This window comes from Oryzias latipes, chromosome 1 (genome assembly GCF_002234675.1).
Source record: "Oryzias latipes chromosome 1, ASM223467v1".
NCBI classification, from domain to species: domain Eukaryota; kingdom Metazoa; phylum Chordata; class Actinopteri; order Beloniformes; family Adrianichthyidae; genus Oryzias; species Oryzias latipes.
The window spans coordinates 32,525,504-32,669,234 of NC_019859.2; the positions used below are offsets into that span (position 1 = coordinate 32,525,504).

The 143,731-nt window shown below is 39.7% G+C and overlaps 5 protein-coding genes and 2 long non-coding RNA genes across 10 annotated transcripts in view; 4 read left to right on the plus strand and 3 right to left on the minus strand.

Moving 5' to 3' along the window:
- Positions 1 to 21,254: 21,254 nt before the first annotated feature.
- LOC111948304 (C-type lectin domain family 4 member M-like) lies at positions 21,255 to 27,295 on the minus strand. Its single transcript, XM_023960649.1, has 13 exons — positions 27,170 to 27,295; positions 26,867 to 26,911; positions 26,022 to 26,066; positions 25,573 to 25,629; positions 25,074 to 25,133; positions 24,900 to 24,965; positions 23,826 to 23,888; positions 23,451 to 23,513; positions 23,195 to 23,257; positions 22,885 to 22,932; positions 22,007 to 22,149; positions 21,709 to 21,803; positions 21,255 to 21,617 (listed from the first exon to the last, which is right to left on the minus strand). Exons 1-13 carry the CDS (start codon positions 27,216 to 27,218, stop codon positions 21,470 to 21,472), a joined length of 945 nt encoding a protein of 314 aa, XP_023816417.1. The 5' UTR covers positions 27,219 to 27,295; the 3' UTR covers positions 21,255 to 21,469.
- A 7,499-nt stretch (positions 27,296 to 34,794) lies between these two features.
- On the minus strand, positions 34,795 to 42,748 carry LOC111946297 (CD209 antigen-like protein D). Of its 2 annotated transcripts, XM_023960635.1 has the most exons (13): positions 42,028 to 42,748; positions 41,748 to 41,792; positions 41,068 to 41,124; positions 40,573 to 40,632; positions 40,399 to 40,464; positions 39,350 to 39,412; positions 38,975 to 39,037; positions 38,722 to 38,784; positions 38,090 to 38,152; positions 36,587 to 36,634; positions 35,553 to 35,695; positions 35,251 to 35,345; positions 34,795 to 35,159 (listed from the first exon to the last, which is right to left on the minus strand). In XM_023960635.1, the coding sequence occupies exons 1-13, from the start codon at positions 42,074 to 42,076 to the stop codon at positions 35,012 to 35,014; spliced, it is 963 nt and encodes a 320-aa protein (XP_023816403.1). In that variant the 5' UTR covers positions 42,077 to 42,748; the 3' UTR covers positions 34,795 to 35,011. The 2 variants fall into 2 exon arrangements, with proteins under 2 accessions (XP_023816403.1, XP_023816409.1); XM_023960641.1 differs by lacking the exons at positions 38,722 to 38,784; positions 38,975 to 39,037.
- A 9,100-nt stretch (positions 42,749 to 51,848) lies between these two features.
- On the plus strand, positions 51,849 to 54,628 carry LOC111948308. Its single transcript, XR_002874276.1, has 3 exons — positions 51,849 to 51,891; positions 54,122 to 54,178; positions 54,567 to 54,628. It is a non-coding gene; the product is annotated as an uncharacterized LOC111948308 (long non-coding RNA).
- A 1,081-nt stretch (positions 54,629 to 55,709) lies between these two features.
- On the plus strand, positions 55,710 to 60,817 carry LOC105354925. The gene is made up of 6 exons (XR_909441.3): positions 55,710 to 56,676; positions 58,696 to 58,750; positions 58,931 to 58,975; positions 59,921 to 60,063; positions 60,263 to 60,357; positions 60,449 to 60,817. It is a non-coding gene; the product is annotated as an uncharacterized LOC105354925 (long non-coding RNA).
- A 12,677-nt stretch (positions 60,818 to 73,494) lies between these two features.
- LOC101163877 (C-type lectin domain family 4 member E) lies at positions 73,495 to 79,321 on the minus strand. Its single transcript, XM_011480315.3, has 11 exons — positions 79,043 to 79,321; positions 78,741 to 78,782; positions 78,311 to 78,361; positions 77,836 to 77,895; positions 77,659 to 77,724; positions 76,784 to 76,846; positions 75,501 to 75,563; positions 75,253 to 75,300; positions 74,245 to 74,369; positions 73,948 to 74,042; positions 73,495 to 73,856 (listed from the first exon to the last, which is right to left on the minus strand). The coding sequence occupies exons 1-11, from the start codon at positions 79,089 to 79,091 to the stop codon at positions 73,712 to 73,714; spliced, it is 807 nt and encodes a 268-aa protein (XP_011478617.1). The 5' UTR covers positions 79,092 to 79,321; the 3' UTR covers positions 73,495 to 73,711.
- A 12,361-nt stretch (positions 79,322 to 91,682) lies between these two features.
- LOC111946301 (C-type lectin domain family 4 member K-like) lies at positions 91,683 to 101,063 on the plus strand. The gene is made up of 6 exons (XM_023955179.1): positions 91,683 to 91,710; positions 91,820 to 91,882; positions 92,056 to 92,100; positions 100,143 to 100,285; positions 100,465 to 100,565; positions 100,657 to 101,063. Exons 1-6 carry the CDS (start codon positions 91,683 to 91,685, stop codon positions 100,874 to 100,876), a joined length of 600 nt encoding a protein of 199 aa, XP_023810947.1. The 3' UTR covers positions 100,877 to 101,063.
- Positions 101,064 to 127,324: 26,261 nt separating this feature from the next.
- The window catches only part of LOC101164380 (CD209 antigen-like protein E), a 16,854-nt gene continuing 447 nt past the window's right edge, over positions 127,325 to 143,731 (plus strand). The window contains exons 1-4 of one of the 3 annotated variants that reach the window (XM_004066272.4): positions 127,325 to 127,430; positions 128,804 to 128,946; positions 129,124 to 129,218; positions 129,310 to 129,669. In XM_004066272.4, coding sequence (XP_004066320.1) covers positions 127,382 to 127,430; positions 128,804 to 128,946; positions 129,124 to 129,218; positions 129,310 to 129,472 — 450 coding nt within the window. In that variant the 5' untranslated portion in view covers positions 127,325 to 127,381 and the 3' untranslated portion in view covers positions 129,473 to 129,669. Of the gene's footprint in view, positions 127,431 to 128,803; positions 128,947 to 129,123; positions 129,219 to 129,309; positions 129,670 to 141,850; positions 141,954 to 143,283; positions 143,427 to 143,600; positions 143,696 to 143,731 lie in introns of those variants that run through there. The other 2 variants (XM_023960684.1, XM_004066275.4) reach the window with 2 other exon arrangements.

Consider the following 143,731-nt stretch of genomic DNA (forward strand, 5'->3'; position numbering starts at 1 on the left):
ATTACAGCTCGGCTGGATTTGATGCTTTGATTTGATATTAGTGATTCTCAAATTTTTTAATTAGCCAATGGCGTCTGGATACTGCAAAAGAGAACTTGAGAGCCATGAGGGATCATAGGTTTTGATAGTATTTTTTTTTTGCTAGACTGAACCTTAAGCATTTAGAGGCGGAGTATAACAAGCCTCTAAATGGGGATGCATCTAGCAGAGAGTCATCTGCTTAAACAAGGCAGATGGAAGACTGACTTGTGGACACAAGATTTAACTCTTGAACTAAGCTTGAGAGCGCAAGTGATATATTTCCTACGGTCAGGGTAGAAGTTGCTCAAGGTGTTATTTAAACATTAACCAAGTCAACCGATGACAATACTATCATTCAATATTGAATCAGCTTTAATATAATCTCCAAGGATGAAATAACCGGACAACCCTTAAAAACCAACAGAGCTGTAGATTCCGGCGGCCGGACAAACACAAACCACTCTTCTTAAATCCTTTTCCCCCAAACCAGAAGGCGCAGACTCAGGAGAACAAGTGGAGGGAGCCTGAAGACACAACAGGTATCACAAAACCACTTCAGGCATAGAGAGGGAAAGATCAAACGCAAAACACGAAAATCCAGAACAGGAACACGTGGCCCAGGATCGAACTACCCAGAACAAGAACACAAGATGAACGGATGACCATAGGACCAAAGCTACAGCAAACGTCAGGTGGCCCAATCATTGACGAATCATATCCAACCAAAATTCGAAGAAACGACATGCTGCACAAGCTAGAGATGACATAATGGGGAGAGACAAGCATCAATGAACCACCCAAATCTATAGAATAAAAATAAATCCGGACGGGCGGAGGACCATACATTATAGATAACGTGGAAACCCAATTTTGAAAATAAAGTTTTTTCACAGAGATTCAAAAGACCAGGGATACAGAGTAAAGTTGGCCACCAAGAAATAATCAATAACATGCAAAATGAAGGGCACCCATCGCCTACAAATATCCAGTACAGGGCGATAAAGTCGATTTTATGAGGACTGCCACGACAACGGAAAGGTAAACCGACAAACACCTCGAGCGCCAACTGAAGGCCAAGAGACGCCACTGAGAGGCATAGAGGCAGAACAGTGAGACCATCAGTGACAGTCATCCTCAGCCTTACATCGCGTTCGGAGGAAATTCGTGGAGACAGCATGGGGAGCTGAAGAAAATATATACCAATCCTGAAGGCGCATGGGGAACCAGGCCACTGATGCCCAGAAGATTAACTGCGAGGCGCTAGCAGGTCCAGATCAAGTCACATCAACCTGAACACTTCCTAGGGGCCACCCTTAGTGGCAGCTTGAAAACGATGCCCCGGAAGAATCCATCACATAGCCCCCACAAACCTCCAACCAAACTAGAGAGAGAATAACAAATTAACTGTCCAGCCGAGAAAACGAGGCCGCGACGAGACTGACACACTCACTAATGCGGCCGACGCAAGTCCCTGAAGCCAGGGCATGACCCACTGGGGTACACAGAGCGGGGAAAAACAGGTGGAGCAGAACGTGCGGGGGCAATGAATGAGGATCGCAGAGTGAATAAAATGAGCCATAGACGCTGCATAAGAGAGACCAATCATAAGGGAAAATGTCCATAGAGCAGAGATGGGTCCAAGAGACACAGATTCATATTCCAACTAACCAGCAGCTACAACAACGAAGAAAACAAACAGAAGAACCGCCATAATAATAAAGCCAGCATCAAATTAAAGACAATCAAGATTTACACACAGCTCCCAAAGAACAAAACAGCAATAGAAAACAAATGCTAAAAGCCACGATAAATTCAGCCAGCATGAGAAACCTGTCCAAACGAGACCTGCCAGCCTTCACAACCACAGAAAGGACCCCACAACCCCTGAAAAAAAATAAAATAAAATAAAACAACCGGACGACGCAGAACTACGCAGCAGAAAAAGAATCAGAAGTGCATCATGAAGGACCCGGGAAAAAAAAACTACAATTCCCAGGGTCCTTAGGGGCGTGACGTCACCGAAGTAAACAGGAAGTGAGACGCAGCCATAGAAAACTACACGGGAAAAGTACCGCGTGACGCTCACCGTGGATAATTGGGGCGACCACGGCAGACGAGAAGACCCGACTACTCCTGATCGGGGGGCACGGACATCCCGAACATTGCGGAAAGCACACCCCCTGCAGATGCACGCGACCGCGGCGAAACGAACGCGCTGTGCGCCGGCAGCCGCCCGCGGATCGACAGCCGCCCGCGGATCGGAGGAGAAATTAAGGAGAGCAGACGCGGCGAAACCAAAACCCCACATCAGAAAGATGGGGATCATCCTTCCCAAGGACGGGGGAACACGGCAAGACGCCGAAAGAGAAGGAGACCCGCGGGCTCGGAGACCGGCGAAGAATGAGCGCTGAAGGTAAGAAAGAATGAACAACTGCGCACCTGGCTTAAATAGGACGCTGAGCAGGTGAGTTAATTAACTGAACCGCCCTAGGGTATTTACCTGAAAAAACACTGCAGCGAGTATCTGCCCGAAATACGATAAATCGTCATTAAAAATATGGGCGATGGGTTCAACAATAAAATCAGCTGCAAGTCTTAAGAAGTAGGGGTCTAGATCATCTGGACCAGGAGATTTTTTTTTTGGGTCAATGGCTTTCAGAGACTTTAACAACTCTGAATTGGAAATTGGTTGGATGACAAATTTGATTGCATGAGAAGATGCAGAAGATGCTGTAATAGAGGAAGCGGGTAGAGGATCTGAATGACCAGACACTGGTGACGATAAAAGAGGAGCTAAGCCCACTGAAGTAAAATGTTTGTTAAATTGTTTTGCAACTTCCTCTTTCTGTTGTATGGCAACAGAGTTCACTACAAGGTTTGCAGGTGTAGTTGATTTCACATTTTGTCCAGTTAGCATTTTGATTTGTTTCCAGAATTTAGTGGTATTTTTAAGATTTGTTGAAATAGAATTTATGTAGAAGTCAGATTTAGTTTTCCGAGTCAAAGAGGTGCATTTGTTTCTCAGGGCTCTGAAGGTGATCCAGTCAGAATTTGAATTAGTAAATCTTGCTTTGGTCCAGGCAGCATTTCTTTCTCTGAGCATGTGTAAAAGTTCTTTTGTGATCCATGGATTATTTCGCCCAGAAATCCTACATTTTTTGACAGGGGCATGTTTGTTACAGATTTTTAAAAAAGTCTTATGAAAATATTCCCAGGCGCATTCTACATCTTGAATTAACTTAATGCGATGAATATCACAGTTGTAAAGATCATGAAAGAAAGCTTGAGGCTCAAAATTTTTAAAATGTCTTTTAAAAATAAAGCGGGGTTTAGATTTTACCATTTTGTCATCCCTTATTACTGCAATTGTGCAATGATCACTAACATCATTGCAGAATACAGCAGAGGTACTAAATTTATGGGGTTTATTCGTTAGTACAATATCCAACAGAGTGGATTTATTTGAATCAACTAAGTTTAATCGGGTGACATTATTAATGAGTTGTGTCAAGCTTAGTGAATCACACAGTTCCTTAAAGTGATCCGAAACAGGAGAAAGCCAATTCCAGTTGAAATCCCCCATTATTAATATTTCGGAATCACAGAGGCTGTGGAGCACTTTAGAGAGAGAGGACAGAGTTTCTGGTTTGGATAAAGGTGGTCTGTAACAACCAACTAAAGTAAAATAAAAAACTTCTGTCAGATTCACTCGGATAGCTAATAGCTCAAATTGCTTAGGTTTAGTGATTGATACAGTTACTGAACAACAAAATTTAGAGCTGACATAGATAGCTACTCCACCACCCTTAGCAGCTCTATCGGCTCTATACACATTATAGCCTTGAATAGCAATATCATTGTCAGTAACAGACTTTTTAACCTGGTCTCTGAGAGAACAATTATATCAGGATAAGAACCCATAACTTGATCAAGTCCAGTTTTGGCAACAAACTTCTTACATTGAAGTGCAGAAATCCAAGTCCAGTTCTACATTTAAAGTGTTCAGGTGTAATGTCTTGAAAAGGCCCCGGATTAAGTTGCACATTACCAGAGAGCAAAAGCAGTAATGATATAATACATTTTAATCTATGAATGCGTTTGTTCATATTAGTATTTGTTCCGTTAGAGATAAAATTTGACCCATTCTGATGTGCAACACATTGAATTGTTGCTTTGGGGATGAGATATGGAATTAGACAGATCTGATGTTTTTCTTCTTCATAGACTTTAGTTGAAGAATATTGTAAAACAGTTGGAGAAATTATACTCTCAGAGGCAAGATTCAATGAAATCTCTGTGGGTCCAAGGAGACATAGAATCCATAACGTATAACACAAGGAAAACATTTTAAGTAAATACCTCCAGAAACAAGAGACAGGGAGATGAAGAAGCAGTCAGGACCAGGAGGAAAAATAGCCTAGTCCAGTTGTTACTGGAGAGCTGCTTAGGCCTGATTGTAGCTGCAGAGTTGGTGTGGCCTGAAGGCTGGAGAGGCCTGAAGTCTGGAGGCTGGTGTGGCCTGAGGCTGGAGAGCTGGTGTGGCATGAAGGCTGGAGGCTGGTGTAGCCTGGTAGCTGGAGAGCTGGTGTGGCCTGAGGCTGGAGAGCTGGTGTGGCCTGAAGGCTGGAGAGCTGGTGTGGCCTGAAGGCTGGAGGCTGGTGTAGCCTGGTAGCTGGAGAGCTGGTGTAGCCTGGTGGCTGGAGAGCTGGTGTGGCCTGAAGGCTGGAGGCTGGTGTAGCCTGGTAGCTGGAGAGCTGGTGTAGCCTGGTGGCTGGAGAGCTGGTGTGGCCTGGTAGCTGGAGAGCTCGTGTGGCCTGAAGGCTCGAGAGCTGGTGTGGCCTGAAGGCTGGTGTGGCCTGAAGGCTGGAGGCTGGTGTAGCCTGGTAGCTGGAGAGCTGGTGTAGCCTGGTGGCTGGAGAGCTGGTGTGGCCTGAGGCTGGAGAGCTGGTGTGGCCTGAGGCTGGAGAGCTGGTGTGGCATGAAGGCTGGAGGCTGGTGTAGCCTGGTAGCTGGAGAGCTGGTGTGGCCTGAAGGCTCGAGAGCTGGTGTGGCCTGAAGGCTGGTGTGGCCTGAAGGCTGGAGAGCTGGTGTGGCCTGAAGGCTGGAGAGCTGGTGTGGCCTGAAGGCTGGAGGCTGGTGTAGCCTGGTAGCTGGAGAGCTGGTGTGGCCTGAGGCTGGAGAGCTGGTGTGGCCTGAAGGCTGGAGAGCTGGTGTGGCCTGAAGGCTGGAGGCTGGTGTAGCCTGGTAGCTGGAGAGCTGGTGTAGCCTGGTGGCTGGAGAGCTGGTGTGGCCTGAAGGCTGGAGGCTGGTGTAGCCTGGTAGCTGGAGAGCTGGTGTAGCCTGGTGGCTGGAGAGCTGGTGTGGCCTGAGGCTGGAGGCTGGTGTAGCCTGGTAGCTGGAGAGCTCGTGTGGCCTGAAGGCTCGAGAGCTGGTGTGGCCTGAAGGCTGGTGTGGCCTGAAGGCTGGAGGCTGGTGTAGCCTGGTGGCTGGAGAGCTGGTGTGGCCTGAGGCTGGAGAGCTGGTGTGGCCTGAAGGCTGGAGGCTGGTGTAGCCTGGTAGCTGGAGAGCTGGTGTAGCCTGGTGGCTGGAGAGCTGGTGTGGCCTGAGGCTGGAGAGCTGGTGTGGCCTGAGGCTGGAGAGCTGGTGTGGCCTGAAGGCTCGAGAGCTGGTGTGGCCTGAAGGCTGGTGTGGCCTGAAGGCTGGAGGCTGGTGTAGCCTGGTGGCTGGAGAGCTGGTGTGGCCTGAGGCTGGAGAGCTGGTGTGGCCTGAAGGCTGGAGGCTGGTGTAGCCTGGTAGCTGGAGAGCTGGTGTGGCCTGGTGGCTGGAGAGCTGGTGTGGCCTGAGGCTGGAGAGCTGGTGTGGCCTGAGGCTGGAGAGCTGGTGTGGCCTGGTGGCTGGAGAGCTGGTGTGGCCTGAGGCTGGAGAGCTGGTGTGGCCTGAGGCTGGAGAGCTGGTGTAGCCTGGTGGCTGGAGAACTGGTGTGGCCTGAGGCTGGAGAGCTGGTGTGGCCTGAGGCTGGAGAGCTGGTGTGGCCTGGTGGCTGGAGAGCTGGTGTGGCCTGAGGCTGGAGAGCTGGTGTGGCCTGAGGCTGGAGAGCTGGTGTAGCCTGGTGGCTGGAGAGCTGGTGTGGCCTGAGGCTGGAGAGCTGGTGTGGCCTGAGGCTGGAGAGCTGGTGTGGCCTGAAGGCTGGTGTGGCCTGAAGGCTGGAGAGCTGGTGTGGCCTGAAGGCTGGAGGCTGGTGTAGCCTGGTAGCTGGAGAGCTGGTGTAGCCTGGTAGCTGGAGAGTTGGTGTGGCCTGAGGCTGGAGAGCTGGTGTGGCCTTAAGGCTGGAGGCTGGTGTAGCCTGGTGGCTGGAGAGCTGGTGTGGCCTGAAGGCTCGAGAGCTGGTGTGGCCTGAAGGCTGGCGTGGCCTGAAGGCTGGAGAGCTGGTGTGGCCTGAAGGCTGGCGTGGCCTGAAGGCTGGAGAGCTGGTGTGGCCTGAAGGCTGGTGTGGCCTGAAGGCTGGAGGCTGGTTATGGTATTCAAAAGACTGTCAACACTGGAGCTGAAGCTCTGGTGTTAAATGGTTAATAAATACTTATAGGAAAGTTTGAATTGTTCCATTTTGGAGCTGCAGAAGTTTTCAAACCTTAACTTTAACTTTCTGGTGACCTCCTTGTAGTAATTTTCTCCTAACACTTGTGTTTCTTGGATGTCTTCTCTGTCACCTTCTGCTTCCCTGACGTCTTCTGATTCCTGTTTGAAGTTTTTTTTTTCATGGGAGGACAAACCCCTGCATGGGATGTACCACCGGACCATAACTGAAGTGGCTGATATCAAGAAGTCCTACCAATGGCTAGAAAGGGCTGGCCTACAGGACAGCACCGAAGCGCTCATCCTGGCAGCTCAGGAACAAGCCCTGAGCACCAGAGCAATAGAGGCTCAGATCTACCACACCAGACAAGACCCAAGGTGTAGGCTGTGCAAAGAGGCACCTGAAACAATCCAGCACATAATTGCAGGGTGTAAGATGCTGGCAGGTTAAGCATACATGGAGCGCCACAATCAAGTGGCTGGAATAATATACAGGAACATTTGTGCAGAATATGAACTGGAAACCCCAAGATCAAAATGGGAAACACCTCCGAAGGTGGTAGAGAATGAGAGGGCAAAGATCCTGTGGGACTTCCAGATCCAGACTGATAGGATGGTAATGGCGAACCAAACAGACATTGTAGTGGTGGATAAAGAACAGAGTAAAGCCGTTGTGGTGGATGTGGCAGTGCCAAGCGATGGGAACATCAGGAAGAAGGAACATGAGAAACTGGAGAAATACCAGGGACTCAGAGAAGAACTGGAGAAAGCATGGAAAGTGAAGGTGACAGTGGTGCCTGTGGTAATTGGAGCACTCGGGGCAGTAACCCCCAAGCTGGAGGAGTGGCTACAACAGATACCTGGAAAGACCTCAGACCTCTCAGTCCAGAAAAGCGCAGTGCTAGGAACAGCTAAGATACTGCGCAGAAACCTCAAGCTCCCAGGCCTCTGGTAGAGGACCCGAGCTTGGAGGAGAAACCACCCGCGGAGGGTGAGAGGGGCGTTTTTTTTAATATATATTGTGTAAGGCGGCTACTTCAACACAGGTCTCTCCGCTGTTCTGTGACCGAGCAAGAGCCTGAGCAAATATTGCAACCCTGTTGCTGTAAAAAAAAAAAAAACCCCATCTGTACTTACCTGCTCAGGACGAGTAAAAGTTTCCGAGCAGAAAGAGTGCTTGTCGTGTGCAGTGATTTCCCTCCCCACGCACGTCCTGAAGAGTTGCGCAATCGCCATCACCGGGAAACCACAGCAGGACAATATATATATCTCTCTCTCTCTCTCTCTCTCTCTCTATATATATATATATATATATATATATACCGTAAAATCCAGACTACAAGCCGCTACTTTTTTCCTGCGCTCACAGCCCTGCGGCTTATTCAGTGACGCGGCTAATTTATAGATATTTATAGATCATTAGAAGAACATAAACACTCACCTGAGCACAGGTGTTAGCTCACCTTTGCACTAATAGTTTGCATGATTGAATGAATGAAAGATTTCACACTAGTTGGTTTAAAGGCATAGGTATGCGTGTGTGATGACTATCTGTTTTGTGTACATGTTGACATGTGGACATTTTTGCAGCTAGCAGGTGTGTTGATAACATTTCAGTGTGTGTGTGGACAGGCCCCGCCCTTTTTGTACTACATTTGAACCTTACCGTAATGATAAACAAATAGTAAACCTGTCTGCTCTATGCTGCTTCATGGTCTTATCCCCCCCCCTCCCACTATCACCCCCCACCCCCTCTCTAACATCCCTCTTTGTTCTTCCCTCCTTTCTTTTTCCGTCCGGTCCAACACCAAAGATTTTCAAACATGATTGAAATTAATAAAGTTTGGCCTCAATTACAAAAGGGGTTTATTCAGTCATACCTTTGGTGTGTCTCAAGATTAATAACCCTTCTTGTTAAAGTAAAATATGTCCAACACAAGAGGCCCTCAGCTCTCATCTGTCTGTTCAGCTGTTGGACAGGACAAGTTAAAAAAAAAAAATTATAGATTTAATTGGCGGCCGCCATGACCGTATTTTCGTACTCAGAGCATGAGTTGAATATGCTATCCAACTCCACGCAACAAGTCATTTGTTTTTCAACACACCTCTAAGCAGCCAGACACTTCAGTCATGGTTCAACAAAAAGAAACACGCATGCCCGGCTGCATCCCAGAATCCTTTGGTCCCATTAGACCCAACCTGCACGTGATCACCACTACAATATGATGCAGCTTTCAAGTTAAAAGCAATCGTTAAAAGCAGCGTGAAAAAATCCACCATCACCAATGGGTTTGGAAAAGCCGGTCAGCTGCGTGACGGAGAGAACAGCGCATGCTCAGAAGTGAATTTACCTCAGAGTCACAGTGACACTAGTCCATCTATTAGCAGCTCCGTAATTCGAGATGCTCTTTTAAACGTACGTTTATTATTGTCATGTTATGGTTATTATGAAGCACCTGTTCGCTCATCATTTTATTTTTAATCTGTGTGTTTAGTGCTTTTTTCTGGCAGAACGTACGGTTAGGTGAAGGTTAACATGCACTAACAACATTCAGCCTGGATGAACATGAGTCGATGCAGAAAAAGCTGCAATCTGCAGCTGGGCTGCACGTAAACATGTGGGAATAACATCAGCCTTTATTTTGTCGGGACACGACTGGAAACACAAATCGACGTGGTCGTTTAAACGGTTTCTAAGGACTGAGCGGAATTTTGCATTGAAAAGCTCACAGCCTCCGTGTGAGCTGGAGACATGTTCTCCTGCTGCTCGATCACATAGAGCTGCGGGGCAGATGGAAGTCTGATGGCTCCCACACGTAACAATGCATCCGCCCCTCATCCACAAAACGTTCAGTATAAGTCCGATTGCTCTGCACAGACACGATTCGCTCTGTCCAGCGCAGAATGGGGACGAAGCGTTCTTCCCAGGAGCCGCCCTGCAGGGGTGTCGGAGAAGATAGGAAGGGGAGACAAGGAGCGCGCGGGGCGAGCGCGGAGCCCAGTGGCGTCCGCGGAGCAACAGTTTGTTGTGGAAGGAAACTTCTGACGCACGCGCGTATCGCGCTTAGGCGCGCGCTTTTCAGTCGCCGCTGCTTTATTTTACTGGTGTGTTTTTTTAACCAGCCCCGTTACTAGCATAATGCTGCTGCGACACACTTACGTTCGCCCCTCCATCCACTGCTGCTACTTGCTCATTCTTAAAGACATACAACAGTGTGGCGAGCCGGGGATTAGACCCGCCTTTAGCCCCTAAGACTCATGGGAAATGTGGAATCGGGGATGTAAATTTCCTCATCATAACTGAGGGATATAATGTTGATTATGTGGTTACTGTTTGTAATTATATAGATGATACTTAGATTGTCAATAATTAAAAAAAATAAAAGAAACTTGCGCACAATCTGAGAGTCAGGTCGTGCTTGTCAGGCTGACCACGTTGCCTAGTACACGTGGCCTGTACTCTGACGTGGCTTGTGTATGTATAAAAGAAGTTAAACACGCAAAAATGGGTCGATGCGGCTTGTAATCGGGTGCACTTTATAACCCGGAAATTATGGTGTGTATATTTTTTTTTATATATATATATACAGCGGGGAAAATAAGTATTGATCAATATTTCTATATTTCTCTCAAAAAACATATTTCTATTGACACAAAATTTTCACCAGATGTCGGCATCAACCCAAGTAATGCACACATAGAAAGAAATCCAAACATTTATGTTCATAAATGAAGTTATGTGTGATAAAGTGAAATGGCACAGGGAATGAGTATTGAACACGTGAAGAAAAGGAGGGGTAAAAAGGTCTGGCAAGCCAAGAAAGCAGCTGGAGTTTGTCAGTATTCAAAAGGTTAACCTGCCCCTTATTAGTGCAAAGTAATATCAGCTGGTATAGTCCTGATTGATGCCTTTTAAAAAGGTTTCTCACCAGCAAGGTGTTAGACAAGAAGCATTGCATGGTGGGTAAAAGCAAAGAGCTGTCCAAAGACCTACGCAACCTTATTGTTGCAAAACACACTGAAGGCATTGGTTACAGGCGCATTTCTAAACTTCTCAAAGTTCCAGTGAGTACCATTGGGGCCGTGGAAAGAACACGGCATTACCATAAACCTGCCACAGCCAGGTGCTCCTCGCAAGATTTCAGACAGAGGAGTCAGAACAATCATGAAAAGGGTTCTCTGACAGCCCAGGACCACTCGTGGAGAGCTTCAGAAAGACCTGGAATCAGCAGGTACCGTTGTTTCAAAGAAAACAATAAGTAATGCACTCAACCGCCATGGCCTCCATGCAGGCACACCACGCAAGACTCCATTTTTGAAGAAGAAGCATGTTGAAGCTCGTTTGGAGTTTGCGACACAACATTTGGATAAACCCATGACATTCTGGGAGAAGATACTCTGGTCAGATGAGACCAAAATTGAACTCTTCGGATGTCATAAGACACAACATGTTTGGAGGGAAAATGGCACCGCACATCACCCCCAAAACACCATACCAACAGTCAAGTTTGGAGGTGGGAGCATCATGGCGTGGGTCTGTTTTTCAGCATGTGGTACTGGTAGACTTCATATCATTGAAGGAATAATGACTGGAGATAAGTATCGAGACATTCTTGATCAGAATCTGCTGTCATCTGCCAGGCTGCCGAAGATGAAAAGAGGGTGGATCTTTCAGCAAAACAACGATCCCAAGCACACAGCCAAGGTCAAACTCAACTGGTTGAAGAAAAAGAAAACAAAGCTTCTAGAATGGCCCAGTCAATCACCAAACTTGAATTCAATTGAAAATCTTTGGAAAGAACTGAAGATCCGGGTTCACAGAAGAGACCCCCGGAACCTTGAAGATTTGAAGGCAGTTTGTGTGGATGAATGGGCCAAAATCACACCTGAGCAATGTATTCGACTGGTTTCTCCATACAGGAGGCGTCTTAAGGCTGTAATCACCAAGAAAGGTTTTTGCACTAAGTATTAAATAAATTTCAGTAAGCGTGTTCAATACTTATTCCCTGTGCCATTTCACTTTATTACACATAACTTCATTTATGGACATAAATGTTTGAATTTCTATGTGTGCATTACTTGGGTTGATGCCGACATCTGGTAAAAATTCATGTCAATAGCTCGATTAGAAATGTTTTTGGAGAGAAATGTTGACGTGTTCAATACTTATTTTGCCCGCTTTAAGTTCACAACCCTCTGACTCAAGGTTTCACCCTAAAGCTCCCCACTTCCCATGAGCCTTTGGGGCTGAAGGCAGGGCTAACCCCCAGGTCGCTACACTATGAGATACGTCAAAAAACATTGACAGTTAAAGAAAAAAAGAATAATAGATGCTAATATTTTATAAACTCCATCAAAATAACTGTTTTATCTCATTTATCATATTTATTGTTTTTTTTTATCACACACCATTTAGACTCGTAGTAAATAAATTAAAATGAATTGAAATGAAAAGAATATTAAATTAATAAATCGCAAAAAACAGTTTAAAGAACTCTTTGGTCCTTCCCTGAACTTAACATTCTTCCGGTTTGTTGTTACATGTCAATCAAAGCCTGTTCCAGTAATCGCCGCAACACAGAACGAGAAAACCTATACACGGGTCCCTAGAAATGTAAATAAAAGTAATTAATAAATCGCAATGTACCTTTTTACGATATTTTCGGCAGGAAAAAAAAAAAAAGTCACGTCACGTGACCCACGTCAGCCCGCATTTTCATGGTGACGTCGTAGTCGTGACTGACCCAGACGCTCAAACCCAGAAGTAACTCACGATCTGAGAAGTAGTTTCAGAAGAGATTTATTTTTACAGAGTTTCCTTGGGGGGGGGGAGCGTGGTAGGAATCCTCTTCGGCTGGAGATAAGGCGAGTGCATCGAGGACGGTGGAACTGGCTTGAGGCAAGATGTGAGCGCCGTGGACGGTGGAGTGGCTTGAGGCGAGACGTGCGCGCCGAGGACAGCGGAACCAGTTTGAGGAAGGACGTGAGCGGCGAGGACGTCGGAGCAGCTTGAGGCAAGGCGTGGACGCTGAGGACGGCGCAGCGGCTTGAGGCAAGGCGTTGAGGCCGAGGACGGCGGGATCAGCGTGGAAAACAGCGGGGAGCTCAGGATGAGGAAACCAGTGAGACCAGTGGAGCAGGAACCTGAAGGCAAATACAGAGCGAGGTGAGTCAAGAAGCTTAACTTGGAATACAAGTACTAAAAGACTAGACGTAAGCACCGGAGTGAGTAAAACGAACTGGCCCTGGATACTGAAGAGTGGAGTCCTTAAGAAGGTAGGCAGGAGATGAGGTGATGCAGATTAGCTGGTTCCAATCAGCAGGAGCAGGAGTGCTGCGAGGGTGGAGGAGACTGACCGCAGCAACGTGTCAGTACCCCTCCCCCCTCAACGACCGCCTCCAGGCGGTCCGGGATGGCGATCCAGGTGGGCCAGAAAAAGTCGTCCAGGAGGGAACGGTCCAAAATCATGGAGCGGCAGATCCATGAACGCTCCTCCGGATCGTAACCCTCCCAGTCCACCAAATACTGGCAGGCAGGAGCGCCGTCAATAACCTGGGCGGGTGGTGGGGAAGCGGACGGCGGGCAAATAGGACTTTTTTCTGGAAGGGCTTGATGTTAGAGATGTGGAATGAGGGATGTCCATTCAATGTTGCCGGGAGCCGCAGTCTGACGGAGGTAGGATTGATTATATGGTCAATAGTGTACGGACCAATATAGTGGGGCGCCAGTTTGCAGGAGGTAGACTGCAGGGGTATGTTTTTGGACGAGAGCCAAACTTTTTGTCCAGGTTGGTAAACAGGACCCACTCTCCTGCGCTGGTTGGCCATCCGACAGTTACTGTCCTGAGAGCGTAGGAGAGAGGCCTTGGCCTGTCGCCAAACTCGTTGGACACGTTGCAGGTGGTGTTGAACAGAGGGTACGGCTAAATCCAAGTAATGAGAGGGAAACAGAGGGGGAGAATATCCAAGAGAAGCTTCAAAAGGGGACATACCAGTGGCAGCAGAAGGATGGTTGTTATGGGCGTATTCTATCCAGACGAGAAACTTGGACCAACTGGATGGATTTTGGGCTGTGAGACAACGGAGAGCAGCCTCTAACTCCTGATTTGCTCGCTCAGCCTGACCAATCGACTGGGGGTGGTAACCAGAGGTCAGACTAACGGTGGCGCCTAGAGCAGAGCAGAATGACCACCAGACCTGGGAGACAAACTGGGGACCCCGGTCAGAGACAATGTCCTTGGGTATCCCATGGTGTCAGAAGACTTGATGGACTAGGACCACAGCCATCTCAGAGGCTGTGGGGAGCTTGGGCAGGGGAACAAACTGAACAGCCTTGGAAAACCGATCCACAATGGTTAGTATGACTGTGTTACCCTGAGATCGTGGTAACCCAGTGACGAAGTCTAGGGCCAGGTGTGACCAGGGACGTTCGGCGATGGGCAGGGGATGAAGGAGGCCGGCTGGAGGTGAGTTAGAGGATTTGGATCTGGCACACACCGTACAGGCGGCGACAAACTCCTTGACGTCAGATTCCATGCTGGGCCAGAAAAACCTGCGTCTTAGAAGATTGAGAGTACGGTGGATCCCCCCCATGGCAGGAAACTTGGGACGTGTGCCCCCACACCAGGACGTTGGAACGGAGAGAGGAGGGAACGTAAAGAGTGTTATCGGGGGGAGGTGGATGGTCAGGTTCCTCGTGTTGGGCCTGCTGGACACGAGTCTCAATGTCCCAAGTGAGATTGCCAATAATGCATGTGGGGGAAATGATAGGAGCTGCCTCCTGTTGGTCGTGGGTACTGAATATACAAGAGAATGCATCCGGCTTAACATTACGACTACCGGGTTGATAAGTAATAGTGAAGGAGAAGTGATCAAAGAAAAGGCACCAACGGGCCTCACGGGAGTTAAGGCGTTTTGCAGTTTTGAGATAAGCGAGGTTTTTATGGTCGGTCCATATGATAAATGGATGTTCAGAGCCTTCTAGCCAGTGACGCCACTCCTCTAAAGCGAGTTTAATGGCGAGGAGTTCCCGGTTACCAATGTCATAATTTTGTTCTGCGGGAGACAGTTTCCGAGAGAAGAAGGCGCATGGCTTGAGTTTACCGGAGTGTTCTTCGCGTTGGGAGAGGACGGCTCCAACCGCAGAGTCTGAGGCATCGACTTCCACTATGAATTGGCGTTGCGGGTCGGGTTATATCAGGATAGGTGCGGTGACGAACATAGTTTTACGTTTATCAAAAGCAGTTTGAGCTTCGGGGCTCCACAAAAACGGTTGATTAACAGAAGTGAGTCAGGTGAGAGGGGCGGCGAGACTACTCTAGTTCCTTATGAACCTGCGGTAGAAATTGGTGAAACCAAGAAAACGCTCTAACTGTTTACGAGAGCTGGGAGTCTCCCAGTTAGCATTTGCGGAGACCTTGGCAGGATAGGGTCAGATATTGCCAGCTTCGATAATGAAACCGAGGAAGGAGACGGAAGTAACATGAAACTGACATTTCTCGGCTTTAACAAAGAGCTGGTTCTCAAGGAGGCGTTCGAGAACCTGACGTACATGAAAAGTATTGATTTCTGGATTGGGCGAGTAAATGAGAATGTCATCCAGGTAGCCAAAAACAAATCTATTTAGAAAGTCACGGAGGACGTCGTTTATGAGATGCTGAAAGACTGCTGGGGCGTTATTGAGCCCAAAGGGCATCACCAAGTACTCGAAATGCCCCAAGGGTGTATTGAATGCAGTCTTCCATTCGTCCCCCTCTTTCATGCGAACCAAGTGATACGCATTCCGGAGGTCTAATTTCAAAAACATGTGTGCTTCCTGCACCGAGACTAAGGCGGAGCTGATAAGTGGCAGAGAGTATTTGTTTTAACAGTGATATGATTCAATTCACGGTATTCGATGCAGGGGTGTAATGATTTGTCTTTCTTTTGGACGAAGAAAAATCCGGCCCCCACGGGAGACGAGGAGGGGCGAATGTGACCGGAAGCGAGAGACTCGTGAATGTACTCCTTCATAGCAAGCTTTTCACGACCGGACAGGTTAAATAATCGGCCCTTGGGAAGAGTGGCACCGTTTAGTAAATCAATGGAACAGTTGTAGGGGCGGTGAGAGGGTAGCGCGCCAGCCTTACGTTTACTGAAAACGGCCTTAAGGTCGTGATAACAAGGGGGTAACCTTAGAAAGGTCGATTACTTCCGGAGTGGGATCGAGATCGGGGGAATCTGTGGGAATGGCAGAGTGGAGGCAGTTAGCGAGATAGTGGGAGGTCCAGTTAGTGATTTGGAGATTAACCCAGTCGAATTGAGGATTGTGGCTGTGCAGCCAGGGAAATCCTAAAATGACAGGAGACTGGAGAGATTTAGTGATGTAAAATTGAGAGATTTCATGGTGGTTGCCAGAGGTGATAAGATGCACGGGTTTGGTACGATGGGTAGTACGCGTGAGAAGTTGACCACCCAGACCAGCAGCTTTAACAGAATGATTCTAGCGGTTCAATAGGAAGGTTGAGCTTGGATACCAAATTACAGTCTATGAAGCTCTGTTCGGCTCTGGAATCGATAAGAGCCCGACAATCATAGTTACGAGAGTGATGACTAATTTTGACAGGAACATACAGGAAATAAATTCCCTGATTAAACGTAGGGGTAGCCTCCCGCGGCCTGTTTTCTAGCGGGGGGCTCTTAAGTTTAAACATAGGGAACATTGTTGTACGTGGTGACCTGATTGTCCCCAGTAAAAGCAGGTACCCTCCTCTTTACGTCTGCGCCGTTCCTCAGGAGTGAGTTTGGAATGGCCGATCTGCATCGGTTCCTCCAGGGAGCGACTGAGGTTCTCTCACGGATGGGAGGATGGTGACCCTGACATGGGAAACTGAGGAACAGAGTTAGCGGTGGTCTGTCTTTCAGAACGTGTGCGTTAAAATTGACGTTCTGAGCCGCACATCCGAGCGTAGGGCGGCGGAGACAAGCTGCTCAAAAGTGGTAGCTTTGGGCTGTGAACATAGATGATCTTTAATTTGATCGCTTAACGACTGGTAGAAAACGCCTTTTAGGGCGATGTCCGGCCAACCAGCCTCTACAGCTAAAATGCGAAAGTCGATCAGATGTTCACTTACAGATCTGTTGCGTTGTTTTAAGCCCATACGTCGACGAGTAGCTTCCTCAGCTCTGCGGGGTTGGTCGAAGACCAGACGAAACTCCCCAATGAAGCGTTCAAAAGGTTCTTGGAAGATGGGGTTAGCTGATAGATACGCCTGGGCGCATTGGAGGGCTTTACCTCGTAGAGAGTTAACAATGAGGGTAATTTTACAGTGGTCTGCGTGGTAATACCGTGGGGCCTGCTGGAAAATTAGTTGACATTGTAGCAAAAAACCACCACATGAACTCACGTCTCCTTGGAACGGTTCTGGTTGTAAACGAAAGTTGTCCTGAGTCCATGAGGTGGTGGCTTGGTTAGAGCTTCCGGCAGCGGAAGCTGTGGAGATAGGGCTGGCGTTAGCAGTTTGTTGGCTAGTTAGCTCAACCAGAGTTTGGGAGATGCTGTCCAAACAGCGAAAAAGGTCTTGCTGCGCCGTGGCCATCTAGTTGAGCGATTCAGCTTGACGTCCGAGGGCTAGCCTTGTTGGGAGACGGCGAGGCGGAGTCCTTCCGGGTCAGCTGGGTCTGAGTAATGGCCAGTTCGTTCTGTCATGGTGACGTCGTAGACGTGACTGACCCAGACGCTGAAACACGGAAGTAACTCACAATCCGAGAAGTAGTTTTAGAAGAGATTTATTTTTACAGAGTTTCCTTGGGGGGTGGGGTGGGGGGGGGGCGTGGTAGGAATCTTCTTCGGCTGGAGATGAGGCGAGCGCACCGAGGACGGTGGAACCGGCTAGAGGCAAGATGTGAGCGCCGAGGTCGGCGGAACCAGTTTGAGGCAGGACGTGAGCGCTGAGGACGGCGGAGCGGCTTGAGGCAAGGCGTGGACGCTGAGGACGGCGGAGCGGCTTGAGGCAAGGCGTGGACGTCGAGGACGGCGGGATCAGCGTGGAGAACAGTGGGGAGCTCAGGATGAGGAAACCAGCGAGACCAGTGGAGCAGGAACCTGAAGGCAAATACAGAGCAAGGTGAGTCAAGAAGCTTAACTTGGAATACAAGAACTAAAAGACCAGACGTAAGCACCGGAGTGAGTAAAACGAACTGGCACTGGATACTGAAGAGTCGAGTCCTTAAGAAGGTAGGCAGGAGATGAGGTGATGCAGATTAGCTGGTTCCAATCAGCAGGAGCAGGAGTGCTGCGAGGGGGGAGGAGACTGACCGCAGCAACGTGACACGCATATATGAATGGAAAAAATCAAACGCTTTCAGATCCTTGAGGAAAATTTGAATGTAACAAACATTTTCTGCGGAAAAAAAAGAGAAACATTAGTCACGTGACCCATCTGCACGTCTGCAGAAAGTTAACGTAACAGAGCCTTTGGGAGAAAAGGTTGAACGAAACAAGCAAACTACAAACTGTATGTCCAAAATGAAAGCATGTTTTAAAAGAAAATTGTAAATTCCTCACTAGAAATGTTGTCAAAATAAAAATTTGTCCTCATCTTGTTTTATGGGATATTCCACCGAAAAACGAACGAGCATCCGTCATGTTTTTTGGTAACGCCAGGCAAAACCTCCAAAGTCACGTGATCCTGAGAAGGCTCATAGAGAATGAATAGGAACACAAAGTGTATCCCTTTCACATTTTAGGGGGCGTTTTTGTGAAACTCTCACGTATTTACATGTGGACAAACGTAGCCACTACACATTTTAGGATGAGACTGGGTTGAAACAGCAGTTCAAATAGGTTTGTTACGGCCCCAGGCCTTTTACTGTGGATGTGTGTGTGTGTGTGTGTGCGTGCGAGTGTGTGTGTGTGCATAGGAGTGTGTGTGTGTGGGTGTGTGTGTGTGTGTGTGTGTGGGTGTGGGTGTGTGCGTGTGTCCCCTTTACAGAAGCTCTACCACACCGTCTGACTTCGCCTCCTGCAGATGATGATTGCAGCCTCCTTCCCTCCTCCAATCATCAGGCTGGGCAGGAAGCATGAAAGCCTCAAGCATCCCCTCTTCCAGTGGCAGCTGAATCCTGGGAGGAATCAGTTTTGTCAGCTTGCCCCTGTTGTTGAACTTGGCATTAGAAGCCAGTGGAAATGGCCTGGTTTTCCCTCTCGCATGTGATCTTTGTTTTCGGTTATGTTTTGTGTTTTGGTGATGTCCCTCTAGTTTAAGTTACATTTTAGTTTTGTTATTTATTGCAATAGTGTCTTAGCATTTAAGTCTGTTACCTTCTTTCACCTTTGCATCTGTCACTCAAATAAACAGCTGCACTGGCAGTCTTTAATTCCTACATTTAAAATATTTTTTCTTTATGTTACCTATCTTCTCCCGTCCTTGGGGTAGCATGTAACATAAGTGGGAGCTTGTTCAGGATTTTTATTGGGTTTACGTGGCTGTCTGCTCTGCAGTTTGTGTATCTGGCGTGCCACGCACGCATAGCTGTAAAGGGGTGAAAACCATGGCGACTGGAATTAGTCTGGAGCATTTTATTGCTCACCCATCCTTATCTCTGTGAGATACGTGCTGCAAATGCGATTTGGTGCAAATTGTGATTCTTTTTGGCGTTTGATTTTCAAGACCTATTAACAAGCGTAGTCTTACGGATCTCTTGGTGGATGATCTGATGAGAATGGCTGTGGTTTCTCTGCCTGTCACTGAGGTGCCTGTGTTGTCCGCAGACGGTGCCTCGGGGAGAGATGGCCGCGATCGTGACAACTGCGTCCCGAGCATGGGGGACCGTGTGCACCTGGAGACATCTCCCGTGCTAGAGAGCACTGAGAGGCTAGAACGAGGAAAACCGCCCTTCAGCCTCCCTCACTATCAAAGCCTACCGCCGGTTGAACCTTATCATAATTTAAGCTGTCTTCAAGAGGGAGCGACGCTACGACCTACGGCCTGAGTAACTTCTTTTAATTTTATTCTGTGATAGTTATTGCATGTATAATTCAAAATTTGAACTTTTTCATTTGGTAATTAAAGTAACACAAATTACACATATCAGAATGGCAAACATACTGCCTGATGGGCGTATCCGGCCCGCCAGATGGTTTAATCTGTCCCACTCATGAAGAGTAAAATTATAAGGATGTCACAGCGCTCAAAGAATATAACATTCAGCACCACGTTGAGATTCACCATAAAGAAAAGTTTCACCATTTGCAGTTAATAAGAAAAGAAATTACTAACTATTAGCTGGACTGAAAAAAACACACCATCAGCAATTACTGCAGCCGTGACGTCAGTGATGGAGCAGTGACAGACACCTTATTGCCTATAAGTTGGTGCAAACATCCAAACCATTTTAAGATGGTTAACTTGTGAAAAAATGCTGAAGGCTGCAGAAGTCTTGTGGCCAAAAAAGTAGTCGATCTTTGCCAACATATGTCTGTCAAGGATTACGTATGCAGATACAACATCTCTGAGGAGACTTGGACACCAATTGAAAGACAGAATCCAGTCATTTATTGCATTTTCAGTCTGTATTAATTAAAGCAACAACATCACACAAGTTGCACAACGGTGCATATTAATTTGAGGTGATGAAGAGACCGTCACAGCAGAGTTTTTTTGAGTTGATGGACACAACAACAGCTGATGACATTGTCTGCTCCTAAGTTACTGCGCTGGACGATGTCTGAGTGAATTGGTCACATGATGTCAGTCTGGTCACTGATGGCGCCCCATCAAAGGTCAGGAAGAAAGCAGGTGTTTCCACAAGATTCAGTCAGTAACCAGGAACAGATGATTGGACATTACATTGTGTTTTAAACACTTGAATGACAGTAAAATGTGCTGCTGTCCAGAATTTGAATCCTGATATTGACGGCCAGGTGAAGTTTCAAGAGAGTAAGGAGGTCAACTCCAAATTCTTGTGTTCACAAATGTTTGCAAGTTTAATTTAGGTAAAATTTTCATTGATTTTCACATTTACATTTTAGGCAGGGTGTTTCATTTTTTTCTGTAGCCCCTCTTGAGTTTATTATTGAGTTTGCTTCAGTGTCAGATATTAAGTCTGTATAGAATTGGATAAACCATTTATTTTAAGTGAAATGCATTTTATTTTAGATCCATTGGCCTCTGTGAATGAATGTGTAATAATAAGTATTAGGCTACCATGTTGGTTGAGGCATTTTTTCCAATTAAGAAAAACAAAAACAAAAACAAAGCTAAGGAAAACAAGCTGACCATAAGTTACTTTGCTTTTATGTTACTGGTCTGGCCCACATGAAACCAAGCAGATTAAATTTTGGCTCCTAGACCAAAATGAGTTGACACCCCTGACGTATTTCATGCATGTATCATAAAAGGCAGATACGTCATACGTGAAAAATGTGCAAATTGTACATAGCAGCAGTGTGACACAGCCTTAAAGAGCTGACATGAAGGTCATCGGGGTCACAGTGGATTTCATGTGACTGAAGATGACAACAAGCAGACTCCATCTATCTCATCTCTGACACCCACTTTGTTTTTATTCAAGTTTCCATTCTGATGGGGAGTTTTTGGATGATGTTCTCTGAACAGGACCTGATTTTAACAATCTGCTTGATAGGTATTCATTAGATTAGATATTCAGGACACACTGAATTCATTTTGCGATGCTTTATTGAGCCAAGGAAAAGAATGCAGTAGCAGTAAAAGATTAAATTCCTTAATCAACCCCATCATACCCACAAATTAATGTTTTCATTATGTCTGAAAAGTGAAGCAGAAAGGACAGCAGATGATCTGCATGAAGTTTTTAAGCTCAGAAAATATCAAGCTAATGTTATTCAATGATCAGAAAGTTCCCAGTGTTTTCACTAAACAACTTTCTTTTCACAGATCCAGTAGTTTCTAGTGGCCCCAGGTTCATCATTCCAGCTGTTGAAGTTGTTGTAGATCCGTATTTCCACACGATCTTCCCGGTTCCACCGATTGTTAGGTTCTCCTGAAGCCCAATACCTGACACTGAAAACACAATCACAAACAAAACGTGAATTTTTTTAACACTTATTTCTCATAATTAATGATCAATTTTAAATAATCAAACTGCTTATACCTAGGTGACAGGATACTTCCATCCACCCATATCCAGGTGGATCCTGATTTGTACAGTCCAATCCAGGCCTTGCGTTTAAATTCTCTGACGAAATTCTTTGTTATGAAGACATTTGAGTTATTAATTTAGATATAAAGTTTCAGAGTTGTTTCAGTTTCAGTGTTTCAGAATTAAATTACTGTTTTTTGTTGGATCTCGTTTTCTATCATTTATTAAAAGCATTTTGTAATCAAGTATTTCCATATAAATCAGAGGTTAATGGTTAGCAGGGTTCTAACTGAAACATTTGTGTTCTCACGTTTTCAGCAGCATCATTGATGACCACCAGGTCTGCTCCCTTTGACAAACAGTAGTTTCTGCTGTTCTGCCAGTTTGCAGTGGTTGTAGAGACGTAATAAAAACTTCCACGGACATATCGCCAACCCAAATTCTGATACTTAGCTGTAGGAGGAAAGATTTCAAGTTCAAAAATAATCTCAAATTATGACTAAACAAGAACTAAAACAACAAACAAGAAAGTAACAACAGTAAAAGTCAGATTTATCAACTATTAGAACAGTTTCTTGTAGATCTTAAGACACTCAGTCTGTCTCATATCATTAGGTCATCCACAATTATCATCCTTTTTTCTTGATTCTAGTTTTCTTTATGTACTCTAAAACAATATTTCCCAACCGTGATCCTCGGGGATCAAATTCAAATTAATTGTATTTACATAGCACCTTTCATGTAAAAAAAACAAAACAAAAAAAAAAAACAGCTCAAGCTTTGTATAAAAACAAACAATACTGCAGAAAACACCAATCCCTATTCATCATCATGTCCTGCATTTTTTTAATCCAACCATGATCGAATACAACTTCCTTTGATGGCTGTCATTGTCAGGCGTCTGCTTATGAGGCAAAAATTATTATCAGGTGTGCATAAGGAGGGAGAGCATGGAAAACATGCAGGACAGCTGGGATGAATGTCTCCCTATGAAAATATTGATTCTACATCAGTCAGGAAATGATCATTGAACTAAAGACAGTTCAAGCTCATCACCTGAACAACACAATTCCAGACAAAAACATCTAGAGATCACTTCCATTACAAATAATAAACTGTTTAAAAAGCAAAACTGAAAAAGAGTTGAATATTTTCAATGGCTTTCTTGACCGACTGTCTTCTACTTACTAATTATCGGGTTCTGTGGTAAGCTTCTCGGTTTATCCAACTGGGACCCTGTGAAGTTAAAAAGAAAAAAAAAAAAAAACACATTTTAACTGATCAAAGAATTTCTTTGTTCAAAAGTCAAAGTTTGTAGACAACATTTTTAGAATAGAATTGAATAGAATAGTTCTTTAATAATCCAAGAGGAAATTAAAAAAAAAGTTTCTAGGTTTTTAAATAATCCATTCATTACCCTAATCAAGTATTTGTTAATTTATTTCTTTTTTAATCTATCAATTCAATCAACAAAGGATCCTGACTTTCTCACACTTACTAAGGAATTTTACTTCTTGCTGCAGTGAGTTTATCTTGGCATTCGCTGACCTCAGCTGTGAATCTGTGGGAAAAATAAAAAGATTTTCTTTTACAAAAGTAAAAAAGTTTTTGATCTGAAGGAAGAGTTTTAAGAACAATAAAGAGTAAAAGAAGACTTGTACAAAACTGGTCATTAGAGATCTATAGTGCTATATAAATAACGTTTGATTTGATTTGATTTAATCAACACAGGATCCTGACTTTCTCACACTTACTGAGGACGTTAACTTGTTGCTGCTGTGAGCTTCTCTGGACATTCGCTGAAATCAGCTGTGAATCTGTGGGAAAAATAGAAAGATTTTCTCTTTGAATAGTAAAAAAGGTTTCTAAATCTGAAGGAAGGGTTTTAAGAACAATAAAGAGTAAAAGGAAACTTGTATAAAACTGGTCATAAGAGATGTTTGCTCTGCCAAAAGCTGCAATAAACAACCTTTCTTTCTTGGTTGCAACAGTTGGTCCACATTTTTGAACTGCATTTCCAGGGAAATGTTAAATCAGCAGTTCATTCAAGAATCATTTATGTCATTTTACTGTTTGTACCTAAATCTATCAATTAAATCAACAAAGGATCCTGACTTTCTCACACTTACTGAGGGCATTCACTTGTTGCTGCAGTGAGGTTCTCTGGGCAATCAGTGACTTCAGCTGTGAATCTGAGGAAAAAAGCAAGATTTTCTTACAATAATAAAGAAAAGTTTTTATTCTGAAAAAAGACCTTTAAGAACAATAAAGGGTAAATGAAGAATTGTACAAAACTGGTCACAAGAGATGTTTGCTCTGCAAAAAGCTGCAATAAACAGCTTTTCTTTCTTGGCTGTAGTAGTTGGTCCACATGTTTGAACTGCATTTACAGGGAAATGTTAAATCAGCAGTTCATTCAAGAATCATTTATTTCATTTCCCTGATGCCTGCACACATTTTTGCCTTTTCTATTTATCAATCAATACAGAGTAAAAAGCAATGACAGTTTTGCTTCTTTTGCTCCTTGCTCTGGATGAGTAACACACAATAAATATTTGAACAGACACATTTTTTTCAATATGCTCCAATATTTTGTTTAGCAGTTTAAGTTTTCAAAGTGGTGACATGTTTTACAGTTTTTGCATGATTTAAGCTCCTGTCGAGATACAAAACAGAATTCTAAAAAAGGAATATTTAATTTTGGCCCAGCAGCAGAGCGGCGACCTCTTAAGGCTGGACTCCACCTTTACCCAACAGTAGCCGGGATCACCTCTGTGACCCCGTGACCTCGAAAGAGATACAGCTGGTTAAGAAAATGAATGAATAGAAGGAACGTTTCTTTCTTTTAGTTTTTGATAGTGGGATGTCTTTTGTTTTTTGTTTTTTTTTTTGATAATGGGATGTTTGGTGTGAAAGCAAAATGAAAATGATTTATTCTTCTTTTCTTTGTATGAAAATGGTCTCAAATAAAAAGTCTTGTCTTTATAATAACCAAATGTTACATCAGAATTAGTGTTTTTTGGGTTATTCTTAACAAATCAATCCAACATTTTTGTTTGATCAAAAACTAATGAACATAAAATTATGTGTTCTTTTTATTTTTCGCGGATGGCTCTTAAGATTCTTCTTATTTTCTCAGCAAAGCAAACAATAGAAATCAATAACTTGACTAAATAAAAAAGTAGTTATGGTTTCCTACTTACCACATGAAATCAGTCCTCTGTTCAGAATATTTCGTTGGTTGTTACAAGCTTGGATCACAGAGGCGTCTGAAAAAAGACCAGTCAGTTGTTTCTTTTTTTTCTTTAATAAAGCAGATCTTATTCTTATTGTAGAATTGATCACATTTAAATAAAGTTTTTTATATTTCTACTCACTGCATGGACATGAGATCCCCTTTTTTTGAGCTAAGAGCTTTTTATAGCTGGCATTCAGATCTGAAAAAAAATATTTTTAATAACAATGAAGTCTTCATTTTCGTTTTAGTCAGATTTTCTGCTTCATTCTTTCTTTCAGCTGCAACAAATATCAGGAAAAAACCTGATATGATTCCTGCTTGAACTGTATTAACATTTCCAGCTTTTTCATTTTATTTTGAAAAATGTATTTCAAAACCATTAAATATTGTGTAAGAAAGTTAAAAATCTGAAATGAAAAATATAGAAACTCTTACGACTTAACATGAAATTCATAGTAAAAATATGGAAAAAGCTGTTTCATTTATTACAAACAATGAATAGTTTTAAAACTAAGCACACTTAAAACTAAAATAACTATGAGATCATAATGATTTGGTGTTCAGTAACTTAATAAAAAAAGGATTTAATAATAATCACATAAACAATTATAGAAAGCCAAAAAAATCTTCTGACTTACCAGCGATCGCTTTGTTCATCCCAGCAATGATTGCAGCCAGAGAACTTGGTGCCACAGCTGTAGAAAATAAAATATGAATAAGCTCTAAAGCACAGCGTCATTCTTCATCTAAACTACAGCTAACATAACAGCTTAAAGAAATGATTTGTTGAACGTACTTATAACAAACTAGAATTTAGGGATTTTCTTAAACTAAAGCTCAGAAAACAGGAAAACAACCTTTAAAAGTCATTTTTTATGAGTTGTAGTTTTGCAAATTCATACATATAAACTAGACTCTGTGTGTTAACCTTATTAGCTGAGACAGTTTGGTTCTTCAGAAAAGTCCTTCAGTTATTGCTTTTGCCAGATTTGAACCTTCTAGCTATAGAATCATCAATAGAAACATCATTTATGATTATTGTTGATGCAGTGAGGATTTAGACCAGCATGAATTCAGTTACACTCACTATTAGATGGTTTAATTGTCGTGAAACTTTTTCCCGTCCCAAAGACTAAGAAGCAAAAACAACAAGTTAGTGAACTTTGACCAAAGGAAGGTGATTGCAGATTTACCATCATTAAAACATGAATAATTTGCCAGATTTATAAGTAGCTTCTTATAGCTATTTAGGAAAAATCATCAATAGAAACATCATTTATGACATCTGTTGATGTATGAATGATGAAGAAGCTGGGAGATGTTCTTCTTACTGGTGCTGCACCAGCACACCGCTGCATAGAGGAGGACACTCGCTACCACAGACTGATAAAACATGTTCAGCAGTTTGGAGCAGATGTCGGGGCGACAGTGGATCAGGTGGATGAGCGGGTCGACCAATGATCGGCTGTTTGATTCCCCGCTCCCACCAGCCAAATGTCGTTGTGTCCTTGGGCAAGACACTTCACCCTCCTTGCCTCCAGTGTGGCTCCACTGGTGCATGAATGTCCCGGTGATGGTCAGAGGGGCCGTAGGGGTGAAATGGCAGCCACGCCTCTCTCAGTCTGCCCCAGGGCAGCTGTGGCTACAACAGTAGCTTACCATCACCAAGTATGAGTGAGGAGTGAATGAATAATGGACACAATGTAAGCGCTTTGGGTGTCTTGAAAAGCGCAGAAAAATCTAATCCATTATTATTATTATTATTATTATTATTATGTTAAATGGGCGGGCACAGCCTACAGAGGAAGTGCAACCTGGACTGGCTCTTCTTGTAAAGGTGGTCTGTATTGGTGGTCCAGTCCAGCTTGTTATTATACACAACCCCCAGTTATTTGTAGGGATTCAGACCAGCATTATTTCAGGTACACTCACTTATGGATGGTTTAGTTGTTGTCAAACTCTCTCCTGTCCCAAAGACTAAGAAGTAAAAAGAAGAAGTTAGTGAACTTTAAAGGTGGATGATTGCAGATTTACCTTCATTAATACATAAACAAAGAAACTGAATATGTTTAGAAATAATTTATAATAGAATCATGGAATTCAATCTAAATTCAGGTTTCAATAGTTCATGTTTACAAAAGTTTCAAAACTTTTGAACTGTAAATGTTCATCAATAGTTTCATTATTTTCTTCAACTAAGGAGAAACAATGACTCCATGAACAGCTGTGTGGTACCTGAGATCAGGGAAAAGCAGACGAGGATCATCCATCGTGGTGAAATCATGGTCCCAGATGTTCACCTGATGCTACAAAGCAACAAACACCAAGAAGAAGAAGTGCAGAAGGAGCTCATCATGGGGCCTTATTTATGCAAAACCTGATCAAACAGGATGGCATCATCAGCATATGCACAAACATTCAGTCCAAAAGACAGAACCCGGATCCTAAAATGAAGCAAATAAAGCAGAAGAAATTAATATGACCTCAAGTCCTGGAAGCCAGTTTATGTTACAGTACATCCTGATGATCATATTACCGTTTATGGTGAAAAAACGCCCAACCTAAGTACATAAAACAGAAATATCCTCAAGCATTCTGACACAAAACTCCACAAGGAAGCACACAAATGATTAAATATTAGTTATGACTCTGGATTAAGAAAGTAAAAAGTGCTGACCAATGCTGCAATGAAGACACATGTTGTGTTAAAGACACTTATCAATAGGTTTATTACAAACAGCCTTGTAGTACCAGGTTGACAGTTTTTGTCTTCAGATCTGCCCTCAATCATTGTACTGTAATCATCAATTGAAATAAAAAAAATAATAAAATGTAAAATCCTCTAACAGCTGTTATGAAACCAAAGAGTTAAGTTTATCAATTCAGCAATATAAGAACAAGAAGCAAACAAACTCAAAAAGACATTTGTGGCCTGAACAGTTAATAAGCTTTGAAAGTTCCACATTTTGACTTTGGTCAGTTTTGTTTTCTTTCTTGCTTGACATTTAGCTTTTGGGATATTTTGTCCTCAGTCACTGACAACACGGTTCCAGGTCCAAGATGGAGATCTCCGTCTCTTTTGGGTCCTCCATGATTCTCTGCTGTCATCTTATGGGGCTTTTCCAATGACTTCTAACTGCATGTTTTCTTCTGCTTCTGGTCAAATCAATGAGTCCCTCCACTGTCATGATAAGTCTTTGCCACAAGAACAGGAAATTTAAGATTTTAATTCCTTTTTTAACAAATCAAAATAAATATTTAATAAAACCTGTAATGTATTTATAGTGAATGCTTAGATATTTTTATGCTTATGCTTTAAAAATATAAAATTGAAGGAAATGTTAGACTTCTCTAAAAAATGATCCGCTGCTTTTCTCTAACTGTGAGTTACCGACTCATAATTTCCTAGAAGTCAGGAGATGTAACAGAAAACTCAACAAACACACACGTGTTCTTCTTTTCAGCACAGGCAAAAAATTAGTAACACATTAAAACAAACTGAATCGTCTCAGTTTTTATTGACTTTGCATTGTGTTTCTTTAATTTAGGTGTGTCCATTCTTCATTATGACTTATAGATGAAATGTTTCAACAGTCATTTAGGGCAGTGGTCCCAGGGCTGGAGACCAGTAGCGGCGCGTGGATCAATTGGCACCGGGTCGCAGAAGAATTAATTAATTACACCTGGTTCTTTTTTTTTTCTTTTCAGTTTCAATGATCATTTATTTTAGAAGATCTTTTATTTTGAAAAATAACCGGATTCTTGTGGGAGGCCCAGGGGAAGACCCAGGACATGCTGGAGAGACTACGTGTCGGGGAATGTCTGGGGATCCCCCCCCAGAGGACATGTCGTTCATCGATCTTTTATACTGAAAACAAAATTGTTTTTCAAAAATCGACAGAAATCTGTCGGTTACATTTCAATCACTTGAGGGCTAAAAATGGTTCAACGGCGTGCTACACGAAAAAAGTTGAATGTGGAACGTTTCCTTGCAAATGAATAAGGGATTAGTGCAGGAACGAACAGACGGGAGAACGGGCTCCGACTTCAAGACAAAAAAAACTAACTCTAGGCCACCAAGAGTCCTGCTTAAAATATGGATTTTTTGCAACAGGTGATTTCCCACACAGAGCCTGTTTACATACTACTCACAACATTCAGTGGCAGAGATTAGTGTTTTCTGTTGTCATTATTATTATTAAAATGTGGGGGGGGGGGTTGAGGTGCAACGCAAGGTGTGTATCACGTGATGTTTAGTGTCGCGACTTTGACGTGCGTTAAGTGTGACGGATGTAACAGAGAGAATCCGGTCACTTTTCAAAATAAAACGTTTTTGTCGAAAAAAATAATAAAATGGAAATTATTTTTTCTTTCTGTGCGTCCCGGTGCCAAAATTATCCGTGGCCCGGTGCCAAGTGTCCCGCCCGGTGGTTGGGGACCACTGATCTAGACTAGACAGTGCTCTGAACCTTTTTTCTTCAATGATTTGTGATCTTCACTGGTGTCCATGGATTACATGAAATCTTTCCACCTTTATCCACCTTTGTCATGGTAGGGAGAACACGCCAAGGGAGGGGGGGGGGGGGTCATAGGATAGCACAAGGGTTAAAGGACTGCAATTTGCACCATTTGGCTGCCTCAATGGTGCCGAGTAGTAAGGCAACTTCTTCCTGCAAAGAAACAAGGGTCATTGTTAGAGTAGATACTGGAGATGGCAACAAATGGTGAGTTCAAAAGGATCCATACAGTCCTTCCTTTCCCACCGCTAGTTGTCATGTCACCTTCCCCTACAAAGAAAATAGAATGAAAGTGAAAAGATAGAAATGACACTAAAAAAAAAATCCTGGACATCCCATCTCCTAAAATTTTGTAATAAATACAATATTATATTGTATTTGAAGGAGCATCTGTGGTTACCTAAATAATCTATCAGAGACTGAAAGCATGCAGAGAAAAACTATGTCTGTATGTGTTCAACAGCCCTAGCTTAAATAGTAGCTTCTGAAATGGATTCAGAATGCATCTTCTTTAGTGAAGCATCTTCATCCTGAAAGTGGCAGAGGGATTACAGGGCTTTTTTAACGCGGAACACTGTGGCCCCCAATTAAAAATTTTAGGGGCACAACCAGAAAATTTAGGTTTGCATACCGTAAATCAACATGATAACCAAATCTACTAATTTCCACTGTATCACTAATAAATACTTTAATAATAGATGCAGAAATTACAATGTGCTGTTTCAAATTCAGTGTCACATTTTATTCTGCACTTTTGAAGATGCAACAACAAGGTAAACTGACAGCACCATTGCTGTCATGACAGTACACACAGTAAAGAAAATACCATACATTTAGAATAAAAAGTTTTTAGTAACAAAGTGATTACCGTAGTAACCTTTCGGTCATTTCACAGTTTCAAACAAAACTTAAATGTATGTAAACATTAGGGGATGGAAATTCATGTTGGTGACACCAAATAGGTGCAGCCAATATGCACAATAATTTAAGATCACCCAGATGGACGCAACGCTGCACAGATCACCTGGTGTGAGAAGTATATTTTTGTTTTTGGTTCAACATCACCTGTCAATCAAAACAATAATATCACAAGAAAGGGGCGGGGGCAAGGCCCAACCTACGCGAACACAGCTGGAAATTTAGCACTGCACTGACTGAAAGCTGCCCATATGATTATAAAACAATGCATTATGGGACATGTGTCCTGATGGGTTTTTGTAGTTCAGTGATCAATTAAACAATTTAAAATACCAATTGATTAAAAAAAGGCTACATCCATTACAAAACACTAAAATAATTATAAAAGATAATATCACAGATCATACTAAAGGGGAGAGGCATATTAAAACTAAATTGAATGTTAAGGACAACAACTTCCTGTTCTCCTTCAGTCTCGCTACAGCTTCGCCTTCATCCCCCCCCTTGTCACCCCAACGATCCAGGCGAGGCCCTGGTTCATCTTTAACACGTCTATCGTTGCATTTTCCACACGTTTTAAGTGCGTCTAAGACTAAATTTTGTTGCTCGCACATGTTTAATGTTCAAGCCCCGTCAGCTGTCACGCATGTGGGTGTGGGACATTTATTCTCCTCAGCTGACCATCTCCCGCGGGAGCGGTGTGCTGCAGTGACAGCCGTGCATGAAAACCATTTGGTCGGGGTTAAACCGCCGCCCTCATCCAGGTCTGTGTGGCCCAGAGAAAAGTTCAGCTCGGACTGTAAGTATTTAGAAAATTACGAGCAAATAAATACGTTCTAAAAAGGAAAGTAAGGAACTCCTTAATGTGGTCCGGGGAGGGGGCTGTGAGGTTTCTTGCCTTAAATGTTTTCCTGCTTTCAAGCCCGGTCAATGTCAGGCCCCCAATAGTCATATACCCCACTGTGATTGGTTGCTTTGTCAGCTCCGCGCACGACAATGTAAAAGTGTTATTCATACAAACTGGCGGGACACATTAACATTAAACTTTCATATTAAGGCAGGGGCCGCAAAATATCAAATAGCCCACGTGCCGCGAGTTTGAGAACCCTGCTGTAGACTCTGGCACTGGTACACTAGCCGCAGGTCGGAAGAACGAATCAATAGTTCGCTTGCTCATGGCTCAAGACGCACGTGCATATCAGGTTGTGATATGTGTCCGTTTCCTTCTCACAGATGTTTACGTGCGCTCGATTATCTCTAGGCCCCTCCCCCTCCACGCATTTTAGCCACTTACAGTGGCCAGGGGGACAGGGGGAAAGGGGGGGGGGGTCACCAACATCAGTCAATATGCTTCATTCTGTGGGAGTCATAATGTGCACCCCAAATTAGAAAAGATTTAGATGAAAGATATTCAAGACACACTAACTCTAAAACTGAAAGTTTGACCTGATGGTGGCACTACAGCAAAGGACATATCATCACCAAAACCAATAGGGTTCAAACTATGGTGGTCATCAATTTTGTCAGTAAATTTAAGAGGATTTTTATGAAAACTTTTCAAGATACATTCAGTCTATTTTTAAAGTTTGGCCTGATGGTGGCGCTAGAGAAGAGGTCAAACCACTGATCTGTTTCATTATCAAGGGGTTATTTATGTGTCAAAAAATAAACAATGTGCCCGACACAAAAACTTACAATTATATGTAAATCATTTTCAGGAGGAAAATATCTCTGGGGAGAGATTGACCCTAAGGGTAAAATGTGTTAGTAATATTTGAGGATAACACAAGGGTTAAGTTTATGCTGTGATCGTGCTTATTGCATGTAAATTCAATATTTTTACTTTATTGTTTGATTGGTAATTAAAGTAATTCAAATTACGCACATCAGGATGGCAAATAATCCAGCCCTCTCATAAGGAATAAAATTTAAGGATGTTTAAAAAAAAGCAGATTTCTAGTCCATTCCTGGGACAATTTATTATTTTTTTAAAGAAATAACCAAAATATGCAATTCCGCCACTAGGGGGAGCAAAGAAAAAGCAAAAGCAGTGAAATGGCATATATGCACATGCCAAAAGTGAAACCTAACTATGGGAACTATGGCAGCGTTTGTGTAGCATAATTAAAAACAAAAGACAATCCGCCAAAATGCTTTTTCATTTTCTTCTCCAACACAGCTTATTCGGTCATTTAATTCAAATAATAAAGAAAATGGTAAATGTGTAGCAAAATTCATTTAGAAATGTCTAATTTGAAAATTAAAATGGATTAACAGAAATGCTTTTTTATTGTCAAAATGAAGCTACATCAAATGACTCAAAATTAAAATGAAAAATCAATACTTCAAAATGATTTTTTATTTTCTACTTAATAACCGCTTATTCTGTGTCATAATTAAAATGAAACTGCAAAGAGGGGATTGCATTTTCATTTTTACATCCACCCTGCAAACACTGTTCAATTCTACTTAGTATTTCCAGAGGGGAGGTGGGGCGATGACGTCAGTCCTATATCCGTGTGTCCGGCTGCTAAGAGACACAGACATGCTAGGAGCAGTGGAGCTTTGTGTAAGCGACCTTTTTAGAGGACTTTGTGACGGCTGTGCTCTCCTGATAATTGTACACAGCTTCTCAGGACTACGTAGCAACATTTCCGTCTTCTGGGACCACAGCCTCCTTCGGAATTTCTGGTTTTGACTTTTGTTTTTAATTATGCTACACAAATGCTTCCATACCTAACAGCTCTGCATCTGAGTAAGATGCAGTTTGGTTCCCCACAAGCCTCACTGCTGTTATGTTGCTATAAGAATGATCAGTAGTGACACACTTATTACCAAAATGTTGTCAAAAAGAAGAAAAGGTTGAAGTGGAGTGCCGAGCTTTCCAGGAAAAATGAACACGCAGCTGAGTGCAAAAACTGCGTGCTTGGAATGTTATCAGGTCGCAGTGCTCATAGAATATAACATTCAGCACATATGAGACTCACCATAAAAACAGTTTCACCATTTGCAGTTAAGAGAAAAGAAGATTTACCAGCTATTAGCTGAACTGAAAAAACAACCATCAGCATTAACTGCAGCGTGACGTCAGTGATACAGCAGTGACAGCTACCTTATTGCAAAAAAGTTGGAGCAAACATCCAAACCCTTTGAGGATGGTGAACTCATGAAAAAATGCTGAAAGCTGCAGAAGTCTTTCTCCCCAAAAAGCAGTTGACCTTTGCCTACACAAGTCTGTCAAGGATTACTATTGCAGATAGAACATCTCTGAGGAGACTTGGACGACAAATGAAGGAATCCAGTCATTTATTGCATTTTTGGTTGCTATTGATAAAAGCACTGATATCACAGATTTTTGACAGCTGTACATATTAATTAGAGGTGCTGAAGAGACCGTCACAGCGGAGTTTCTGGAGTTAATGGACAGAACAACAGCTGATGACATAGTCAGTTCCCTAGTAATGCGCTGGATGATGTTGGTCACGTGATGTCAGTCTGGTCACTGATGGCGCCCCATCAAAGGTCAGGAAGAAGGCAGGTGATGCCACAAAATTCAGTCAGCAACCAGGAACAGATGATTGGACATTTCATTGTGTCTTATACACTCGAATGACAGTAAAATGTGCTGCTGCCCAGGATTTGAATCGATGGCTGCCTGAATTTTCAGGAGAGAATGGAGGTTAACTCCAAACTCTTATGTTCACAAAAGTTTGAAAGTTTAACTTATTTTAATTTTTCTCATTGATTTGCACACTTACATTGTAAACAGGGTGTTCCATTTTTTCTCCATAGCCCCTCTTTAGTTTATTATTGAGATTGCTTCAATGTCAGATGTAAAATATTCAGTCTGTATAAAATTGAATAAACCAAATATTTTTAAAAAGTAAAATGATTATTTGTTGAGATCCATTGGCCTCTGTGAATGAATGTGTAATAATAAGTGATTAGGCTAGCATGTTTGTTGAGGCAATTTTTCCAATTGAGAAAAACAAAACAAAACAAAGCAATGGAAAACAAGCTGACCATAGGTTATTTTGCTTTTAAGTTACTGGTCTGGCCCACTTGAGATCAAACGGATTAAATTTGGCTCCTACACCAAAATGAGTTTGACAACCCTGATGTATTTCATGCATGTATCTCAAAAGACCGAAAGTTCTCACGTGGAAAATGTGCAAATTGTACGTAGCATCAGTGTGACACGGCCTTAAAGAGGTGACATGAAGGTCATCGGGGTCACAGGGGATTTCATGTGACTGAAGATGACAACAAGCAGACTCCATCTATCTCATCTCTGACACCCACTTTGTTTTCATTCAAGTTTCCATTCTGACGGGGAGTTTTTGGATGATGTTGTCTGAACAGGACCTGATTTTAACAATCTGCTTGATAGGTATTGATTAGATTAGATATTCAGAACACACTGAATTCATTTTGCGATGCTTTATTGAGCCACAGAAAAGTATGCAGTAGCAGTAAAAGATTAAATTCCTTAATCAACCCCATTATACCCACAGATTAATATGTTTTCATTATGTCTGAAAAGTAAAGCAGAAAGGACAGCAGATGATCTGCATGAAGTTTTTAACCTCAGCAAATATCAAGCTATAGTTAATGAATGATCAGAAAGTTTCCAGTGTTTCCACTAAACAACTTTCTTTTCACAGATCCAGTAGTTATTAGTGGTCCACGGTTCATCATTCCAGCTGTTGAATTCGTTGTAGCGCTGTAGTTCCACACGATCTTCCCGGTTCCCAACATTGTTAGGTTCTCTTGGAGCCCAATAGCTGACACTGAAAACACAATCACAAACAAAACGTGATTCTTTTAAACACTCATTTCTCATAATTAATGATCAATTTTAAATAATCAAACTGCTTATACCTAGGTGATAGGATACGTCCATCCACCCATATCCAGGTGGATCCTGATTTGTACAGACCGACCCAGGCTTTGCGTTGAAATCCTCTGACGAAATTCTTTGTTGTGAAGACATTTGAGTTATTAGTTTAGAAATAAACCACAGAGTTTCAGAGTTGTTTCAGTTTCAGTGTTTCAATATAAACGACTGTTTTTTGTTGGATCTCGTTTTCTACCATTTATTAAAATCATTTTTTTAATCAAGTATTTCCATATAAATCAGAGGTTAATGGTTAGCAGGGTTCTAACTCAAACATTTGACTCACGTTTTCAGCAGCGTCATTGATGACCACCAGGTCTGCTCCCTTTGACAAACAGTCATCTCTACTGTTCTGCCAGTTTGCAGTGGTTGTAGAGACGTAATAAAGACTTCCACGGAAATATGGCCATCCCAAATTTTGATACTTAGCTGTAGGAGGAAAGATTTCACGTTCAAAAAGAATCTCAAATTATGACTAAACAAGAGTTGAAACAAACAAGAAAGTAACAACAGTAAAAGTCAGATATATCAGCTATTAGGACAGTTTCTTATAGATCTTAAGACACTCAGTCTGTCTCATTTCATAAGATCCTCCACATTCCACTTTCTTCTTGATTCTACTGTAGTTTTCTTTATTTCCTCTAAAACAATATTTCCCAACCCAGATCCTCGGATCAAATTCAAATAAATTTTATTTATATAGCACCTTTCATGTAAAAAAAAAAAAAAAAACAGCTCGAGGTGCTGTACATAAAAACAAACAATACTGCAGAAAACACCAATCCCTATTCATCATCATGTCCTGCTTTTTTTATCCAACCCTGATCAAATACAACTTCCTTTGATGACTGTCATTGTCAGGCGTCTGCTTATGAGGCAAAAATTATGCATCAGGTGTGCATAAGGAGGGAGAGCATGGAAAACATGCAGGACAGCTGGGATGAATGTCTCCCTATGAAAATATTGATTCTACATCAGTCAGGAAATGATCATTGAACTAATGACAGTTCAAGCTCTTCACTTGAACAACACAATTCCAGAAAAAAACATCTAGAAAATAATTTCCATTACAAATCATTGAATGAAATTAAATGAGATTGTCTGATTTTTTATTAACAGCTTATGAGACATGATATTGTCCAAATCGTCATTTTGAATATTAATTTTTCCTTTAATGCTTACATTTAATGATAATCACGATTATAAACAATTGGAATATTTGTTTTCCAAATAATTTTCAAAGTAAAATGTTTAAAAAGCAAAAGTGAAAAAGAGTTGAACATTATTAATGGCTTTCTTCACCGACTGTCTTCCACTTACCAATTATTGGGTTCTGTGGTAACTTTCTCCCGCTACTCAACTGGGACCCTGTGGAGTTAAAAAAAAAAAAACGTTTTATCTAGATCAGGGGTATTCAATTAAAATTCAAAAAGGTCCAGTTACTAAAATTTTCTCCCAGCAAAGGTCCGGATCTTATGTTGTCACTTAACATAATGTACCCTCATGTTAATAACATCAATAATGCACATACATTTCTATATAATTTATTGTTACATTTCAGCTGTTTTCAAAGTAATATGCTTTTAACATACCGAAAAGTCTGAACTTGTATGGCACTTGAATGGAAAACAATACTGAATGGTAAACAACACTGAAATTATTCTGAATAAAATAAATAAAAAGTGCAAACACAGCTTTTAGCAGCCTGAACTTAGGGCCTATTTCAAGTAATGTAAAACATTCAGAATCTTTTGGATAAAATAAAAGTGCTTTTAATCTTCAAGAAAAAAATTAAAAAAGACATTTGAGCTCCCACCTTTTAAAAACATGAACTACTTTTTAAATAAAATAACACAGGAAACTTTTTAAGTAAAATAGAACAGGGCAGAATTTACTGAATAAAAAAAGTGCAGAACTTTGAGCAGCTCCCTTTTTCATCTCTCCTTTCAAACTTTCCTTACTCCCTTTCAATCTTTCTTTCCTAGTGAGAGAAATGGCCATGTAACTGTCCTGCCAGCAGTTTCTGCAGCCGCATTAAAGCACTCCTTTACAACTGTCACATCGCTGAATGCTTTCTTGTGTTGCGCCAAAATCCACGCGATCTTTAACGAACACTCATTTGCACGTTGCTGCGCGGTAAATGCATGCGTGATGACACGAGTAGACCTGTCATACTGTGCTTTCAATTTGATGATTTTACTTGCCCTCACTCACTATGGACTTCTGCGGGGTACATTTCCTCAAACCACCCGTGTTTGGTCTCATAGACGCTTAACGTTGCCACTTTGATTAACGCTATATTTTCAAAGCATATGATGAGACACAAAGGTTTAGAACTGGCTGCAGGCAGAATAAACATGTATTTGTCCGTCCATTCATCTTTAAAAGTTCGGTTTTCAGCATTTACTTTTCTCATTTTTGAGCAAACCATTTTCTCTCATCTCCTCTCTATGTCTCTCTCAAACTCGCTGTTACTGAAAGGTAAACAATCGATTTGATTGGCTTTGCTATTGATGACGCTCCTGTCACAATTACTAGATTAGCTGCGCATGAACAAATGATTAATATTTTTTTTAATATCAAATCCGGTCCGGGCAGACTCGTCACTCGGTCCGGACTCGGACCGCGGTCCGCCATTTGACGATGCCCGATCTAGATGATCAAATAATTTCTTTATTTAAAAGTCAAAGTTTGTAGACAACAACATTTGTCTAGGTTTTTAAATAATTAATGCATTACCCTAATCAATTATTTGTTGATTCATTTTAGTGCTTCAATTAAATCAATTAAATAAACACAGGATCCTGACGTTCTGACACTTACTGAGGACAGTCACTTCTTGCTGCAATGACTTTATCTGGGCATTGGCTGAACTCAGCTGGGAATCTGTGGGAAAAATAGAAAGATTTTCTTTCACAAGAGTTGTTATGGGTGCCCTCTAGTGTTCATTCCAGTTACTTTTTTTTGACAGGTTGGCTGTGGTCTCTTCCTGATTGATCACAGCTGCCTGCAATTATCTAGTTTACTATTTAGCTTCTCTCCTTTCTGTGTTTTGTGTTGGAGCATCTTCTGTTCTGGGTTATTTGTCTGGACAAATGTCTCAAGAAAATTTTGGGAAACCTGACTGACGTGTTTGAGTCTTCCTGCTCCTGGGTTTATCTTCCATGACCATCCGTAACAAGAGTAAAAAAGTTTTCGATCTGAAGGAAGACTTTTAAGTACAATAAAGATTCAAAGAAGGTTTATATAAAACTGGTCATAAGAGCTGTTTGTTCTACAAAAAGCTGCAATAAACAGCATTTCTTTCTTGGTTGTAACAATTGGTCTATATGTTTGAACTGCATTTACAAGGAAATGTTGAATCAGCAGTTTATTCAAGAATCATTTATTTCCTTTTACTGTTTGTATTAATTGATAGAATTAAGTACAAAGGATCCTGACTTTCTCACACTTACTGAGGACATTCACTTGTTGCTGCAGTGAGGTTTTCTGGGCAATCTCTGACCTCAGCTGTGAATCTGTGGGAGAAATTGAAAGATTTTCTTTAACACGAATACAAAAGTTTTTGATCTGAAGGAAGAGTTTTTAAGTGCAATAAAGAGGAAAAAGAAGACTTGCACAAAACTGGTCATAAAAGATCTATAGTGGTATATAAATAACGTTTGATTTGATTTAATCAACACAGGATCCTGACTTTCTCACACTTACTGAGGACATTCACTTGTTGCTGCAGTGAGCTTCTCTGGACATTCGCTGAAATCAGCTGTGAATCTGTGGGAAAAATAGAAAGATTTTCTCTTTGAATAGTAAATAAGGTTTCTAAATCTGAAGGAAGAGTTTTAAGAACAATAAAGAGTAAAAGAAAACTTGTATAAAACTGGTCATAAGAGATGTTTGCTCTGCTAAAAGCTGCAATAAACAGCTTTTCTTTCTTGACTGTAACAGTTGGTCCACATTTTTGAACTGCATTTACACGGAAATGTTGAATCAGCAGTTCATTAAAGAATCATTTATGTCATTTTACTGTTTGTACCTAAATCTATCAATTAAATCAACACAGCATCCTGACTTTCTCACACTTACTGAGGACATTCACTTGTTGCTGCAGTGAGCTTCTCTGGGCATTCGCTGAGCTCAGCTGTGAACCTGTGGGAAAAAAAGAAAGATTTTCTTTTAAAATAATAAATAAAGTTTTTATTGTGAAGGACGACCTTTAAGAACAATAAAGGGTAAATGAAGAATTGTAAAAATGTGGTCATACGAGATGTTTGCTCTGCAAAAATCTGCAATAAACAGCCTTTCTTTCTTGTCTGTGACAGTTGGTCCACATGTTTGAACTGCATTTACAGGGAAATGTTAAATCAGCAGTTCATTCAAGAATAATTTATTTCATTTCCCTGATGCCTGCACACATTTTTGCCTTTTCTTTTTATCATATCAATACAGAGTATAAAGCAATGACAGTTTTGCTTCTTTTGCTTCTTGCTTTGGATGAGTAACACACAATACATTTTCACAATACATTTTCAATATGCTCCAATATTTTGTTTAGCAGTTTAAGTTTTCAAAGTGGTGACATGTTTTACAGTTTTTGCATGATTTAAGCTCTTGTCGAGACACAAAACAAAAATCTAAAAAAGGAATATTTAGTTTTGGCCCAGCAGCAGAGCGGCGACCTCTTAAGGCGGGACTCTGCCTTTACCCAACAGTAGCCGGGATCACCTCTGTGACCCCGTGACCTCGAAAGAGATACAGCTGGTTAAAAAAATGAATGAATAGATGGAACGTTTATTTCTTTTAGTTTTTGATAGTGAGATGTTTTGTGTGAAAGCAAAATGAAAAAGATTTATTCTTCTTTTGTTTGTGTAAAAATGGTCTAAAAAAAGTCTTGTCTTTATTTCTAATAACCAAATGTTGCATTAATATTAGTGATTTTTTGGGGTTTTTCTTAACAAATTTATCTGACATTTTTGTTTGATCAAAAAGTAACTAACATAAAATTATGTGTATTTCTGTTTTTTTTTTTTTTTTTGGAGCTTGACTCTTAAGATTGTTCTTATTTGCTCAGTAAAGCAAACCATCAACATCAAATACGTGACTAAATTAAAAAGTAGTTATGATTTCCTACTTACCACATGAAATCAGTCCTCTGTTCAGAAGATTTCTTTGGTTGTTACAAGCTTGGATTACAGAGGCGCCTGAAAAAAGACCAGCCAGTTGTTTCTTTTATTTTCTTTAATATTTCGGATTTTATTTTTAGTGCAGAATTTGAACAAATTTAGATAAAGTTTCTTATTTCTACTCACTGCAGGGACATGAGATCCCCTTTTTTTGAGCCAAGAGTTTGTTGTAGCTGGCATTCAGATCTGAAAAAAAAAAGAAATTATTACAACAATGAAGTGTTTTAGTCAGATTTTCTGCTTCATTCTTTCTTTCAGCTGCAACGAATATCAGGAAAAAAACTGATATGATTCCTGCGTGAACTGTATTAACATTTCCAGCTTTTTCACTTTATTTTGAAACATTTTTTTCAAAACAATTTAATATTGTGTAAGAAAGTTAAAAATCTGAAATGAAATATATAGAAACTCTTACGACTTAACATGAAATTCACAGTAAAAATATGGAAAAAGCTGTTTCATTTATTACAAACAATGAATAGTTTTAAAACTAAGCATCCTTAAAACTAAAATAATTATGAGATCATAATGATTTGGTGTTCAGTGACTTAATAAAAAAGGATTAAATAATAATCACGTAAACAATTATAGAAAGCCAAATACAAAAATCTTCTAACTTACCAGCAATTGGTTTGCTCATCCCAGCAATGATTGCAGCCAGAGAACTTGGTGCCACAGCTGTAGAAAATAAAATATGAATAAGCTCTAAAGCACAGCGTCATTCTTCATCTAAACTACAGCTAACATAACAGCTTAAAGAAATGATTTGTTTGTTGAACTTAGTTATAAAAAACTAAATTTAGGGATTTTCTTAAACTAAAGCTCAGAAAACAGGAAAACAACATTAGTCATTTTTTATGAGTTGTAGTTTTACAAATTCATACATATAAACTATAGAGCCAGATTCTGTGTGTTAACCTTATTAGCTGAGACAGTTTGGTTCTTCAGAAAAGTCCTTCAGTTATTGCTTCTGCCAGATTTGAACCTTCTAGCTATAGAATCATCAATAGAAACATCATTTGATGCAGTGAAGAAGAAGAAGAAGCTGGGAGATGTTCTTCTTACTGGTGCTGCACCAGCACACTGCTGCATAGAGGAGGACACTCCCTACCACAGACTGATAAAACATGTTCAGCAGTTTGGAGCAGATGTTAAATGAGCACAGCCTACAGAGGAAGTGCAACCTGGACTGGCTCTTCTTGGAAAGGTGGTCTGTATTGATGGTCCAGTCCAGCTTGTTATTAAACACAACCCCCAGTAATTGTAGGGATTTAGACCAGCATTATTTCAGGTACACTCACTTTTAGATGGTTCAATTGGTGTCAAACTCTCTCCTGTCCCAATGACTAGGAAGTAAAAACAAGAAGTTAGTGAAATTTTGAGGTAAACGATTGCAGATGTACCATCATTAATACATAAACAAAGATATGAATATCTTTAAAAAGAACTTAAAATAGAATTATAGAAATCAACCTAAATTCAGGTTTCAATAGTTCATGTTTACAAAAGTTACAACACTTTCTCAATAGTCCATCTTCATCAATAGGAGAAACAATGACTCCATGAACAGCTGTGTGGTACCTGAGATCAGGGAAAAGCAGACGAGGATCATCCATCGTAGTGAAGTCATGGTCCCAGATGTTCACCTGCTGCTACAAAGCAACAAACACAAAGAAGAAGAAGTGCAGAAGGAGCTCATCATGGGGCCTTATTTATGCAAAACCTGAACAAACAGGATGGCATCATCAGCATATACATAAACATGTGTCTAACCCCTTTGTTTAGTGTTGGCTTTCTTCCAAAAGACAGAACCCGGATCCTAAAATGAAGCAAAAAAGCAGAACAAATTAATATGACCTCAAGTCATGGAAGCCAGTTTATATGACAGTACATCCTGATGATCATATTACCGTTTATGGTGGAAAAACGCCCAACCTAAGTACATAAAACAGAAATATCCTCAAGTATTCTGACAGAAAACTCCACAAGGAAGCACACAAATGATTGAATATTAGTTATGACTCTGGATTAAGAAAGTAAAAAGTGCAGACACATGTTGTGTTAAAGACACTTATCTATAGCTTTATTACTAAACAGCGTTGTAGTACCAGGTTGACCCTTTTTGTCTTCAGATCTGCCCTCAATCATTGTACTGGAATTATCAATTAAAATAAAAATAAAAATAAAATTAAATCCAGCTGTTATCAAATCAAAGAGTTATGTTTGTTAATGCAGCAATGGGAGAACAAGAAGCAAACAAACTCAAAAAGAAATTTATTGCCTGAACAGTTAAGAAGCTTTGAGAGTTCCACATTTTGACTTTGGTCAGGTTATTTTCTTTCCTGCTTGGCATTTTGCTCTGGGGATCTTTTCTCTTCAGTCAGGTCCAAGCTGGAGATCTCTGCTTCTGCAGACTGTTGCACCTCATCCACTTAAGCATTTAAAGAAATAAAACTTAACTATAAATTAAATACAATTTTCTATTTTTATCTACTCCTCTTTTTATTTTCTTTCTTGCTTGACATGTTGCTCTGAGGATATTTTGTCTTCAGTCAATGACAACACCGACTCATAATTTCGTAGAAGTCAGGGGATGTAACAGAAAACTCAACAAACACACACGTGTTCTGCTTTTTAGCACAAGCAAATAATTAGTAACAAATTAGAACACACTGGATCAATTTACTTGTGTTTGTTTTTGACGTGTACCTGAGAAGTTTGAACAATCATTAAGGGAATTTTCTCCTGAGTTTGAAGCACAGTCATCAGGAATTACAGTACTTACAAAAAGTTAAAGATATTGTTATTTACATCAGTGCTGTTTCTTATTTGGACAGACCTTTGATGAAATATGTAAAAGTTTAATTTGATATCAGTAATAATGAATGAGAAAAAAACTTAAGTCATTATTTTAATATTTATCATTTTGAAAATTAAGACAATAAAAAAGGTAGCACTAAAAAACAGGCCTTTTTCATAGCGGGTATTTCAAACATTTACCACAGTAACAGCTTGAATGAAACATTTCAAGCTCCTCACTAGACTCAAGATGCGGTTTTGAGGTGTTCCACTCTTCCAGAAATGCTACATGGAGTTCTGTGAGGTCACTTGGAGTGGGGTTATGATCCTCCAGTCTCTTCTTCAGCTGGTCCCAGATGTGCTTTATGGGGTTCCAAGTTAAGAGAGTTTAAGAATGATTAATAAAAGGGACAATGCACAAAAAACACTGATCATGTGAAAGATTAAAAAATTTATTGTGACAGGTTATAGGATAATTTTCACCTGTAGTCCCTATGAAAAAGAAAAATATTTAAAATTGTTAATGGTCAGAGTTCATTGCTGGCCATACCATATGAAGCCCTCCCACTTCCTGAAGTCGTGCTGTGATCATTTTGCATGATGTGGTGGAGCTTTATCCACCATCAATAGAAAGTTGGTGGTGTTCTGGTGGAATTGGGGGATGATGATGGATTCTATGATGTCTATGATTTCAATTAATAATATTTTATCTCGATTCAAATCCAGTTGTAAAAAGCATTTCTCTACTATTTCAGCCTTGTTAAAATGTATCAATGATATTTTCTCTGATCTTAATAGTAACATGTTAACTGGTGCCTTATTTATTGACCTTACCAAAAGTTTAGACATAGTAGATCACTATCTGTTATTGGACAAACTTCATTCTATTGGCCTTGATAGATCTTCTCTCCTTTGGTTCAACTCGTACCTTTATCATCATCAGCAGTGTGTGTTTTTTAAAGGAAGCCATTCCAATTTTCTAAGCATAGACAAAGGTGTTCCACAAGGTTCCTCACTTGGGCCTCTTCCGTTTTCAATTTCATTCATTACCTTCCAACTAAATGCATTGACAACAAGATTCAACTCTATACTGATGATACTGTCATTTAGTTATCTAAATCTAATATTATTGACATTCAGCACTCAATTCAACATGATTTTAATGCTGTTCAATTTTGATTACAATCTAACAAGCTCTTAATCAACAAATCAAAACCCTATTTTATGTTCTTTCAAAAAAATATTGCATCCTGTAGCTGCTAATGAAATAAATGTAACTTATATGGACATGTCACCTATTTCAGCAATAGAAAATTTGAAATTCCTTGGTTTGTGGCTTGACTCCTCACTGTCCTTTAGTGCTCATAAAAAGTCCATGATCCATACAATTTCTTATCATTTAAAATAACTTTATCTATCAATGTTGTTTTAGTTTCTCAGTCAGGAAGAAAATTATCTCACAACTGATTATTCCGATTTGAGACTACGGTAACATATGTCAAACCCCCACTCTCACCAATCTCCAACCACTGAATGTTATTTTAACAGTTTGTGTAGGTTTATTCTCCGTTGTCGTTTAGAACTCACCACTGTCTAATGTATCAGCAACTGTCCTGGCTTCCCCCATCCTTCCGACGTCAACCTCACTGGCTATTATACATCTTCAAGTGTATCAACATCAGTTTCTCAGGATATCTCAAACAATATCTAATTCTTTTTCAGTCTTCTTATAATTTGTGCCATGCAGATCAAATTTTGTTTTTGTTCCAAGAGTCAAAAAAGAAATCGGAAAGCATTCATTTTATTACAAAGCACCCTCTGACTAGAACAATCTTCCTCCAACCATTCGCTCTTCAACCTCATTCTTGGCATTTAAAAATGCCTGTTTAGAACATCTTCAACACTCATGTAACTGTTTTTGATTGAATTTGATAACATTACCTGCCTTTGTATTCCCTTACCCTTGAACACACTGCCAAGAGCTGTAATGGATGTCTGTGTGTGTGTGTTTGTTGTCTCATGTATTTTAAGTTCTTCATCATGTTTTTCATATATGTAAATGTAACAGGGTGAACTGTTTTTATTGTGTTTTTATTCTTTGTGAAAACCGGAGGGTCCCTGAAGGCGGCAGCTCACGCTGCTAGAAATGGACACAGGTGTGCACTGGGGGCGTGCTGATAAGACACTGGATTTAAGGATCAGCTGGAACGCAAGAGAGCAGCTCTCTACAGCGAGGAGACGTCGGGGGGTGTGGCTTCCACCTGTTTACGTGGACGAGCGGAGCCACCGGAGCAGCGCCTGGCCGACAGCAAAATACTGCGCTTGGAGTGAGGCATCTCCGGGTGAAGTGGCGGTGGAAGACGTCCAGAAGGAGACGCCCCTGTGGATGGACGAGCGCTGACCGGCACCGGAGGAGCAGTTGAGCCAGGGGCCAAACCGTACCCCTCTGCTGTTTTATGTTTTTTTGGATTACCCAAGAAAGACTTTTGTATAGTCGCCAGAGCCACATTTTAATAAGTGCATGCTATTTATTTTTTTACTAATTGTGTGTGTTTTTAGTGGGTTTTATTGAGCCTGATGTTTTAGCTTTTTTTTATGGACTTTTGGGGTTTTTACATTATAGACGCAGGGTCCTGGCCCCAACGGATGGACAGAACAACAGACTCCTCAAATATTGGCCCCCTTAAATAAACTTTTCTTTGTGCTCCCTGTTGAACTGTGGTCCTGGGTGTCCTGTCTCCACACAAATCCAAATCTAAGAATTCTGCGAGGCTACAAAATGTTTGCTCAACTGTACCTGTCGGTATTTGCTTGTTTTGTTGTCTATTGAGGACCCTCGTGACACTGAGATGACACATCTCAAAGGGGCTTATCCTCCAAACAAATGAATGTGAAATGTCTCTGAGGTAACAACGTGCAGTGATTGGACCACGTGTTGCTTCTGCAGACTGTTGCACCTCATCCACCTAAGCATTTAAAGAAATAAAACTTAACTATAAATTAAATACAATTGTCTATTTTTATCTACTCCTCTTTTTACTTTCTTTCTTGCTTGACATGTTGCTCTGAGGATATTTTGTCTTCAGTCAATGACAACACGGTTCCAGGTCCAAGCTGGAGATCTCTGTCTCTGTCTCTTTTCTGGGTTCTCCATGATTCTCTGCTGTCGTCTTCTGGGGCTTTTCCACTGACTTCTAACTGCATGTTTTCTTCTGCTTCCTGGTCAAATCAATGTGTCCCTCCACTGTCATAAGTCTTTGCCACAAGAACAGGAAATTTAAGATTTTAATTCCTTTTTTAACAAATCAAAATATATACAGTATTTTATAAAACTAAAGTAATATAATTATGTTTAGATTTTTTCATACTAGCTTATAAGCTTTGAAATGTAAAAACTGAAAGAAACGTTATAAATGTTGAATACATTACTTTGCTGTTTTAATCGACTGCTTTTCTCTAACTGTGAGTTACCGACTCATAATTTCGTAGAAGTCAGGGGATGTAACAGAAAACTCAACAAACACACACATGTTCTTCTTTTCAGCACAAGCAAATATTTAGTAACAAATTAGAACACACTGGATCAATTTACTTGTGTTTGTTTTTGACGTGTACCTGAGAAGTTTGAACAATAATTAAGGGGATTTTCTCCTGAGTTTGAAGCACAGTCATCAGAAAATAACAGAGAGGAAACTCATGAATCTGGATGTTTGATTTAACAAAATGTTAGAAAAACGGAACACAATGACGATCCAGCAAAAGTAGGCCCTGATTGGTTGAGGTTTTCTTCATCATTATAACTAAAAGTTGAATACTGTTCTCTCTCTGGTCTCTGCATGCGTGGGTTTTCTCCAGGTAATCCGGTTTCCTCCCACTGTCCAGAAAATGGATGGTTGAATTCGTTTGTGATCCGTCGACCTTCGGCCCAGGTGGAGAATCTTCCACCAACATGAGGAAGGTGGTTCTGGTGGAGGACGGGGCGGAAGACTGCTGTCCATGGTTCTGAAAGCCTTAGGGCCTTTTGGACGGCTTTATCCCGAGAGTTTGATTGTCTGAAAACTCTAACTATTGTGCCTATATCACAAAACTTTCCAAAGCTGCTGATTGAAAGTATTTGAATGAAATTCGATCACAGGAGCTCTGTGTTTAAGGAATTATTAAAATAATTGTTTTGTTTGTGGTATAAAGAGTTCAGACAACACCAAGTTAACATTCAATTTAAACTTTTTTAATGCTCCATCTTGAGTTTTTGGACTTCTGCCAGACTTATTCATATCCAGCATGATAGAACATAAGAACTCCACATCACAACCTGAACTCTCAATTAAGAAAAGAAAGAAAAAAAAACAATTACATTTTAACATTTATAATTAGTTTTTTTGAGCCAAAAGTAACCTTAGTTTTTAAATGATTACGTATGAATGCTACACTATTAGTTAAAATTAAAAAGTAATCTATTTTTTTACAGTCTGTTGGGAGAGAGATTGACTTAAACTCAGAAAGTAAGTTTGGTAAAGTTCTCAAAATGTCAGATTAAATATCTTTTTATGTTGAATTTTGTCACTAATAGCTGTGAAAAGCATGAAGATTTCTTTTGTGAATAATACAAAGTTGAAGGATGATTTAAACGCTTGAATAAACACTGCTCAAAAAATGAAGGCAACACCGATATAAGTCAATGTTACTCCAGGTCAACATCAAAACTGTCCAATTTTCCAGATCTTGCTGCTGCTGCAGTTATTCTCTGAAGCGCTTCATCAACCCTTCTGTTGTCATTAATGATCAGCTTCTTGAGTCTTGGATGAAGAATGGAGGTTTCAGAGAGAACAGCATTATATGCCATTCTGTGGAACTTTCTGTCTATGAGAGGGGATCCACGTATTCTTTCAATCCCATTCAATTTAATCTGTATAGCCCAAAATCACGATAACAGTCATCCCAATGGGCTTTGTAATGGTAATTTTAAAGTTAACAAAAAAATCAAAAGGATCATAAACGCATAGATGTCAATTGGAAAATACTAACTGAATTAACTAAACAGACTAAACTAAACTGGGCCTCCCTGCCCTTAGATCCTCCTTCTCAGTAAGGAAAAACTACTCTTTCCCTTTAGCTCTTTCCCACTCCCCTCCTGGGGAGTGGGAAAGAGCGACAGTACATGAATCACACTGCAACAAACAGATGCATGGAGAACTAAATGATAAATAAATGATCAAGAATGGAGGACAGAAGGAGAGTAGAAGTAGATGAGAATAGAGGACATAACCCCAGTGCACCATAGTTTCCCCAGCTACAAACTTCTAGCAGCCTACTAACAACTTTATTGTTATTGTTAAATTTAATTTAAACAAATTAACAGTAAGGTGAATAATCTCTGAACACTAGCTAGTCTGACAATAAGCCCGTCCAAAGAGGAATGTTTTAAGCCTAACTTTGAATTTCGAAACTGTGTGGACCTCTCTTGAATGAACTGGGAGTTTATTCCATAAAACAGGCGCTAAGTGGCTAAAGGCTCTACCTAAAACTGTACTTTTACTAGGAACCACAAGCAGTCCTGCATTTTGGGAGCGAAGTGTTCTGTTTGGGTTCTGTTCTGTTTACCGGTGCATTTATTAAGAAGAACAGCTCAATAATGATAGTTAAAAGTTGAGTTGTAAATAGCTGTTTTTTTGTTTTGTTTTGTATTTTATTTTTATTCATTTTTGATAGGAAAGAAATTGTTTTTTATTATTGTCATTGTTTAAATGTATTGATTTAAATGTTAACTGAGATTGACCTTTTTACCTCTTTAGAAACAGCTCTGTGTTTTTTCATCTGCTTCTCATCCCCAGCTATGATGAGGGGGTTTTACGACACACTGTCCTTAGCTGATATGGAATGCTGTTTCATCTGCATTCCTAGTGAGGAGCATGACATGTTTCTGTCAAGCTGTTACTGCGGCAAATGGGTGAAATACCCGCTATTCAATTCAATTCAATTCAATTTTATTTGTATAGCCCAAATTCACAACAACAGTAGTCTCAATGGGCTTTCGTATCGGTGATTGAAAATGTTAAACATAAAATCAAAAGGATCATGAATACATAGAATTCAATAGGAAAATGTTAAATTGAACTAACAAACTGACTAAGCTATACTGGCATCCCTGCCCTTAGACCCCTCTTCGCAGTAAGGAAAAACTCCTAAAAAAAACGGATTCCAGAAAAAACGAAGAAACCTCAGGGGTGTCCACATGAAGGAGGGATCCTCCCCCAGGACGGACAGGCGATTTACCAGAACTCATAGAGAAGAATGGAGCAAAACTAACACAGGAGTGATGTGATCTCTTCTGCTAGTTCCTGCTAACAATCTGAACAAGCTGGAGACTTCTTAAGGAACTCTTAGGACACGCTGCTAACAAGGAGTTACAGTAATCCAGTCTAGACGTAACAAATGCATGGATGAGTTTTTCAGCATCACTCCTAGAAAGCATATTTCTGATCTTAGCAATATTCCGCAGGTGAAAAAAGGCAGTTCTACACGCCTGAGATATGTGAGCCTTAAATGATGAATCCTGGTCAATAAAACCCCAAGGTTTCTAACTGTGGAATTAGGGGCTATACTTATGCCATCTATGGAGACTATCTGAGCAGACAGAGCATCTCTGAGGTTTTTAGGACCAAGTATAATGACCTCAGTTTTTTCTGGGTTCAAGAGGAGGTAATTAATTGTCATCAATTGAAAAGGCCTTTCTATTTTTTGGTGCTACCTTTTTTATTGTCTTAATTTTTGAAGGAATAAATATTAAAATAATGAATGTAGTTTTCTTTTCATTTATTATTAGTGATATCAAAGGGAACTTTTACATATTTCCTCAGATGTCAGTCCAAATAGGAACAGCACTGATGTAAATAACAACATCCATAAGTTTATGTAAGTAGTGTGATTCCTGATGACTGTGATTCAAGCTCAGGAGCAAATTCCCTAAATGATTGTTAAAACATCTCAGCTACAAGTCATAATGAAGAACGGACACACATAAATTAAAGAAACACAATGCAAAGTCAATAAAAACGGTGATGATTCTGTTTGTTCTAATGTGTTACTAAATATTTGCCTGTGCCAGAAAGAAGAACACGTGTGTGTTTGTTGAGTTTTCTGTTACATCTCCTGACTTCTAGGAAATTATGAGTCGGTAACTCACAGTTAGAGAAAAGCAGCGGATCATTTTTTAGAGAAGTCTAACATTTCCTTCAATTTTATATTTTTAAAGCATAAAAATATCTAAACATTTACCATAAATACATGACAGGTTCTATTAAGTATTTATTTAGATTTTTTTTAAAAAGGAATTTAAATCTTAAATTTCCTCTTCTTCTGGCAAAGACTTATCATGACACTGGAGGGACCCATTGCTTTGACCAGAAGCAGAAGAAAACATTAGAAGTCAATTGAAAAGCCCCAGAAGATGACAGCAGAGAATCATGGAGGAACCAAAAGAAACGGAGATCTCCAGCTTGGACCTGGAACCGTGTTGTCAGAGACTGAAGAGAAAAGATCCCAAAAGCTAAATGTCAAGCAGGAAAGAAAATAAACCTGACTAAAGTCAAAAAGTGGAACTCTCAAAGCTTTTTAACTGTTCAGGCCACAAATGTCTTTTTGAGTTTGCTTGCTTCTTGTTCTCTAATTGCTGCCCTGATAAACTTAACTCTTTGATTTGATAACAGCTGTTAGAGGATTTTACATTTTTCTTATTTTCATTTCAATAGATGATTCCACTACGATTCAGGGCAGATCTGAAGATAAAAAGGGTCAACCTGGTATTACAACGGTGTTTGTAATAAAGTGATAGATGAGTGTCTTTAACACAACATGTGTCTTTATTGCAGCATTGGTCTGCACTGTTTACTTTCTTAATCCAGAGTCATAACTAATATTTAATCATTTGTGTGCTTCCTTGTGGAGTTTTGTGTCAGAATACTTGAGGATATTTCTGTTTTATGTACTTAGGTTGGGCGTTTTTCCACCATAAACGGTAATATGATCATCAGGATGTACTGTATTATAAACTGGCTTCTATGACTTGAGGTCATTATAATTTGTTCTGCTTTTTGCTTCATTTTAGGATCCGGGTTCAGTCTTTTGGAAGAAAGCCGAAGCTAAACAAAGGGGTTAGACACATGTTTGTGCGTATGCTGATGATGCCATCCTTTTTGTTCAGGTTTTGCATAAATAAGGCCCCATGATGAGCTCCCTCTGCACTCTTTCTTGGTGTTTGTTGCTTTGTATGTAGCAGCAGGTGAACATCTGGGACCATGACTTCACCACGATGGATGATCCTCGTCTGCTTTTCCCTGATCTCAGGTACCACACAGCTGTTCATGGAGTCATTGTTTCTCCTTAGTTGAAGAAAATAATGAAAATATTGATGAACATTTACAGTTGGGAGGTGTTGTAACTTTTGTAAACGTGAACTATTGAAACCTGAATTTAGGTTGATTTCCATGATTCTATTATAAGTTCTTTTTAAAGATATTAAGTTTCTTTGTTTATGTATTAATGATGTTACATCTGCAATCACCTTCCTTTAGAGTTCACTAACTTCTTGTTTTGGCTTCTTATTTTTTGGGACAGGAGAGAGTTTGACAACAACTAAACCATCCATAAGTGAGTGTACCTGAAATAATGCTGGTCTGAATCCCTACAAATAACTGGGGGGTTGTGTTTAATAACAAGCTGGACTAGGGGACATCACTGTGAGTAATCAGGAGATGTCCCCTTAATGCCCTACCCGCCAATTTTAACTGCACCCCCCTTAGTACACACACCCCTCCCCCCTCAATATATACATCCCAACATAAACACACACACATGCACACACACACCCTCTTAAACACACATACACGCACACACATTTTGCAAGGAAGGTGGGACCTAGGACCATCTGTCCCCTGCCTCTTCCCTGGTGGGGGGTACGGGCCCCTTTGCAACGGCGGCCGTGTCCCCGGGGTGCCGGCTTCCTGGGCCCGGCGGTGCTCTCTCCGCGCGGTGGGGGGGTTCACATTACATCTGAGCCGGGGGGTGTTGGTGTCCCTGGGGGGTGGGTTCTGGTCCTTGCTCCTGAGCGCTGGGCCCCGCCAAATTTCCAACTGTGGCCGAGCCTGGTCGGGCCATATTTACAACACCCCTTGTGGGCCCTCTTTTTTCCCCGGGGTTCCCCCCTCCTGGGCGGGGGCGGCGGGCCCCTGCCTTGCTCCTCCCTGGACCAACCGTGGACCGGGCGGATGGCTGCCTGGAGTGCGGAGCGGGTCTCCCTTGGGGGGTCCTGGCTCGTACCTGGGGTTGGGGCGGGGGGATGCCCAGAACTCCTGGGTGGTGGTGGGGTGCTCGTCTGGGGCTGTGGGCGTCCCTCTCCGGTGGGGCCCTGCGTTGGGTTCTCCCGGCGCGGCGGGGGGGCTGTTCTCCTGGTTGGGCTGGGGCGGCCCTCTCTTTCCCTCCGTGCCTCCCTGCTCTCTGGCTCTGGGGGCCTTGCGGCGGTCCTGCTGGCCCTGGCCTGGGTGGCGGGCTTGGTCGCCCGGGCGGCGGTTGTTTCCTGCCGGTTTCCGTGTGGCGTGGGGGGGATTCCGGCTGCCGCTGCTGCTGCGGTGGGGGTCTTGGGGTGGGGATGGCTGGGCGCTCTCCCTCCTTCTTTACACATTCCACCATCCATTTTAGAAGAACATGAGCACTCACCTGAGCACGGGTGTTGGCTCACCTTTGCACTGGCGGTTTGCGTGACTGAATGACTGAAATGTTTCACACTAGTTGGTTTTAAGGCATAAGTATGCGTGTGAGCACTATCTGTTTTGTGTACATGTCGACAGATGGACATTTTTGCAGCTAGCAGGTGTGTTTGACACTTGGGTGTGTGTGTGGACAGGCTCCGCCCTTTTTGCACTGCATTTGAGCCTTACCATGGTGATTAACAACCAGTAAACTTGTTGCTTTATGCTGCTTCATGGTCTTATCCCCCTTCCCCTCCTACTATCACCCTCCTTCCCCCCCTCTCTCTAACGTCCCTCTCTCTTCTTCCCCTCTTTCCTTTTCCGTCCGGTCCAACACCAAAGATCTTCAAACATGTTTGAAATTAATAAAGTTTGGCCTCAATTACAAAAGGGGTTTATTCAGACATACCTTTGGTTTGTCTGAAGATTAATAACCCCTCTTGTTAAAGTAAAATATGTCCAACACAAGAGGCCCTCAGCTCTCATCTGTTTGCCCAGCTGTTGGACAGGACAAGGTTAAAAAAAAAAAAAAATAAAAAAAAAAAAAATAAAAAAAAATAACAAGCTGGACTGGACCACCAATACAGACCACCTTTACAAGAAGAGCCAGTCCAGGCTGCACTTCCTCTGTAGGCTGTGCTCATTTAACATCTGCTCCAAACTGCTGAACATGTTTTATCAGTCTGTGGTAGCGAGTGCCCTCCTCTATGCAGCAGTGTGCTGGTGCAGCACCAGTAAGAAGAACATCTCCCAGTTTCTTTTTTTTCACCGCATCCACAGATGTCATAAATGATGTTTTATTGATGATTCTATAGCTAGAAGGTTCAAATCTGGCAAAAGCAATAACTGAAGCACTTTTCTGAAGAACCAAACTGTCTCCACTAAGAAGGTTACACACAGAGTCTGGCTTTATAGTTTATATGTATGAATTTGCAAAACTACAACTCACAAAAAATGACTTTTAAAGATTGTTTTCCTGTTTTCTGAGCTTTAGTTTAAGAAAATCCCTAAATTCTAGTTTGTTATAACTACGTTCAACAAACAAATCATTTCTTTAAGCTGTTATGTTAGCTGTAGTTTAGATGAAGAATGACGCTGTGCTTTAGAGCTTATTCATATTTTATTTTCTACAGCTGTGGCACCAAGTTCTCTGGCTGCAATCATTGCTGGGATGAGCAAACCAATTGCTGGTAAGTTAGAAGATTTTTGTATTTGGCTTTCTATAATTGTTTACGTGATTATTATTAAATCCTTTTTTATTAAGTCACAAAACACCAAATCATTATGATCCCATAATTATTTTAGTTTTAAGTGTGCTTTGTTTTAAAACTATTCATTGTTTGTAATAAATGATACAGCTTTTTCCATATTTTTTGTGTGAATTTCATGGTAAGTCGTAATAGTTTCTATATTTTTCATTTCATATTTTTAACACAATATTAAATTGTTTTGAAATAAATATTTCAACATAAAGTGAAAAAGCTGGAAATGTTAATACAGAAAGAATGAAGCAGAAAATCTGACTAAAAAGAAAATGAAGACTTCATTGTTATTATTAATAATGTAATTTTTTTTCAGATCTGAATGCCAGCTACAACAAACTCTTGGCTCAAAAAAGGGGATCTCATGTCCCTGCAGTGAGTACAAATAAGAAATTTTAATTAAATGTGATCAATTTTACTGTAAGAATAAGATCTGCTTTATTAAAAAAAAAAGAAAGAAAAAAACAACTGGCTGGTCTTTTTTCAGACGCTTCTTTGATCCAAGCTTGTAACAACCAAAGAAATCTTCTGAAACGACGACTGATTTCATGTGGTAAGTAAGAAAAAATAACTACTTTTTAATTTAGCCAAGTTATTGATGTTGATGGTTTGCTTTACTGAACAAATAAGAACAATCTTCAGATCCAAGCTGTAAAAAAAATAAGAAATACACATAAATTTATGTTGATTAGTTAATGATCAAACAAACATGTCAGATTAATTTTTTAAGAATAACCCAAAAAAACACTTATTCTAATGTAACATTTGGTTATTACTAACGAAAGACAAGACTTTTTATTTTAGACCATTTTCATACAAACAAAAGAAGAATAAATCTTTTTCATTTTGCTTTCACACAAAACATCCTCCTATCAAAAACTAAAAGAAATAAACGTTCCATCTATTCATTCATTTTCTTAACCAGCTGTAGGTCTTTCGAGGTCACGGGGTCACAGAGGTGATCCCGGATACTGTTGGGTAAAGGCAGAGTCCCGCCTTGAGAGGTCGCCGCTCTGCTGCTGGGCCAAAACTAAATATTCCTTTTTTAGATTTTTGTTTTGTGTCTTAGCAGGAGCTTAAATCATGCAACAACTGTAAAACATGTCACCACTTTAAACACTTAAACTACTAAACCAAATAGCATATTGAAAAAAACATTTATAGTGTGTTACTTATCCAAACAAGAAGCAAAAGAAGCAAAACTGTCATTGCTTTTTACGCTGTATTGATGTGATAAAAAGAAAAGGCAAAATTGCGTTGCAGGCATCAGGGAAGTGAAATAAATGATTCTTTAAAGAACTGCTGATTCAACATTTCCCTGTAAATGCAGTTCAAACATGTGGACCAACTACTACAGCCAAGAAAGAAAGGCTGTTTATTGCAGATTTTGGCAGAGCAAACATCTCTTATGACCAGTTTTTGTACAATTCTTCATTTACCCTTTGTTGTTCTTAAAGGTCTTCTTTCAGAATAAAAACTTTATTTATAATTGTAAAAGAAAACTTTTTATTTTTCCTACAGATTTACAGCTGAGCTCAGCGAATGCCCAGAGAAGCTCACTGCAGCAAGAAGTGACTGTCCTCAGTAAGTGTGAGAAAGTCAGGATCCTCTGTTGCTTTAAATCAAATCAAATCAAATAAAACGTTATTTATATACCATTTTTCTTATGAAAGTGTAGAGGAGGATTAAACAAATTAATCCCATAAATGATCAATATTATTATTAATATTGATATTACAAAGTTACTAAAAGGAATATGTTTGAATAAGTCTAGAAGATGACACAGATTTAACCAGAAGGAAATGGGTTAAGTGTAAATAACAAGGTTATTGTTGTTTATTGAATGATGTTGATTATGGGTTTACTGTAAATAACAATGTTATTGTTGTTTATTGATTTGTTTTGGATTATGTAACCTCATCAGCGTCAGTTCACAGGACTATATCTTATTTTGAAGAAATGCGGAGTGTTCTGTGGAGTGTTCTTTGGTTTTGATTGGACTAAGCTGATTGGCTGAGGAGAGGATCGAAGAAAAAAGAGAGAAAAAAGAAAAAAGGTCTGGACGTGGAAGCACGCGGGGAGGTGGAGAAGAAGACGGGAAAAAAGAAACTTTCTGCAGGCCAAAGTCAGTAGGAAAACTTGAGAGTGGTTTCCCGTGACAGAAAAGGTGACGGAAAGTTTCCCGTTTTGGAGTTTCTCACTTGAGCGTGAACCGGAGTCCACGGAGCGGAGCTGCAGCGCTGAGGACGTTGGATTTTCCCCGCGACGGACGACAGGTGCTGTGGAAGGGCGGAGCAACGGCTAAAGCTGCACGGAGAACGCAGGAAGGCTTTGCACGGAAGGCTAAGGAAGTCGGTGATTTTTTTTTCAGGCCTGCAACAAGGTTTTTTCCCCCGGGGGTAATAACTGACTGTGTGAATGAGTGAGTGAGTATGGGCCCAGTTTGTTATTTTTCATGACGTGGTGAAGTATTGCAATATCTGTGTTTGAAACAAACTTTTGAAACGAACTTTTAAAACCAGTTTATGAATGTTCAGTTAAGTTGTGAAATTTACATTTACTCAAGGTTCATATATTTTTTTCCCGTTTAAGAGGAAGAGTATAAAAACCAGATATATTGACCAATATTTTTGTTTGTTTTGAGGGTCAACTCTTTATTTTATTAAACCTGAAACTGTGTTCAGTTTAAATGGTTGTCTGGTGTCATACTTTTTCGGAAGACGTACTTGTCTACTGTGAGTTCTGTGACGTTGTAACTCTTTAGATTTAAATAGGTAACCCGATTGGGAGCTACCATAGCTCAACGAACCCAATCCCCCCATCACGACTCCGTAGGTTACCATTTTGTTAAAGTATTGCTGAGTGATGGGGCTACAAAAGCATAACACAAAGGGATTTAGATTAAAACAAAAATAAAATAAATAATATAAGAACGAATATTAAAAGAGCCCCCTCCCTACACACAACCCCCCACTTCTCACACCTCCCTACTCCTAACTGGTGGGGAAAGACAATGAGAAAATAGTCTGAGCACGAAAACAGAATGTTTGTTATTGGAAATGCTAATAATAGTTGGAACCTCCCTCTCTGTGAACAGCTGCAGCCAATTGCAGCATCACATGCGAGGACCGCTCCACCACAGCTAAGTGGTGATGCAGGCCCCCATGTAGAGCTGCCCAGAGGTAGAGGTTCCAGCTGAGGAAGCACTGGAGATAAAAATGAAAATAAAAATGAGAATTAAAGAGTAAACATACAGATAAAGGGAATAAACCAATAAACAATAAAACATTGAAATAAGGTCAATTAAAATAAATCATTGATTACCTAAATTTCACAAAACAAGATAAAATGCATAAATTCAATAATAAAAGTAGTCAAAATAGCTAAAAGTCAGGTTAAAAATATGTGTTCTGAGCTTTTTCTCAAAAGTATTAATGCTATCCGCAGCACTATGCCGTCTGTTCCACAAACGGGGCCATAATGTTAAAAAGCAGCCTCTCTGTAGGTTTTGGTTTCTACCGGTTTAATGGTTAATACAGTAGACCACAGCCAGAGGATCACAGGTTCCGATAGGGGTTCATATTTTAATAAAAGATCTGATAAATAAGAAGGCGCCAGACCGTTAAGACATTTAAAAATGGTTAAAAGTATCTTAAAATCAATCCTGAAGCATATCAGAGGGGCCAATGTATCAGGTGCAGCTCAGGCGTACACAATGGTGGAGTCAGGGAGTGGCAGAATCAGAGTCTTTAATATAAGTTCAGGAGGCCATCCAAAAAAAAAAAAAGGAATAAATCAGGAACAAAAGCTCTAAGAACTCTGGAGAGAAGGCGATTGCTCACAGTGAAAGAAAGACAATCTGGCAGCGGCTCGAAAAGAAGCCACTGCTTATATAGAGAAGACAATGAGGCACAGCTGGAACACATTAGGGAGGAGGCAGATCACACAGCAGGAACTGGAAATGAAGACAGGGAGAAGACAGGACTACAGAATAAAACAGGAAGTGACAGCCATAGGGCTAGCTAGTCCTGACACAATGCAGGGATTGGTCTTGGTGAGAACTGGTGCAGCAGAGTTCTGGAGGAGCTGAAGGTTCTTAATGTTAGTTTTTGGAAGACTAGCAAGCAGGGCGTTACAATAATCAATTTCAATCAAGATAAAAGCATGCATTCATATCTCCATATTAGCAAGAGAGAGTAGTGGGTGGACACCAGCTAAATATCTAAGATTATAAAAAACATTTCTAACCACCTTTTTCAAAGGTGATAAAAGTTAGTTTAGAGTAGAAAATAACGTCCAGGTTTTGTGACTGTTTCTGAATGCCTTAATGAAAGTTCTTTTAGTTTCAAAAACTGTTTCTCTCTCTTAGCTTCAGGATCAATAACTAAAATTTCAGTTTTGTCCTGGTTCTTGTAAAAAAACAAATCTTTCTATTTTTCCCACAGCTTAGCTCAGCAAATGCTCAGAGAAGCTCACTGCAGCAACAAGTGACTGACCTCAGTAAGTGTAAGAAAGTCAGGATCCTTTGTTGATTGAATTTTTAGATTTTGGCACAAACAGTAAAATAAATTAACAAATAATTGATCTAGGTAATGCACGGATTATTTAAAAGCTGTGAAAAATGTTGTTTCTTCGATTGTCTTAAAAAACTTTATTTATTTTATTTTTTTAACTCCACAGGTTCCCAGTTGACTTCTGTGACTAAACAGAGAGACGCATTACAGAGTAAGATAAATGTTTTTAGTAAGTGGAAGACAGTCGGTGAAAAAAGCCATTGAAAATGTTTAACTCCTTTTCAGTTTTGCTTTTTAAACATTTTAATTTGAAAATAATTTGCAGAAAAATGTTCCAATGGTTTATAGCAAAGAGCAAAGACCGTCTCACAAAGTTTATAGTTCACAAAGTTTGATCACTGACATGCAAACACTTTTCATTTGTTTTGGTTCAGAAGGTTTATGTGTGCACAGAATTATAAATGAAACAATTACGATATCTGATCTCAACATCTGAAACTTCTGCTTATCTATCATTAGTTCAATGAGCCTTTCCTGAATAATGTAGAATCAAGATTTTCTTGGGAGACATTAATCCCAGCTGTTATGTTTTCAAAAAGTCTTCCTACAAGGAGAGAAAGTCTAAAATACAATAACATGGCCGCTTACCTAGTTCCCCATTGTTGTTTTATTTACCATGTTTTGGCCTCATCAATTCGCCACCTTATTGGTTTGGCAGGTTAAATTAAAAGTGACTTTCTGAACATCTGTCTTTAGAGCAGTGTTTCCTAATCCTGGTCCTCGTGGAACACTGTCCTGCATGTTTTCCATGTTGCCCTCCTTATGCACGCCATATGCAGCTCATTAGCAGAAGCCTGACAATGACAGTCATCTAAGGAAGTTGTATTTGATAAGGGTTGGATTTAAAAAAGCAGAACAATGATCCCCAAGGACCAGGGTTGGGAAACATTGTTTTAGAGGAAAGAAAGAAAACTAGAATCAAGAGGAAAGTGGAATAAATGTGGATATGAGACTGACTGAGTGTCTTAAGATCTACAAGAAACTGTCCTAATAGCTGATAAATCTGACTTTTACTGTTGTTATTTTCTTGTTTGTTTCAATTCTTGTTTAGTCATAATTTGAGAATCTTTTGAACTTGAAATCTTTCCTCCAACAGCTGGGCCTCAAAATGAGAGATGGCAATCTTTCAATGGACACCTTTTATTACCTCTCAACAACCACTGCAGACTGGCAGACCAGTAGAGACGACTGTTTGTCAAAGGAGCAGACCTGGTGGTCATCAATGACAATGAAGAAAACGTGTGACAAATTTTAATCTACTAACCATTTCCCTCTGATTTAAATGGAAATACTAACAAAATGTTTTTAATAAATTATAAAAAAATAGATCCAACAAAAAACTGTAGTATATTTTAAAACACTGAAATTGAAACAACTAAACAACTAAAACTCTGTGGTTTATTTCTAAACTAATAACTCAAATGTCTTCATAACAAAGAATTTTGCCAGAGGATTTAACCGCCAAGCCTGGATGGGGCTGAAGAAATCAGGATCCACCTGGACATGGGTGGCTGGAAGCATCATATCACCTAAGTATAAGCAGTTTATCTGTTTAAAATTGATCATTAGTTATGAAAAATGAAAATTTAAAAGAATCACATTTTGTTTGTGATTGTGTTTTCAGTGTCAGCTATTGGGGTCCAGGAGAACCTAACAATCTATTAAACCTGGAAGATCGAGCAGAAATAGGGTTCTTTGCTAACAGTGTCAACAGCTGGAATGATACACCAGGGACCACTATTAACTACTGGATCTGTGAAAAGAAAGCTGTTTAGTGGAAACACTGGGAACTTTCTGATCATTGAATAACATTAGCTTGATGTTTGCTGAGGTTAAAACCTTGATGGCGATTCATCTGCTGTCCTTTCTGCTTCACTTTTCAGACATAATGAAAACATATTAATCTGTGGGTATAATGGGGTTGATTAAGGAATTTAATCTTTTACTGCTGCTGCATACTTTTCTGTGTCTCAATAAAGCATCGCAAAATGAATTCAGTGTGTTTCATTACTGCAGTAGCCGTTTACTTTTCACAGAGTAATGCAGTTCATTGGTCTGTTGAACTTAGACTATAGTGGTCCTTGTTTATCGCAGGACTTTTCTCAGACTGACTAAAACTAAACTAAACAGACTAAGCTAAACTGGAAATCCCTGCCCCTAAACTTCTTGAAGCTTTTGAAGATGTTTTTTTTAATTGAAGAGACTATTTCATTAGCCAAAGGGCTTCACAATAAAATAAAGACAATAGAAGTTGATTCTGTAGAGAAGGCTTGTGCTGAAGGCCTCGTGCTGGAGGCAAACTGTTGAAATGCTGCAGCTGCAGCACGCCACCGTCTCCGCTGCCGCTGAATTTGCTATCTGGTTGGTGAGAACCGCGAGGCAGCCACTGTTCACCGACTTCGCATTGCTCTTCGATTTCCTTAGGTGAGAAAAAAAAAGAAGAAGAAAAAAAAACTAAATCCTCTCTATGCAGGAGCTCTATTCGTAAAATGTAGAGAAGACAGCCGATGAAATCTCACTCCCAAAGCTGCAGCTGTGAGATCATGTAGGGAGGGGGTCCGGCCAGATACCAACCTGTCCAGATAGTGACTGAACATCAGGCTCCGACTTCCACTTTGAGAGGTTGACGAGGCAGTCCGGGAGTTCCCTCTCGCCACGCTCTGCGTTCTTCTCTACCCCAAACTCCCCCCCACCCCCCTACACGATCTCTCCAGCCTGAGAGCGAGGGACGAGTTGGGTTTCTGTCATTTTACTGGATTTTTGAAAAACTAAAATGGCAGCGAGGGGAAAAAAAAAAAAAGTCATTTATGAAATAAAGAGGTAAAATGGCTCCGGTTTAGGACTGAGAATCTACCTCGCTGAAATGGTCCTCGGCAGAATCGGCGGCCGAGAGCAGCAGCAGACTTCCCATGCAAAGTTACCTGATCCTCAAATCAGCCTAAGAGACGTGGGAGGGTTATCACAACACGTGTCTTTAGCGCAACATTGGTCTACACTTTTTACTTTCCTAATCCAGAGACATAACTAATATTTAATCATTTGTGTGCTTCCTTGTGGAGTTTTCTGTTAGAATATTTAAGGATAATTCTTTTTTATGTACTTACATTGGGCGTTTTTCTATCTAAAATGGTAATATGATCATAAGGATGTACTGATATAAACTGGCTTCCATGACTTGAGGTCATTATAATTGATTTTCCTTTATTTGATTCATTTTAGGATCCGGGTTCTGTCTTTTGGAAGAAAGCCAAAGCTAAACAAAGGGGTTAGACACATGTTTATGCACATGCTGATGATGCCATCCTGTTTGTTCAGGTTTTGCATAAATAAGGCCCCATGATGAGCTCCTTCTGCACTTCTTCTTCTTGGTGTTTGTTGCTTTGTAGCATCAGGTGAACATCTGGGACCATGATTTCACCACGATGGATGATCCTCCTCTGCTTTTCCCTGATCTCAGGTACCACACAGCTGTTCATGGAGTCATTGTTTCTCCTTAGTTGAAGAAAATCATGAAACTATTGTTGAACATTTACAGTTAGGAAGTGTTGTAATTTTTGTAAACCTGAACTATTGAAACCTGAATTTGGGTTGAATTCCATGAATGTATTATAAGTTCTTTCTAAAGATATTCAGTTTATACTGTATGTATATTTATTGATTATGTTAAATCCAACCCAGTCACATCCTAAAATGTGTAGTAGCTACATTTGTCCACATGGAAATGCGTGAGAGTTTTACAAAAACGCCCCCTAAACTGTGAGGCGGATACGTTTCATTTTCCTATTCATTTTCTACGAGGCTTCTTGGGATCACGTGACTTTGGAGGTCTTGCCTGCCGTGAACAAAAAACATGGCGGATGCTCGTTCATTTTTCAGTGGAATATCCCATAAAACAAGATATTTTGAGGACTAATTTTTATTTTGACAACATTTCTAGTGAGAAATATACAATTTTCTTTTAAAATATGCTTTCACTTTGGACATACAGTTTGTAGTTTGCTTGTTTTGTTTAACTTTTTCTCTCAAAGGCTCTGTTACATTGGAGAATAACGTTAACTTTCATTCATATCTGCAGACGTGCGCGTGGGTCACGTGACTAATATGTTTCTCTTTTTTCCGCAGAAAATGCTATAATATGGGTGAATGGGGACTAATTTATTTTTAAAAACATTTCTAGCAGTATATATCCCCTTTATTTTCATAATATTGCAGACATGAAGTTGTTTGTTTGTTTGTTACGTTCAACTTTTCCTCAGAGGATCTGAAAGCGTCTGATCTTTTCCATTCATATATGCGGGCTGACGTGGGTCACGTGACGTGCCTTTCTCTTTTTTTTCCTGTGGAAAATCTCGTAAAAAGGTACGTTGCGATTTTAGATTACTTTTATTTACATTTCTCTGGATCCGTGTATAGGTTTTCCCGTTCCGTGTCGCTGTTGCGGCGATCACACAACAAACCGGAAAAATGTTGAGTTCAGGGACGGACCAAAGAGTTCTATATATTGATTTTGAGATTTATTAATTTAATATTCTTTTGCATTTTAATTCATTTAAACTACAAGTCTAATGGTGTGTGATAAAAAAAAACCTATAACTATTATGATAAATGAGATGAAACGATTGTTTTGATGGAGTTTATAAAATATCAGCCTCTATTATATTCTTTTTTTTTCTTTAACTGTCAATGTTTTTGACGTATCTCATATATTATAGTATTACAATGAAGTGCTCTAATTTATCTGTTAAAAACGTTTCATCACTGTTTCCTGTAGTAATTCTCAATACAGTTTTAAATAGGATATATTATCTAAAGTAAACAGGCTTTTAAGCCTTCAATTTGCCCCAATTGACATGAAGTGCGCATTTCGAATTTCTGAAGAAAAAAGATCGTTTTTTTTCCCTTTTAATCAGAATTGTTCGTCTCAAGGTGTAAATGCACACATGCAGCGAGCCGGCTGCCAAGGGACCGTCAACAACGTGCCACCTCTGTGAAACACCATTCTGTAAAAATCAGTGAACTTTCAAAAAGCGAATAAATGTCTATATTTATATGAACTGGTAATGAAGACTCGTCAGCATAGTCATGCTACATTATTATTTATTATACTAGATTTTGTTAGAAACCTCCATTTTATTGCCTATAGTTTTAAAAATGTAATAGAGACATGAATCATAAAATAAATGCTCAATAGCTCTGAAGATACTAAAGCTTCTGTCACCAAACCTCCTGTACTGATTAATCATGACCTTATTGTCCTACTGCAATAAAGATTATGTCATAATTCATGTTGTTTATTGTTAGGAATTTTTTATATTTAAATATTGATCAGATATGGTCAAAAATGCTCAATAGCTTTGAAGATACTGTAGTTACTGACACAAAACTTCCTGTACTGACTAATCATGACCTTATTTTCCTACTAAAATAAAGATTATGCAAAAGAAAATTCTGGCACCTTCAGAGCTATTCAGGATTTATGACCAAATCTGATCCATTTGTAAATATGAAAAATTCCTTTAAATAAACAAAGTGAACTATTGACATTCTTTATTTTAGTATGACAATAAGGTCATGTCAAGTTACTGATAACTTTAGTCATGATTCATATCTATTAAAATTTGAAAAAGTATATGAAACAAGATAAAATCAAGATGGAATTTCCTACAAAATATGTATTGTAACAAGAATATGCTTTATAATAATTTTATGTTTTTTTTTTGTAAGATTATTGATTTTTACACAGTGGTGTTTCACAGTTCACAGAGGTTGCACTTTGTTGACGGTCCCTTGACAGCTGGCTGCTGTATGTCTGCATTCACAGCTTAAAGCGAACAATTCTGATTAAAAGGCAAAAAACGATCTTTTTTCTTCAGAAATGCATTTGTGGTTCACTCTCTGTGTTAATACGAAAGGGTTTAGATACTTGCTGACATATTTGAACGTTGATCAGAAGAGTTTTTGAAGCAGGAAGTCTGAATCTGTGGAGATCTTACTAACTTATCGAACCTCAGCTGCCAGAGAATTTAAAATAATGAATCCATGGTTCGGAAGTGAGGACGCTGGAAAACCAACTCCGACAAGAAGACGCAGCAGCTGCTGTGTTTCCGCGGTAAAGGAAAGGCCTGTTGGAAGAACGACTCGAGGCTCAGCGCTGCTACTTCCAGCAGATGACAATGAAACGCTGTCCATCCACCCCCCTTACCGGGATGCAGCACCGGCGAGTTACGCCACACTTTGGGACTGCAGGACTTAAACTTGGCCTGAGGTGTCTGCTGTCACTGTTCTTAGGAGCCGCATAGCAAAGAGACAGACTCTGATGATGAGGAAAGGGAAGCCGGCGTGTCTGATAGAGATGTAGTCCAGCTGTTCCAGATGCAGAAGATGAAGACTTTGATGGATTATAAATGCTGAAGGTTGACTGAAAAAATAAATCACAACCAACTCAGTTTTGCGCTCGCTGCCTTTTTTAAACACACACCAGCATGCACGTTTCACCGGTATGTGTGTTAACGTTAAACACAGAAAAAACACTAAACTGAAACGGCCCTGTTTAATCCAGTGCTGTTGTTTTGTAAGGAGAGGAGAGGATTATGAGAAATAACATGGCTTTAATTGTGTGTGTCTGGCAGGTCAGTGTGTGGTGTGGTTGACTATCACAGTTAGATATGTCGGCTCTTTGTGTCAAACTTGCCTCCCCCTGTTGGAGGCAATCATAGAAAAAAAACCGCTGATGTAACATGGATTAAAACATTAACCAACGACCCAAAACTAAGGTAAGGAAGTGCAGCAGGTTTTTTGTGCTGTAAGTTTTCTCATGTGAAATTAACTGCATTTTTTTAACCGTTTTAATGCTTTTAATCCACGTTACAGCCGCCGTTCCTTTTCTATTAAAGCCCCAAAATTAAAGTCCCGCCCCGCTGCTTGGCATGCAAATTTCAGCCAATCAGATCAACCAGAAAGGTTCCTGCCCCCAAGTGACAAAATCGCCCCCTTAACACTGAGCGTAAATCCAGGTGAGGGCGCAAAAGAGAATTGACCGAGCAGGAACACCGCTCAGTTAGGATTTCAGCCGTTCAGTTGTAAAATACGGGGTCGCTTGGTTAGAATTGCGCCATCACGGCTTTAAGGTTCACTGACTCAGTTTCTAAATACGCCCGCTTAGTTGTCTTTACGCCCTTTCAATTTTTGGCATTTATGTAGTTCGATATAAGTACATCTCAGCCAGTATTTCTTTAAGGGCCTACATCATGCAATATTAACGGTTTAAAATTTTAAAGTGTATTATAATGTTAATTCCTCACAAAAAACGAATCCACAGCGGTATTTTGATCCATTCACGCATCTCTCAGCATTCCTCTGAAACCCTCTGAGCACCAGCCCCTCCCAATTCACAATAAGAGGGTCCTCACATTGTGACGTCATAATAAGTGAGGAGCAGCGTCTTCCAGGAAAAGCCTGTGCAGCTAAAACCGCCTCCAGGCTAACAGACACGCCCACTTTCTCAATGGAGCTAGTGGTGATCAGCAAAATGCTTTCATTGCACAATATGCACATCTATCTTTGCAAAAGTTTGGATGGGAGAAACGCAGAAACGCTGCAGACTCTAGGTTGATGTCATGAAATAGGACCTCTAAATTGTGAGTACTGACCTCAAATTGATTTTTTGTGGTACGTTGTCAGGTTTAAAAAAATTCGTCAAAAATAGGATATTTGTTTGAATTGAAAACATTTTTATTTTTTGTCGGAGAACCACAGAGGAGGGGGCAAGGAGCCACATGTGGCTGTGGAGCCTCAGGGTGCAGACCCCTGGTCTAAACAATTATGGCTGATTTGGCTGACCACATTTATTCATCCTACCGTTATCAACAAAGTTTTAATAAATGGAAATCATGTTTTTAAGATCAAACATTTTTCTCATTATTGAGGACTTTAACCAAAATAGGTAACACTTTCTTTTACAGTACAATACTTACAATGTACTTAAGTGGTATTTACATAGTACTTATAGTGTAACTACTGGGTACTTTCAGGGTACTTACATGGTACTTTTTATGGAATTTACTGGGTACTTACAGTGTGTTTACATGGTACTTTCTATGGGACTTTACTGGGTACTTACATGGTACTTTTTGTGTCTACTCTGTACTTACATGGTACTTACTGTGTATTTATATGGTACTATTTGGTTCATACCTATGTGGTACATACTGGGTATTTATAATATTCTTACTGGGTACTTACATGTTGTGCAAAGGTGTCTTTTATGGTACTTACCACATGTAAGAACAAGGTAAGTACAAATAAAGTACCTTGACCTTTAGGTCTGCACTCGCTGCACGTTTCATGGTATTTACCATGATTTACCACAGAAACTACCCCTTAAGTACACTGAAACTGTACTGTAAAAGAAAGTCAGCCCTATTTCCACTCAAGTACATGGTACTTTCATTACTAAATACTGGGTATGTTCACTTGAATATTACTTGGTACTTACCCCTTAAGTACACTGAAACTGGACTGTAAAAGAAAGTCAGCCCTATTTCCACTCTATTACATGGTACTTTCAGTAGTAAATGCTGGGTATGTACACGTATTACCTTCCTATACAGTGTACATGAACACACTTGGTCTTTCTGACCTCACCAAATGAGACAATGCTAACCTGTTGGTAAGGGTAAAGTAACTACATTGTAAAAACATATTCTGGCCTGATTACTTCTTGTAACATGAGGCAAGTTTAAAGAGAAACAAGACAGCAGTGAAAACAACAATCTTTAATATGAAACATGTCTGCAGCATAAAAAGTGTCATCACAATGAAATAGGTTTTAAGTACAAAACAGTACAAAGGAGAATTCTAAAAAAACACACTATTGGCCTGAGGGTCGTGCTTTTTGTCCATCAAAATTCTTTCAGCAGAGTTTTATGGAAGCGATTCTGTAGCATAAATAAAAAGCAAAGTCAAAACCAGAAATGCTTTTTCATTTTCAAAATGAAAAAGCATTTTTTGACTCAAAAATATAATGAAAAAGCAATCCACCAAAATGCTTTTTCATTTCCTTCCTCAACACAGCTTATTCTATCACTTAATTAAAATTAAAAAGAAAATGGTATTTGACATTTCATTTTCAAGACGTTCTCTGGTAAATATGTAGCATAATTCATTTAGAAATGTCTGATTTGACAATTAAAATTGATTAATAGAAATGCTTTTTAATTTTCAAAATGAAGCTGCATTTTTTGACTCAAAATTAAAAAGAAAAAGCAATACTTCAAAATGCTTTATCATTTTATACTTCAACACAGCTTATTCTGTCACTTAATTAAAATGATAAATAAAATGGTATTTGACATTTCATTTTCAAAAAGGTCCATGGTAAATGTGTACCAAAATTCATTTAGAAATGTCTAATTTGACAATTAAAATGGATTAACAGAAATGCTTTTTAATTTTCAAAATGTAGCTGCATCTTTTGACTCAAAATTAAAAAGAAAAAGCAATATTTCAAAATGCTTTTTCATTTTATACCTAAAACCGCTTATTCTGTGTCATAATTAAAACGAAAATGCAAAGAGGGGATTGCATTTGCATTTTAACATCCACCCCGCGCACCTAGTCACAATATTCATTTCGAAAAAGCATTAGCAGAGGGGAGGCGGGGCGATGACGTCACTGCTTTCTCCGTGTGTCCGGCTGCTGACCGACGCACACACACGCACCAAGAGCATACTGTGTTAGCGGCAGAGACGAGAGTTTTGTGATGGTTGTGAACTTCTGATGAGTTTCCACAGCTTCTCAGGAATACATAGCTGCATGTCTGCCTTCTGCGGTCCTCCTCCGGACGCACCGCGGACAAGCTTTGTTCTGCAGACCGCCAGCTGCCTTCGCACAGCGGAGCGCTAAGCTCCCGACATCGCTGAAGGCGGAAATGCTGCTGCGATCTGAGAAACCATCATATGAATTTGTGTTTCCAGTGGTGTCCAGAACAAAATAAAGACTCATGTAATTCCCACATATTTACACATTTATTTGCAGCTTCGCGGTGAATTTGCTGTTTGATTTATTAAGATCCAGGAATCCAGGTTTGAGCAGGCCAGGTCCAGCGGTTTTTGAACAGGACCCGGTTTTACGTAATCTTAATGTGAAAAATGCAGCAGAATGTTCCTTTATCTCCCTCGCGAATCAGAAGCTCAAGCTGTGAATCGCAACCCAACTTCTTCAGCGTCGTCTGACCGCACGGATTTAAAAACATATGATCGAACAGAGCAGGCCCTTAATAATAATCATGACAATAATAAAAGCACATTATCAAGATAGTCTCCTGCAGCTTCGCGCTGAGTTAGTGTTTTTTGTCCAACCAGCAACGTTTAGCATGGAGAAATCTGCTGTCTATTGATGGAGCTCCAGCTGTCATCAAACAGTAAATTCACCGCGAAGTTGCAGATAAATGTGTAAATATGTGGGAATTACATGAGTCTTTATTTTGTTCTGGACACCACTGGAAACACAAATTCATATGATGGTTTCTCAGATCGCAGCAGCATTTCCGCCTTCAGCGATGTCGGGAGCTTCGCGCTCCGCTGTGCGAAGGCAGCTGGCGGTCCGCAGAACAAAGCTTGTCCGCGGTGCGTCCGGAGGAGGACCGCAGAAGGCGGACATGAAGCTACTTAGTCCTGAGAAGCTGTGGAAACTCATCAGAAGTTCACAACCAACTCAAAGCCGTCTTCTCTGCCGCTAACACAGTCTGCTCCTGGTGCGTGTGTGTGCGTCGGTCAGCAGCCGGACACACGGAGAGAGCAGTGACGTCATCGCCCCGCCTCCCCTCTGCTATTGCATTTAAGAAATGAATATTGCGACAAGGTGCGCGGGGTGGATGTTAAAATGCAAATGCAATCCCCTCTTTGCATTTTCGTTTTAATTATGACACAGAATAAGCAGTTTTAAGTATAAAATGAAAAAGCATTTTGAAATATTGCTTTTTCTTTTTAATTTTGAGTCAAAAAATGCAGCTACATTTTGAAAATTAAAAAACATTTCTGTTAATCCATTTTAATTGTCAAATTAGACATTTCTAAATGAATTTTGGTACACATTTACCAGAGAACGTCTTGAAAATGAAATGTCAAATACCATTTTATTTATCATTTTAATTAAGTGACAGAAAAAGCTGGGTTGAAGTATAAAATGATAAAGCATTTTGAAGTATTGCTTTTTCTTTTTAATATTGAGTCAAAAAATGCAGCTTCATTTTGAAAATTAAAAAGCATTTCTATTAATCCATTTTGAATGTCAAATTAGACATTTCTACATGAATTATGCTACACATTTACCAGAGAACGTCTTGAAAATGAAATGTCAAATACCATTTTCATTTTAATTTTAATTAAGTGATAGAATAAGCTGTGTTGAGGAAGGAAATGAAAAAGCATTTTGGTGGATTGCTTTTTCATTATATTTTTGAGTCAAAAAATGCTTTTTCATTTTGAAAATGAAAAAGCATTTCTGGTTTTGACTTTGCTTTTTATTTATGCTACATAATCGCTTCCATAGAGTTTGGTAACGGTGCAGGACTTCTTCAGGGTTTGTAACTGCAAGAAAATTCACAATATGAGCTCAAATGAACATAAAAAGCATAACGACTTTGATGAAATACAAAATATATTTTACTTATTTAATCATTTCTGTAATGAGTTTGATACATTTCTGTGAATTCTTTATCACTTTGACTGTAATGCTTGAAATTAATCAATTATCCTCATTTATGAACATGACAATAAATTATTCACAACTTTATATTTTAGTTACATAAACAAGAACAACAAAAAAGAAATCAAAGAAAAAAAATCAAAATTGCCATAAGAAAATCTAATTTGTTTAGACAAAGAATGACAAAAGCAATGTTTTAATTGGCAATTGCTGTGTGTATTTCTTCTTTATAAATATTATTCGCACCTACAATTTGCATTAGCATGAAAAACATGGCAGTGTAAAAGAAAAGGAAAAAGAAATAAATAGGCAATTTCAAATTCAACACAGTTACTCACAAAAATATGTTTTAATTTGCAAACAGTTACATTTACTGTTGGGTGTTATTGTTGTCTCTATCATATTTGATAATAAATAAATAAATAAAAATAAAATAAAAACGCAGAAAGAAAAGAAAATGGGGAAAAGGCAGTTAAACTCTTCATTAATGTAAATAATATGTCCACCTGTAGGATTTAACTTACTTTTGCTTACCCTCCTGTGGCTTCACGGATTCGTCTGGGATGTCTTCTTCACCATAGCTGATCTAAAGCGGTAAAAATATGGAAGTACGTCATCATTATTTTAAATAAACGCCTTTCTTTGATTTTCCCAGAAAGACGTGCTCTCAGTCAAACGAGCACAGAACCACAGACTTTATCATTTAGGCTACGTGCTTGTTTTACAGGTGCCACTCTCCTGGTAAGTAACAACAATATTAGTAGATTTTCATTACAAACTTTGAAAATGTATACATGAAATAACTGAAATTATTGCAGTAAGGTAGACATGCTCTTACGTCACGTTTCAAACACAGAGATAGTGGCTTGAAATCACGAGGTTAGCTTCTTTATAAAGTTTGATCAGTTTAAATATTTACATGTAATTTATCCAATATTTTAAAAAAACAAAAACACTGGCTTACCTGCCAGATGAAGAGAAATTCAAACTGTTGCGCGCGCCTCGAGGCTCTCTGGATTAATCTGCACGTTCACTTTGGGGGTAGTTGTGCTGCATTCAAGTGCGCTGGGAATTTGCAACTTTACCTGCCCCGACCTACTTAACAAAAACACATACTTGGGGTGTTTTTAGTATTAAAAGTAAATATTTTGCCTTGTTGTTTTACATATTTTCCTGACATTGTATAATATATATTAAAACAAGTTCATTTTTAGAACAATATTTAAAAAAAGTTAAGTTTTGAATAATTTATTATCATGTTTTTAAATGAGGATACTTGATTAATTTCAAGCATTACAGTCAAAGCGATACAAAATTCATAGAGATTTATCAAACTCATTACAGAAATGATTAAATAAGTAAAATATATTTTGTATTTCATTAAAGTTGTTATGCTTTTTATGTTCATTTGAGCTCATATTGTGAATTTTCTTGCAGTTACAAACCCTGAAGAAGTCCTGCACCGTTATAATATAATAACGGTAATAATGTGTTTTTTAGAATTCTCCTTTGTACTGTTTTGTACTTAAAACATATTTTATTGTGATGACACTATGTATGCTGCAGACACGTATCATATTAAAGATTGTTGTTTTCACTGCTGTCTTGTTTCTCTTTAAACTTGTCTCATGTTACAAGAAGTAATCAGGCCAGAATATGTTTTTACAATGTAGTTACTTTACCCTTACCAACAAGTTAGCATTGTTTCATGTGGTGAGGTCAGAAGACCAAGTGTGTTCATGTACACTGTACGGGAAGGTAATACGTGTACATACCCAGCATTTACTACTGAAAGTACCATGTAATAGAGTGGAAATAGGGCTGACTTTCTTTTACAGTTACAGTTTCATTGTACTTAAGGGGTAAGTACCAAGTAATATTCAAGTGAACATACCCGGTATTTAGTAATGAAAGTACCATGTAGTTGAGTGGAAATAGGGCTGACTTTATTTTACAGTTACAGTTTCAGTGTACTTAAGGGGTAGTTTCTGTGGTAAATCATGGTAAATACCATGAAACATGCAGTGAGTGCAGACCTAAAGGTCAAGGTACTTTATTTGTACTTACCTTGTTCTTACATGTGGTAAGTACCATAAAAGACACCTTTGCACAACATGTAAATACCCAGTAAGAATATTATCAATACCCAGTATGTACCACATAGGTATGAACCAAATAGTACCATATAAATACACAGTAAGTACCATGTAAGTACAGAGTAGACACAAAAAGTACCATGTAAGTACCCTGAAAGTACCCAGTAGTTACACTATAAGTACCATGTAAATACCACTTAAGTACACTGTAAGTACTGTACTGTAAAAGAAAGCGTTACCCATTTTTTTTCTGTAGCCCCTCTTGAGTCTGTTATAAGGATTGCTTCAGTGTCAGATGTAAAATAATCAGTCTGTATGAAATTGAATAAACCAATTTTTTTCTCTCGATCCATTGGCCTCTGTGAATGAATGTGTAATAATAAGTGACTAGGCTACCATGTTGGTTGAGGCGATTTTTCCAATTGAGAAAAACAAAACAAATCAAAGCCACAGAGAAAAAGCTAACCATAGGTTATTTTGCTTTTACATTGCTGGTACAGCCCAGTTGAGGTCAGACTGATTGAATGCGGCTCCTGAACCAAATCGAGTTTGACACTCATGACGTATTTCATGCATGTATCACAAAAGACCGAAATTTTGTACGTGGAAAATATTAAAATTGTACGTAGCAGCAGTGTGAAATGGCCTTAAAGAGCTGACATGAAGGTCATTGGGGTCACAGAGGATTTCATGTGACTGAAGATGACAACAAGCAGACTCCATCTATCTCATCTCTGACACCCACTTTGTTTTCATTCAAGTTTCCATTCTGACGGGGAGTTTTTGGATGATGTTCTCTCAATAGACCCTGATTCTAACAATCTGCTCATTAGGTAATAATTACATTAGATATTCAGAACACACTGAATTCATTTTGCGATGCTTTATTGAGCCACAGAAAAGTATGCAGTAGCAGTAAAAGATTAAATTCCTTAATCAACCCCATTATACCCACAGATTAATATGTTTTCATTATGTCTGAAAAGTAAAGCAGAAAGGACAGCAGATGATCTGCATCAAGGTTTAAACCTCAGCAAACATCAAGCTATAGTTACTGAATGATCAGAAAGTTTCCAGTGTTTCCACTAAACTTTCTTTTCACAGATCCAGAAGTTACTAGTGGTCCACGGTTCATCATTCCAGCTCCTGACTTGGTTGTAGAACTTCAGTTCCACACGATCTTCCCGGTTTCTAAGATTGTTAGGTTCTCTTGGAGCCCAATAGCTGACACTGAAAACACAATCACAAACAAAATATGATTCTTTTAAACACTGATTTCTTGTATTTAATGATCAATTTTAAATAATCAAAATGCATATACCTAGGAGATAGGATACTTCCATCCACCCATCTCCAGGCGTATCCTGATTTGTACAGACCAATCCAGGCCTTGCGGTTAAATCCTCTGACGAAATTCTTTGTTATGAAGACATTTGAGTTATTAGTTTAGAAATAAAGTTTCAGAGTTGTTTCAGTTTCAGTGTTTCATTATAAACTACTGTTTTTTGTTGGATCTCGTTTTCTTCCATTTATTAAAAGCATTTTGTAATCAAGTATTTCCATATAAATCAGAGGGAAATGGTGAGCAGAGTTCTAACTCAAACATTTGTGTTCTCACGTTTTCATCAGCATCATTGATGACCACCAGGTCTGCTCCCTTTGACAAACAGTAGTTTCTGCTGGCCGGCCAGTTAGCAGTGGTTGTAGAGACGTAATAAATACTTCCACGGAAATATGTCCATCCTGGAGGAAAGATTTCAAGTTCAAAAAGAATCTCAAATTATGCCAAAAAAAGAATTAAAACAAACAAGAAAGTAACAACAGTAAAAGTCAGATTTACCAGCTTTTAGGACAGTTTCTTGTAGATCTTAAAACACTCAGTCAGTTTCATATCATGAGATCCTCCACTTCTTCTTGATTCTACTGTAGTTTTCTTTATTTCCTCTAAAACAATATTTTCCAACCCTGGTCCTCGGGATCAAATTCAAATAAATCTTATTTATATAGCACCTTTCATGTAAAAAAAAAACAAAAACAAAAAAAACAGCTCGAGGTGCTGTACATGAAAACAAACAATACTGCAGAAAACACCAATCCCTATTCATCATCATGTCCTGCTTTTTTTAATCCAACCCTGATCAAATACAACTTCCTTTGATGACTGTCATTGTCAGGCGTCTGCTTATGAGGCAAAAATTATGCATCAGGTGTGCATAAGGAGGGAGAGCATGGAAAACATGCAGGACAGCTGGGATGAATGTCTCCCTATGAAAATATTGATTCTACATCAGTCAGGAAATGATCAATGAACTAACGACAGTTCAAGCTCTTTACTTGAACAACACAATTCCAGACGAAAACATCTAGAGATCGCTTCCATTTTAAATAATTGAATGAAATTAAATCAGATTGTCTGAATTTTTATTAACAGCTTATGAGACATGATACAGTCCAAATCATCATTTTGAATATTAATTTTTCCTTTAATGCTTACATCTAATGATATTCACGACTATAAACAATTGTAATATTTTTTTAATTATTTTCAAAGTAAAATGTTTAAAAAGCTATACTGAAAGAGTTGAATATTTTCAATGGCTTTATTCAACGACTGTCTCCCACTTACCAATAGGATAATGTGGACCCCCGTCCCATGATCTACGACACTGGGACCCTGTGGAGTTAAAAAAAAACGTTTTGTCTAGATGATCAAAGATATTCTTTTTTTTTATTTAAAGTTTGTAGATGACAACATTTTTCAAGGTTTTTAAATAATCCATGCATTAACCAAATCAATTATTTGTTCATTTATTTTACTGTTTTTGCCAAAATCTATACAATTATATGAACTCATCCTGACTTTCTCACACTTACTGAGGACATTCACTTCATGCTGCAGTGAGCTTCTCTGGGCAATCTCTGACCTCAGCTGTGAGTCTGTGGGAAAATTGAAAGATTTTCAATTACAATAGTAAATACGTTTTTGATCTGAAGGAAGAGTTTTAAGAACAATAAAGAGTAAAAGAAGAGTTTTTTTGTTGTCCAAAACTGGTCATGAGATGTTTGTTCTGCTAAAAGCTGCTTGGTCGGGCCACATTTACAACACCTCTTGTGGACCCCCTCTTCCCCTGGGTGTCCTCCTCCTGGGCGGGGGTGGCTGGCACCTGCCTGGCTCCTTCCTGGACCAACCAGGGGCCAGACGGGTGGCTGCCTGGAGCGTGGGGCGGGTCACCCTTAGGGGGTCCTAGCTTGCACTCTCTGTCCCCCCCATGTCTCCCTGACTTCTGGGGCCCCCTGCTAGCCCTGGCCTGGGTGGCGGATGTGATCACCTGGGGGCTGTTGTTCTCCATCTGCTGCCTTGCGGGTATTGGGGGGGTTCTGGCTGCCGCTGCGGCGGGGGTCTTGTTGTGGGGATGACTGGGCACTCTCCCTCCTTCTTTTTTACATTCCATCACTCACTAGAGCACAGGTGTTAGCTCACCTTTGCACTAATTTTTTACGTGATTGAATGAAATATTTCACACTAGTTGGTTTGAAGGCATAGTTATGCATGTGTGAACATTATTTGTATTGTGTACATGCTGACATGTGAACATCTGTGGAGCCAACAGGTGCGTTTATAACATTTGAGTGTGTGTGTGGACAGGCCCAGCCCCTTTCAGTCTTGTATGACATCTGCACCTCCTCGAAATGAGTATAACCATCCAGAAACTTGTTGCTTTATGCTGCTTCATGGTTTTACCCCCCCCCCCCTTCTATAATCACCCTCCTACCCCCCCTCTCTCTAACATCCCCTCTCTCTTCTTCCCTTCTTTCCTTTTCCGTCCGGTCCAACACCAAAGATTTTCTAATAAATAAAGTTTGGCCTCGATTACAAAAGGGGTTTATTCAGACATACCTCTAATTTGTCAGAATATTTATAACCTCTGTTGTAAAAGTAAAATATGTCCAACACAAGAGGCCTTCAGCTCTCATCTGTTTACCCAGCTGTTGGACAGGATAAGTTTAAAAAAAAAACTGCAACAGTTGGCCCACATATTTTTGAACTGCATTTACATGGAAATGTTGAAATAGCAGTTCATTAAAGAGTCATTTTACTGTTTGTGCCTAAATCTATCAATTCACTGAACACAGGATCCTGACTTTCTCATACTTACTGAGGTCATTCACTTGTTGCTGCAGTGAGCTTCTCTGGGCATTCGCTGAGCTCAGCTGTGAACCTTTGGGAAAAAGAAAAATATTTTTATTAACAAAGGTAAATATAGTTTTTGATCTGAAGGAAGAGTTTCAGGAACAATAAAGAGTAAAAGAAGACTTCTACAAAACTGGTCACTAGAGATGTTTGCTCTGCCAAAAGCTGTAATAAACAGCCTTTCTTTCTTGGCTGCAGCAGTTCGTTCATATTTTTTAACTTTCATTTACAGAGAAATGTTGAATCCCCAGTTCATTCAAGAATCATTTATTTCATTTTCCTGATGCCTGCACACATTTTTGCCTTTTCTTTTGATCATATCAATACAATAGTAGAATAGTAAAAAGCAATGACAGTTTTGCTTCTTTTGCTTCTTGCTTTGGATGAGTATTACATAATCAATGTTTTTCCAGTCATGTTTTTTTCAATATGCTCCAATATTTGGTTTAGCAGTTTAAGTGTTCCAAGTGTTGACATGTGTTACAGTTTTTGTTTAATTTAAGCTCCTGTTAAGACACAAAATAGAATTCTAAAAAAGGAATATTTAATTTTTCCCCAACAGCAGAGCTGCAACCTCTCAAGGCTAAACTCCGCCTTTACCCGCCTTTTATTTGTTATAACCTAATGTTGCATTCCGATCAATTAATTTGTTAAGAATAACCCAAAAAAAAAATCACTGGACTTTTTTTTTTGATCAAAAACTAATTAACATAAAATTATGTGTATTTCGTATTTTTTTTGCAGCATGGCTCTTCGGATTGTTCTCATTTGCTCATTAAAGCAAACCATCAACATCAAAACTTTGACTAAATTAACAAATTGTTATGGTTTAATACTTACCACATGAAATCAGTCCTCGGTTTAGAATATCTTTTTGGTTGTTACAAGCTTGGAGGGTATACGCATCTGAAAAAAGACCAGTCAGTTGTTTATTTTTTTATTTTTCTTTAATAAAGCAGATCTTATTCTTATTGCGGAATTGATAACATTTAAATTAAGTTTCTTATTTCTACTCACTGCAGGGACATGAGATTCTCCCTCTTTGAGCTACGATCTTTTTAAAGGTGGCATTCAGATCTGAAAAAAAAAATAATAATAATTACAACAATGAAGTGTTCATTTTTTCTTTTTAGTCAGATTTTCTTCATCATTCTTTATTTCATCTGCAGCAATTATCAAGAAAAAAACCCTGATATGATTCCTGCTTGAACGATATTAACATTCTTTGCTTTTTCACTTTATTTTGGAAAATATGTAATATAATAATACAATTAAAAATCTAAAATATAAATATATATAAATTATTTTACATGAAATTCGTGATAAAAATGGAAAAAGCTGTTTTATTGATTACAAAGAATTGATAGTTTTAAAACTAAGCACATTTAAAACTATAATATTTATTTGGTGTGCAGTGACAAAATTAAAAAAAGGATCAATTGAGAATCACGTGAACAATTAAAAAAAAACAATAAAAAATCTTCCAACTTACTGGCGATCGCTTTGTTCATCTCAGCAATTGCTGCAGAACTTGGTGCCAAAACTGTAGAAAATAAAATATGAATAAGTTCTAAAGCACAGCATCATTCACAGCTTAAAGAAATTATTTGTTTGTTGAACGTAGTTATTACAAACTAGAATTTAGGAATTTTCTTAAACTAAAGCTCAGAAAACAGTAAAACAACCAATAAAAGTATTTTTTTTCATTTGTAGTTTTACAATTTTATACATATAAACTAGAGAACCAGACTCTGTGTGTTAACCTTCTTAGTGGAGACAGTTTGGTTCTTCAGAAAAGTCCTTCAGTTATTGCTTTTGCCAGATTTGAACCTTCTAGCTATAGAATCATCAATAGAAACATCATTTATGACATCTGTTGATGCAGTGAAGATTTAGACCAGCATGAATTCAGTTACACTCACTGTTAGATGATTTAATTGTCAAACTCTCTCCTGTCCCAAAGACTAAGAAGCAAAAAACAACAAGTTAGTGAACTTTGAAGGAAAGTGATTGAACAGATTTAGCAGATTTAACATTATTAATACATAAACAAGGAAACTGAATATCTTTAAAAATAACTTAAAATAGAATCATGGAATTCAACCTAAATGCATGTTTCAATAGTTAGAAGTTAAATACATTCCAACTGTAAATATTCATCAATAGTTAAATTATTTTCTTTAACTCAGGAGAATCAATGACTCCATGAACAGCTGTGTGGTACCTGAGATCAGGGAAAAGCAGACGAGGATCATCCATCGTGGTTTAATCATGGTCCCAGATGTTCACCTGATGCTGCAAAGCAACAAACACCAAGAAGAAGAAGTGCAGAAGGAGCTCATCATGGGGCCTTATTTATGCAAAACCTGAACAAACAGGATGGCATCATCAGCATATGCATAAACATGTGTCTAACCCCTTGGTTTAGTTTTGGCTTTCTTCCAAAAGACAGAACCCGGATCCTCAAATGAAGCAAATAAAGCAGAAGAAATTAAAATGACCTCAAGTCATGGAAGCCAGTTTATATTACAGGACATTCTGATGATCATATTACCGTTTTAAATGGAAAAACACACAACCTAAGTACATAAAACAGAAATATCCTCAAGTATTCTGACACAAAACTCCACAAGGAAGCACACAAATGATTAAATATTAGTCATGACTCTGGATTAAGAAAGTAAAAATTGCAGACTAATGCTGCAATAAAGACACATTTTGTATTAAAGACATTCATCTATCATTTTATTACAAACACTGTTGTAATACCAGGTTGACCCTTTTTGTCTTCAGATCTGCCCTGAATCTTTGTACTGGAATCATCTTTTGAAAGGAAAATAAGACATTTAAAATCGTCTAACAGCTGTTATCCAACCATAGAGATGAGTTTATCACTGCAGCAATGAGAGAACAAGAAACAAACAAACTTAAACAGACATCTGTGAGCAGGTTAGAAGCTTTGAGAGTTCCACATTTTGACTTTGGTCAGGTTTATTTTCTTTCTTGCTTGACATTTAGCTTTTGGGATCTTTTTTCTTCAGTCTCTGACAACACGGTTCCAGGTCCAAGCTGGAGATATCCGTCTCTTTTGGGTCCTCCATGATTCTCTGCTGTCATTTTCTGGGGCTTTTCCACTTCTAACTGCAGGTTTTCTTCTGCTTCGGTGTTTCTCCACTGTAATAAGAAGTCTTTGCCACAAGAGCAGGAAATGTAAGATTTTAATTCCTTTAAAAAAAAATCTAAATAAATATTTAATAAAAACCTGTAATGTATTTATGGTAAATATTTAGATATTTTTATTTTTATGCTCTAAAAAATTTAAATAGAATGAAATGTTAAATTTAACCCACAATTATCAGCTGCTTTTCTCTAACTGCGAGTTCCCAACTCATAATATTCTAGAAGTCAGGAGATGCAACAAAAAACTCAACAAACACACACGTGTTCTTCTGTCTAGCAGAAGCAAATATTTAGTAACACATTAGAACAAACTGAATCGTCTCCGTTTTTATTGACTTTGCATTGTGTTGAGTAACACACTCAGTTAGCTTGGCGGTCACTTGTTCCATAAAGGGATACAACGTAGCTTTGATATCATCAAGAATCTTTTTAAGGTCTTCGTAGTCCTGGTTTTTCTTAGGGGCCATGGTCAGCTGTCTTTTTTGGAGAAAAATCAACTTTTTAAGTCATTTGAATATAGTTGTATAGCCGCCATCAGCCCAACTGGTCCATGCTGTAACCTGGAACCGGAACCCATGCATACCCATGCATACCCATTATGACTTGTAGCTTAGATGTTTCAACTGTCATTTAGGGTAATGGTGTCCAACCCCCGAGCTGCGGACCGGTACGGGCCCGTGGATCAATTGGCACCGGGTCGCAGAAGAAATAATTAATTATACCTGGTTATTATGTGATGATGAGTTCTATGATGTCTATGATGTCAATTAATATTTTATCTCCATTCCAATGTGGTTTTAAAAAGCATTTTTCTACTACTTTAGCCTTGTTAAAGTGTCTGATATTTTCTCTCATTTAGATGACATGTTTACTGGTGTCTTATTTATTGACCTTACCAAAGCTTTTGACATGGTAGATTGATCTGTTATTGGAAAAACCTCATTCTATTCGCTTTGATAGATCCTCTCTCTTTTGGTTCTACTCATACATTTTTTATCTTCAGCAGTGTGGGTTTTTTAAAGGCAGCTATTCCAATTTTACAAGGATAGACAAATCTGTTCCACAATGTAATCGCTGCCTACGCTGCCACACCATCAGGGCAGTAACTTCCTGCACCACACCCTACATATATCTGTTCACTTTATTTTTTTGCATATACTTAACATTTCTTTTTCAAAAATAATACACATTTGATCATAAAATTTATTAACATGTTTCAGTTTACTTTATTAAAATTTGCTTTATTAATTTGATGTTATGCTTTGAGTTACCAGTGCTAAAGGGAACCATTGTTGCTGCTGCTGACATCTGCTGCTGGAACCATCAAGTCAGGCCTGACACAACAACGCATGCCAGTCAGCAGAGGCCTTATATTCAGCAGGCAGCTAATTGGTCTGAACCATCACCCAGTGGACAAGGATCTCTTTTTGTGTTTCTTTACTTTAGTTCCAATTTTGTTGGTCCTCAGTTTCATTCATTGTGTATGTTAATTTATCCCATGTTGGACATTAGTTTAGTTTGTTCTCTGTATTTTGTCTTAGTCTTTTTTAGTTCCCCCTTGTGTGTCTAGTTGGTTTGATCAGCCACTATATATGTTCCCTTGTGTTTGCAATTAGGGAGGTCAGTTCAATTATGTTGGTTTGTCTGTTCAGTTGTCTTCTGTCACATTTAAAGCTTGAGTTAATTTTGTTACTTTGACCTCTTTTAAGGGCCCATTTTTGCCCATTTACACATTTTGAAAAATAAATGTAAATATTTTTGATAAAATTGTTTGCTGTCCTTGCCTTCTACTGCTCGTTCCACCACACACAAGGTTCCTCACTTGGTACCCATTTATTTATAATTTTCATTAATGACCTTCCAATTTAATGCATTGACAACAAGATTCAACTCTATCAAGAATCTTTTTAAGGTCTCCGTAGTCCTTGTTTTTCTTCAGGGCCATGGTCAGCTCTCTTTTTTGGAGTAAAATCAACGTTTTAAGTCATTTGAATATAGTTGTATAGCCGCCGTCAGCCTCTGTGCTATAACCCGGAACCCATGGATACCCATGTATACCCATTATGACTTGTAGCTGAGATGTTTTAACAGTCACTTAGGGCAGTGGTGTCCAACCCCCGGGCTGTGGACCGGTACCGGCCCATGGATCAATTGGCACCAGGTCGCAGAAGAAAAAATTAATTATACCTGGTTATTTTTCATTTCTTTTAAGTTTCAATAATCTTTTATTTAAAAGGTCTTTTTAGCCCCAGAGATGGAAGTCTGGACATCTTTTTTTAAACGGCTGCGGATGGATGGATGGATGGATGAATGGATGGTTGGATGGATTCTCTCAGTTGCACCTATGATCACTTGAGTTATAAAGTTTGGTAAGGGGAGGAAAAACGACTAAATTTGAACGATCTTCTATTCTGAAATTTTTTTTTTTTCAAAAATCGACAGGAATCTGTTTTTTTTTTTTTCGTTTTTTTTTTTTTTTCCAACTTGCAGTGGCGCCTCCAGAAATTGTTCATGGGGGTGGCCGGTAGGGGGCCACATTAAATCTTGGGGTGGCAAACAAAAACCCTGACCCATATTTTTAAAATTCATTGTACTAAACGTAGTAAAACAACCTTTAGAAAACCAACAGAAAGTTAAATGCCTACTGATACTTTGTAGAACATTAACTTTTAGTAGATACTACTATAGATTCTAGTAGATATCATCAGATCAGTGTTTTTCAACCTTTTTGAGCCACGGCACACTTTAACCTTGACAAAAATCCTGTCTGTATGATCTGCAGCCCCTCCACAATCTCACATGCATTTTTGTGATAATTGTGGTAGAAAAAGATGGAAGTTGCAGCTGTTTTTCTAAAAGATGGAATAAGAGTTAAGTTAGAAGATTTAAAAAACGTTTGATGTGTGTTTGTTGTTGTTTCAAGACGTTAAGAGGAGAGGCCCATTGTGCGCCGAGATGCTGTCACTTTAACCCAATGCATCATGGGAGATGTAGTGATGGCAGACAGACTAGCGCCTCTGAGCTTCTTTGTTTTGTTCACTTGTTCAACGTTCTGACACCGGATTCTGTGGAAAGCTACACCGCTAAAGACGAGCTTTGGCTGGTATTTTTGTTAGAACTGAGAGACTTTATGAGCTTAATCGAATCAAGGGTGTGAAAACTTTAACCACTTCTGATTGGTCAGACTGAGGACATGTGATTAAGCCTCCAAGAATGATTGGTGGAGACAGTAAAAGGGGCGGGACATTTCAGAAAACAGTTAATACTGGAGTTAAATCGCGGTACCGTCATTCTTATCAAAATGTCTTTAATAGAATCAAATAAACACTAAGAAAAAAGTATTTTACGATCTCTCATATTCCTAACTTCTCAGTGTTTTATCAGGGTTTGTTTGGATGAACACAGAGCTGAAATCCTGGAGATGGTAAATGTTTTTAGATCAGTTAATGAGGGCATCTCCCACGGCACACCTGACCACACTGGTTGAAAAACACTGCATTAGTAGATACTACTATACTGATATATTTTTATTTGTTTTGTTTCTATTTCATGCTTAGGTCTGTCTGCTTGGGGTGTTCGACTTTTGACTGGGATAAATCTATAATGAACAAAAATTGAAATCAGTTGTTCTGAAATAAAAATAACAATACCCTTCCATGGTAATTATTAATTATTTCTGTAGACATTTCTTTTCAGGCTAATAAACATAAAACAGTTTTATTAATAGGGCAACATAATTCTAACTTCACCAGTTGGTACAGGAACAGGTGGAGCCCCTTTTGCTGAGTTCTGCCTTGCTTCTCTGACCAATGATGCTGACTGTCCCTCATCTGATGCCGTCTCATCTTTGTCTTCCTCATTGTCTTCTGGCATTCATGCTAGCTGAGGATCATGCTGCTCTGTCTCATCTTCTTCCTCCTCACTACTCCTCTATTGTTCCCCTACAATCGCTTTCCTTCCTTCTGATGTACTTTTCTTCTTAAAATAAGAATATATGTTGAATTTCTCTTCATTCTCTGAAAATTGACTTACACAAGCATCAACTAATGTCTATATGTAACTATGTGGAAACAGGACAAAAACACATCAAAATGTTGCTGTAACACAACAACCAATAGTGCCATGAAATGAGAGGCGCATGTGACAGGGACATCCTTTTTTACGTATTTTTAAAAAGTAATGGCACATCCACCACTGTTAATGATGTGGCGTATTTGCACCAATTATTTGCACACAATAAAGATCAGGTGATCTAAAGAACAGTAAACAGATTGTTGAAAGACCCCATAGAAAATAGGTAACAGGCATGAAAAGAAATGTAGTGTTTTGGGATGTGTGATTGTGTGCCTGTATGCGCGCGTGCGCGCGCATGTGTGCGTGCTTGCATTTGTGCTGAAACCGGTGCTCACGCGATGCAGGCAGGAAGAGAGGGGGGAGAGCGCGTGTGAGTGTGTGGAGCGCGTACACGCGCACTTCAGTCGCCGTTTTGGACTTAAGGAAAAAGTAATAAAGAAAGTTCATCTTTAGCAACTGATACTGGCTCCTGTGTCTAACCGGCTCGGCGGTTCTGAGGGTTCGAACGCGGAAGTGAACCCCGCGTTGTATTCGTGTTCTGCGTCTAGCGGCACGTCTTTAGATGTCTGCGCACTCAAAGACAACAGGGAGGGGAGGGGGTGTGGGCCGATTTAGGTGATCAGAGCGACTTGCCCGCTTGCTGGCTGTGCATTTGGGATGAAACGCACAACTGATGCTACCACAGCTTATCAGCTTATCGTGACCGTGGGGAGGCCACTGGGGTGGCCAGGTGTCGGACAGGGGTGGCCACGGCCACCCCTGGCCACCCCCTGGTGGCGCCACTGCCAACTTGTCTTGTCCAACAGCTGGGCAGACAGATGAGAGCTGAGGGCCTCTTGTGTTGGACATATTTTACTTTAACAAGAGGGGTTATTAATCTTCAGACAAACCAAAGGTATGTCTGAATAAACCCCTTTTGTAATTGAGGCCAAACTTTATTAATTTCAATCATGTTTGAAAATCTTTGGTATTTCAGTCACTTGAGCGCTAAAAGTAGTTCAGCAGCGTGCAACACGAGAAAAGTTGTTCGTCGAAGGTTTCCTCGCAAATGGATGAGGGATCAGTGCAGGGACAGAGGAACAGATGGAAGAACGGGCTACGACTTCAAGACAAAAAAACCTAACACTAGGCCACCAAGCGTCCTGCTTATAATATGGATTTATACATACAATGTTTATTACATACAATTTTTAGTATGTTTATTCTCCGCTGTCGTTTAGGACTCACCACTGTCTAATATATCAGCAACTGTGCTGGCTTCCCCCATCTTCTCGACGTCAACTTTACTGGCTATTATACATCTTCAAGTGTATCAACCTCAGTTACTCAGAATATCTCAAACAATATTTAATTCCTTTTCAGTCTTCTTAAAATTTGTGCCATTCAGATCAAATTTCATAAAAAGAAAGTAATTTAATTATGTTTAGAATTTTTCAGACTAGCTTATAAGCTTTGAAATGTAAAAACTGAAAGAAACATTAAACTTAGCTAAATTTTGAATAGATTACTTTGCTGGTTTATCGACTGCTTTTCTCCAACTGTGAGTTATCGACTCATAATTTCCTGGAAGTCAGGGGATACTGAACAAACACACACGTGTTCTTTTTTTTAGCACAAGCAAATATTTAGTAACACATTAAAACACATTGCAGCAATGTACTTGTGTTTGTTCATGACTTGTACCTGAGTTTGAACAATGATTCAGGGAATTTTCTCCTGAATTTGAAGCACAGTCATCAGAAAATAACAGAGAAACTCATGAATCGGAATGTTTGATCGAGTTAACAAAATGTTAGAAAAACGGAACACAATGAGGAACCAGCTATAGTAGGCCCTGATTGGTTGAGGTTTGTTCATCATTTCAACTGAAAGTTGAATACTGTTCTCTCTCTGGTCTCTGCTTCCGTGGATTTTCTCCAGGGGGGTATTCCAGGAAGCATGTTTAAACTAGCCTGACTTTGAGCCTGAACTCTGGCTGAAATCCGCCTGAACTTGCTTACTCTGGGTATGTCGGTTCCAAAAGACCAGAAATGAGTAGGCGTAATTACGCTCGACTTGGTAACCCCGGGGTTAACGCACGGTACATAAAGACATTCTCAATAGATCGCCGATTTCTGGAGTCACCATGGAAACGTGTGGAGAAAATAAAAAGAGAGCGCAACACTTGAGACGGAGTCTGAGATTTTAATGACGGCAGATAAAGATTATAAGTCCGTCAAAAAAGTAACACGGCTGAAAAATAATTTAAATAATTTAGTTAAATTTATTCAAACTCAATAATTGTTCTTACAACTCAAATTTACATATTTATGTAACTAAATGTCACATTACTCTAATAATCTTTTTTCCATCTTAATTACTTATATTTCTTGAACTTTCATATGTCTAAGTTTGAGCCGGCAGATATGCTCATTTTTATAACAATAAAAAGAATGGAAAAAAATGCACGGAGTGCAAAAACTCACGACACACTGTTCTTAATTGATAAGAATGCTGTTTCATTAGCATTCCTAGTGAGGAGCATGACATGTTTCTGTCAAGCTGTTACTTCCGCACGTGATTGAAATACCTGCTATTGAAAAGGCCTTTCTGTTTTTTGGTGCTACCTTTTTATGGTCTTAAATTTTGAAGTAATACATATTAAAATAATGAATGTAGTTTTCTTTTCATTCATTATTAGTGATATCAAAGGGAACTTTTACATATTTCCTCAGATGTCAGTCCAAATAGGAACAGCACTGATGTAAATAACAACATCCATAAGTTTATGTAAGTAGTGTAATTCCTGATGACTGTGATTCAAGCTCAGGAGCAAATTCCCTAAATGATTGTTAAAATATCTCAGCTACAAGTCATAATAAAGAACAAACAAACGTAAATTAAAGAAACACAATGCAAAGTCAACAAAAACCGTGATGATTCAGTTTGTTCTAATGTGTTACTAAATATTTGCACGTGTCAGAAAGAAGAACACGTGTGTGTTTGTTGAGTTTTCTGTTACATCTCCTGACTTTTAAGAAATTATGAGTTGGGAACTCGCAGTTAGAGAAAAGCAGCGGATCTTTTTTTTAGTAAATTCTATTTTAATATTTTAGAGCATAAGCATAAACATATCTAAATATTTACCATAAATACATTACAGGTTTTATTAAATATTTATTTTATTTCTTGAAAAAGTATTTAAAATCTTAAATTTCCTCTTCTTTTGGCAAAGACTTATCATGACAGTGGAGGGACTCATTGCTTTGACCAGAAGCAGAAGAAAACATGCAGTTAGAAGTCATTGGAAAAGCCCCATAAGATGACAGCTGAGAATCATGGAGAACCCAAAAGAAACGGAGATCTCCATCTTGGACCTGGAACCGTGTTGTCAGTCACTAAGGACAAAAGATCCCAAAAGCTAAATGTCAAGCAGGAAAGAAAATAAACCTGACCAAAGTCAAAATGTGGAACTTTCAAAGCTTATTAACTGTTCAGGCCACAAATGTCTTTTTGAGTTTGTTTGCTTCTTGTTCTCTCATTGCCACATTGATTAACTCAACTCTATGGTTAGATAACAGCTGTTAGAAGATTTTACATTTTATTAATTTTTATTTCAATTGATGATTACAGTATAATGATTGAGGGCAGATCTGAAGACAAAAACTGTCAACCTGGTACTACAATGGTGTGTGTAATAAAGTGATAGATGAGTGTCTTTAACACAACATGTGTCTTTATTGCAGCATTTGTCTGCACTGTTTAGTCATGACTAATATTTAATCATTTGTGTAAGGTTAACACACAGAGTCTGGCTCTATAATTTATATGTATGAATTTGCCAAACTACAACTCATAAAAAAATTACTTTTAAAGGTTGTTTTAATGTTTTCTGAGCTTTAGTTTAAGAAAATCCCTAAATTCTAGTTTTTTATAACTACGTTCAACAAATCTTTTCTTTAAGCTGTTATGTTAGCTGTAGTTTAGATGAAGAATGATGCTGTGCTTTACAGCTTATTCATATTTTATTTTCTACAGCTGTGGCACCAAGTTCTCTGGCTGCAATCATTGCTGGGATGAGCAAACCAATTGCTGGTAAGTTAGAAGATTTTTTGGCTTTCTATAGTTGTTTACGTGATTATTGTTTAATCCTTTTTTATTAAAAAAAAGAACACCAAATCATTATGATCTCATAATTATTTTAGTTTTAATGGTGCTTAGTTTTAAAACTATTCATTGTTTGTAATAAATGAAACAGCTTTTTTCGATATTTTTATCATGAATTTCATGTTAAGTCGTAATAGTTTCTATATTTTTCATTTCAGATTTCTAACTTTCTTACACAATATTTAATGGTTTTGAAATACATTTTTCAAAATAAAGTGAAAAAGCATGTTAATGTTAATACAGTTCAAGCTAATAGTTGTTGCAGCTGAAAGAAAGAATGAAGCAGAAAATCTGACTAAAACAAAAATGAACATTTCATAGTTGAAATTAAAAATATAATTTTTTTTTCAGATCTGAAGGCCAGCTACAACAGACTCTTGGCTCAAAAAAAGGGGATCTCATGTCGCTGCAGTGAGTATAAAAATAAGAAACTTTAATTAAATGTGATCAATTCTACAGTAAGAATAAGATCTGCTTTCTAAGTAGTAGTAACAAGTTTATTTCAAATCAAATCAACCTTTACCTGGAAAAGAAAATATAAGTCAATACATGACTTGGAAAATAAGATTTGAAAGGGGGATGGAAGAAGCAAAAGCTTATAAAAATTCAAACCCCCACTCAACAACAATCATAACAACAAAACAATGAAATTAAACATTTGACATAATAACGCTAACATACAAAAAACACCTGATGACGACAGACAGACATGCCCAAAAACTCCGACCAACACCAAACCCCCCATAAAGGAAACAACAACAGAATAAAACTAAATAAAACAAAACAACCACTTTGGTAATGATCCTTCCAAAGTCCAAGACTACACATACTCATCATTGTTACATTGCATCTTGGTACACGTTCATTATATATCTTTTAAACATAACTTTAAAATGAACAAGATTTTTACAAGTTTTCATGTCGTCCGATAAATTGTTCCAGAGTGTGACACCCTTTACTGAGATACACATCGATTTTAATGTTGTCCTTATTTTGGGTTGACAGAATTTGTTGATTCCTCTCAATTTATATCTATTAACAGCATCTCTGTTTTGAAATAAAGATTGAATGTTGGTCGGCAGAGAATTTATTGAAGCTTTATACATGATTTGGGCCGTTTTAAAATCTACCAAGTCCTGCAATTTTAAATTAAATGTATTAAGAAAAAGTGGATTGGTGTGCTCATTATATTTAACTTTGTGAACTAATCTGATGGCTCGCTTTTGGAGTATAACTAAAGGATGCAAATTAGTTTTGTAGCAATTTCCCCACACTTCAATACAGTAATTCAAATATGCCATTATAAAGGAATGATACAAAATAAATAAAGCGGATTGGTTAAGCATCGAGCTACACCTTTTCATCAAACCAACACATTTAGCCACTTTAGAACTTTATTAAAGAAAAAAAAAGAAACAACTGGCTGGTCTTTTTTTAGACGCCTCTGTGATCCAAGCTTGTAATAACCAACAAAATCTTCTGAAACGAGGACTGATTTCATGTGGTAAGTAGGAAATAATAACTATTTTTTAATTTAGTCAGTAAGTTTCTGATGTTGAGTCCCGCCTTGAGAGGTCGCCGCTCTGCTGCTGGGCCAAAATTAAATATTCCTTTTTCAGAATTCTGTTTTGTGACTCGGCAGGAGCTTAAATCATGCAAAAACTGTAAAACATGTCACCACTTTAAACACTTAAACTGTTAAACCAAATATTGGAGCATATTGAAAAAAACATGCCCGGAAAAACATTTATTGTGTGTTACTTATCAAAAGCAAGAAGCAAAAATGTCATTGCTTTTTACTCTGTCTTAATATGATAAAAAGGAAAGGCAAAAATGTGTGCAGGCATCAGGGAAATGACATAAATGATTCTTGAATGAACTGCTGATTCAACATTTCCCTGTAAATGCAGTTCAAACATGTGGACCAACTGTTGCAGTCAAGAAAGAATTGCAGCTTTTTGCAGAGCTTTCTTTCTATTTTTCCCACAGATTCACAGCTGATTTCAGCGAATGTCCAGAGAAACTCACTGCAGCAACAAGTGAATGTCCTCAGTAAGTGTGAGAAAGTCAGGATCCTGTGTTGATTTAAATCAATCAAATCAAATCAAACTTTATTCATATACAATTTGTCTTATGAAAGCATAACACAAAGTGATTTAAATTAAACACAAAACAAATAAATATTATGAAAACAAGAATGAATATTAAGAGAGCCCCCTCCCCATAACTACACACAACCCCACACGTCTCACACCTCCCACCTCCTAACTGATGGGGAAAGACAATGAGGAAATAGGCTGAGCACAAAATCAGAATGTTTGTTATTGGAAACGCTAATAATAATTGGAACCTCCCTCTCTGTGAACAGCTGCATAGCCAGCCATTTGCAGAATCACAGGTGGGGACCGCTCCACCACAGCAAAGTGGTGTTGCAGGTCCCCATGTAGAGCTGCAGCTGCTGATCAGCAGCCGAACCAGAGGTAGAGGTTCCAGCTGAGGAAGCACTGGAGATAAAAATGAAAATAAAAATGAGAATTAAAGAGTAAACATACAGATAAAGGGAATAAACCAATAAACAATAAAACATTGAAATAAGGTCAATTAAAATAAATCATTGATTACCTAAATTTCATAAAACAAGATAAAATGGATAAATACATTAATAAAAGTAGGAAAATTAGCTAAAAGTCAGGTTAAAAAGATGTGTTCTGAGCTTTTTCTCAGAAGTATTAATGCTATCCGCAGCACTATGCCGTCTGTTCCACAAACGGGGGCCATAATGTTAAAAAGCAGCATCTCTGTAGGTTTTGGTTTCTACCGGTTTAATGGTTAATACAGTAGACCACAGCCAGAGGATCACGGGTTCGGCGAGGGTTCATATTTTAATAAAAGATTTGATAAATAAGAAGGCGCCAGAACATTAGTTAAAAGTTAAAAATGGTTAAAAGTATCTTAAAATCAATCCTGAAGCATATCAGAGGGGCCAATGTATCAGGTGCAGCTCAGGCGTACACAATGGTGGAGTCAGGGAGTGGCAGAATCAGAGTCTTTAACATAAGTTCAGGAGGCCATCCAAAAAAAAAGAGGAATAAATCAGGAACAAAAGCTCTAAGAACTCTGGAGAGAAGGCTGGATTGCTCACAGTGAAAGAAAGACAATCTGGCAGCAGCTCGAAAAGAAGCCACTGCTTATATAGAGAAGACAATGAGGCACAGCTGGAACACATTAGGGAGGAAGTACATCTAAAATCACATTTAAAATACAGTTAAAAAGTGCTTTTATTGGTCTTGTGTCATCAGGAGACATAGCTATGTACAGCTGGGTATCATCAGCATAGCAATGACAACTGACGTTGTGGCTTCTGATGATTTAATTCGAAATGTTTTGGTAAAAACAGTCAAATGAAATAAACGATTCTTTAATGAACTGCTGATTAAACATTTCCCTGTAAATACAGTTTAAAAATGTGGGCCAACTTTTACAACCAAGAAAGTTTTGTACAAATCTTCTTTTACTTTTTGTTGTACTTAAAACTCTTAATTAAGATAAAAAAAGAAAGTTTTTCCTCTTGTAAAAGAAAATCTTTCTATTTTTCCCACAGATTCACTGCTGAGCTCAGCAAATGCCCAGAGAAGCTCACTGCAACAACAAGTGACTGACCTCAGTAAGTGTGAGAAAGTCAGGAACCTGTGTTAATTTAATTTTTAGATTTTGGCACAAACAGTAAAATAAATTAACAAATAATTGATTAGGGGAATGCATGGATTATTTAAAAGCTGTGAAAAATGTTGTTTCTTTGATTGTCTTAAAAAACATCTTTTCTTTTTAACTCCACAGGTTCCCAGTTGACTTCTGTGACTAAACAGAGAGACGCATTACAGAGTAAGATAAATGTTTTTAGTAAGTGGAAGACAGTCGGTGAAAAAAGCCATTGAAAATGTTTAACTGCTTTTTTATTTTTGCTTTTTAAACATTTTACTTTGAAAATAATTTGCAGAAAATGGTTTATAGTTGTGTTTATCATTAGATGTAAGCATTACATGAAAAAACTATTTTCATATAGTGGGCATATGTGGGCAATATCGCGTTTCATAAGCTGTTTCAAAAAATTCAGAATGTTTATTTAATTTAATCCAATTATATATGTGGAAGTGATTTCTAGATCTTTTTTTCTGGATCTGTCCTGTTAAAGTGAATATCAAAGACCGTCTCACAGAGTTCATTGTTCAAAAATGTGATCACTGACATGCAAACACTTTTCATTTGTTTTGGTTCAGAAGGTTTATGTGTGCACAGGATTATGAATGAAACAATTACGATATCTGATCTCAACACCTGAAACTTCTGCTTGTCTGTCATTAGTTCAATGATCCTTTCCTGAATAATTTAGAATCAAGATTTTCTTGGGAGACATTAATCCCAGCTGTTATGTTTTCAAAAAGTCTTCCTACAAGGAGAGAAAGTCTAAAATACAATAACATTGCCGCTCACTGAGTTCCCTATTATTGCTTTATTTGTCATGTTTAGGGCCTCATCAATACACCGTCTTATTGGTTCACTAGATCAAATTAAAAGTGAGCTCATTAGCAGAAGCCTGACACTGACAGTCATCTAAGGAAGTTGTATTTGATCAGGGTTGGATTAAAAAAAACAGAACAATGGTCACTTGAGGACCAGGGTTTGGAAATGTTGTTTTAGAGGAAAGAAAGAAAACTAGAATCAAGAAGAAAGGATAACTGTGGAGGACCTGATGATATGAGACTGAGTGTCTTAAGATCTACAAGAAACTGTCCTAATAGCTGATAAATCTGACTTTTACTGTTGATATTTTCTTCTTTGCTTTAAATCTTGTTTAATCATAATTTTAGATCCTTTCTGAACTTGAAATCTTTCCTCCAACAGATGAGGGATGGCAATCTTTCAATAGACACCTTAGGGAGATACGCCCTGCTCAAGGGTCACAGCTGCAATTCGAAAGACTTCCAGCTCCGCTCAGTGACTGGACAACAGGCCCAGACTTCCATTTTTCCATTTCCCTCTCGCCATGCTCTGCGTTTTTCTCCACCCCAACCTATCTTCCCCCCCTTAGACGATCTCTCCAGCCTGAGAGCGAGGGACGTATTGGGTTTTTATCACTTTACAGCATTTTTAAAAAACTAAAATGGCAGCAAGGCGGAAAAAAAAGTCATTTATGAAATAAAGAGGTAAAATGGTTCCGGTTTAGGACTGAGAAGCTACCTCGCTGAAATGGTCCTCGGCAGAAGCAGAGGCTGAGAGCAGCAGCAGACTTCCCATGCAAAGTTACCTGATCCTCAAATCAGCCTAAGAGACGTGGGAGGGTTATCACGACACGTGTCTTTAGCTCAACATTGGTCTACACTTTTTACTTTCTTAATCCAGAGACATAACTAATATTTAATCATTTGTGTGCTTCCTTGTATAGTTTTCTGTCAGAATACTTAAGGATATTTCTGATTTATGTACTCAGGTTGGGCGTTTTTCTATCAAAAATGGTAATATGATCATCAGTATGTACTGTAATATAAACTGGCTTCCATGACTTGAGGTCATTATAATTGATTTTCCTTTATTTGATTCATTTTAGGATCTGGGTTCAGTCTTTTGGAAGAAAGCCAAAGCTAAATAAAGGGGTTAGACCAGAGGTGGGAGCTGAGGGCCGCATTCCTGCATGTTTTCCAATGTACCCTGCTCTGGCATGTTCTGATTGGCTGGACACACCTGATCAGCCCTAAGTAGGGCGAGACTATCTGGAAATCATGCAGACACACCGGCCCTTGAGGCCTGGGATTGCCCACCCCGGGGGCAGACACATTGTCAGGGTTCTGACTTTTTCCTTAATAAAGAGAAGAACCACACAGGAGATGAGAGCTTTTGCTAGACTTCTGCAGAAGGAGAATGGGTCTGTGAGAGCGCGAACTGTCACAGAGGAGTTCTGCCATCCTAGTGCATGGAGCCTTCTTTTATTGAAAACTCAAGGTTGCAGACATGAATGTGGGTCATTTAATCAGAAACAACAAGAACATCATATTCTCGTATCATCAGAACTTTTCAGGTCATTATTTCTTACTGAAAGATAGAAATGAGACAATCATATTATGGAGATTATAGTGTGCAAGCAAATGATAATTATTTAACTCTAACATCCCTCCCATTTTATCATTTCAAACATGTCATAAGTAAACACCATAAGGGGAAGGTACAAACGTGAAACATGGTTTTTAATCATAAGAACAGGGCATCACAACATCATTTCACCACTTGCTTTTGCACTTTCAGTGTGAGAGATTCATACGATGCCTCTGGAGTAGGAGTATTCACGTGGGGAGGGGTCATCTTCAGCTTGTTGGACAAGCTGGTAACGATTGAAAGTCTGCATGGTAGCCTTTGCGATCATGGACATGACACAAGGCAGAGCGCATGTTGTAAAAATACTAAACATGCACAAAACGATGAGCATAGGGGTCAATAATTTCCGCAGGAGGTGGCCTGTGGTCAGCCAGGACCAGATGTCACTGGTGGGACTGGCACCGGGAGTCGCAGACTTAACGTAGGCTTGCAGCCCTGTTAAGTCGTGCAGTGCGGTAGAAATGTCCTGTCCATCACTGCCGCTGTCCGGGATGAAAGTGCAGCAGGTGTCTCCAACCATTTTGCACACACCTCCTGATGATGCAGTTAGGAGGTCGAGCACGAGTCGATTTTGCAGAACCATAGTTCTAATGGCCGACATCTCTGCTGCTGATGCATTGGAAAACGTGTAGGTGGTGCTAAGGAGTTTCTGCAATGCGTACCTGTTGATCTCGATGAGGTCTCTTACTTCTGCCACTCCGATCCATGGAAGAAGTGATTGTCCGAATTTTGCTCCTCCACCCCAGATGCGGAACTCCCATGGGACTCAAGTAGTGGTAGTCATTTGTAGGGCGTTCATGTGGAACTCCAGTGAGCCAGTTTCCGTCGTGCGGGGTGAGGGTTAGGGACAGTTATTCATGAAGATGCGTCTCCGTTAGATCGGTTGTAGCCAGGATCTGTGCTGAGTTCGTACAGGCAATCTTGTCTCCTGGTTATGTTGCCTGGGTGGAGGCCTGTATTGGGTGAGGCATACAGCATGAAGGTGCATACACAACAACTAGTGATGTTGCTGTCGTGTGCAGTTCTGTTCATTAGTTGCCACCAGTGATTGGTACTGTAGGAATGATGGTGGGTGGCAATACTGAGGTGAGTTGTCTTTTCATACAGATCCCATTAGCGGCGGGCTAGGTTGATACCGCCTTCTCCCGGTTTCTCCATTGCTAGGAAAGACAACATGCTACAGTCACAGCGCAGCTCCGCACCCACCTGCTGCGGTCTCCCAGCAGTGGGGCTTCCATGCTGCTAGGTTGTTGAGTCACTTCAAAGATCCAAGTTCTAATGGATGTTGGGTTTGGCTGGTTTCTTCGCTGAGGATTGAGACGAACCGCCACTAAAAGACGGAACCCCTTTGTAGTCAGACTTCACCACAACAGCCTCCTTTAGGCCTCTGGTGCACACTGCAACTTACAGTGACTGTGATGTATCCAGCTGGGGCGTTCAGCTATTGTTATTGCCGTGGGTGTTGTTAGGAGGACTTGGTATGGTCCTTCCCACCATGGGCTGGTCCAGTTCTTCCTCTTTTGGACCTTGATGAACACCCAGTCGCCTGGTTTCACTGGTGAGCTTTCCTGTGGAGATGAAGAGTCAGATGGCAGTAAATTTGCACTGGACAGCTTCTTCTGCTTTATCATTCTTATGATAAAGTCTGCTAATGGGGGAAAGCAAGTTTATTTTGCTTTGTAGGAGTGAAATGTCAACTGTATGAAGGACTAAAAGTTGTGTAAAGGATTAAATAATATTATATCCGGTGAGGAGGTTACGGCCATCGATCCAGCACAAACTGCTTTTACGCTTGGTAGCTTGGGCTACAGGATCAAGTTTTTTGGAGTACAATGTAAGGGGGTGTCATTTGTCTCTGTGTTTTTGCTTTAATTTAATTTTGAATTAAAATTAACCTTATTTCTATAGCACCTGATTACATACACAAAAACAACAATAAATAAAGGCGAAATTAATATTAAAAGCTTAAAGAAGAGAAGTAGTAAGTAAAAGAGCTAAAATATAAGAAACAGCTAATATATGAAAATATAAATTAAAATAAATTAATGCTGAAAGTGCATAAAAATGTCTAAAACACCTAAAGTATAAATTGGAACAAGGTAAGACATAAAAAGTACAACACTAGCATTAAACAAATACTGTAAATATGTAATAAATTATAATATAAAATTTAATTAGGCCTATTCGTGGATTTTAGTTCTGACCTTCAGCAGGCCTGCGCCTGAGGACCTAAGGGCTCTGGGGGGTTCAAAAGCTAAAAGCAAGTCTGAAATAAAAGGATCAAGAACATGAACACTTTTATAAACTATCTAAAATATCTTAAAATTGATCCTAAAGCTGAGGGTCAGCCAGTGCAGTTATTCTAAGATTGGTGGAATGTGCTCCCTCTTCCTGGTTCTCGTTATAAAGCGTGCAGCAGAGTTCTGGACTAGCTGCATGTGATAAGAAGGGTTTTCTTTACACCAGAAAGGAGGGCATTACAGTAATCTGCTTTTGTTGTGATAAAAGCATGAATTAAGATTTCAGCACTATTCAAAGCTAAGGTCAGCATCTAAGATCAAACCAAGGTTTCTTACTCTCACATACAGTTGGTTCACCGATAATAAAAAGACATTATCTCTCTCTGCTTCAGAACCGATAACCAAGACTTCTGTTTTGTTTCTGAGCTACAAAAATTTCTCTCCAATTCATATTTTAATGTCAGAATTACAGTTTAAAAGCACAGGCTAACACAAACAATTACTTTTAACAGTTCTCTCCAAACTAAAAGAAAAGCACAAAATACACAACACAACAACTAATGGTATATTAACACTTAGCAAAATAAACCATTTCACTGAAATTAATCCTTTAATGTAAGACTAGTCATGTTTTTCTTTTTTCCTATTCCTCTTTCTCTCTATCTCTCATGGTCACACACACAAACACACACACACACACACACACACACACAAACACACACACACCGTCTGCGCGCCTACTGCGACAACAGAGCTTCACTCAGGCACACGCAGCTGCATGATCTCACTCATACTGTCTCTAGTTAAAAAACTACTTCTTTCCATTCTTCTGTTTTTAGTTGTCCTTTCACATCATACATTATCTATTATTTTAAAATATATTTTAGGCTGTTTGGGTGTTTTTGTACTATATATTTTTCGTCCCCCTGTAAAGGAGCCCCGTCAGGGGATTTACTACCCATAGTCACAACTGTAGGCCGATGAATTTAAACACAAATCAATTTTAATTGTCCGCAGTCCACACTTTTGAGGTTGTCGAAAAGATGCAAACAATCCGAGATTACTTTGGTGACCTTGGCCAACCAGGATGTATGGCACGCTATGTCCCGAGTTCCTGGTCCAGGGAGATCGAACTAGATCGAATCTCTGACACCAAGGTCACTTTGATATCTATGCGAAAATATATATATTTTATATGTGTTTCTATATAGTAATACAATTTTATATATTTTTCAATTTTAACGTTTTTATTTTTATTTTTTAATGTTCCCTGCCACCTGTACTGACTTTTTACAGGAGGACTAATCCAGGGAGGGTCTCTAAAATACCTCTCCTTCTTTTTTAGCGCTTTTTTACTTTTGCATGCTGGGACTGGTTACCCGTTTTAGCCAGAAAACCTTTTCTGCTATTTTTATTTTCAACACTGTGATCGTATGCGAAACTCACTCAGTCCTGTGGTTCATCACTTCCGGTCGGATCTCGTCAAGCCACCGCTGGCAGATGAGGGTTAGACCTATGACGCTGGCCCGGCGAAGAATTCACCTCCCGGGACTTTCTTCTGGACAGCCTATATTTTCCAGGCGTGCACGGCTTCAGCGCGTCATCCTCAGTCCACCACCGGTGGGTATGTTGAGATCCGGGTCACGGCACCAAGATGTCAGGGTTCTGACTTATTCCTTAATAAACAGAAGAACCACAGAAGAACTTTTGCTAGACTTCTGCAGAAGGAGAATCGGTCTGTGACAACGCGAACTGTCACAGAGGAGTTCTGCCATCCTAGTGCATGGAGCCTTCTTTTATTGAAAACTGAAGGTTGCAGACATGAATGTGGGTCATTTAATCAGAAACAACAAGAACATCATATTCTCGTGTAATCAGAACTTTTCAGGTCATTGTTTTCTTACTGAAAGATAGAAATGAGACAATCATATTATGGAGATTATAGTGTGCAAGCAAATGATAATTATTTAACTCTAACACACATGTTTATGCACATGCTGATGATGCCATCCTGTTTGTTCAGGTTTTGCATAAATAAGGCCCCATGATCAGCTCCTTCTGCACTTCTTCTTCTTGGTGTTTGTTGCTTTGCAGCATCAGGTGAACATCTGGGACCATGATTTCACCACGATGGATGATCCTCGTCTGCTTTTCCCTGATCTCAGGTACCACACAGCTGTTCATGGAGTCATTGTTTCTCCTTAGTTGAAGAAAATCATGAAACTATTGATGAACATTTACAGTTGGGAATTGTTGTAACTTTTGTAAACCTGAACTATTAAAACCTGAATTTGGGTTGAATTCCATGAATGTATTATAAGTTATTTCTAAAGATATTCAGCTTATTTGTATTTTTATTGGTTATGTTAAATCTGCAATCACCTTTCTTTAAAGTTCACTAACTTGTTGTTTTTGCCTCTTAGTCTTTGGGACAGGAGAGAGTTTGACAACAATTGAACCATCTAAAATTGAGTGTAACTGAATTCATGCTGGTCTAAACTTCACTGCATCAGCAATAATCATAAGTAGCTAGAAGGTTCAAATTTGGCTAAAGCAGAAACTGAAGGACTTTTGTGAAGAACCAAACTGTCTCCATTAATAAGTTTAACACAATACAAAAACTACAATTTATAAAAAAAAAAGACTTTTAAAGGTTGTCTTAATGTTTTCTGATTGGCTGATGAAATTTAAAAGTTTTTTTTTTCCACCAACACATAAAAAACAAACAGACAATAAAATCTAACATTTGAAATTTTTTGTAAAGGAAAGTAGGAAAAAGTTTGCATGGGGGTGGAGTCAGACCGGAAACTGGATGGTGTTGTCATCTTAGACTACATGGTTTTGGGTCGCTAAGAGTCCTTTGTCCTTACAGAGTAAGATAAATGTCTTTAGTAAATGGGAGACAGTCGGTGAAAAAAGCCATTGAAAATGTTTAACTCCTTTTCAGTTTTGCTTTATAAAGATTTTACTTTGAAAATAATTTGCAGAAAAATGTTCCAATGGTTTATAGTTGTGTTTATCATCAGACGTAAGCATTAAATAAGAAATCATATTCAAATTAATAATTTGGGCTAAATAGAGACTCATGAGCCGTTTAAAAATAATCTGAAAATTTATTTAATTATATATGGAAGTGATTTCTAGATCTTTTTGTCTAGAATTGTTCTGTTAAAGTGAATAGCAAAGACCGTCTCACAAAGTTTATAGTTCACAAAGTTTGATCACTGACATTCAAACACTTTTCATGTGTTTTGGTTCAGAAGGTTCATGTGTGCACAGAATTATGAATGGAACAATGAAAACATCTGATCTCAACACCTGAAACTTCTGCTTGTCTGTCATTAGTTCAATGAGCCTTTCCTGAATAATGTAGAATCAAGATTTTCTTGGGAGACATTAATCCCAGCTGTTATGTTTTCAAAAAGTCTTCCTACAAGGAGAGAAAGTCTAAAATACTGTTATTTTCGCATTTGTTTCAATTCTTGTTTAGTCATAATTTTAAATTTCTTTCTGAATTTGAAATCTTTCCTCCAACAGCTGGGCCTCAAAATGAGAGATGGCAATCTTTCAATGGACACCTTTATTACCTCTCAACAACCACTGCAGACTGGCAGACCAGTAGAGACGACTGTTTGTCAAAGGGAGCAGACCTGCTGATCATCAATGACGCTGCTGAAAACGTGAGACAAATGTTAATCTGATAACCATTTACCTCTGATTTAAATGGAAATACTAACAAAATGCTTTTACTAAATGATAAAAAATGAGATCCAACAAAAAACAGTAGTTTATTTTGAGGCAACTCTGAAACTCTGAGGTTTATTTCTAAACTATTTACTCATATGTCTTCATACCAAAGAATTACGCCGGAGGATTTAACCGCAAAGTCTGGATTGGGCTGTACAAAGCAGGAGACACCTGGACATGGGTGAATGGAATACGCCTAGACTTTGATCCTTGGTATTTGCAGTTTGTCTGTTTAAAATAGATCATTAATTAAGAGAAAAGAGTGTTTAAAAGAATCACATTTTGTTTGTCATTGTGTTTTCAGTGTCAACTATTGGGCTAAAGGAGAACCTAACAATGTTGGGAACCAGGAAGATCGAGCGGAACTACTGTTCTTTGACAAGATTGACAGCTTTGATAATGTCGATAGGGGTCACCTTGGCAACTGCTTAGAATTTTTCGGACGTTCCGAAAAAGTCAACAGCTGGAATGATGCACCAGGGTCCAAAAGTAACTACTGGATCTGTGAAAAGGAAGTTGTTTAGTGGAAACACTGAGAACTTCAGTAACTAAAGCTTGATATTTGCTGAGGTTAAAACCTTGATGCAGATCATCTGCTGTCCTTTCTGCTTCACTTTTCAGACATAATGAAAACATATTAATCTGTGGGTATAATGGGGTTGAATAAGGAATTTAATCTTTTACTGCTACTACATTATGGAAGCGATTCTGTAGCATAAATAAAAAGCAAAGTCAAAACCAGAAATGCTTTTTCATTTTCAAAATGAAGCTGCATTTTTTGACTCAAAATTAAAATGAAAAAGCAATCCACCAAAATGCTTTTTCATTTCCTTCCTCAACACAGCTTATTCTGTCACTTAATTCAAATTAAAATGAAAATGGTATTTGACATTTCATTTTCAAGACGTTCCATGGTAAATGTGTAGCATAATTCATTTAGAAATGTATAATTGTACATTTAAAATGGATTAACAGAAATGCTTCCTCACTTTCAAAATGAAGCTGCATTTTTTGACTCAAAATTAAAATGAAAAAGCAATACTTCAAAATGTATTTGAAGCTTCGCGGTGAATTTGTTGTTTGATGACAGCTGGGGCCCTATCAACAGATAGCAGATTTCTCCATGCTAAACGTTGCTGGTTGGACCAAAAACACTCACTCAGCGCGAAGCTGCAGGAGACTATCTTCATAATGTGCTTTTATTACAGTTATGATTATATTTTAGGGCCTGCTCTGCTTGGTCATATGTTTGTAAATCCGTGCGGTCAGACGACGCTGAAGTTGGGTTACGATTCACATCTTCTGATTGGCGAGGGCACTAAAGGAACATTCCGCTGCATTTTTCGCATTAAGATCATCTAAAACCGGGTCCTGTTCACAAACCGCTGGACCTGGACCAGAAGTTCACAACTAACTCAAAGCCGTTTTCTCTGCCGCTAACACAGTCTGCACCTGGTGCGTGTGTGTGCGTCAGTCAGCGGCCGTACACACGGAGAAAGCAGTGACGTCATCGCCCCGCCTCCCCTCTGCTAATGCTTTTAAGAAATGATTATTGCTACAAATTTCGCAGGGTGGATGTTAAAATGCAAATGCAATCCCCCCTTTGCATTTTCGTTTTAATTATGACACAGAATAAGCGGTTTTAAGTATAAATTGAAAAAGCATTTTGAAATATTGCTTTTTCCTTTGAATTTTGAGGCATTTGATGCAGCTTCACTTTGAAAATTAAAAAGCATTTCTATTAATCCGTTTTAATTGTCAAATTAGACATTTCTAAATGAATTATGCTACACATTTACCAGAGACCTTTTTTTAAATGAAATGTCAAATACCATTTTCATTTTAATTTGAATTAAGTGACAGAATAAGCTGTGTTGAGGAAGGAAATGAAAAAGAATTTTGAAGTATTGCTTTTTGTTTTTAATTTTGAGTCAGAAAATGCAGCTTCATTGTGAAAGTGAAAAAGCATTTCTGGTTTTGACTTTGCTTTTAATTTATGCTACAGAATCGCTTCCATACTGCATACTTTTCTGTGTCTCAATAAAGCATTGCAAAAGGAATTCAGTAAGTTTCATTTCTTCAGTAGCAATTTACTTTTCACAGACTGAGGCAGTAGATTGGTCTGTTGGACTTAGACTACAGTGGTCCTTGTCTATCATAGCACTTTTCTCTCACTGAAACTAAACTAAACAGACTAAGCTAAACTGGGCCAATGGCGGCGCGCAGGAAGATTTCTTGTGGCCCTTAATAAAACCTAATTGATGGTTTTTCAACCAACTGTACATTGCATGGAAAAATATTGTTTCGTGGTTTCTGCACAGCAAAAATACGCAAATTATCTGTCCATGAAGCAAGTAATTTTTACTTTACAAGAATTCTTGAAGTGAGACATCAAAATCTAGAAACAAGAAATTCCACACTAGGTTTTAAAATGGGTAAAAAAAAACGTAAAAAGCTAATTACTAGATAAAATTACGTAAAACTGTATATTATACATCCCCAAAATAAGTTATTTTTACTAGTTCAAAGCAAATGGAAATTAAAATAAGATCTTACAAGTTGGCCCATCTTAATAAATCTTCAAAGCTTAACACTAGAACCTATTATTAGAAAATTAAACCTTTTCTTTTCAAAATAATGACAATGAATGCTTGTCCAACTTTTCAACTTTTATGGAAGTTTAAAATAAAGCTAAAAATGTAACAACATTTTTTTTTTTTACCATCATAAAAATCAAAAATAAAATATCATAGAAAAATACAGAGCCCTTAAAGGGCCATTGATAGAAAAAAAAATGGAGGAAAAAAAATTTTTTTTAAGTAAAAAAAAAAAAAAATGAACTGGTGCCCACCAGTTAGTTTCAGGTGCGCACCAGTTAGTATCAGGGGCCAGTTGTTCAAAGGTAAGCTGATCGGATTTTGGTGATCGGATTGGATCAAATCTTGAAAATGGGTTGTTCAAAAGGGAAAGAAGGAATCTGAAATCAGATTAGATCACAGAATCCAATCCTAGCTCTAATCTGGATCAAACCTCCAGTTTGTGTTGTTCGAAATTTGTCAGTAGGATTTGGATAACTTTGATCCAAAAAAATTGGATTATCCTGATCCCAACAGGGAGTAGGATTTAAAGGTGGATTCCAGGAGGGAAATGTAGAAAAACTTTAAAATTGGTCAAATAATACATTTGTTTTATTTAGTGTTTATACTTTTATTTATATTTTGTACTTGACTTGTGTAACCGTTGTAACAGTGATGAAGTAGATACAGTAGACATAGGCTACCAGTTAAGCTATTCAGTGAAGTAAAAACAACCAAAGCAGAACTGCAGATCCGCCTCCTAAAAGCAGAGCTTGGAAATGCTGGTCTCTCCTCCTCAGATTGAAAAACTCCCTGAACATTCATTTTGTTAACTATTGGACATTTAGCCATTTTATTTAAGACGTTTTCAAAATATCCACAATGTATTTGTTAATGTATATTTGTTTTTTGTTTTTTTTGTGACTCAGATAAGGGGTCATAAAAGAAATTATGAATGAAAGTGGATGTCTGTTATTTTTGTGTTTTGTCTCAGAATAACAAACTCTTACAGTGACCCCATGTTGGCTCTTCTACCTGTTCTTTACATAGCTGGTACCCCGTGTTGTTATACGTTGTCCCATTTAGAGCAGAGGTAATCTGGATTTGGTAATCTTGAAAACTGTGTATCTGGATCAGGGTGATCCAGTCCAATGTTGCTTTGAAAAACCAGCATAAAAGTAAGATGCAGAGATATATTGCACTTAATGTATTGCACATATTGAGATGGTTTTGACAAGATGGGATGCGCATAGTGAGAGAGAGAGACATGGGGGGTGGAGCTGTCAGTGACCGTGCATGTGGGAGTTCAGGATGGTTATGGCTTTTGGGAAAAACTGTTTTTAAGGCGGTTTGTCCTTGATCTGATGCACCTGTAGCGCCTTCCTGAGGGCAACAGGTCAAACAGTCCAGAGCCAGGGTGGGAACTGTCTTTTATGATCTTCCCAGCTCTGCCTAGACAACGGGAAGAATAGATGTCCGACAGGGAGGGGAGAGGGGAGCCGATGATCCTCTGAGCAGCTTTGACTACCCTTTGCAGTCTCTCCCTGTCCGCCATGGTGCAGCTGCCGTACCACACTGTAATGCAGTACGTCAGAAGGCTTTCTATGGACGTACGGTAGAAGGTTGTCAGCATGCTGGGGTCCAGATTGTGCTTCCTGAGGACCCGCAGAAAGTGGAGTCTCTGCTGAGCCTTTTTGATGACGTCTGTGATGTTTTCTGTCCAGGAGATGTTGTTGGACAATAAAACACCCAGAAACCGGAAGGTGTGGACCCTCTCCACATGCTCTCCATTGATGTAGAGGGGAGCTGGGTCGGTGCTGTGCCTCCTGAAGTCCACGATGATCTCTTTGGTTTTCTTGGTGTTCAGAGCTAGGTTTTTGTCTGAGCACCAAGCTGCCAGCTTCAGGACCTCCTCCCTGTAGGCTGCCTCGTCTCCCTTTTAGATGAGTCCGACAACCGTGGTGTCATCAGCAAACTTCACGATAAGGTTGCTGTCGTGCTGCGGACTGCAGTCGTAGGTGTAGAGGCAGTACAGGAGGGGGCTCAGCACACAGCCCTGTGGAGAGCCAGTGCTCAGTGTGCGTGTGGGGGAGAGGTGGGGGCCCAGCCTCACTGCCTGGGGCCGGTCAGTGAGGAAGTCCTTTATCCAGGCGCATGTGAGGGGGGCAGGCCTAAGGTGTCTAGTTTTCTGATCAGAATGTCCGGGATGATTGTATTAAAGGCAGAGCTGTAGTCCACAAAGAGCATCCGGACGTAGCTCTGCTGCTCCTCCAGGTGGCTCAGCGCTGCATGCAGGGCTAAGGCGATGGCATCTTCTGTAGACCGGTTTGTGCGGTATGCAAACTGGTGGGGGTCGAGGTCTGGGGGGAGGTGATCGTTGATGTGCTGGAGGACCAGTCTCTCGAAGCACTTCATGATTACTGGAGTGAGTGCCACTGGACGGTAATCGTTCAGGCTGGAGATGGGAGATTTCTTCGGTACTGGGATGACGGTTGCAGATTTTAGGCAGGAGGGTATCACTGCCTGGGCCAGGGAGAGGTTGAAGATTTCTGTGAAGATGGGTGCGAGCTGAGGAGCACATGCTCTAAGCACTTTGCCAGGAACCCCGTCTGGGCCAGCTGCCTTTCTGGGGTTCACTGCTAGGAGCGCCTTCCTGACGTCATCCTCAGTCACAGTTAGAAGCATGACTGGAGAAGGAGAAAAAGGAGGAGTGGAGCAGGATGGGATTGAGGGTGGAGGTGGGGCGGCAGAGTTCTGTTGGTTTGGAGCTTCAAAGCGTGCAAAGTAGTTATTCAGCTCCTCTGCCAGCACTGCACTCAGATGGTCTGTAGTTACTTGACATCCCCTGTAGTTGGTGATGTCATGTATGCCCTTCCATACCTCACGCGTGTTGTTGCTGGACAGATGGGCCTCAATGATCCTCCTGTGGTCCAGCTTAGCCTTTTTGACCCCCTTCCTCAGGTCAGCACGGGCAGGTCTGTACAGAGCCCTGTCGCCTGACCGGAAGGCAGCGTCCCGGGCTTTGAGGAGTTTGTGGACTTGGGTGGTCATCCAGGGTTTCTGGTTAGGGAAAACCCGGATGCTTTTGTCAACAGTCACATTTCCGATGCAGAACTTGACGTAATCCAATACAGTGCTTGTGTGTGTTTCTAGCTCCTGGTGGTGAAACATATTCCAGTCCGTCTGCTCAAAGCAGTCTTGTAATCTGCTGAGTGCATCGTCAGGCCAGGTCGTTATGGTTTTTTTGATGGGCCTCCCACTGCGTCTGAGGGTGGTGTAGGTTGGGGGTAGCAGGAGGGAGAGGTGGTCTGACTGCCCGAGGTGGGGGAGGGGGATGGCTCGGTATGCATGTTTGATGTTGGTATAAACATGATCCAGAGTGTTTTCACCCCTCGTGGCACACTTAACATGCTGGTAAAAATTCGGCAGTACAGTTTTCAGATTGGCCCTGTTGAAGTCTCCTGCAATAACGTAAACGCCGTCAGGGTGGGCTCGTTGGTGTTCGTTAATGATGTTCAGCAGGAGAGAGAGAGCTTTGTTTGTGTTTGCGTCGGGTGGAATGTACACAGCCGTTACAATCACAACGGTGAACTCTCTCGGTAGGAGGAAAGGCCGGCATCTAGCAGTCATGTACTCCAGATCAGGAGAGCAGAAGTTGTTTATAATTGTCCCATTGTTACACCAGTTGTTGTGTATGTAGATACAGAGCCCCCCTCCTCTGCTCTTACCGGAGTCTTTTGTTCTGTCCCAGCGTAGAAGAGTGTGGCCTGCTAACTGCATGCTAGCGTCGGGTATCCCCGGGTGTAGCCATGACTCGGTGATGATCATTACACAGCAGTCGCGCACATAACGGTTGTTAGCGAGTTGTAGTTGCAGATAATCCATTTTGTGTGCCAGGGATCTGGCGTTGGCAACATATAGGCTCGGAAGAGGTGGCTTGTGCGGTTGATTCTTCAGCCTTAGCATAGCTCCAGACCGGCGGCCCCGTTTCTGCTTCCTCTCCCTCCGCCGTCTACATCGCCTCCGAGTGCCGACAGCAAGCCACGGAGAGCCCGCTGGTCTGGCGATCTCGGCTGGGATGTCGTGCATGTAGGGAAAGTCGTCCGAGACAGATGTCTGATGTTGCTTTCCTATATCAATGAGGTCCGAACGTGTGTAGAGGAGGTTCGCAGAACCGATAGTCCTCAAAAAAACAGAAAAAACATACAAAAACAACAAAAAGTAGCACTGAATAGGAGAGCCGTAAGCCGTAAGCCGCAGCGTCCTTGCGCGCCGCCATCATGCTGAAAAAAAGAACTAGTGGTTGAGGACCCAAAATGCAAGTGACCAGGATTGGCGACACGAAAGAAAATACTAGGGATGACACGACGCTTCGGCGCGCGGTTCGCCTTCATGAAACAGAGTGTTTCAGCACAATGTTTTGGGGCATGTGTCAAGTAGCGCAGATCACGTGGTTGATGACGTATGATGCGCCACATGCTTCGTTTGGTCGAACCACGGTTCAGATGTCACTTGCGCTTCGGACAGTTGGGCGCGCTATTCTTTAGAAATACGAAATGAATCCCAAACGTTTCCCGACAAGTTCTATTGTTTCCCCAAGATTGGAATCAGCGTCAGTCCATTGCACTTTACCATGGTTCCTTGTAAAAAATGTACTGTGGCTCAGGACCATTTCAACTCGATTTCTCCTAATAAAACAATACATTGTGAATAGAAATATTAATAAAAATACTTCAACAGATCTATGATGGCAAGCTGAAGAAGTGTCAGTGAAGATAGCTCAGTGGATAAGTCAGTGAGGTATGCATCCAGAGATCAAGACCAATGTTTGACAGTTTTATTATTTATATTTTTTCATGTTTTGCATTTATTTTCTTCATGTGATGTGTATTTGGCTTTGTCAAGCACCTTTCACAGAAAACATCACATGTGCTGTTGTTTTACGTTTTTTTCTAATCATCATTAACAACATTGTAGTTTTATTTAGTTCATCTGGACTTAGTTATAAGGTTAGAGGACGTTTCACCTCTTTTCCAAGAGGCTTTGTCAATTGACAAAGGACAATGGAACCAACCTGGATGAACAACATTGTTTTGTTTTACGTTTTCATCATCATTTCCACATTGAAGTGTTACAAGGAGCTTAGTTGAAACATATGTTGATATACGTCCAGTCCACAACATGATGCCGCCGTTCTGTGTGGTTTCAAAGCCCTGAATGGGTGGTTCATTTTTCCGGCACAATTACAAGAACCCCAATGAGGCTTCATGGGGCTTCTATAAAACATCCCTAGAAAATACATAATTAACAAACTGAAACATGACTGTCATGATCACGCGGGATTTCAGATAGACCCAGACACTGGAACCCGGAGGGATACTCGGAAACGAGAGGTAAGTGCAAGAGAATTTGATTCTCTGAAGGAGAATCCGACTGGTAGAATCTGGGGGCCTGCTGAAAAATGAGCGGAGGAATCCTCCGCAGGCTGCAACATCGCCGCTGAATGGTTCCGGCTGGAGGCGGAAGTTTTCGGGGGTCATGGCGGCAGCGGAAGTCGGGTTGTTGACGGAAATAGCAGCTTGAGCTGAGGCAGCGGTATTCAAAGGCTGTCCTGTTAACTCTGTGAGAGTTTGAGTAATACAGTGATCCCTTGCTATAACGCGGTTTACTTTTCACGGTTTCGCTACTTCACGGATTTGCGTCGTGCATTGTGTTCTGCATTCTGATTGGCTAAAAAAGTCACTCCGCTTCTTCTCTACCTGTGCGTCAATAATGTTGCAGTTTAATATGTACACGTACGTAAATCAGCTTTCCAAATAACGTACATGCAAATCATCTTGCAGTTTCAAGTTTCTCTAAAACCCATAGAAAAAGAGCAACACCAACTGTCAATCACTATGTTCTTCTCCCGAACAAACACACACAGCTGCACCGCGGGCTTGAGAAGGAAAAAACACTGCAGCTTCTCAGACTGAAGAGCATTGAAATACACCTGAGCCACTATTTGTCCGTTTGTACTTTGTATTTTTTTCATGATCATTTTAAATTTTCTCCCGGTTAATTCAATTACTCTCGGGTCGCGGTGGGCGGAGCTAATCTCCGCGATTTGAAGCATTCTGTTTACATCGATGATTCAAATTATTATTTAACAGTACAGAAGTTATTTGTTGAAAAAAAAAACGTTTTTAAAGTACTTTGATTTGTGAAACAAATGCTTGAGCCTGTAAAATGGTTTGTTCTTTCTTTTCAATGTATAACAGAGTATTTAATTGTATAATAATTGTTAAAAAAATAGAGGTTTCTACTTCACGGATTTTGCCTATCACGGGTTCTTTCTGGAACGTAACCCCCGCGAAAAACAAGGGTTTACTGTACTGTCGAGACCGGGGAAAAGTTCTTGCTGAGCCGCGGCCATTTGAGTGAGGGCGTCAGCTTGGCGACTTAGGAGATTACCTTGGATAGAAATGGCGTGGCGGAGTCCTTCCGGGTCAGCTGGGTCCGGAGTTGGGCCAGTTCGTTCTGTCATGATCACGCGGGATTTCAGATAGACCCAGACGCTGGAACCCGGAAGGATACTTGGAAACGAGAGGTAAGTGCAAGAGAATTTAATTCTCTGAAGGAGAGTCAGTAACAGAGTTCTTGGAGTGGCGTGACAGCTGACTGGAGGGTTGAGGCAGATGGAGCTTGAGCTTGAGGATTCCGCTGGATCCGTAATGAGGATGAAGAGTGAGGCTGGTGAACTGCGACCCGATGGAATACTCGTGACGAAGATTCCTGAGAGTGTACCGGAGAGGCACAATTAGCGAGGCAAAAACCAAGGTGAAACACAAGATATGAGAGAGCCAGACTAAGCACAGTGAGAGGAACAACGAACTGGCGTCGAAGAAAGGTCCTTGATCTCCTGGGTCTAGGATTAGGATTAATGGATAGATAGAATTGAGATTAATAGATAGAATGGATTAATAGAAATGCTTTTTAATTTTCAAAATGATGCTGCATCAAGTTCATATGATGGTTTCTCAGATTGTAGCAGAATTTCCACCTTCGACGATCATGATCGGGAGATTTGCGCTCCGCTGTGCGAAGGCAGCTGGCGGTCCGAAGAACAAAAGCTTGTTCTCTCACATCCTCTGTATTTGATCGCTGCCTGCCTGCCAGATGGATGGAGGAATGCCCCGTCTTCTCGTTTTTTTTCCAGACAGGATACAGCGGGGAAAATAAGTATTGAACACGTCAACATTTCTCTCAAAAAACATATTTCTAATCGAGCTATTGACATGAAATTTTCACCAGATGTCGGCATCAACCCAAGTAATGCACACATAGAAAGAAATCCAAACATTTATGTCCATAAATGAAGTTATGTGTAATAAAGTGAAATGGCACAGGGAATAAGTACCTGTTTTAATCGACTGTTTTTCTCTAACTGTGAGTTACCGACTCATAATTTCATAGAAGTCAGGGGATGTAACAGAAAACTCAACAAACACACACGTGTTCTTCTTTTTAGTACAAGCAAACATTTAGTAACAAATTTGAACACACTGGATTAATTTACTTGTTTGTTTTTGACGTGTACCTGAGAAGTTTGAACAATCATTACCAGAATTTTCTTCTGAGTTTGAAGCACAGTCATCAGAAAATAACAGAGAGGAAACTCATGAATCTGGATATTTGATCGAGTTAACAAAATGTTAGAAAAACGGAACACAATAAGGAACCAGCAATAGAAGGCCCTGATTGGTTGAGGTTTGTTCATCATTTTAACAAAAGGTTGAATACAGTTCTCTTTCTGGTCTCTGCCTGTGTGGGTTTTCTCCAGGTAATCCGGTTTCCTCCCACTGTCCAGAAAATGGATGATTGAATTCATTTGTGATCCGTCGACCTTCAGCCCAGGTGGAGAATCTTCCACTAATGTGAGGAAAGTGGTTCTGGTGGAGAACGGGGCGGAAGACTGCTGTCCATGGTTCTGAAAGCCTTAGGGCCTTTTGGACGGCTTTATCCCGCGAGTTTGATTGCCTGAAAACTCTAACGATTGTGCCTTTATCACAAAACCTTCTAAAGCTGCTGATTGAAAGTATTTGAATGAAACTCGATCACAGAAGCTCTGTGTTTGAGGAATTATTAAAATAATTGTTTTGCTTGTTGTATAAAGAGTTCAGACAACATGAAATGAACATTCAATTTAAACTTTTTTAATGTTCCATCTTGAGCTTCTGGACTTCTGCCAGACTGATTCACATCCAGCATGATGTAAATAACAAACCATGAGGACATAACAGCATTAGAACATAAGAACTCCACATCACAACCTGAACTCTCAATTAAGAAAAAAGATACATTTTAACATTTAGAAGTAGTTTTTTTTAGCCAAAAGTAACCTTATTTTTAAATATTTACACATTAATGCTACGCTGATAGTTAAAATAAAAAAGTTATCTTTTTTTTTACTGTCTGTTAGGAGAGAGATTGACTTAAACTCAGAAAGTAAGTTTGGTAAAGTTCTCAAAATATCAGATTAAATATCTTTTTATGTTGAATTTTGTCACTAATAGCCGTGAAAAGCATGAAGAATACTTTTGTAAATAAACAAAGTTAAAGGACTATTTAAACGCTTAAATAAACACTGCTCACAAAAATGAAGGCAACACCTATATAACTCAATGTTACTCCAATTCAACACTTTTGTAATCAAACTGTCCAATTTTCCAGATCTTGCTGCTGCTGCAGTTATTCTCTGAAGCGCTTCATCAACCCTTCTGTTGTCATTAAAGACCAGCTTCTTGAGTCTTGGATTAAGAATGGAGGTTTCAGAGAGAACAGCATTATATGCAATTCTGTGGAACTTTCTGTCTATGAGAGGGGATCCACGTATTCTTTCAATCCCATTCAATTTAATCTGTATAGCCCAAAATCACGATAACAGTTGTCTCAATGGGCTTTGTAATGGTAATTTTTAAGTTAACATAAAATCAAAAGGATCATAAACACATAGATGTCAATAGGAAAATACTAACTGAATTAACTAAATAGACTAAACTAAACTGGGCCTCCCCGCCCTTAGATCAGTGGTTCCCAAACTTTTTCTGCAGGGCCCTCCTTTCTGAAGATTACAATATTTTCGAGCCCCCCCCCCACAATGACACAAACATACAAATCCAAATACAAATTTCTAAACTCCACCGCGCTCTTAACCGCACCTTAGACATTTAGGGCCCCTTGGTGGGGAGGGTGATGGGACATCACTGTGAGTAATCAGGAGATGTCCCCTCAGTGCCCTACCCGCCAATTTTAACTGCACCCCCCCTTAGCACCCACCCCTCCCCCCTCAATATATATATTCCAAGATAAACACACACACATGCATACACACACCCTCTCAAACACACGCACACACATTTTGCATGGAAGGTGGGACCTAGGACCATCTGTCCCCTACCCCTTCCCTGGATGGGGGTACAGGGCCCTTGGCAACGGCGGCTGTGTCCCCTGGGTGCCGGCTTCCTGGTCCCAACGGTGCTCTCTCCGCGCTGGGAGGGGGTTCACTTTACACCTGAGCCGGGGGTGTCCGTGTCCCTGGGGGGTGGGTTCTGATCCTTGCCCCTGAGCACTGGCCCCGCCAAATTTCCAACTGTGGCCGAGCCTGGTTGGGCCATGTTTACAACACCCCTTGTGGGCCCCCCTTTTTCCCCGGGGTGCCCCCCTCCTGGGCGGGGGCGGCTGGCCCCTGCCTTGCTCCTCCCTGGACCAACCGTGGGCCGGGTGGGTGGCTGCCTGGAGTGCCTTGGGGGGTCCTGCCTCGTACCCTGGGTTGGGGCGGGGGGATGCCCGGAACTCCTGGGTGGTGATGGGGTGCTCGTCTGGGGCTGGGGGTGTCCTTCTCGGGTGGGGCCCTGCGTTGGGCTCTCCCGCCGCGGCGGGGGGGCTGCTCTCCTGGTTGGGCTGGGGCGGCGCTCTCTTTACCCCCTCTCTCTTTACCCTCGCGGCAGTCATGCTGGCCCTGACCTGGATGGCGGATTTGGTCGGCCGGGGGCGGTTGTTCCCTGCCTGCTCCCGTGTGGCATTGGGGGGGTTCCGGCTGCCGCTGCTGCTGCGGCGGGGGTCTTGGTGTGGGGATGGCTGGGCACTCTCCTTCCTTCTTTACACATTCCTCCATCCATTTTAGAAGAACATAAACACTCACCTGAGCACAGGTGTTAGCTCACCTTTGCACTAAGTGTTTGCGTGATAGAATGAATGAAATATTTCACATTTGTTGGTTTTAAGGCATAAGTATGCGTGTGTGAACACTATCTCTTTTGTGTACATGTTGACATGTGGACATTTTTGCAGCTAGCAGGTGTGTTGATAACATTTGAGTGTGTGTGTGGACAGGCCCCGCCCTTTGAGATTTGTATTACATCTGAACCTTACCGTAATGATAAACAACCAGTAAACTTGTTGCTTTATGCTGCTTCATGGTCTTATCCCCCCTCCCCTCCCATTATCACCCTCTTACCCCCCTCTCTCTAACATCCCCTCTCTCTTCTTCACTTCTTTCCTTTTCCGTCCGGTCCAACACAAAAGATTTTCAAACATGGTTGAAATTAATAAAGTTTGGCCTCAATTACAAAAGGGGTTTATCCAGACATACCTCTGGTTTGTATGAAGATTAATAACCCCTGTTGTTAAAGTAAAATATGTCCAACACAAGAGGCCCTCAGTTCTCATCTGCCTGCCCAGCTGTTGGACAGGACAAGTTAAAAAAAAAGAAAACTCCACCGCGCCCCCCCTGCAATACCTCCGCACCCGCCCCCCCCAGTTTGGGAACCACTGCCTTAGATCCTCCTTCTCGTTAAGGAAAAACTACTCTTTCCCTTTAGCTCTTTCCCACTCCCTTCCTGGGGAGTGAGAAAGGGGGACAGTACATGAATCACACTGCAACAAACAGAGACATGGAGAACTAAATGATAAATACATGATCAAGAATAGAGGAGAGAAGTAGAGTAGAACTAGATGAGAATAGAGGACAGAACCCCAGTGGACCATAGTTTCCCCAGCTTCAAACTTCTAGCAGCCTAGTGACAACTTTATTTTTATTGCTAAGTTTAATTTAAACAAATTAACAGTAAGGTAAGTGTTCTCTGAACACTAGCTAGTCTGACAATAAGCCTGTCCAAAGAGGAATATTTTAAGCCTAACTTTGAATGTAGAAACTGAGTCGGCCTCTCTTCCATGAGCTGGGAGTTTATTCCATAAGACAGGGGCTTGGTGGCTAAACGCTCTACCTCCAACCGTCCTTTTACTAATTCTAGGAACCACAAGCAGTCCTGCATTTTGCGAGCGAAGTGTCCCGTTTGGGTTCTGTTCTGTTTACCGATGCATTTGTTGAGAAAAACAGCTCAAAAATGATAGTCAAAAGTTTATTCTTCTTCTATTATTAACCTTCATCCCCAGCTAGGATGAGGGGGTTTTCACGACACACTGTCCTTAATTGATAAGGAATGCTGTTTCATCCGCTTTCCTAGTGAGGAGCATGACATGTTTCTGTCAAGCTGTTACTGCAGTAAATGGTTGAAATACCTGCTATTGAAAAGGCCTTTATGTTTTTTGGTGCTACCTCTTTTATTGTCTTAAATTTTGAAGTAATACATATTAAAATAATGAATGTAGTTTTCTTTTCATTCATTATTAGTGATATCAAAGGGAACTTTTACATATTTCCTCAGATGTCAGTCCAAATAGGAACAGCACTGATGTAAATAACAACATCCATAAGTTTATGTAAGTAGTGTAATTCCTGATGACTGTGATTCAAGCTCAGGAGCAAATTCCCTAAATGATTGTTAAAATATCTCAGCTACAAGTCATAATAAAGAACAAACAAACGTAAATTAAAGAAACACAATGCAAAGTCAACAAAAACCGTGATGATTCAGTTTGTTCTAATGTGTTACTAAATATTTGCACGTGTCAGAAAGAAGAACACGTGTGTGTTTGTTGAGTTTTCTGTTGCATCTCCTGACTTCTAGGAAATTATGAGTCGGGAACTCACAGTTAGAGAAAAGCAGCGGATCTTTTTTTAGTGAAGTTTAACATTTTATTCTAATTTAATTTTTTAGAGCGTAAGCATAAACATATCTAGCCTCATGTGAATGAACGTGAATACGATGGATGCTTTTGTGCTTTTTAAAATAAATAAATCTGTTCTCTAAACATCCTCCGTGTCTTCAGTGCAATGTAATGAGACACACACGGACAGAAATGTGAAGGTATCTGCTGTAAATCTATGACGTAAATTAATAACAGGATATGATCGGCTAGTCAGTTACCATGTAGCCTAATAGCCTTCGAATGTAAAGCAACTGACTGCTAAAGTTAATAAAGGACAAGTCCTGAACATTATTATTCCTATTCGACCCTAAACTACAATATCAGCTGTCTGTCAACCGACCAGCCAGTTGCCCAAATGCCGGCATACATCAAAGAGCTCTGCGGCGGCGCTAGTAGTAGCAGCAGGAGCTATCGTATGACAAAGCAGCCTAGTTATCATAAATCTTTTGATATTTTCTTATATTCATTGAAATAGTAATAAAGTGATCATTTTTGTTTTTCATGTTCCTTTTTTGAACGAATATGGGTCACAGAGACACGGAAGTTACCGCTGAAAGCAGCTTTTGCCGGCGTACAGAGAGCATATCCGCGTGAATGACTTATGACGTGAATAATTATGTCGTTCGAACGGATTAATTATTGCGTTCGAACGACATAATTATTGCGTTCGCACGACTTAATCATTTCGAGGGAACGGAATAGTATTTTGAGGGAACGCAATAGTATCTTGTGGGAACGCAATAGTATTTCGTGCGAACGAGATAATAATCTGTGGGAACAAGATATTAATCTGTGGGAACAAGATATATTTTTATATCTTCATGTCAGGACACGGGCTCCGTACTTTAGAGCTTATTCATTTTTCATTTTCTACAGCTGTGGCACCAAGTTCTCTGGCTGCAATCATTGCGGGGATGAGCAAACCAATTGCTGTTAAGTTAGACATTTTTTTATTTGGCAATCTATAATTATTTAAGTGATCATTATTTAATCCTTTTTTATTAAGTCACTGAACACCAAATCATTATGATCTCATTATTTTTTTAGTTTTAAGTGTGTTTAGTTTTAAAACTATTGTTTGTAATAAATGAAACAGCTTTTTTCATTTTTTTATAATGAATTTTATGGTAAATTGTAATAGTTTATATATATTTATATTTTTCCTGAAAATTGTTACAGCTGAACGAAAGAATGAAGCAGAAGATCTGACTAAAAAGAAAATGAACTCGTCCTATCATTGTGAAGCAGAATTCACCAAGCGTTGGATTGTTCACCCACTAATAGGGAACGTTAGCGGGGGTTAGACCGTCATGAGACAGGTTAGTTTTGTTATAATTAAAAATATAATTTTTTTTTCAGATCTGAATGCCAGCTACAACAAACTCTTGGCTCAAAAAAAGGGGATCTCATGTCCCTGCAGTGAGTAGACTTAAGAAAATTTAATTAAATGTGATCAATTCTACAATAAGAATAAGATCTGCTTTATTAAAAAAAAAAAAGAAACTGACTGACTGGTCTTTTTTCAGACGCCTCTATGATCCAAGCTTGTAACAACCAAAAAAATCTTCTGAAACAAGGACTGATTTCATGTGGTAAATATAAAATCATGACTACTTTTTAATTTAGGAAATTAGTTATTGATGTTGAAGGTTTGCTTTACTGAACAAATGAGAACAATCTCGGCTGCACGGTGGCACAGTGGTGCAGTGGTTAGCGCTCTTGCCTCACAGCAAGAAGGCCCCTGGTTCAAGTCCCGGCTGGGGGACATGAAAAACACAACATCAATGGGGGACCTTTCTGTGTGGAGTTTGCATGTTCTCCCCGTGCATGCGTGGGTTTTCTTCGGGATATCCGGCTTCTTCCCACCGTCCAAAAACATGCTTTCTAGGTTGATTGGCAACTCTAAATTGTCCATAGGTGTGAGTGTCAGAGTGAATGGATGTGTGATTGAGGATATTCCACCCTGCCACAGACTGGCGACCAGTCCAGGGCATCCTTTGCCTACGCCCAAGTGGCCGGGATAGGCTCCAGCAACCCCGTGACACCGAAAGGGAATAAACGGTAAAGAAGATGAATGAGAACAATCTTAAGTACAACCCAAAAAAACACTAATTCTAATGTAACATTTATTGAAAATAAAGACAAAACTTTTTATTGTCTAAAATAAAATAAAAAATAAAAATTTCATACAAACAAAAGAATAAATCTTTTTCATTTTGCTTTCACACAAAACATCACACTATCAAAAACTAAAAGAAAGAAACGTTCCTTCTATTCATTAATTTTCTTAACCAGCTGTAGGTCTTTCGAGGTCACGGGGTCACAGAGGTGATCCCGGATACTGTTGGGTAAAGGCAGAGTCCAGCCTTGAGAGGTCGCCGCTCTGCTGCTGGGCCAAAACTAAATATTCCTTTTTTAGATTTTTGTTTTGTGTCTCGACAGGAGCTTAAATCAGGAAAAACTGTAAAACATGTCAACACTTTAAACACTTAAACTGTTAAACCAAATATTGGAGCATATTGAAAAAAAATGTCTGGAAAAACATTTATTGTGTGTTACTTATCCAAAGCATAAGCAAAAGAAGCAAAAATGTCATTTTCTTTTACTCTGTCTTGATTGATAAAAAGAAAAGGCAAAAATGTGTGCAGGCATCAGGGAAATTAAATAAATGATTCTTGAATGAACTGCTGATTCAACATTTCCCTGTAAATGCAGTTCAAACATTTGGACTAACTGTCACAGCCAAGAAAGAAAGGCTGTTTTTTGCAGCGTTTTGCAGCGCAATCATCTCTTAAAACCATTTTTGTATACATCTCCTTTTACTCTTTATTGTACTTAAAACTCTTCCTTCAGATCAAAAACATTTTTACTCATGTAAAAGAAGATCTTTCTATTTTTCCCACAGATTCACAGCTGAGCTCAGCAAATGCCCAGAGAAGTTCACTACAGCAACAAGTGACTGTCCTCAGTAAGTGTGAGAAAGTCAGGATCCTTTGTTGAATAAATTTATAGATTTTGGCACAAACAGTAAATTTTTTCAATAATTGATTTGGGTAATGCATGGATTATTTAAAAGCCCTAAAAATGTTTTAGTTTCTTTGCTTGTCTTAAAAAACTTTTTTTTTTACTCCACAGGTTCCAAGTTGACTTCTGTGACTAAACAGAGAGATGCATTACAGAGAAACATAAATAACTTAGGTAAGTTGAAGACAGTTGGTGAAGAAGACATTGAAAATGTTTAACTCCTTTTTTATTTTTGCTTTTTTAACATTTTACTTTGAAAATAATTGGCAGAAAAATGTACCAATGGTTTATAGTTGTGTTTGTCATTATATGTACATTAAATAAAAACATGTATTCATTTTGATGATGTGGGCAATATCGCGTCTCTTAAGCTGTTAATAAAAATTCAGAAAACTTTGTTTAATTTTCTTTAATTATTTATTTGGAAGTGATTTCTATATCTTTTTGTCTGGAATTGTTCTGTTAAAGTGAAGAGCAAAGACCGTCTCACAGAGTTCATTGTTCAAAAATGTGATCAATGACATGCAAACACTTTCCATTTGTTTTGGTTCAGAAGGTTTATGTGTGCACAGAATAATGAATGAAACAAATACGATATCTGATCTCAGCACCGGGAACTCCTGCTTGTCTGTCATTAGTTCAATGATCCTTTCCTGAATAATGTAGAATCAAGATTTTCTTGGGAGACATTAATCCCAGCTGTTATGTTTTCAAAAAGTCTTCCTACAGGGAGAGTGTTGGGTTAAAACAACCTGCAACATCTGAACTTTTCAACAAGGAAAGAAAGACAAACAGACCAAGGTACCTTTGATTAGAAGAACGAACAGAGAATAATGCCCAGTAACAATCTCTCTCTGCTCTGGCGCATATTCCTGTCGCCTCCCCTTTTATTAACTTTGTCGGGTTTCCCTAATTTACATATGCGCTGAGCTCTATGGAGGGGGAACAAGAAGGCACAGCTGCAGCACGATTAGAAAACATTAATTATGACATGTCTATCTTATGCAGCCTTCTAACATCATCTTCGGACCTGCAAAGCCTTTTCACACGGATACACTAACACAGAGCGTCCTTGGATTAATTCTAGACACAGCTAACACAGGTTCCCAGGAGAATGCTGGAGAGAAACAAAAAGATAATCGCCTTCTCCCAAGGGTGTCACCTCCACCTTCCTGTGAAACACATTTGGACACAGACACTTCTGCAAACATGATTATATCACCTGGTGATGCATGATAAAGCACATATGAGATAACTTACATACATTATTCCAACAGAGAGGACGTCTAAAATACAAAAACATGGCTCCTTACTGAGTTCCCCATTTTTTATTTGTCATGTTGAGGCCTCATCAATACGCTTCTTTATTGGTTCACTAAATCAAATTAAAAGTGAGATCATTAGCAGAAGCCTGACAATGACAGTCATCTAAAGAAGTTGTGTTTGATCAAGGTTGGATTAAAAAAAAGCAGAACAATGATCCCTAAGGACCAGGGTTGGGAACTATTGTTTTAGAGGAAAGAAAGAAAACTAAAATCAAGAAGAAAATGGAATAACTGTGGAGGACCTGATGATATGAGACAGACTGAGGTTCTAAAGATTTACAACAAAACTCTCCTAATAGCTGATAAATCTGACTTTTACTATTGTTATTTTCTTGTTTGTTTTTATTCTTGTTTAGTCTTACTTTGAGATTCTTTTTGAACTTGAAATCTTTCCTCCAACAGCTAAGATTCAAAATGAGGGATGGCAATATTTCCGTGGAAGTTTTTATTACGTCTCTACAACCACTGCAAACTGGCAGAACAGTAGAGACTACTGTACTTCAAAGGGATCATCAATGATGCTGCTGAAAACGTGAGTATATAAATGTTCATCTGCTTACCATTTCCCTCTGATTTAAATGGAAATATTAACATAATGTACCAAAGAATAAAGAAGTTATTGTGGGTTCCTTAATGTCAAAGTAGACAAAGATTGTATCTTTATTAAACAATTTTTTTTATTGTTAGCAAAATGCCATATTCATAAAGCCAAATGATCAAACTACAAACATAAATTCCAGCATTTTTTGAGTAAAATCTATCAGTACTGTGACATTATCAAACATCTGCAAAATCGAAAGGCAATTTGATTTTTGAAGAATGTAAAATTTTGATCAAGTCGGACTCAGGACGGATTAAGCAGGAAGAGCAGCAATAGTTCCTTTTGAGCAAATGCTCATTTAATCCAGCACACCCAAACAGCCCAAACAGGTGCTCTCTCCGCACGGTGGGGGGGTTCATATTACACCTGAGCCGGGGGTGTTCGTGTCCCTGGGGGGTGGGTCCTGGTCCTTGCCCCTGGGCGCTGGGCCCCGCCAAACTTCCAACATGGCCGAACCTGGTCGGGCCATATTTATAACACCCCTTGTGGGCCACCCTTTTTTCCCCGGGGTTCCCCCCTCCTGGGCGGGGGCGGCGGGCCCCTGCCTTGCTCCTCCCTGGACCAACCGTGGGCCGGGTGGGTGGCTGCCTGGAGTGCGGAGCGGGTCTCCCTTGGGGGGTCCTGACTCGTACCTGGGGTTGGGGCGGGGGGATGCCCGGAACTCCTGGGTGGTGGTGGGGTGCTCGTCTGGGGCTGTGGGCGTCCTTCTCCGGTGGGGCCCTGCGTTGGGCTCTTCCGGCGCGGTGGGGGGGCTGCTTTCCTGGCTGGGCTGGGGCGGCGCTTTCTTTCCCTCCGCGCCTCCTTGCTCTCTGGCTCTGGGGGCCTCGCGGCGGTCCTGCTGGCCCTGGCCTGGGTGGCGGTCTTGGTCGCCCGGGGGCAGTTGTTCCCTGCCTGTTCCCGTGTGGCATTGGTGGAATTCCGGCTGCCACTGCTGCTGCGGCGGGGGTCTGGGTGTGGGGGTGGCTGGGCGCTCCTCCTCCTTCTTTTCACATTCCACCATCCATTTTAGAAGAACATAAACACTCACCTGAGCACAGGTGTTAGCTCACCTTTGCACTTATAGTTTGCATGATTGAATGAATGAAAGATTTCACACTAGTTGGTTTAAAGGCATAGGTATGCGTTCGTGAACACTATCTGTTTTGTGTGCATGTTGACGTGAACATTTTTTGCAGCTAGCAGGTGTGTTGATAATATTTGAGTGTGTGTGAACAGGCCCCGCCCTTTTTGTACTACATTTGAACTGTACCGTAACGATAAGCCACCAGTAAACCTGTCTGCTCTATGCTGCTTCATGGTCTTACCCCCCCTCTCACTATCACCCCCCCCCCCTCTCTGACATCCCTCCCTCTTCTTCCTTTCTTTCCTTTTCCGCCCGGTCCAACACCAAAGATTTTCAATCATTGTTGGAATAAATAAAGTTTGGCCTCAATTACAAAAGGGGTTTATTCAGTCACACCTTCGGTTTGTCTGAAGATTAATAACCCCTCTTGTTAAAGTAAAATATGTCCAACACAAGAGGCCCTCAGCTCTCATCTGCCTGCCTAGCCGTTGGACAGGACAAGTAAAAAATAAAAATAAATAAATAAATAAAAAGTTTCCCCTCTGTTGTTTTATTTATTATGTTGAGGCCTAATCAATACGCCATCTTATTGGTTTGGCAGGTCAAATTAAAAGTGAGCTCATTAGCAGAAGCCTGACAATGACAGTCATCTAAGGAAGTTGTGTTTGATCAGGGTTGGATTAAAAAAAAGCACAACAATGATCCTTGAGGACCAGGGTTGGGAAATGGGCAGGTCAACTTATTTACTATTGGCTAATGAATGTGTCAATCAAACTCATCAGCAAAACAGGTGTGCTCGCTTTCAGGCAATTGAATGGACTCTCGGACTTTCTCTAAGCTTTCACACAGGTGACAAATATAGCCCCGCTCATCTTTGATTCTGTCAGTCGTTATCGTGTTATCTTTAGCACAGTTTGCTGTAGGTTCATTGCCTTCGGTCTACAAAAACTACTGGCTTGTACAACTTTCCAGTGGACTTGGAAGCAAGACAACAGTGGTTTAATGCAGTCGGCATTGAATCCAGAAAACTGCCTCCTGGTGATGAGATTTGCAGGGAATGTTTCACTCAGGATAGTTTGCTAATACTTTACTCTTTTATTAGCTATGATCCTAGCGTCATCCAACACCGGTCCCTATGTTTTTGTTTTTATTTTTATTTTTTATCTGAAATAAATTATTATATTTCTTTTATAGAAAGGTTTTTGTATTTGTAGTCTGTTGTTATTAAGTTCTTTTTACAAGCTTTATGCTTTGTGGTTGTTTGTGTTAAAAAAAACTCCCTCACTTTAGATGAGGTGCTGCAAAACAATTAATAAACTGTTAACAAAGTTAATTAATACATTTGTTAAGCTTATAAGCAGTTGAGTAATATGGACTTTGAAGACAATGGTCTGACTTTAGATGTTATTGAATCTTAACACTTCTAGGTATTTGTAAGACAGCTATAATGCTAATAAATATTTTACTAGAATCTTACACATTAATAAAGCCTATTTGTTAAGTTACTTAATAAAATATATAAGCTTATTAGCACTTAGGCTTGTGTGAGGAATCTGTAATGCTAATAAATGTCTTACTAGAACCCCAAACAATAATAATACTTCTTAATTTGTTAACAAAGGTTGTTAATTAATGTTATTAAGCTTATTAACAATGACAGACTTGTTAGGCATCTATAATGCCAGATAAAGGTATCATTAGCTTCTTAAAAACATCCTAATAATAATGCTTGTTAATGAGTAAATAATTTAATTAACCTTATTAGACTTATTGTACTAATAAATGTCTTACTAACACCCTAAACATTCTATTATAATGCGTGTTAATGAGTTAACAAGGCTTGTTAAGGAATCTTAATATAAAGTGTTACCAAAAATGACAACAAATTTTGTCAGACTTTTTGTCAGATTTATGAGGGAAAGCAGTGCTTCTTAATTATTTTTTGCCAGGCCCCCCTTAGGAAAAAGAAAATGTTTCGTTTAAATTCTGGAAGTTCAAAGCTTCGTAGAAATTAGGTCCAGGATCTTAGAATGAAAACATAAGATCTGGTCGCGATCACAGATTAATATTGTTATTTTACTAAAAGGATCATGAATGAATGAAACTGTATTCATATACAGTGATCCCTTGCTATATCACGGTTTACTTTTCACGGTTTCGCTACTTCACGGATTTGGATTGTGCATTGTGTTCTGCATTCTGATTGGCTAAAAAGTCACACAGCGAGTAGCTCAAGAATGGGACCCTTTGATGAGCCGTTCATTACAGTTCTCCAACATAATCGATGGGGGCATGTCGGTGTATAAGAATCTTTAGCAAAGAAGAAAAAAGAGCGACAACAACTGCCTATCACTATGTTCCTCTCCCGAACAAACACACCTGCAGCTGCACCGCGGGCTTCAAAAGGAAAAAACGCTGCAGAGGATGCAGCGGCTCAGTATGAAGAGCAGTGAAAAAGAAGACCGGAGTCACTATCTGTCCCACTGTACTTTTTTATTTTTTTCATAATCATTTTAAATTTTCTTCCGTTTAATCCACTCGGGTCGCGGTGGGCGGGGCTAATCTCCGCAATTTAAAGCCTTCTGTTCTTATCGATGATTGAAATTATTATTTGACAGCACACTACAGAAGTTATTTGTTGAAAAAACGTTTCTAAAGTACTTTTATTTGTTAAAAAAACAATTGATTTAGCCTGTTAAATGGTTTGTTCTTTCTTTTCAATGTATAATAGTGTATTTCATTGTATAATAATTGTAAAAAAAATAAAGGTTTCTACTTCACGGGTTTTGCTTATCACGGGTTCTATTTGGAACGTAACCCCCGCGATAATCAAGGGATCACTGTATAGCACTTTACATCACTCAGTGAGGGTCCTTAGGCAAGAGCCTTAACGCTACTGCCTCCCGAGCGCAGTTTGGCTACAGCTCACCGCTCCCCCAGGGGATGGGGCAAATGCGGAGAAGAATTCCCCCATTGATGGGTAAATAAAGTATCAATTATTATTATTATTATTATTACAACTCCTTTAAGGTACCAAAGGGTTTCACAATAAAATATAGTCAAAAGAAGTTGATTCTTTTTTTTCCTACACTACAACCGAGCTACCCAGCCGGTTCTGTAGAGAAGGCTTGTGCTGAAGGCCTCGTGCTGGAGGCAAACTGTTGAAATGCTGCAGCTGCAGCACGCCACCGTGTCCGCTGCAGCTGAATTTGCTATCTCGTTGGTGAGAACTGCGAGGCAGCCACTGTTCACCGACTTCGCATTGCTCTTCGATTTCCTTATGTGAGAAAAAAAGGAACAAAAGAAAAAACAACAACAACTAAATCCTCTCTATGCAGGAGCTCTATTAGTAAAATGTAGAGAAGACAGCCACTGAAATCTCACTTCCAAAGCTGCAGCTGTGAGATCAGGGAGGGAGGGGGTCCGACCAGATACCAACCTGTCCGACCAGCTTTCAGACGGTCAGACCGCAATGCTATCAGTCCGACCAGTGTCAGACTGCATCTTGACAATCCTGTCTTAGCAAATCTTGGCCCTGCTGTAATGCTTCTCGTCACTTTTTCACAGTTTGCGTTTTTGTTTTCTTTTTTTAAATACGGTTTTTAAAGTATTTTCCTTTTCCTGTCTTCGTGTTTAGTGTTTTAGTACGATGTCTGGTGTTGTGTCAAATTGTGCCTTTATGAAATAAAAGTACAAAAGTCATCATGCAAAAAAAATTATATCATGCCTTTTTCTTTAATTAAAAAACAAACAAAAACAAAACAGTCAGTTCAAATGACCAAGATTGGACTTTAGGATGGAGCAGGCAGACTTTGCTGAAATTCGAAAGAGCCTGACACGACCAGACAGACTCCCAGCTCCGCTCAGAGAGTGACTGAACAACGGGCTCCGAATTCCACTCTGAGAGGCCGACGAGGCAGTCCAGGAGTTCCCTCTCGCCACGCTCTGCGTTCCTGTCCACCCCAATCCCCCCAACCACACCCCCCTAAACGATCTCTCCAGCCTGAGAGCGAGGGACGAGTTGCGTTTTTGTCATTTTACAGCATTTTTGATAAACTAAAATGGCAGGGAGGGGGAAAAAAATCAAAAAAAGAAAAAATAGAAAAGTCATTTATGAAATAAAGAGGTAAAATGGCTCCGGTTTAGGACTGAGAAGCTACCTCGCTGAAATGGTCCTCAGCAGAAGCAGCGGCCGAGAGCAGCAGCAGACTTCCCATGCAAAGTTACCTGATCCTCAAATCAGCCTAAGGGACGTGGGGGGGTTATCACAACACGTGTCTTTAGCGCAACATTGGTCTACACTTTTTACTTTCTTAATCCAGTCATAACTAATATTTAATCATTTGTGTGCTTACTTGTGGAGTTTTCTGTCAGAACACTTAAGGATATTTCTGTTTTATGTACTTAGGTTGGGCGTTTTTCTATCAAAAATGGTAATATGATCATCAGGATGTACTGTAATATAAACTGGCTTCCATGACTTGAGGTCATTATAATTGATTTTCCTTTATTTGATTCATTTTAGGATCTGGGTTCAGTCTTTTGGAAGAAAGCCAAAACTAAAGCTAAAAGCAGATATTTTAAATCTGAAGAGAATTTTAACTGCTCTCTTCAGACGGGGGTCTTCCCCTCTGCCTGTAAGACGGCGGTGGTGAGGCCCCTTCTGAAGGAGAGTAACTTGGACCCAAATATCACGGACAATTACAGACCTGTATCCAACTTACCATTTTTAGGAAAAATTATTGGAAAAAAACAATTCAATTACATGATTTTTAAATGAACATAATGTCCTTGAAAATGTCAGGCATGGTTTTAAGAGAAACCAGGACAAAACTGAAGTTTTAATCATTGGTCCTGAAGACAAGAGAGAGATGGTTTTACCCCAACTTAGGAATTTTAAATCTTCTCAATGTGTGAGAAACCTGGGTGTTCTTTTTGACTCTGAGCTGTGTTTTATTCCTCACATCAGAAACGTTGTGAAAATAGGATTTTACCATCTTAAGAACATTACCAGAGTCCGCCCATTCCTCTCTCTTGCCAGCACAGAGGTGCTGATGCATGCTTTTATTTTTAGTCGTTTAGATTATTGTAATGCCCTGCTCTCTGGTTTACCGAAAAAGTCGATCTCAAATCTACAATTATTGCAGAACTCTGCGGCACGAGTTCTGACGAAGACCAGAGGGCGGGAACACATTACACTGATTTTAATCAGGGTCCTCTCCTGTGAAACAGCCTGCCAGAGAGCCTCAGGGCTGCAGAGACTGTAGAGGTTTTTAGGAAGAGGCTCAAGACCCACCTTTTTAGTCTGGCTTTTACATGACTTTGATAATTTCTTATGTCTTTTTTTATTTATATATTTATTAATTTATTCATTTATTTACGTATTTATTCATTTATTTATTTGTAAGGACTATTATTATCTCTGTTTTTAATAAGCTATTCTTTTTATTGTTATTTTACCAATGATACTTAGGTTATGTTTTAATCATTTTACGTATTTTATTTTTTAATTACTTACATTGTTATATCTTATTTTGTTTCATCTTTTTCTATTTTTATTGTTGTTATTTTATGATAATTTTTATTCTGATGTTTTTTACTCCAGTGTTGCCTCTTGGGGATCCCGCTCTGTGGTCTAATAGCCATGGAGTGGGCCCTGGGCTGCTCTGTGTTGGGCGGGCACTGTGGTAGTGACCCCTGTGGTCCGGCTGGGTTTAGGAATAAATGGATCCCCGTGATATCGTTTCCTCACAGCAGTACCAAGCCAGACCTTCTTTAAGCTGCAGTTCTTTGTTTCTGTTCAGGGTTCTACTGGGGTAACTGGGTCGGTGGTGTGTGGGTGGGGTGGGGGGTGGTGAGGGAGGGGTCCCATCTTTGTGTGATTGTCCTTTGTTTTCTGTTTTTAACAATTTTCATTTTTTGTGACCGTTTTATCTGCTTTTATGTTAAACACTTTGTGTTTTTACCTGAAATGAAAGGCGCTATATAAGTAAATAAAGTTTGCGTTTGTGTCTAAACAAAGGGGTTAGACCAGAGGTGGGAGCTGAGGGCCACATTCCTGCATGTTTTACAACATACCCTACTCTGGCATGTTCTGATTGGCTGGACACACCTGAACCAGGTAATCAGCCCTAAGTAGGGCGAAACTATCTAGAAATCATGCAGACACACCGGCCCTTGAGGCCTGGGATTGCCCACTCTGGGGTTAGACACATGTTTATGCATATGCTGATGATGCCATCCTGTTTGTTCAGGTTTTGCATAAATAAGGCCCCATGATGAGCTCCTTCTGCACTTCTTCTTCTTGGTGTTTGTTGCTTTGCAGCATCAGGTGAACATCTGGGACCATGATTTCACCACGATGGATGATCCTCCTCTGCTTTTCCCTGATCTCAGGTACCACACAGCTGTTCATGGAGTCATTGTTTCTCCTTAGTTGAAGAAAATCATGAAACTATTGATGAACATTTACAGTTGGGAAGTGTTGTAACTTTTGTAAACCTGAACTATTGAAACCTGAATTTGGGTACAATTCCATGAATGTATTATGAGTTTTTTCTAAAGATATTCAGTTTGTTTGTATTTTTATTGATTATGTTAAATCTGCAATCACCTTTCTTTAAAGTTCACTAACTTGTTGTTTTTGCCTCTTAGTCTTTGGGACAGGAGAGAGTGTGACAACAATTGAATCATCTAAAATTGTGTGTAACTGAATTCATGCTGGTCCAAACCTCACTGCATCAGCAATAATCATAAGTAGCTAGAAGGTTCAAATTTGGCTAAAGCAGAAACTGAATGACTTTTGTGAAGAACCAAACTGTCTCCATTAATAAGGTTAACACAATGCAAAAACTACAATTTATAAAAAATGACATTTAAAGGTTGTCTTAATGTTTTCCAATCTGCTAATGAAACTTACCTGTTTTTTTTTTCACTAACATGTAAAAATCCATGCCACAAACGGACAATACTTCAGGAAAAAATCTAACATTTGTAATTTTTTGTAAAGGAAATTAGGAAAAAGTTTGCATAGGGGTGGAGTCAGACCTGAAGCTGGATGGTGTTGTCATCTTAGACTACATGGTTTTGGGTCGCTAAGACTCCTTTGTCCTTACAGAGTAAGATAAATGTCTTTAGTAAATGGGAGACAGTCGGTGAAAAAAGCCATTGAAAATGTTTAACTCCTTTTTAGTTTTGCTTTTATAAAGATTTTACTTTGAAAATAATTTACAGAAAAATGTTCCAATGGTTTATAGTTGTGTTTATCATCAGATGTAAGCATTAAATCATAAAATCATATTCAAATTAATAATTTGGGCTATATCGCGTCTCATAATTCGTTTAAAAAAATTCATAATAAATGTAATTTAATTTAATTTCATATGGAAGTTATTTCCTAGATCTTTTTGTCTAGAATTGTGTTGTTAAAGTGAATAGCAAAGACCGTATCACAGAGTTCATTGTTCAAAAATGTGATCACTGACATGCAAATACTTTTCATTTGTTTTGGTTCAGAAGGTTTATGTGTGAACAGAATAATGAATGAAACAATTACAATATCTGATCTCAACACCTGAAACTTCTGCTTGTCTGTCATTAGTTCAATGATCCTTTCCTGAATAATGTAGAATCAAGATTTTCTTGGGAGACGTTAATCCCAAGATAGCTGATAAATCGGACTTTTACTGTTGTTATTTTCGTCTTTGCTTTAATTCTTGTTTAGTCATAATTTGAGATTCTTTTTTAACTTGAAATCTTTCCTCCAACAGCTGAGAATCAAGATGAGGAATGGCAATCTTTCAATGGACACCTTTATTACGTCTCTGAGACCACTGCAGACTGGGAGACCAGTAGAGACGACTGTTTGTCAAAGGGAGCAGACCTGGTGGTCATCAATGACAATGAAGAAAACGTGAGACAAATGTTAATCTGATAACCATTAACCTCTGATTTTATTGGAAATACTAACAAAATTATGTTACTAAATGATAAAATATTAGATCCAACAAAAAAACAGTAGTTTATTTTGAAGCAACTCTGAAACTCTGAGGTTTATCTCTAAATTATTTACTCAAATATCTTCATAAAGAATTTCGTCGGAGGATTTGACCTCAAAGCCTGGATAGGGCTGTACAAAGAAGAAGACACCTGGACATGGGTGGATGGAAGCATCCTAACACCTTGGTATTTGCAGTTTGTCTGTTTAAAATTGATCATTAATTACGAGAAAAAAGTGTTTAAAAGAATCACATTTTGTTTGTGATTGTGTTTTCAGTGTCAGCTATTGGGCTCCAGGAGAACCTAACAATGTTGGGGACCAGGAAGATCGAGCAGAAATAGGGAGGTTCGCAAACAATGTCAACAGCTGGAATGATGCACCGGGGACCACTAGTAACTACTGGATCTGTGAAAAGGAAGAACTAGCGATTTTAGAGTAAACACTAGAAACTATCTGATCATTCAGTAACATTAGCTTGATATTTGTTGATGCAGATCATCTGCTGTCTTTTCTGCTTCATTTTTCATACATATGAAAACAAATTAATCTGTGGGTATAATGGGGTTGATTAAGGAATTTAATCTTTTACTATAACTGCATACTTTTCTGTGGCTCAATAAAGCATCGCAAAATGAATTCAGTGTGTTTCATTACTTCAGTAGCCGTTTACTTTTCACAGACTGAGGCAGTAGATTGGTCTGTTGGACTTAGACTACAGACGTTCTTGTCTATCACATGACTTTTCTCAGACTGACTAAAACTAAACTAAACAGACTAAGCTAAACTGGACATCCCTGCCCCTAAACTTTTGGAAGTAGTTTTTTTTCATTGAAGAAACTGTTTCATTATCCTGAATAGATTCATTCTACTTGATGTCATATAGAGTGACAGAAACACCCTGTGACCCAGTTTCCCTCCATATCCATTCTTTAACGGCGCATTTACATCAAATTTAAAATCTTTGGTCTCAAAGTTGGAGACACTGTTTCCATGGGCAATTTTGCACAGCTGTTCTAGAAGCAGTCTAAACTGTTTCTCAAAGCAACAAATAATTAATAAACTGGTCGAAATCAGGCATTTTAAATAGTCTTTTAGAGCTGTTCTCCTCTCTCTTTGTGCTGTAATGTTGAATGTTGCTCTCTTTACCTGGATCTACCACATCAACTCACATCACCTGCATACTTTTCTCTTTTTAAGCCTCTCCTGTTCTAGACCAGGGGTCCCCACGCAGTGGCCACGGGTGCAGGGCTGCCCACAAGGACCGCTCAAAGCGCCCACAAGGCATGCTCTAAAGCAGGGGTTCTCAAAGTGTGGCCTGGGGGCCAATGGTCGCCCGCATGAAAATTTTTTTGTGGCCCTCAATAAAACCTAATTGATGGTTATTCAATCAACTGTACGTTGGATGAAAAATATTGTTTCGTGGTTTCTGCAGTGCAAAAACACGCAATTCAAAAATAAGAAAAAAAACAAAATTCCACACAAGGTTTTAAAATGGGTAAAATAAAAAGTTAAATACTAGATATGACTTAAAACTGGATATTAAAATAAAAATAAGTTATTTTTAATAGTTCAAAGCAAATGGAAATTAACATAAGATCTTACAACAAGTTGGCGGATCTTAATAAATATTCAAAGCTTAAAACTAGAACTTATTCTTGGAAAATAAAACTATTTTTTTTCTTTTCAAAATAATAACAATGAATACCAGTCCAACTTTTCAACTTTTTATTGAATTTTAAAATAAAGCTTAAAATGTAACTATCAGATAATAAGTTTCAGCACTTACAATGTAAACAAAAATAGCATATCTTTTCTGCATTTTTCAGTGAAAAATGTTTGATACTAAAAAAAATAAAGTGACGAGTTGAATATTTCTAGCAGAACTCTGAGAACAACCAAAAACAGTTAAGCTTTAACAAGCAAAATGGCAAAAGTAAATTACTGCTCAGTGAAAGACTTCCATTCTGCTATTACCTTCTTGTAAGAACTAGTGGCATCTTTGTTGTGAATAACATCCCTAATGACCACAGTCTGGATGACTGACAAAAATCCTCCTGAGGAAGGGGGCTCACTGGTGTAGTTCCCACCGCAATCAAGCTGGTTGTTCCATCGAAGAGGAGCACTGGAGAAGACAAAGGTCGCTTCTCCAAATAGATGGTGGGGTCCTCGCCTTGATAAAAAAATGTACAAAAAGAATGGTCAGGGTGTGAAAAAAAAAAGCACAATTTAATGAAACAATTTAGATTTTGTTAAACATTACACAATGTTTGACAAGTGAAAGATACTAAATTGATTTGCTGTTTAAAAGAAAAAAAAATAAATTAATGTGTAGGAGAACAGCTTTGCATGTGATGAAATTATGCAGATTACAGACACTGATAAAGAAAATTCTATACCTTTAGGACATGAAGGAGAGCCTCACTGGCACTTCCAAGCCGTTTTGGTGGTGGAGTTGGTGAAGGGAAAAGTGATGGGAGTGCATTGATGAGAGCAAAAGTTAAATTCACTAAGAAACAGACAAAATAGATAACTGAGTCCTTTGAACACTGTCATGAACTGGTGGTGGAGGACCCACAATACAGGAGACCACGATTGGCGACAAACCCCTCTCGACTTAAAAATATGATAGAACATCTCTTGTACCAGTTTAAACAACTTTTCCCAGAAGCCAATGTCATACCTAAGCAGCATTACATGTTGCATCCCTTGGTCCTTTAACAAAGAGCATGTGCATGCGCTTTGAGTCCAAGCACCAGTATTTTAAGCAGTGGGCTTCAAAATTAAGTTTTAAAAATGTTTGTAAATCACTTCCACAAACCAACACCAATTTCTCAAATGGTGTCAGAATGATTTGGGCGTTGAACATCCAGTTTTTAGAAATGAAAAAGAATCAGGACCTGTGCTAGCTGTCACAAATACTGAATATGTTCAAAAAAAAAATCAGAGATTTTTTAGGCATAGAGGTGCTCCAATCTATTGTCAGAGTGAAGTGGTACATCCTGAATGGCAATAAATACATAAGCGGGAAATCTATGGTTCTTGCAGATGTTGACAATACTTTACCAGTCTTTGGAATGATTAAGGACATGTATCTGATTGATTCCACTGTTGTTGCATTTGAATATCAACGCTATGAAACCATGCATTTAAATCCCAACTATCAAGCCTATGAAGTGGCAGTATCTTGCACAGGCCACAGAATTGTTGTGTGAGCTCATTGATTACACATCATATTATTCTTTCAGTTTTAAGGAGAAAGTGTTTGTGTGTGACGGTGTGGCACCGTCAGATGACGAGGGGGGGCCACGCCGTGTTTTATTGTTTGTGTATTGATGTATTTTTCATTTAATGATTACTACCTGTGGTGCCACCTGGATGGAATGGAGAGCAACGCCCCGTGGGCGTGGCGTCCCATTTAAGAGGGAGCACTGCAGGTGGTGTAATGAGAGAGGAGTAACAGAGTGCTGTGTGCTGCGTGGCCCTGCGCGGTGCTCACAGTGTTGGAAATAAAGACAGATCCTCCTCACCTTGGCTCCTCTGCATCCTATCTCGGCGGGGCCCCGTCACATATGGTGTCAGAAGTGGGATCGCAGTGGGCCACAAAAAAAATGTAGATGTCTCATGGACATTTCTTAAATCAAGCAATTTGACTGTTTTTTTTTTATCTTAAATCAAGTTTTTCTTGAGTATGGAGTAAAGGGATTTTTACTCATTTTAATTATTATTTTCTTATTTCTAAATTCTATATCTTAATGAGACAAAAAAACCTTAAGTAGGCTTATTTTGAGATAAGCATAGAAAGTTGTAAAGCAAAGATAAGATAAAATAACTTAAAACCTGGTAAAATATCTTGAATGTCTAAAACAAGTTTTTGCATCTGTGAAAGAATCAAAGAGTTTGCAGTGTGGCGACAACTGCCAGATAAAAATGTAATTAAACACGGTGTCAACATTGCAGTCAAGAGGGCAGACAACATTTTCTATGTCACTGCCTCTGCAAAAGGAAGGACCGTGACGACGGCAGTAGAAAAGGAATCAAAGTGGAACTTGGAGAGAGAGACAGAGCAGGTCCCTTTGAAGAAAAAATGTTGGCGAGGAGAAAAGGTGCCTTCTAGCTAAGTGAAAAAATGCTTACTTTGTCGTACCTCATAGGCTGGATAAAGTCGTGGCTTATTTGCAAGAAGGTAAATTACGGTGGCCCAGAAAGGTCACAACACAACACATTAACTTTACACACAACACATTAACTTTACACACAACACATTAACTTAACACACAACACATTACTCACAACACATTAACTCACAACACAATAACTCACAACACAACACATTGACTCACAACACAACACATTAACTCATGGCCCCGAAGGGTCACAACACAACACATTAACTTACCTCACAACACTTTAACTCACAACGGAAGTAAAGCAGCAATGGAAGTGCTTTTATTCGGAAATTTCCACTGGGCTCAGCGGCTAACCACCTAACAGAAAGTAACGTCACAGTGAGCTGTGGAGGGAGCATGATTTTTCTACAAGAGAAGCTAGCAGCAGTGTTGCCAGATTGGGCGGTTTTGGTTCTAAATTTGCAGGTAAAAATGGCTTTGGCCGGGTTTGCATAATTTGGGCTGTTTTAGGGTCGGTTCGACGTTTTTTCCCCCCTCATGAATATATAATAGCGGACTACGTGAGGCCGTGTGGCTGTTGAACTTCTATGTACTGAAGCTCAGTAAACGCACCAGGCAGAGACGCTCAACGGGCTCTGTCATCTAACCTGTTGTTGGGGGTGCAAAGCCCCCCCTCTTAGAAATTGTGTTCTTTAAAGCCTGACACTGCGGCTGCGTGTAGGAGGAGATACCAGCTAAAGTTATGGTCCAATCGCTACATGGATCGGTGTCTGTGTTTATCAATCCTTTTATTATTAGTCTGAACTATCTTTTATTTTGAAAAATCATCGGATCGGGTGCTAAATCAGTCCAGTAGGGGGAAAAACTCAACGAAAGCTGTGTATTCTTCTTTCTGCTGATCTAATAAAAGGAGGACAGTATTGAATATTTCTTCAGCGGACTGGCCTTCTTTCATTCATTTTCTTAACCCGCTATATCCCCACTATGTGCGGCTCTTTCTTCCGTGTGCAAGGCCGGAGCGCCCCGACTATCGTGTCAACCTATGATGACCGTATTTGGCGCTCTCTGTGTAGGATACACTGGAGGAGTGCGGGGGGAAACAACTCTCAGCTGGAGAGGATGTGAACAGGTGAACAGGTAGAGAGGAAAAGCAGGTAGAGAGGCAGGGGAGGGGCTTGGCTTCAAACTCTGTCAGAGAGATGGAAACATGGCGTCAGATTTAGATGCAGCTTTCACAGCAGGAGTTGAAGCAGAGACTTTCTCTGGGATGATCTCAAACATGGAAACATGATTGCCAAGTAGAACTCTTCAAAATACTAAACCCCATCTCTCCACATTCTTGATGTCTAGTGTTGCGGAGTGTGTGTGTGTGTGCGTTGGGGATCGCACGTGCCTGTGTGAGAGGAGGGAGCGGAAGAAAGGAGATGAGAGGAGCGCGCGTGCAGCGACAGGGGTGTGAGAGCGGAGGGAGGATTGTGCGTTCATATTGTGTGTGAACCGTAATAAAGAGAAAGTTTCTGGCAACACTGCTGCTAGCTTCTCTTGTAGAAAAATCATGCTCCCTCCACAGCTCACTGTGACGTTACTTTCTGTTAGGTAGTTAGCCGCTCAAATTTCAGAATAAAAGCACTTCCATTGCTGCTTTCCTTCCGTTGTGAGTTGAAGTGTTGTGAGGTAAGTTAATGTGTTGTGTTGTGACCTTTCTGGGCCATGAGTTAATGTGTTGTGAGTTATTTTGTTGTGTTGTGAGTTAATGTGTTGTGTTGTGAGTTATTGTGTTGTGTTGTGAGTTTTTGTGTTGTGTTGTGAGTTACTGTGTTGTGTTGTGAGTTAATGTGTTGTGTGTAAAGTTAATGTGTTGTGTGTAAAGTTAATTTGTTGTGTTGTGACCCTTCTGGGCCACCGTAGTAAATGCAGTGCTCAAAGAAATCCATATCATTCGTTACTATGTTACAAATCATAAAAACCTGAAAATTTTACAGGTGAGGAGCACAAAGAGTTCCAACAACTACAATGAGGCTATGCTGCACAGCAGATAATGTTGATAAAAATGGTTAAATCCAGTGAAGCTCTGAGAGAAGCTAGACAAGTTGTGGCTTTAGAAATGGCGTAGCAAGCCCTTAAGTGACGGGGAGTTTAGAAAAGGAATGTATGCTGAAAGTAGCTGACATTGTTTGTCCTGAGCAACAGAAAACCTTTGAAGAAATAAGTCTGTCAAATGATTCAATTACTAGATGAGTAGACGATCTGGGAAGCAACCTCAGACCACAACTGGGGAAACATCTGGAGGGCCTGGTTAACTCTACAAATGACACTTGCACACTTCCTGCCTGCGAACTGGTCCTCCACCGCCCCCCAGTGGGTTTTTGAAGAAAAGACAAAAAAAAGTGCGCTCAGTGTAGTTAAACACAATGACGTAAGTTTTATGGGATTGGCCATTCTGCATGTCTTTCAAGTGACGTATTTCACGCCAAGGATGATAAATCTCTGATGAGTGTTTTTTTTAATATATTTTTAATGAGCAACCCTGATTTATTCGATGCACGCATGAGTTGCGCACAAGTGTTGCGAATGGCGTTAGTGATCCTTAGTGATCCGCTGTCCTCCTAATTTGTTCCCAACATATATGAAACTTAAAATTATATTGAATTCCATCGTGATCTGTGATAACTTTTGGCTCCTGATTGGCTTCAGACCTTGTCAATTAATCTCCTCCGTGCTGTGTTTCCTGTACAGAAACGCGGAGCTCTTCAAATGTACAGACAGTAAAACTTCTCGCTGCCCACTTCACTACACTTTTCTCAAACATTGTAGGAACCATAAGCGTTCGGCCTGGAACTTCCATTCGGGGTCCTGGGACTAATGCTGATGTCACATTATGTGATTGGCAGTACGTTGGTCCGATGATGTGTCAGGTAGTGATTGGTCTGGACAAATTACAATACTACCATAGAAGAAGATATTATGAAATCTGTTGTGAACAAACAGAGCTCCGGCATGAAGCGAGATTGTGTTCTAAATGGACAAATAATAATAATAATAATACATTTTATCTATTTGGCGCCTTTCTGGACACTCAAGGTCGCCTCACAGGACAAAAGTATGTAAAAATACAACAATAAAACCTCTAAAACACAAAATAAGTTCACAGTTAAAAACAGCAATTTAAAAATTATGAGGTGGATACACGACAAAAAAGGTGAGTTTTGAGGTGTTTGGAAAACTGAGGGAGTGAGTCCATATTTTGTAGATCAGAGGGGAGGGAGTTCCGGAGTTTTGGGGCAGAGCTGCTAAATGCTCTACCCCCCCATGGTAATGAATAGTGGTCGTGGAACGGCCAGTCAAAGGGAGGAAGAGGATCTGAGGGAGCGAGTGGGGGTAGCAACAGTCAGGAGCTCTGAGAGATATGGAGGGGCAAGGTTGTGGAGGGCTTTGAAGGTTAAAATGAGGATTTTGTAAGTGATCCGGTGAGGGACTGGTACCCAATGAAGCTGATGTAAGACGGGGTTAATGTGGTGAATGGAGGGGGTTTTATTAGAGCAGCTGAGTTTTGAACCAGTTGAAGCTTACAGGTTTTTTTTGTGGAAGTCCAGAAAGAAGGGAGTTACAGTAGTCGATATGGGAGGTGACCAGACTGTGGACTAGGACAGCTGTGGAGACAGCCGCTGAACTCTCACTCCCAAAGCTGCAGCTGTGAGATCAGGGAGGGAGGGGGTCCGGCCAGATACCAACCTGTCCGACCAGCTTTCAGACGGTCAGACCGCAATGCTATCAGTCCGACCAGTGTCAGACTGCATCTTGACAATCCTGTCTTGGCAGAACCTTTCATGCCTCCTGAGCGAGGGAAGGGAATAGTTTCTGTGTTGCAAAGCACGGAGATCCGCCCTAATCACGAACGGGTCGGTCTAGTTTCAGCGGCGTGTCAGACTGCATCTTGACCAAGAATGTCCTGTCTTAGCAAATCGTGGCCCTGCTGTAATGCTTCTCATCACTTTTTCACAGTTTGCCTCTTTTTTCTTATTTTAAATACTTTTTTTAAGTATTTTCCTTTTTCTGTCTTCGTTTTTACTGTTTTTGTACGATGTCTGGTGTTGTGTCAAAGTGTGCCTTTATGAAATAAAAGTACAAAAGCCATCATGCAAAAAAATATATATAATGCCTTTTTTTAATTAAAAAACAAAACAGTCTGTTCAAATGACCAAGATTGGACTTTAGGATGGAGCAGGCAGACTTTGCTGAAATTCAAAAGAGCCTGACACGACCACACAGACTCCCAGCTCCACTCAGAGAGTGACTGAACAACGGGCTCCGACTTCCACTCTGAGAGGCCGACAAGGCAGTCCGGGAGTTCCCTCTCGCCACGCTCTTGTCATTTTACAACATTTTTGAAAAACTAAAATGGCAGGGAGGGGGAAAAAATCAAAAAAAGAAAAATGAAAGAAAAGTCATTTATGAAATAAAGAGATAAAATGGCTCCGGTTTAGGACTGAGAAGCTACCTCGCTGAAATGGTCCTCGGCAGAAGCGGCGGCCGAGAGCAGCAGCAGACTTCCCATGCAAAGTTACCTGATCCTCAAATCAGCCTAAGAGACGTGGGAGGGTTATCACGACACGTGTCTTTAGCTCAACATTGGTCTACACTTTTTACTTTCTTAATCCAGAAACATAACTAATATTTAATCATTTGTGTGCTTCCTTGTGGAGTTTTCTGTCAGAATACTTAAGGATATTTCTGTTTTATGTACTTAGGTTGGGCGTTTTTCTATCAAAAATAGTAATATGATCATCAGGATGTACTGTCATATAAACTGGCTTCCATGACTTGAGGTCATTATAATTGATTTTCCTTTATTGAATTCATTTTAGGATCTGGGTTCAGTCTTTTGGAAGAAAGCCAAAGCTAAAAAAGGGGTTAGACCAGGGGCCTGTTGCACAAAAGTAGGATAAGGGATTAAGCCAGGATATCTTGGTGATCCTGGCTCAATTGATCCCCAATCCGGTTGCACTAAAGCTGGATAGGGGGCAGGAGGATATGTTATGGTATAAATTACCATGGAGATTTATTCTGTGGAGCTAGCCTGCTCCAGACCAGGCCAAATTCCAGGATCTATTTAATCTCATCCCTAATATCAGTCAGCAGTCGCCACAAATGGAAACCAATAGTTATTTCATTGCTCACTATACATTGTTATCACATATAACTAGACCCACTGTCATTATTTAAACGTTTGTGATCATTAATTTCAATCATTTTGGATAAATAATGAGTTTTAGATGATGTTGCTATCATTAGATAATTTACAGTTTCCCATAGACTATAAGGCTATATGTAAAATGACAGATTATTAGGGCCACAGAGGGGAAAGAGACAAGTCATAATATTGTAACCAGTTGTTTTAAAGGAGGACAGTTGTTAAAATGACAGATGTGGGGCATTTCGTGAAATTGTCCTTCAGTATGGTTTCATAAACGAAGACATGCTGATGTGCCAGAATATGAAGTATCACATTGTCATAACTATCAAAACTGTAAAAAGAATATGTTGCATTGGTCCTGGGACTAATGCTGATGTCACATTATGTGATTGGCTGTACGTTGGTCCGATGATGTGTCAGGTAGTGATTGGTCTGAACAAATTACAATACTACCATAGAAGAAGATATTATGTTCATAAGGGGAGCCAGATCCTACCCAGCCAGACCAGCCAGACCAGGAGAGGGGAGGAGAGCCCCCCAGGCCAAAAACCCCTCCAGCACCCGGACCCAGGCAGCCCGGGAGGGGAGGAGGAGGGGACCGCCCACCCCACCAGCCAGGCACAGAGAGGGCCCCCCTACAGGGGCCCCCCCAATGCCCAGAGGCACAAGCGAATTCAGTTTATGAACACACGGTTCACGTCGGCAGCATGCATGTATCTCCACCCCCACGTGCACGTGCACACTGCCACACTGCTCCCTGTCTGCTTCATCCCTCCCCCTTACCCACAGTGTATTGATGGACAGATTTTTTTCGCTCATGTTAGTGTCAGATTTTCACCTTTGATGTAACATTCGTCTTTCCAGCAGATCTGGTATAATTGTTACAGCTTAAAATAATAACTTGTTCAAATCAGTGCTTGTATCCCCACCTTTTCACCTTTCTTCCTTTTACTCTCTTCCACCCTACCCTCACATTCTTCCCCTCTCCCTCCCCACACACACTAAATGTAACACATAACTAAAAAATAATACGACAAAAAGGGGTTTATACAAATCTACACTCTAGTTTCTCGAAGCTATATAACCTCTTTTTGTGATAGTAAAACCTGTCCAACACAAAAAGCCTTCAGCTCTAATCTGTTTGCACAGCTGTTGGACAGAACAAGTTTAAAAAGAGATTAAAAAAAAAGAAGAAGATATTATGAAGTCTGTTGTGAACAAACAGAGCTCCGGCATGAAGCGAGATTGTGTTCTAAATGGACAAATAATAATAATAATGATACATTTTATCTATTTGGCGCCTTTGTGGACACTCAAGGTCACCTCACAGGACAAAAGTATGTAAAAACATAAAAATACAACAATAAAACCTCTAAAACACAAAATAAGTTCACAGTTAAAAACAGCAATTTAAAAATTATGAGGTGGATACACGAGAAAAGAGGTGAGTTTTGAGGCGTTTGGAAAACTGAGGGAGTGAGTCCATATTTTGTAGATCAGAGGGGAGGGAGTTCCGGAGTTATGGGGCAGAGCTGCTAAATGCTCTACCCCCCCATGGTAATGAATAGTGGTCGTGGAACGGCCAGTCAAAGGGAGGAAGAGGATCTGAGGGAGCGAGTGGGGGTAGCAACAGTCAGGAGCTCTGAGAGATATGGAGGGGCAAGGTTGTGGAGGGGTTTGAAGGTTAAAATGAGGATTTTGTAAGTGATCCGGTGAGGGACTGGTACCCAATGAAGCTGATGTAAGACGGGGTTAATGTGGTGAATGGAGGGGGTTTTATTAGAGCAGCTGAGTTTTGAACCAGTTGAAGCTTACGGGTTTTTTTTGTGGAAGTCCAGAAAGAAGGGAGTTACAGTAGTCGATATGGGAGGTGACGAGACTGTGGACTAGGACAGCTGTGGAGACAGCCGCTGAAATTTCACTCCCAAAGCTGCAGCTGTGAGATCAGGGAGGGAGGGGGTCCGGCCAGATACCAACCTGTCCGACCAGCTTTCAGACGGTCAGACCGCAATGCTATCAGTCCGACCAGTGTCAGACTGCATCTTGACAATCCTGTCTTGGCAGAACCTTTCATGCCTCCTGAGCGAGGGAAGGGAATAGTTTCTGTGTTGCAAAGCAGGGAGATCCGCCCTGCTCACGAACGGGTCGGTCTAGTTTCAGCGGCGTGTCAGACTGCATCTTGACCAAGAATGTCCTGTCTTAGCAAATCGTGGCCCTGCTGTAATGCTTCTCATCACTTTTTCACAGTTTGCCTCTTTTTTCTTATTTTAAATCCTTTTTTTAAGTATTTTCCTTTTTCTGTCTTCGTTTTTACTGTTTTTGTACAATGTCTGGTGTTGTGTCAAAGTGTGCCTTTATGAAATAAAAGTACAAAAGCCATCATGCAAAAAAAAATATAATGCCTTTTTTTAATTAAAAAACAAAACAGTCAGTTCAAATGACCAAGATTGGACTTTAGGATGGAGCAGGCAGACTTTGCTGAAATTCAAAAGAGCCTGACACGACCAGACAGACTCCCAGCTCCACTCAGAGAGCGACTGAACAACGGGCTCCGACTTCCACTCTGAGAGGCCGACGAGGCAGTCCGGGAGTTCCCTCTCGCCACGCTCTGCATTCCTGTCCACACCAATCCCCCCACCCCCACCCCCCTAAACGATCTCTCCAGCCTGAGAGCGAGGGACGAGTTGGGTTTCTTTCATTTTACAGCATTTTTGAAAAGCTAAAATGGCAGGGAGGGGGAAAAAATCAAAAAAAGAAAAATGAAAGAAAAGTCATTTATGAAATAAAGAGATAAAATGGCTCCGGTTTAGGACTGAGAAGCTACCTCGCTGAAATGGTCCTCGGCAGAAGCGGCGGCCGAGAGCAGCAGCAGACTTCCCATGCAAAGTTACCTGATCCTCAAATCAGCCTAAGAGACGTGGGAGGGTTATCACGACACGTGTCTTTAGCTCAACATTGGTCTACACTTTTTACTTTCTTAATCCAGAAACATAACTAATATTTAATCATTTGTGTGCTTCCTTGTGGAGTTTTCTGTCAGAATACTTAAGGATATTTCTGTTTTATGTACTTAGGTTGGGCGTTTTTCTATCAAAAATAGTAATATGATCATCAGGATGTACTGTCATATAAACTGGCTTCCATGACCTGAGGTCATTATAATTGATTTTCCTTTATTTAATTCATTTTAGGATCTGGGTTCAGTCTTTTGGAAGAAAGCCAAAGCTAATAAAGGGGTTAGACCAGAGGTGGGCACTACTACTGCATGTTTTCCAACATACCCTGTTCTGGCATGTTCTGATTGGCTGGACACACCTGAACCAGCCAATCAGCCCTGAGTAGGGCGAGACTATCTAGAAATCATGCAGACACATTGGCCCTTGAGGCCTGGGATTGCCCACCCCGGAGTTAGACACATGTTTATGCATATGCTGATGATGCCATCCTGTTTGTTCAGGTTTTGCATAAATAAGGCCCCATGATGAGCTCCTTCTGTACTCCTTCTTCTTGGTGTTTGTTGCTTTGTAGCATCAGGTGAACATCTGGGACCATGATTTCACCACGATGGATGATCCTCGTCTGCTTTTCCCTAAACTCAGGTACCACACAGCTGTTCATGGAGTCATTGTTTCTCCTTAGTTGAAGAAAATCATGAAACTATTGATGAACATTTACAGTTGGGAATTGTTGTAACTTTTGTAAACCTGAACTATTGAAACCTGAATTTAGGTTGAATTCCATGAATGTATTATAAGTTCTTTCTAAAGATATTCAGTTTATTTGTATTTTTATTGATTATGTTAAATCTGCAATCACCTTTCTTTAAAGTTCACTAACTTGTTGTTTTTGCCTCTTAGTCTTTGGGACAGGAGAGAGTGTGACAACAATTGAACCATCTAAAATTGAGTGTAACTGAATTCATGCTGGTCTAAACTTCACTGCATCAACAATAATCATAAGTAGCTAGAAGGTTCAAATTTGGCTAAAGCAGAAACTGAATGACTTTTGTGAAGAACCAAACTGTCTCCACTAAGAAGGTTAACACAATACAAAAACTACAATTTATAAAAAATGACATTTAAAGGTTGTCTTAATGTCTTCCGATCGGCTAATGAAATTTACCCGCTTTTTTCCACTAACATGTAAAAATCCATGCCACAAACGGACAATACTTCAGCAAAAAAATCTAACATTTGTAATTTTTTGTAAAGGAAAGTAGAAAAAAATTGGAAGGGGGTGGAGTCAGTCCCTGAAACTGGATGGTATTGTCAACTTAGACTACATGGTTTCGGGTCGCTAAGAGTCCTTTGTCCTTACAGAGTAAGATAAATGTCTTTAGTAAATGGGAGACAGTCGGTGAAAAAAGCCATTGAAAATGTTTAACTGCTTTATAAAGATTTTACGTTGAAAACAATTTGCAGAAAAATGTTCTAATGGTTTATAGCTGTATGTATAAATAGATGTAAGCAATAAATAAGAAATCATTTTTAAATTGATAATTTGGGCTTAATCGCGTCTCATAAGCCGTTTAAAAAATTCAGAAAATGTCATTTAATTTAATTATATATACGGAAGTGATTTCTAGATCTTTTTGTTTAGAATTGTTCTCAAAAAGTTTATAGTTCACAAAGTTTGATCACTGACATGCAAACACTTTTCATTTGTTTTGGTTCAGAAGGTTTATGTGTGAACAGAATAATGAATGAAACAATTACGATATCTGATCTCAACACCTGAAACTTCTGCTTATCTGTCATTAGTTCAATGATCCTTTCCTGAATAATGTAGAATCAAGATTTTCTTGGGAGACGTTAATCCCAAGATAGCTGATAAATCTAACTTTTACTGTTGTTATTTTCTTCTTTGCTTTAATTCTTGTTTAGTCATAATTTGAGATTCTTTTTGACCTTGAAATCTTTCCTCCAACAGCTGAGAATCAAGATGAGGGATGGACACCTTTCAATGGACACCTTTATTACTTTTCTGAGACCACTGCAGACTGGCAGACCAGTAGAGACGACTGTTTGTCAAAGGGAGCAGACCTGGTGGTCATCAATGATAATGAAGAAAACGTGAGACAAATGTTAATCTGATAATCATTTCCCTTTAACTGGAAATACTAACAAAATGTTTCTAATAAATGATAAGAAATTAGATGCAACAAAAAACTGCAGTTTATTTTGAAGCAACTCTGAAACTCTGGGGTTTATTGCTAAACTAATTACTCAAATTTCTTCATACCAAAGACTTTCGTCGTAGATTTTCTACGCAAAGCCTGGATAGGGCTGTACAAAGAAGGAGACACCTGGACATGGGTAGATGGAAGCATCCTAACACCTGGGTATAAACAGTTTGTCTGTTTACAATTGATTATTCA

Bases quoted from the DNA above. Each gene is read 5' to 3' on its own strand.
- LOC111948304 (XM_023960649.1), bottom strand. From the start codon at position 27,218: ATGATTTCACCACGATGGATGATCCTCGTCTGCTTTTCCCTGATCTCA. The intron at 21,804-22,006 runs GTGAGAACACAA...TTCATAACAAAG, and splicing joins TCAATGATGCTGCTGAAAAC to AATTTCGTCAGAGAATTTAA. The intron at 21,618-21,708 runs GTATAAGCAGTT...TTGTGTTTTCAG, and splicing joins GGAAGTATCCTGTCACCTAG to TGTCAGGTATTGGGCTTCAG.
- LOC111946301 (XM_023955179.1), top strand. From the start codon at position 91,683: ATGTGGGCCAACTTTTACAACCAAGAAA. The intron at 91,883-92,055 runs GTAAGTGTGAGA...TTAACTCCACAG, and splicing joins ACAACAAGTGACTGACCTCA to GTTCCCAGTTGACTTCTGTG. The intron at 100,566-100,656 runs GTATTTGCAGTT...TTGTGTTTTCAG, and splicing joins CGCCTAGACTTTGATCCTTG to TGTCAACTATTGGGCTAAAG.
- LOC101163877 (XM_011480315.3), bottom strand. From the start codon at position 79,091: ATGATTAAACCACGATGGATGATCCTCGTCTGCTTTTCCCTGATCTCA. The intron at 75,301-75,500 runs GTAAGTGTGAGA...TTAACTCCACAG, and splicing joins GCATGAAGTGAATGTCCTCA to GGTCCCAGTGTCGTAGATCA. The intron at 74,370-75,252 runs GTAAGTGGGAGA...TCTTTCCTCCAG, and splicing joins GGGTCCACATTATCCTATTG to GATGGACATATTTCCGTGGA.
- LOC111946297 (XM_023960635.1), bottom strand. From the start codon at position 42,076: ATGACTTCACTACGATGGATGATCCTCGTCTGCTTTTCCCTGATCTCA. The intron at 38,785-38,974 runs GTAAGTGTGAGA...TTTCTCCCACAG, and splicing joins GCAACAAGTGAATGTCCTCA to ATTCACAGCTGAGGTCAGAG. The intron at 38,153-38,721 runs GTAAGTGTGAGA...TTTTTCCCACAG, and splicing joins GCAACAAGTGAATGTCCTCA to ATTCCCAGCTGAGTTCAGCC.